General features: G+C 38.3%; 1 protein-coding gene across 2 annotated transcripts; it reads left to right on the top strand.

Moving 5' to 3' along the window:
- Nucleotides 1-62233: 62233 nt before the first annotated feature.
- LOC150082070 (transient-receptor-potential-like protein) lies at nucleotides 62234-143058 on the top strand. 2 transcript variants are annotated; one of them, XM_090379953.1, is made up of 12 exons: nucleotides 62234-62462; nucleotides 120061-120905; nucleotides 121133-121378; nucleotides 135114-135325; nucleotides 135519-135652; nucleotides 135750-136245; nucleotides 137636-137831; nucleotides 138642-138854; nucleotides 139497-139541; nucleotides 140521-140586; nucleotides 140798-140913; nucleotides 142325-143058. In XM_090379953.1, exons 2-12 carry the CDS (start codon nucleotides 120189-120191, stop codon nucleotides 142713-142715), a joined length of 2832 nt encoding a protein of 943 aa, XP_090236079.1. In that variant the 5' UTR covers nucleotides 62234-62462; nucleotides 120061-120188; the 3' UTR covers nucleotides 142716-143058. The 2 variants fall into 2 exon arrangements, with proteins under 2 accessions (XP_090236079.1, XP_090236078.1); XM_090379952.1 differs by having other exon boundaries at nucleotides 140518-140586; nucleotides 142325-143057.
- The last annotated feature ends 1121 nt before the right edge of the window (nucleotides 143059-144179 follow it).

Raw genomic sequence — 144179 nt, 5'->3', positions numbered from 1 at the left:
TGATTCCAGCCACGCAGTATCCGTTAGGGAGACACCATAAATCACCGAGATCCCCAAAAGAGCGCCCCCGCATTCCAGTACCTGAATGACCGATATGAAAGGAAGCCGAGCAGAGAGGAAAGTTCCAGGCCAAACATGTAAGTGCTATAGAGTCTACCGAAATAGGTGTACTTAATTTATTAAGGAGAGGACTTTAGGAGAAATATGTATATATAATTAAAGAGGGGGATTTAAGCAATGAATATATGTATAAAAGTGTAATGTATTTAAGACGGACGTAGCCTATAATTTGAAGTGAAGCTCCTCATAATAATGCTTGATGGAAGGAGAGGGTATAATAGATAACTGAGAATTGTTTAAGGTTGGGAAAGTTTCTTTATATTATATATGAAGTTAAAGGTTGAAATTTTGATTTATAATGAGTTGATTTGTGGAGAGTATTTCTGATTTGAGTAGGGGCTACTTAAAAGTGATATATATAAAGGTATAGAGGATTAACGGTCCTGAAGGGTAATGTTAAATTGAATTGATTAATATTTCCTGTTAACCTGATTGCAGTAAAGGTGTCTAATTGAATAAATGAAATTTTCTTACAAATTGAGACACGAACTCTGAAGGTTTTTGTGAGCCAGTTCATTGGCTGGTAGTTGTTGGTGTATTATATAGACTGTTCAGAAGAAGAGTTGGAAGAATCTATGTAAAGTGTATGCCACGACCTATCGAAGTCCCTGTGAAGAACATGAAGAGACACCATAGCATAATAAATAATAATGTGTATTAGAATAGGATATCTGATGATGAAACATTTGAGTTTGAACAAGATATTTACACATATAAAGGTTAATGAAATAACAAGTCACTATTATTAGTTTCTGTATGATATGTTAATAAACATTGTTTTATTTTACATTCATGTGTTGGAGTCTGTCATTCCGAAACTCAGCCAATCCTGTGGAGAAATACTTAAAATAATTAAGGTCCCCTACGAGTCAGGTAATCTTCTGAGAACAAACAAGTCAGATGCTGAGTGGGAGGATTGGACTACGGGGATATACATTAATACAAAAGGAAAAGATACAAAAAAAAACCCCATAAGTAATAAACGTTACCCCGACCCCCACAATTGGCGAGCCAGCCAGGATAATTCTGCACAATGGAAGGCTGAGTTCAGAACGACAGGAAAATATATATACACGTATATATACATGCAATCCAGTTGCTGAAACTGATAGAAAAAATTTAGCTGGCGAGCCAGAAAGCGTAAGTTAGAATTATATATGTATTACTGAGTTGATTATTGTTGAATGAATTTTAGATGGAACAGGTAAATAACGGTGGATTTTAGAGACAAGTATTGATTTAGCATTGAACGGGAAATTATTATTTATGTACAATTGAATTAATTAGTGAGACCGGACAGGGAAACTTCAAGGATAGATAGGTAAAAAAAACTTAATAAGTTTTATAATTATTGGGTGTTGAAATTTTACTAATTGATTATTGATCAAGCAGGTAAATGTTAATGGTAAATTGAATTGGATTATCTAATATAGTTAAAGAATTGTAGAAAGATTAATCGGCAGACATATTGATTAGTTAAAGTTGATAGCTAGAGATTAATAGATATAAAATAAAAAAATGCCAAGAAAGGGTAGGAAACGCGGCGAGGACTGCGAAAATTTTGGGAGAAGCGAAATCGAAGGGTTAGCTAAACATTTAAATAGCATCCAAAGAAAGATGGAGTGGATGATGGAAAGGCTCTCTTTAAGCAATGATGCTAGAGAAAATCAGCAACAAACGGAAGTGAAACAAAGATTGGGTACAGTTTCACGAACATACGAGGGAGGAGACAAGGACGGTGGTCGTAAATGGTGTTATAAGTGCCAGAACTCAGACCATTGGACCCGCTACTGCAAAGTGAAACAGGGTGCTAAAGAAAGCTGGGAAAGGGAAGAGTATTGGGAACGAGACAGGTACCCACACGTAAAAAACCCCAGAAACATGGACAAGCACAGGGAGGAAAGGCATTGCGCAAAACAAGGGGGGTATCGGAATGAACGAGAGCGCATTAACAATGCCGTAGTCAAGAGACATGGATCTTTTAGACATGCCCGCTGCGGGAGGCCATCATTACACTTAAACACCGCCAAAGGAAAGGCCATATCTTTAGGTGCGGTAAGTGCTAAGGGCAGTAGAAACGACCTGTTATATGTGAGAGGCAGCTTAGGAGGGGTACGAGGTAAGTTTCTGGTGGACACAGGAGCCTCGAGGTCTATTTTAATGTGGGACTACCTCATTAGATACTGCAAAAGGCCGAGTAAGGGAGATATAAGATGTTGCCGCGATTTTCTTGTGGAGGGGGTAGGTGCTGGAGAAATTCACACCGATTACATTGTCAGAGACAAGGTAAGAATACAGGGGTGTGATAACTTGGTGGCCCATTCATATTTTGTGGCAAACAGAATAAACAGTCGTCGACACGACGCAATACTAGGCACGGACCTCCTAAGGAAGTTAAGAGCCAAGATAGATGTGAGAAATGGCCGCATTACCTTCGGCAGTAATACCCAGGCGAGTCCAAAGGTAGACAGGAGGCGAAAGGCAGGCGTCAGAGCCCAGTATGAGCCAGAGAAAGGGGAAACTCCAAAGGAAGCTAGTGGGGAAGAATTAGAAGGGTGTAAGGCAAGCACAGATAATAAAGTTCTGGTTACACAAAACAAATGGGAATTAAATAAGAACACCAAAACAAATAGGAATAATGAGGGAAAGTGCCAAGAGAAGGGGAGGGTGTTACACGTAGGAGTTTTGGAAACGAGAGAAAGGGTCGGTTTACATTCGGGAGAGAAAACACATGAGGGGGGAGAGAATGGCTGTGATGAGAAGGATCGCAAATTAAATGGAGCAACAGAAATTAAAGGAATCGAAGGATTAGGAAATTACAGAACTGAAGCTTCCAGTGAGGAGAAGGCACACAAACTGAAGGAAATAAACAGGATGCAGCAAATGTATCTAGGAGCAGTATTCGACGAAAATATGGGATGGGAGTAGTTAATGAAGCTTAATATAAGTTTAAGTAATGTCTGGTATATAAGTGTAATTAGAAAATATAAAAAGGCAATTAGAGGAGATTGGCTGTCGATTAAGTGGATCTGGGATAAAGGAAAATCCGTCTGAGGACAGAAAGAAAGAAAAAAATTTACATATGGAATATAAATTTTTTTGGGGGAAGAGGAATGCTATGTAAGGACCCGTCCTTACATTAATTAATAAAAATTGTTAAATATTATGAGAATTTAACTGTAATACGAATAGTGGTTTTCTGATAAAAACAACATGGGTTAAGAAGCTCTGGAATTCAAAAATACCTTCCAGTCACTCCCTGTTTAGTTGTAGTTTGTTTGTATGGAAATTCTTTGACGAGTCAGTAAAAGTAAATAACCGTGACAAATCCCCATTAAGACAGAGGCAGATGCACCATAGTAAGGGCCAAGAGCACTTAAGTTGGCTCTCTTAGAAATTTCACGGTGAAACGCCATTAGAGGTGGGCGACGTCACCAGGTGTGCGCGCGTGAGGTCACGGGAAGAGCTGTGACGTTTCTCAGTTAACCTGAACTTCCGCCTCTCGTTCTAGATGGTTCTCGTATATTCTAGGCCACGGAAGTTGGGAAGAAGACCCGCCCACGGAAGATGAGAGAAGACAAATGAGAGCACAGGAAAAGGGATGCGCAGATCTCCTATTGGCCAGGAAGAAAGTGGAGGGAATTTTGAGAGGGAGATTAGGAAGAAGTTTTCGTGGCATTCAGGGAGAAGCTTTCGTGGCATTCGGAAGAAGTTTCGGGGCATTCGGAAGAAGTTTTCGGAGGAGTCGGAAGAAGTTCTCGGAGCGGTCTGGAGAATGATTTGAATGAGTTGGAGAACGATACAAAGCAGAGCAGTAGTCTACTTTGGGTGATAGCTGCAGCCCTGAGGTAGATGGAAGCAACGATAGAAATTCTGCGTATCCCGACAGCCCGTAGGAATGTTCACCTGTAAGCATGGAAGCCGTAGCAAGGAAGAATCACATCCTGAAAATTATATAGGCAAAGCCAGTCTAATGAGTGGTCGAACCATTGACCTACTAGACAACTCTATCCACGGAAGACGAAATGCTGACCGGTAAAGAATATACGACCCTGATTGATTCCAGCCACGCAGTATCCGTTAGGGAGACACCATAAATCACCGAGATCCCCAAAAGAGCGCCCCCGCATTCCAGTACCTGAATGACCGATATGAAAGGAAGCCGAGCAGAGAGGAAAGTTCCAGGCCAAACATGTAAGTGCTATAGAGTCTACCGAAATAGGTGTACTTAATTTATTAAGGAGAGGACTTTAGGAGAAATATGTATATATAATTAAAGAGGGGGATTTAAGCAATGAATATATGTATAAAAGTGTAATGTATTTAAGACGGACGTAGCCTATAATTTGAAGTGAAGCTCCTCATAATAATGCTTGATGGAAGGAGAGGGTATAATAGATAACTGAGAATTGTTTAAGGTTGGGAAAGTTTCTTTATATTATATATGAAGTTAAAGGTTGAAATTTTGATTTATAATGAGTTGATTTGTGGAGAGTATTTCTGATTTGAGTAGGGGCTACTTAAAAGTGATATATATAAAGGTATAGAGGATTAACGGTCCTGAAGGGTAATGTTAAATTGAATTGATTAATATTTCCTGTTAACCTGATTGCAGTAAAGGTGTCTAATTGAATAAATGAAATTTTCTTACAAATTGAGACACGAACTCTGAAGGTTTTTGTGAGCCAGTTCATTGGCTGGTAGTTGTTGGTGTATTATATAGACTGTTCAGAAGAAGAGTTGGAAGAATCTATGTAAAGTGTATGCCACGACCTATCGAAGTCCCTGTGAAGAACATGAAGAGACACCATAGCATAATAAATAATAATGTGTATTAGAATAGGATATCTGATGATGAAACATTTGAGTTTGAACAAGATATTTACACATATAAAGGTTAATGAAATAACAAGTCACTATTATTAGTTTCTGTATGATATGTTAATAAACATTGTTTTATTTTACATTCATGTGTTGGAGTCTGTCATTCCGAAACTCAGCCAATCCTGTGGAGAAATACTTAAAATAATTAAGGTCCCCTACGAGTCAGGTAATCTTCTGAGAACAAACAAGTCAGATGCTGAGTGGGAGGATTGGACTACGGGGATATACATTAATACAAAAGGAAAAGATACAAAAAAAAACCCCATAAGTAATAAACGTTACCCCGACCCCCACAGCTCCTAAAAACCAAATAACTAAATAACCTATAAAAAAAAAAAAATTAACTAATTGATTGCGTGAGGGTGGTGCCGCTTGAATTTGAAAGGCCGAAATATGGGTGAAAGGTGATTTGGACATGTTTAAATTTAGGTGTGTGGGACTTTCGCTAGCGTATAGATGGAGAGGGGAGGGGGACTGAAGACTGGGAGGAGAAAGGCAGAAGTATGGGGCCAATAGAGAAGGCTGCCCCAGGTTTCAGTGGGTCAGGTCCATGCTCCACCAGAGGGGAAAAGTGGGGGTGGGGAGGATACGAGTAAAACCGCTCCCCTAGGGAAATGTAATTCAAAGATGAAGGGGGCAAGGGTGCCCTCTTCAGGTCGCCATATGGCATTTGGCAGCTAAGCTGCACTTTTTCGTCATGTAGCCGATTGGTCGGGTGCTAAGTACACGTGCCTCGAGTGACTGCGGTTGAAGCCCGTGATTGCTAAATACAGTGCTGTTTCTTGTATTCTGTCTATCTTGTGAACTCCTCTGACCATTTGGTCCTCTCGGAGTATAAACAGGAAATTTATTTATTTAATTTATTTATTTCTAGTTGGATCATTTATGGGACTAGCCCTGTCCTTGTATTTTCTTATTCTTGCTTCGGGTGTTTTCTTTGGGGAGATTGGTTCTTTATTTGTCTCAGCTGGTGGCGAATCACTGTCAGCCAGGCACTGCGTCCACCATTGTTGTTTGGCTGGATCAGGTTATCTCAATTTGTCTTCAGTCAGTCAGTTGTCCTATCAGTTGCTTCGCAAGTCGTCACATTAGTTCTCGGTGTTCGGGTCTGCTTAGAGGATGGCGCCTTTTATCAGTTCGGTAATGACCATATCTGGGACAGTGCCCTGGCCGTGATTTCCATGGCTAGAAGTGGGTGTAGTGTGCGTTTTGTGTTTGGGCTCTGTTGTTCTTCTGGCTTTTGGCCACAGAGCCCCTAATGGGTCTCTGTGGCTCGCCACCACTACTTACTAGAAGGTAAGGCAGACAGTCGATAGTTCTCTACCAGGGTAGCCTGAGCTTCCTGACGGAGGCTAAGTTAAAAAAAAAAAAAAAAAAAATTGACTGGAGGAGATAGGAGTAGAGTTGGAGTAACAGTAAGGGAAAGAAGGATTCGCCACCAGAGGGAGATGGGCATGGGGTGAAGTAATTGTGGAACTCATGGGTTGAGAAACCCACCCAACAGGGGAAAGAGAAAGAATGCAGGATAAAGCTTCCAATATTTACTGAGTGTTTCAGGAGAGAAAGAAAGTAAGAGACATCGCAGCTATCGTGGTCGACTAACTCAGCCACATCGTGTGGAAAAAAAAAAAAAAAAAAAAAAAAGTGCCCATGTCACTCGGTTGAGACGGAATTTGAACTCAAGGCCATTTCCCTCACATAGAAAAACAGCAGCTATAATCACTGTTAGTGATGAGGTGGCAAAAATAAATTTCTGGCGTCCTCCCACCTCCCGACATTATCGAGCAGGCCTTTCATGCACTTTGTCTTTCCCTCCCTGCGGTGGCGAACCTAGCAGTATGGTAGTGCAGCGAATATGCAGTATATCACTCTGGTAGCATAAGGTTGGGAACCACGGTGGTAGAGCTTAAACAAATTCCCTCTCTCTGCACCACCTACTAGGAGAAATAATTCTCCTGCTCTTTTGTGGCCTAAACTGCACGTACCTAAAAGGAAATGACGACTGTAAAATTTTGGTATTTCACAACATACAAATATAAAATCGCGTTATCTCAAATTCGCCGTTGAAGACAGATTTATTTATTTTAATGTAAATTTTTAATTTTTCTGTTCCTCCCCCCCCCCCCCCCCCAGCCCTGGTATAGCTGTATCCCTGCGGCCATAGGATACGCTCGTCCTTGTGTATTGTGGAAAAGATTGTACTGTATTGTCGACACATCACTGGTTTTCATTAAAGTGAGTGTACAAAGCTTTTAACTTTTCTCCTTCCAAAATATTATACAACCCCAGGGGCTGACATCTGGTGAGTATGGGATTGGCACACCCAGGGTCCTGAGCTGGATATCATCATTCTTCTCTTCATTGATGATTCCCTTCTACTTGTTTTCTCTCTTTCAGGGTAACTCAGAAATTTTTTTTTGGCTGGTGCAGCAAAAGCCTCAGGCTTCCTTGCACCATGTGGATAATATAATCTCCATCAAGATCACACAGATAAATTGCTTCCAATGCATGGCTCACGAGCGGGGCGCTCTTCCCTGGGACTGAAGGATTTATGCTCGCCATCCAACACAAGAAACTATAGAAAATACATTGCCAAGGAGCCCGGAGTGTTAGATGACACATGTCGACGATGTCACCTGGCCGCAGAAACGATCCAACACATCACTGCTGGATGCTAGGTGATCACCCAGACTGAGTACACTCATAGACACGACCAGGTAGCCAGGATAATAAATCCGAAGCTAGCAAGGAAATACCAGTTGATCGAAGAAAGTGTACCGTACTACAAGTACAAACCCCAGGCAGTACTAAAGACCCGAACCCACAAGCTGTACTGGGACCGCTCCATAATAACAAATAAGACAATCCCGCACAAGACCTTGTGGACAAGAAGGAAAAGGCTAACTATCTGGATTGACAGAGCGGTACCCAACACTGGCAACCTGCAGAAAACCCATGGGGAAAAAATCAGGAAGTACAGTAACCTATGACAGGGGATCAAAGAGATGTGGCATATGCGAAAAGTAACGACCATCCCGATCCCCGTGTCAACCACCTGTATGGTGACAAAGAACCTACATAACAGCCTAGCAACAATAGATCTCCCAGCGAACATCTACAAGGAACTCCAAGTCGAAGTCCTCAACACCTGTAGGGTAGTTAGATAGTTCCTCGACCAACAGTAACACCAGACATAACAAGAACCACCCCGTGCACTTGGTAGCAATACCCGTCACGAGGTGAAACCCCCAATCGGGGGAAAATAATATAAAGAGCAATAACAATAATTGTGAAATAGAAAATAATTTTACGTCACCATTGCTAGTGGATTTTTGTAGTCATGGTATCTGTAAGTGAATACAATAGTATAGTATAGTATAGTATCTTATGTAGGACGGCACCTGAACGAAAGTTCAACTCCGTTAAGTGAATACAAGAAATACAATATTTTTCGTGGCCATTTTTTTTTTAATTTTTTTTTTTTTATAATTATGATATGGCCACCCGAAATCCAGAAAATTATAAGAATTATAAGAAGATCCGGAAGGATTGGGTTTGAATGTTACTGAATTTCGGAGGTTCGTCTTTACAACGTTCTGAGTTTTACATTTCTGCAAACGATAAATATCAGATATCAGAAGATATCGTTGGTATTCAATAAATCATAAATATTTGAAATCAAAAAATCTAAATCAGCATTAGGGAATCACAAGGGAAAGGTCATTTTAAACAAAAAATATATTGTATAAGGAACATGCTGTCATAACTTAACTCTCTAAGGTTGCTTAAACTAAATCAACGAACTGCTGCGGAATTCGCCCTGTTAAAAATAAGCTAATTCATATGTAATATAACAAGATAATTAAATAATTCAGTTATCTTGTTTTTTTTTATTTCATTAAAATATTTTCACAATATCCCTTCTTTAACTATTTGTTTAAAGGAGTACAGCTATACCAGCTATATTAGGCTTAATAAAGTAGCATTACACGAATGAAAGATCCGTGAAGCCCTATTATAATACTTGAAATGCTTAAGCCTAAAAAGGGTTTCAACGACTAACGAGCCGAGATACGTCTAAACAAATACTTAAAATCAATATAGCCAAGTAAGTCAGGTTCGGACATCTCTCTTGTTATTAATTTATTTAAAAAAGTTAAATCAAATAGTTCTCTAAACGGCCTGAAAAAGTAAGAGATGAAAATGACACCATTTCCAATACGGGCCTGAATTATAATTTATTTTTTTCGTAAAGCATAAACTATTTTATAAATTATTTTTGTATTTCAATTTATATTTTTTATAAGACTCTTTCCTGATGGTGACTAAATCCAGAAAGCATATTCCACCACTATCACGGAGTAAACATATCATATTTGAAAAATTACATCGTTTTTAACTCAAGGTTTTGGATGAACGTTTAGTTATTCCAGGAGTAAACTGATTTTTAATTTTCCTGATCAACGAACTTCCCTTAAATAAAGCTGAAAATATTTCGCAACAGTTTCTGACTGACTGAAAAAAAAAAAAAAAAAAATCTATTACATACAAGTTTGGAAAATTATATACAGTATAGAGAGAATGTTTGGAAAATATATTAACATACTGAAATGCATTGTGTGTTGTTGTATATGATATATATAAAGGATTTACATATATTTTAATTAAAAACGTTTATTAACGGATATAACAAATTAAGTAGTATTTATAAGTTTAAAGCGATAATACAGTATTTTCTGACCATATTTCCTCTGAACTTGCCATTTCTTTTTGCCTTTCCTTTATGTCAAATTCTTAAATTATTTGCTGAAATAAATTATCATTTTATGTCAGTTTTTCTTAGTGAATACCAAAACTCATATCGTCACTAAAACAATTTTATTTTACAAGTCTTTATTTAGAATATAAACATGCAACTAGAACTTGAGTTCAGCAACAAACTGTATAAGGATGTTATGACAGTATAATCCCAAATGTAGCTTTTCCAAATAAATTTAAAATGCTACGTGCGTTTACAATATTTAAATAACCTTGCAGTTCATGAAATCTTATTTTTTTTTAAATGCAATCATAAACAAAAAAGTCAATGAAGAACAAATAACTAACCTTATTTTCGATTTTTTTTCTTCCTTGGTTTCTTCGCCACTTTCTTAACACTTTTTTTAGCCTTAACTTTCTTAACCCTTTTTCTCGCTGTCCCCTTCGCTTTCTTAACACTTTTTTTCGCCGCCACCTTAACCATCTTAACATTTTTCTTAGCAACTTTCTTTTTACCCAATTTCTTAACTCTTTTCTTCTTTGGCCTATCTTTTGCTTTTACCACTTTCTTCGCTTTAACCCCCTTCTTCACAACTTTCACATTTTTCTTCTTAGTAATCACTTTTCGAGATTTAGCCTCAACTTTTATAATTTGCTTTTTTGCTTCTTTTGCCTCCAGTGCCTTCTTTGCATCGCCGCTGATCTTGAAGGAACCTGAAGCACCCTTTCCACTCATTTGAATTAATGTGCCTTTCTCGGTTGCACTGACCAGAAATTTCCTGATATATGGTTTTAATCGTTTTACATCCACTTTAAATTTTGAGCTCATGTACTTCTTTATAGCTTGCACCGATGATCCATTTCGTTCACTTAAATCACGAATTGCGACCATAACCATATGTGACACCGGAGTATGAAGTTTTTTATCCAGTCGTTTCTTAGGTTGTTTCTTCTCAACTTCTTCTTCTTCCAGTTCCACTACTTCCTTAGACGTGGAAGGAAACTCCATTATATCATCGCTTTCTATTTTTATTAAAACTATATAAAACACATTACATTCCACTGCATAACAGTAATGACGTGATAATTTAGGAATTTTTTTATTTATATTTCACACGCGGGCGTAAGTGAGAGCTCTTCTCTGAGTGGACGCCATCATGCGAAAAGTAATCGCAAATGTGTTTGTTATTGTTATTTTAAAAATAATTTGTTAAAAGCAATTAATTAATTTGATAAAATTACTATCGAATATAAATTGCACTTGTTTAATTTTATTATATATCATAATCAACATTGATTTCTTTTTAGAAAACAACATTTTCAAAGCTGTGAAAGTTGAGTAGTCGTAACTATGAAAGCAGTTTTAAGACATTTATTAATTTATATTTTATAGTATAATAAATACAAAGAAAATTCTCTATACATTTTAAGTAAGGAGTATTCTATTTAAAGAATTAAAATATAAAAATATCACTTAGTGGAATATTTGCTGGCCGAAGCAGGAAAGAAATCGGCTTTGTAGGTTATTATATAAGTAACGTACTTGTATATGCATTATGACTGCTGTGGAGTAATTTTGAATTACACATAAGTATACATATTTAGCTATTATTATTTTCAAGTAAAGCTCCATTTTTTTTTTTGTTTCTTTCTGAATTTTCAAAAAATTTAAATTGACGGCACTATTTATCACATGAGCTGGATCTTTCTCTTTCTTGGTGATTTCCTTCTACTTCTCTCTCTCAGGGTAACTCAGAAAAATTTGGCTGGTGCAGCATAAGCCTCAAGCTTCCTTGCACAATATGGCTAATAATAATATTATAATATTTTCTCCAGAACTAAGCAAAGCGAAGAGAAGTGCCACTGCCAAACTGACTTCCACTGTTAAGATATAGCAGAGAACCTACTCAAGCGCATAGTAACGCATTGGAATTTTCAATTGGCCTATGGGATGGAATTTTGACAGAAATATTGGCTCCAGTTTCTTGCCCCGCTTGCTTGTGTTAATATTTATTAGGAATGAATAAGAAATTAAACTTATTAAAAAAAAAAAAAAAAAAAACTTTCTTGCTGTCATACGGTGATAAACTCGAAATTAAGCGACTAGGCACACTTAACGTGATTTAAATATTGTGGAAGAGCTGTAGGGGGAAAAAATACCGTATTTTCCGGACGATAAGATGTACCCACCTTTTAGAAGTTGCACACATATGAAACATAAATTCGGAGGTGATTACTAAAGAAAATCTTAATGCAGAAAGGTGCTTATCAATGGCGTAGCTACCATGTAAACAGGCAAGGCAATTGCCTCCGGGACCGGACCCTTTAGGAGTTTGGCGTCTTTGACTGTCTGCTGTAATTTTCATTAATTAAGTAGGAGCCCGAAGATGTTCTTTGTCTCCGGGCCCGAAAAAGGGCAGCTATGCTACTGGTGCTTATATTTAGTATTGGAATTAATAGTGGCAAATGATGCAAGAAAGCAAGTTTATACAGCATCAGCCAAAAAAAAAAAAAAAAAAAAAAAACAACGACAGATGGAAGTTTTTCCAACAACCAACCAACCACTGGCTGAAGAAAAACTTCGGCACATTTTTCTGCAACCATCTCTCCACAATTTGAATTTTTGCACCCTCATTCTTGTATTATTGTAGTAGGTTTTTAGGAGCATCAGCGACTAAGTCCATATTACTCCATATCTGTAAATTACGTGTGTTCTGTGGTCGACTTTCTGTTTGCTGGATGAAAAACCTAAGTTTCCAGGAAGGGAAACTATGCTATCCTCGCTTCAGACAGACTAACTCAGCCGCGTTGTGAAAAAGACCCATAAACATTTCTCACGTCATTAACAGGACTCGAATTCAGGTCTGTTCCACCCGGTGTCGGGAGGAGAGCGAGTCTTCTAATTATGCTACCCTCCTCATGTAGCTTAGCAAGAGGAAGAATCCCATCGGCACTGAGTTTGCTCAAGCCATTCAAAGCGTTAAACACCCAATCAGATTACCTTGCAGGTGTTAAGTCTTCAGACGCTGCAATTTTCAAAACTGAAGCCTTTCTTAGTAAGAACACCCCTTTGTTTCTCTCACCAATCTCGTTGCCCTTCTCCGTACCCGTTCCAGTAGCTTTACATCCTTCCTCAAATGAAGCCTCCAGATCTGTATGCAGTACTCAATATGTGGCGTGACCATTGCCTTATACAACAAGATAATCACTCCTTATCTCTTCCAAAAAATGTTAAAAGCCGGATCTATCCGAATAAAGCTGATCTCACTTGATATGAGAAATCAGCTTTATTCTTTTCGGGAATGTAACTATTCGTTTATTACATGTTTATAATACCAACCCCAGGGACTGATATCTGGTGAGTATAGGCTTGGCACACCCAGGGTCCTGAGCTAGATATCATCATTCTTCTCTTTCTTGGTAATTTACTTTTATCTCTGTCTCTCAGGGTAACTCAGAAAATTTTTGGCTGGTGCAGCAAAAGCCTCAGGCTTCTTTACACCATGCGGCTAATAATAATAATATGTGGAAAATGTGTTTTAAAGTAAATGTGTTGCTCCAGGTTACAAGCAGCGTAGTTGCACAACGCTACCAAGGACATTTCCTAGCAGAACTGAAACCTGAAAAAATTACAGAAAATAAACCATTAAATTTTTCCTCTCTATTTTGGATATAAAACGAGTGACCTGGAAGGAACTCTTGCTAAAAATAGCCCAAACACTGCAGATAAAAGTAGATCCTGAAGTTTAGCATATTTGTGATGGAGCTACATTCTATTTGTGCTTTTCCATAACAGATTTACTTTTGCTCATCTACTGTAGGTTGAGCTGTATTCTTTGTTTTCTTACTATCCAATTGCTTTAACGGTCTTCTAGAATGATTATGGTAAAGTTGCATTACCGTAAGCTTGAAGCAGGCTGTGAGTGTTTGTTGCACTTAAATCCAGCTTGAAACAAAATTTAATGTTTATTCGTTACTGTTCCATTCTCATTTATTAACTGTTTATCATTACTTGACGTTCAGACACAAGATAGCTTTGCCTGTTTTGCGCTCCAGCGACATGAATGAATTGGTAAAAATGTGCAAAGGGGTCAGAAAATAGTCTAGCTCACTTATTTCGTCTTAGTTAAAAAGTTTAACTAAAAATTTAATCTAGTTTTAAGAAAAATTAACTAATTCCAGCCTTAGTTAAATTTCAGTATTGCACTGGATAACGTTTTTTTTTTTTTTTTTTTTTTTTTTTAGTAGTAATAATAATAACCATATAGTGTAAGGAAGTCATTAACTTTTGCTGCACTGGCCGGGGGGGGGGGAAAGAGTAGATAAAAAATGCAAATTATTTGCTTCCCTCCTCACATAGGTTGATCATTGAGTTTATTTTTACTGTCAGCCTCAACTACCTGTTCCAGCAATCAACGACTCGCTGGCTAAAAAAAAACTTCCTGCAATCTAATCTAAACCTGTTCTCCTGTAATTAGAATTTATGCCCCAAGTTCAAGAATTCTCTATAATAACGAGTGAAAATTCCGTCTTCATTCATTTTACTAATCCCTGTCAGAGCCTTATAAACCTCACGATATCACGTCTGAGGTGCCTAGTTGCCAAACTCTGCAGCCCACGAATACGGAGTCTTTCCTCATATGGGCGCCCTTTTGCCGATCTCACCATGCGGGTTTTCCGTCTTTGGACCCTTTCAAGAAGCTCAATATTTTGTTTTTTTTTTTTTTTTTTTTAAATGAGGTCTCTACTTGAATACGGTATTCCAAATGTGGTCTAAAGATTGCCTTATACGGTGGGACTATGATTTCCTTAATCTATACAGGATAATGTTCGGTAAATCATCGATAGGACACCGTGGGTTTTCCTGGTTTTAATTCAACCCGACCAAGTGTATAATTTATTTTGGGATTGCTGTTCCCCAAGTGTAAGCCATTGCTGCATTAAAACAATGCTGCCACTTTTCTGACCATTCTTGTACCCTGTTCAAGTCATCCTGAAGGAGTCATCCTGCTTGGTACTGATCATTGACCACTCTACCAATCTTTGTCGTCTTCAAATTTTGACATCGTCTGCTTTCCCGTCATTTATGAAACAACAGTGGTCCAAGAATCGATCCTTGGGAATCCCACTTCTGACTTTACACTAATCAGACGAATATCCATTAATCACAACCTTCTGCTGTGCAGCCACCTAGCAATCCATCTTAGAATTTTTCCAGTAATCCCATGTTCCAGCTTATAAAATAAGGTCTCATGAGGGACTGAGTTAAATTCCTTACTAAAATCCAAATAAAAATATGTCGAAATTGTAACCTTCATCCGCCTCATGAGTAACTGTATCAAAATTGCTCTAAGTTAGTTAAACATGATTTTTCCTTTAACAAAACCATGCTGTGTATTATTCGGAATGGCATATCTATCTAAATGTCCCTGGATTGCATTCTTAATCATTGCTTCTAAGATTTTCCCTACCGCTGAAGTCAGACTAACTGGTCTGTAGTTACCAACTTCGCTTTTAGACTCGCCTTTATGTATTAGTGATACGCTGCCACTTCTCCAATCCAAAGGATCCTTGGGCTCTCATCCTTGGGCTCTCATCCTTGGGCTCTCTCCAGAGCCCAAGGATGCCCTCATAATTAACTTCTTACGGAGCAATATGGCCTTAGTTGCTAATGCTCCTAAAAACCAAATAACAATAACAACATAATTAACTTCACTGGCTTACTACACTCCTTGGTAGCCTCTCTCAAAATCACTGGATATATGCCAGTGCCATCAACTCCAGGAGCCTTACTTGCCTTTACGCTCAAAAGTTTTTTCTAATAAACAGCCTGTTATAACATTGTTTTAATAGGCTGGGTAGGGATCTATGCGCGCGAATGTACACGAACGTTGAGCCGTGTCTCATCCAAATTTTTTAATATATATTTTAAAATTCTTCTGTTATTGAGTAAATGGTAAATACGAGACCTAGAGGTTGTAGAAATAAATATATTTTCCTGCATAATTAATATTATATTTTTTACCTCGCGTGAGCCTCTAGTTAGTCCTAACATTTGGTAAATACTATTATTGAAAATCAATGAATACAGATTTCATTCCATTTTGGAATTGAAGCACATTTTTTTTCTTTAGTAGATATTTCACTTAACTCGTACACTTTTTTCTCTAAGCATGTTATACATTCGACCAAACTGACTCTAGTTTCGACGTACGAAAGACTGCTATTCTAATTTTACTTCTCCTAGCTCTCACAGAAATCTGGTATTTTATAAAATAATAACACAGCTACTGAAAATCGATACTGTCAAAAATGAAAAATTATGGTCTTGACAGGTTTTTGTTGGACTTTATCCAATTCTTGTAAGCAAAAATATCATGAATGCAAAAACGATATCAAACGTCTACCTTTCAACGATATAATCTATGCTCGCCTTCTACCCGTTTACCTATTGGGCAAAGAAGAAATTTAGCGAAACAACTCTTGAAAGAAAAAAATCGTAATAGAAAAACTGTCATGTAAAAATTGTAAAATGAATATTTTAATGTACTTTTCCATCTTAGCTTTGAAATATGATTTGCGAAATGCAGGAAGCTGTTTTGTCCGCCATTGGCGGACAAAACAGCTTCCTCATTTTAGGAAGGATGTACTAGTGCAAATATTGTAATTAGATCAAAGGAAGTACAAATCATAACATTTACATCCAAAGGCGTTTTGTAAACTTCTAATAAAATAGAGTTGCTTCAACTCTGGATTTAATCATGCCATGTTCGCATTCCGGGTAGTGGAATTGAGAGGAAAAATAAAAAATTTCATCCCTATTATTGTATGCTATATTTAGAATGTTTTTTTTTTTTTTTTTTTCAGACTGTATATATCTTAGGAAACTATTTTATACTTGTATCATGTACATAAAAGTGTTTTAAACCAAGTCATTCGCACTATATATGGGTAGAAGTAACCCCAGAGTAAAGTACCAACTGTTACACTTAGGGTGGTAGAAAATGAAAAGGACCTGGGAGTAATTGTGCATTAGATATGAAGTTTTCTGAGCAGTGCAGACAGGCTACCAGAGCAGGTCATGAGGTATACAGGTCAATGATATACAGGAATTTTGCTAGTAGGGAAAAGGAGGTGATTATCCCTTTGTATAAGGCAATGGTCAGCCACGCCTTGAGTACTGCGTACAGGTCTGGAGGCCTCATTTTAGGAAGGATGTAGAGTTGCTTGAGCGAGTACAGAGCAGGGCAACAAGATTGGTGAGGAGAACGAAGGGGTGGTCTTACCAAGAAGGGCTTAAGTTCTGCAAATTTCAGCGTCTGGAGGGTAGGATCAGCTGCGAGGCGATCTGATTGAGGTGTATAAGGCCTTGAATTGATTTAGCAGGCTCAATTCTGATATGACTCTTCCTCTTGCTCAGATTACGAACCTGAGGGCACATAAATTCAAATTGAGGAAAGACAGTTGTAGAATAGATTGTGCTGAAGTTTGCCTTTAGCCAGTGGGTTGTTGATTGCTGGAACAACCTTCCATCTGTCGTTGTGAAAGTTGATAGTTAAAATAAATTCAAGGAGGAACTGGACAAACGTTAGAGGGAATGGATGTGTGAAATAGTTTTTTTTTTTTTTTTGGCTGATGCTACATAAGCTTGCTTTCTTGCATTATATGCCTCTACTTATGCTAATGCTTTAAAACTAAACATGGTCATGAGATCCATCATAATTTTTTACAAGTATCTGTATTTTAAATAAAATATGCTAGTTGTAGAACGCTTAGATTTTTAATTATAAAAAACAGGGAAATGGTAGTATGCAAAAATTTTAAAATAAACTTAACAACTAAATCAGTTGAGTAATTAAGGAAATTTCTTGCATTGGTGTTCTCCAGAAAATTATATTTTTATTCATGCTCATCGCAATGTTACCGTTTGCCGATATCTGTTTTGAACTATGGTGTTAATCAGGTCTTAAACTAAAAACAAAAATATCTGTGCGAGTAAACAGCTAAAAATTTCTTTAAGCAATTTTTTGTAATACGTAATATTTAATAAATTAATGCTTTAGTTATAAAGTAGTCTGAAAATGAGTATTTTATATAATTTTTTTGTCCATAAACACACGTGTGGACAGATGCGAACAGTTATTTAATTAACGTATAACCATATTTGAAAACTAATGAATGCCATATTTTTAAAAACAAAGATTAAATGCTAAACAATTTGATTTAATTTACATACGCATATAAAGATCATACAATTTAATTTTATGGTCTAAATACGTAATGGAATATTATTAATCACTGTAGATACATTTCACACAGATATAACGTGTCAAATTAATTTTGAAAAAATGACAGGAAATTAGTCGAATTAGTATCTCGTAGAGATGAGGCTAGAATAAATGATTTACTTTTCTTTGTATTTGTTAGGAGAGTTTTATGAGCTTAAAAATTTAATGATGTTAAATCTTAAAGCTGTCATATGCGTACATTAGAAAAGAATCACATTATGAACAGTTGTTGAAATATTTTGAGGAAAGCAGAGAAATCTATCAAAAAGTAGCAAAAACTACAAAAAATAAATAAAAAAAATATATACATTATCTTGATTTCTCCTAGGAGATACCCGGTTACAGCTACTGGCCAGGGGGTGAAGATACATATTCGATTATGCTACTGAATATAAGGCTATATACAATTTTAAAATACACGTGATATTTGTTATCTGATTTATACAATATTTGTGAAACTTGTCTGCATTGTACAATGCTAGAAATACCTGTTATCTGCTAAGGCTTACCACTTAATTTTATACATTTTAAAGCGTGCGATAGGTTAGGGCATACAATATCTTGCAATCTATTTCATAATGAGGTTGGGATTCCTAAAGTTCCCCGGCTCAGGCCAGGAAGACAAGGGCGCTGTATCCGTTTCCTTACATCTGTATCTGCGGGTAGGAGTATTCGAGTACTTCTTTCCTGTATGATTTGCTTGTGTAAAAATTTTCAGGGTTGCTATTTAGGTTGTTAGACAGCTTTAGAGTGTTTACTGGAGAGAATCTTCCTAGACTATCCAACTGTGTAAATGCGGGTCTGAGTTGCGGTTCCTTATCCGAAACTCGTGTTTGATATTTCTTCGGGTGTTATTATCCACTCCCGGGCTTTCAGTTGTTGGGGGGGGGGGATTTTTGTTTTCTTTTTTTTTATCCTTTTATTATTATTATCTCCTTTTGTCTTATTATACATTTAACTCAGGTTTTCTTAGGTGCCCTCACACCTACAAGACCCCACTCTTTGCCACCTGACTGCTATGCTCTGCAAATATCACAGAAGATTCTCAAGCTCTTGAGGGTAATTTCCATTGATTCCCCCTTAATCAGAGACCAGGACTCTCTCGCCTAATTGCGGGAGAGCAAGCTCTTAACTAGGCAAGCAAGGCGTGTGTTGATTAGACTAACAGGACTCAAGTGAAAACAAAACATGAAATTTATTACATGCACATATACAAAATTATATACAATTCAACAAAAGAAAACACATTCCTAATATACAAAATCGACTCAGAGATACCTTGCATAATCATTCTAATTACAGTTTCCATTCACTAGATAATCTGAGTTTACCCTTATATGAAAACACCTGATTCATTCTTCTTGCTCTTATTAAATCCTAACACTTATACATTCACTATACTCATTTCATTACTGCTGGATACAATTTCGTTTCTTATATTAACAATCAAATATACTACTTTCATCATTATGTTCTGTGGTCTCATCACTCTGTTATAATATACTTGTAGACCAGTCTTAACTTTCCTAAAGTCTCTACTTGTCACTAGTCATTCAGATAAACCAACCAGCTTCATCAACAAAACATTACATTCAGAGTTTCTCATACAACTTACTTGTCTATAACTTTAAAACATTTTCAGAATCTTTCTTTGTAAGTTTACTACCCTTCCTGATACATTATATCTATTATATCAATCTCATCTACTATTCATTCCTTAGTTTCCTTTCCATTATACACTAACCCCTTTTAACATAATAAACTCTGTTAGTATTTCTACTTCGGAGATAAATTTTCTTTCTCTTTACTTTCTAATACTACCCCCTTTTCACTAATTATTATACTATTTCACTAACAGTCCTTCTTGCTAACTTAGTGTACTTAATATATTGCTCACCTACTTCTATCTTTTTCTTTCCTTTCCAGGGAGGTTTCAGGCTCCCATCTTAGGCTGTCTTCTATGGCTCTCCTTCATCTGCTTTCTCCTGAATCTGCTTCAGATAAATTTCCAGAACTCTAGGGTGCATGGGTCTGGCGTCCTTTCTCCTGTTTGAATGCGCAATTCCTCCTTTACTAAAGATCATTCTGATGCATCTTGCTCCAAGAGGTCGTTACCTTTCCTGACACACTTAACTGTATTTCATAACCCCGTTTTCTCATCATCCTTGGCCTTCCCGTTATTTCTACTTTTAACTATTTTCCCTATTACTGTCTAGGCCCCTTTTTATCACTCCTTACATTTCTGCACTGCTCGACTTACTTTATTTTTCTGTCTCTTCATCTTCCACCCCCCAAACTCCTTCTTTCTTGTTTTTCCGAGAGAGGACTCTTTTCTTTCCTGCGTTCTCTCTTTTTGTTCCCCTGAACTCCATACCTCCCCTTTTTACTGGCCCGCCTCCGTTCCGGACTTCAACCAATCTTTCCCTTTCTATTAAATTTACGTTCCGTTTCGTTCGCTAATATCATTTTCCCATGCTGTCCCTTTAGCGAGCGATCCAACCTCCTTTTTGAATATCTTTACTTTCTTCCCAGGCCGTATGCCCCTTTGAATTCGACCGGCCACCTCCACAAACACTCATTTCCATCTCACACCTTGCCTTCTAAAGAATAGGAAACTTTCCATCCCAGACAGCCAGACGCCAGCCTTAATTTGAAACCGAACATTTGGAGTGCACCTACTTCCTGTTTAGTCTGACGGTGTAACCGATCAAAGGAACCGCTACGACTAATCCGGTCTCCCGTCCTATTGTTTGCTCCCCAACAACCCTTTTCACGCCTATTCACAAATGACCCCCGCTACCTATTCCTACTGTCCCTGTTTGTTTTCGTGTATATGGAGAGCTGAAGTTTATCCGTCTGCTACTAGTTATTCTCACGTTTATCCCATCCCTTAGTTAAATTTTCTCCTGATTTAATCTCACCTTGCGAAAAACCCACTATCTTTATTTTATTAAATTTGTAACATTTTTCATCTTTCAATATCACTATATCTAACTTTTTTTTTTTCTAATTAATCTCTTAGTTTGCGAAAGACAACCCCGCTATCTTCATTTAAATTAACTTGTAAGATCTTGTATCTTACATAGTGAATCGAGCCGTCTCGTTAAGAGCTGAGCGAGCGTCATTATATTTCTTGTGGTGATTATTTGTCTCCAGGGTGTGACCTCTAGATTGGAGTATAATCCTGTTATAGCTCTTGAGATGGTAAAAGGCTTAGCTGAAATTCTGTTTAGCCACCTAAAGGGCCAGTATTCAAGCCCAAGGAAAGCTTTGATACTACTTTCAGGAGCTGAAGACAAGATTTGTGACGTGTATAGAAGAAATTGGAATAATACATCTGTTGATATATTAGAATAATTCAATCCAAATACTGGAATTTATTTTTTATGGTTACAATTTTTTTAGCTTAAAATAACCAATAATAGAATGTAAATTAAACGGAATTAGTTAATACTAGAATTTAATAAATTAATTACAATACAAATAATAACAAATACGAAAACAACTAATTGAGTTAAATTACGTTTATCGTTATTATTCTTTCATAGATTGCAGAAGGTAATAATATTACTAATTAACAATATACGAGCGTAAAATACGTTCATGCTCATAATATTATCATTACAGCCCATAGTTTTATAAATAATAGTTTCTTCAAATTCACCATCGTCATTATTTAAAAAAGGATTTATAACCCAATCTGGAATTTTCAAATTAAGGAGATCTTCGAACCTTTCCTGCATATCTCTGCGCAACATTTCTAGATGATTACAAAAAGTTAGTAGACTTTCATCAGCTATTTTTTCTTTTTTCTCTATTTCCAACAGATTTGGAAATTGATACAATTCACGAGGTCCTAGGCCTGACGTAGCCCAGTGGTCAGGAGCGACAGTGCATAGCACGCGTTCCTTGAGTGGACCGGGGGTCAAGCCCGTGACTACTAAATACGATAAATATTTGTATTGATGATTTATTGTAAACTCTACTGACTTGGTTGTCGTGTCGGAGTATAAACAGAAAATTTATTTGTTTATTTAAAAAGCTTTAATTTTGAAATAAATGCTGAAATTTGAGTTTTCGCCTTAGTAAGAGTTACATCTTGTCCTTGTAAATGTAAGTTCATTGAGTTGAATCTAGTAAATAAATCTGCAAGATAAGCAATATCAGTTTTTATTTTCTTGAGGTCATTACTAAGGTCGTTGTTCCTATCTTCAAAAAACTCGACAACAGTATCAAAGAGTTCATAAAATCTGTTGAGACAGTTGCCTTTTGACAGCCACCGAACCTCGGAGTGAAGTAGCAATCGTTCAAAATCTTCACTGTTTTGATCACAAAGCTTTCGAAATATAAGATCATTCAAAGAATGTGCTTTAATTTTGTTTATAGCAGTAATAACAGTTTGTAGAGAATTGTGCAGTTGATCACCAAGTTTTTTCGCAACTAAATTCTGACGGTGAATGACACAATGAACAGTAATAATATTTGGCACAGCATTTTTTAAATAAGCCATAAAACCCTTGTAACGGCCAATCATTGATGGTGCTCCATCCGTCCCCTGTTGCCCCCTTTCATGCCTAACGCCCCCATGGATAATTCAAACACCCCCCAGGGGGCGATATCGCCCACTTTGAGAAGCACTGGTCTAAAGCATAGATGTGTTTACTTCAGCGGAAACAGAACACCAAGAAGCTTAATGATTTAAGTTTCTCGATTTCTGGATTGTTAAATAATATCATGCAACAAAAATATTTTTTATATTTGACTGTTTCTTGTGAGTATTTTCTGGATTGAATCCAACGGTTCCATCATTGGTTTATCTGCTTTAGTATCAATAGTTTGACGGAAGTTGGTTTTTATTCTTTTGTGACATTTATATGTATTACTTAAGTGCGTACCAATGTGATATACTGTATGAGACTGTAGTGTTCATGTTAATATTATTATTATAAACATTTTCTCCTTTTTGGTTTCTTTTTCTTCCCCGTGACGGGTACTGGTATTAAGTGCATGGGGTGGTTGTGTCCGGTTACTATTATCGTTATGATTATTACTTTTGGTCCAGGAACTCTTACTGTCCTACAGGTGTTCAAGATCGTGGCTTTCTGGAGTTCCATGTAAGTGTTCTTTGGGAGGCCTATTACTGCTAGGTTCTTATGGAGACTCTTTGGCACCATGCTGGTGGTTGACACCGTGATTGGGATGGTCATTACTTGTTCCATATGCCACATATCTTTGACTTCCTATCTTAGGTCTCAGTACTTCTGATCTTTTCCTAGTATGTTTTCTGGAGGTTGCTGGTGTTGGGCACTGATATGTCGACCAGGTCGGTAGCCCTTTCCATTCTTGTTAATGAGGGTTATGTCTGGTCTGTTGTGCGGAATCATCTTGTCCGCTGTGATGGCACAGCCCCAGTATAGTCTGTGAGGAAAGGTCTCTAACACGGCCTGAGGCTCGTACTTGTAATACAGTAAACTTTCTTTGATCAGCTCGATTTTTGTTCCTAGCTTCTGATGTATTATCTTGGTCACCTCGTCGTGTCTGCGAGTGTATTCCGTCTGGATAATCATCCTGCATTGATGTGCTGGATTGTTTCTGGGACTAAGTAGCATCGATAACATATGTGATTTGCTACTCCAGGGTCCTTGGTGATGTATTTTCTGTAATTCCTCGTGTTGATTACCTGATCTTGAATGGTGAGCATGAATCATTCGGTTTCGGGGAAGCCATCTTTCGTGAGCCAAGATGGTTATCAGACAAGATGGCTTCCTTTTGGAAGCTATCTTATCTATGTGGTCTTGATAGAGGTCATTGTAGCATCTGTCATGGAGTGCCTTCTTTGCCCATCTTTCTCTCTGTTTCTTCTGGTCTCCTTGTTGAGGTTGAGTATTATGTGTTGTTGATAGATTTCTTAATCGCTTTCTTCTGCTCCTTGTTCAACGAGGGCAGTCAGTTCCCTCCCTCCTTCTTTACGGGCTATGGTCAGTCTTTCGATGGCTGACTTCGGTTGGTGTTGGCGGCTCTTGGTCATCATTATCCTTGTCGATCTCATAATCTTCTCCAGCTCAATGTTGGTGCAATCTACGATTTTCAAAGAGTACGTCAGTACTGGGACTGCATAAGAGTTCATGGCTGTAACCATGTTCCCGCCATTCAGCTTTGATTTTAACAGGCTTCTTAGTTTCTTATGGTATTTCTCAGTCAGGTGGGCCTCGATCTCCTTGTGTTCTAAATGGTGGGCCTGCATCGTTCAAGATATTTGTATGTCTCTCCTTCTGTCTTGGCTTTAATCTCTTCACCGGTCTTTCTGCGCGGTTATCACAGTGGTATCGTCACCGTCCTCCCCACATCAGGTGGAAAAGGCCTCTCAAGGATATATCGCATGGTTTTTCCGCCAAAAACTGAGGCTTTTTTTTGTCCAGCAAAACAGGCAAATCGATCAGAAAACACACGCACTTTACAGGCACAATACATATATGGGAGAAATTCTGGGTGACCCTAAAATATAATTTTTTTTTTGTTTTGTTTTTCACCGGTCTTCAACTGGTAGTTAGTGCAACTAAAGGTCCTTTATATAATCAAGAACATTTAGTCGGACTTATTATTATTATTTATTTATTTTTATTATTATTGTTATTAAATTTTGAAGTTACTGTAGCTACCAAACAAGATGTAAGTTATCTCCAGATTCGTTCTGACGTGTTTGTGCATGTTTGACAAATTTTTGTAGTACACGCGATCAAGACAAATTATGACTAGTGTTTTCTGCTCTGGTAGTTGCAGGTCAGTCAGCATTAGTTGGTTGGTTTCGTGGTAATCGTAAGTGTATGATTTTTGTCTCTAATATAGGGAGGGCTAACAAACCATCATGTTGACTGCTCTTTTTGTATGGGAGCTATATCAAAGTTTAAAATGTTCCTAATGCACTTTTCAGAGAAGAGTGTTTAGAATTGGATGATGAATCTGGAGGACAGGATAATTGGAATTACACTTCAAAGCATATTTAAATAAAGAGCCACATTTCCCTAATCAGCAAGAACTGGATGATTTAGTGAGAGACTTGGGTCTAACCAAATCTAAATAGTAGAATCTACTAGATCCCAGCTGCAAGATTTACATACATACAAAAAAAAATCTTACGTTTTCACACTCTTGCAGAATACCTGTGCTATTGTTTGATTTTACTGGTCTTTGAAAAGAAATTTGCCTTATTTAAAATCCAGAAGAGTGTCGTCTTTTCATAGAGGCCAATAAAAGACTGAAAGATGTGTTGCTTCACAATGGGAATAGACATCCATCAGTTCCTGTTGCGCACTCTGTTTATATTAAGCAAAACTGAAAAAATGTGAATCAGGTTAAGATGTCCGTGGGAACCTAATATTAGTATCCGTATTAGTGCTAGTAGTGGAAAATGAACGAAGCAAGCGTCAATCGATAAACAAAAAAGAACTCTTCACATCATCTGTCCGTTCCGTCTAATATTTTATCTAATTTTTCCTGAATTTATCCAAACTAGCCACTTGCAGAACACCAAATGGAAGTTTTCTCCAACAATTAATTACTCTCTGGCTGAAAGCAAATTTTCGCACGTCTATTCTGATCATCCTTTTTCAATTTGCGTCCCGGTTTGTGCATCATCAGAGAAAGAATAATGATGCCATTAGCATTTAGTTAACTCAATCCATTTAAAACATAAAGACTTCAGACTTTGCGCTCCTCGCAGGTGCCTACTTTCCAACGACTGTAATTTTCAGAACTGAAGTCTTTCTTGGTAAGAGTACACCTTTGTGCTCTTGATTAATTTTGTTTCTCTTCTCTGTGCCGTTCTAAGGGATTCATATCCTTCCTAAAATGAAGTTTTCAGATCTGTACGCAGGTTTAGAAACTTCACAAAACTTCACCATAACCATTGCTTATACAAAGAGATAAATACCTCCCAACCCTGGCTTGGAGCTGCACACATGCGCACACAATATAGTGCATAATACATTGCTTTCAAGAAACAGTGTTGCTCCCACCATTCCATATCAAGCTGAGAGTGGTCAAAAACTTTGTAAAAGCTTTGAATACTCAAGGTGACACTTTGAATACTCAAGCCTTCAAGCACATGCAATCTATGTTTCCAAAATTGTCTGATGCAAAAGTGAAAGGTAACGTATTTATTAGTCCACGAATTAAGCAGCGTTGGCTTCAAAAGAAGTGGAAATAAAAATGACTGGCACTGAGGAAAATCCCTGGAAGTCGTTTCACTTTTCAGTGAATAGCTTTCTTGGTAACATTAAGAGTAAAAAATTACAAATAACTAACTGACAAGTTGATTGAAAATTACAAAAAAAGAAAAGAAAAATGAGATGGATGCAGAATTCCTTTTCGAAAATTTGTTAATAAAGCAATGAAGGCAAGTGGTTGGGTTGTGCTGCCATCTATTGAGCATTGTGTTATATATGCGCCAAACAATTTTCGAACTAGAAACTAATCCTATAATATATGTTTTTTTTTTTGTTTTTTTTTAAATTTAATTTCTTATTTTATTTTTCTGAAAATTATAAAAAAAGTTTTTGAAAAAATATTAAAACACCAACTAAAGTGAAATTAATTGTTACTTTATTTAATTAGAAGTATATTTATAATTATTTTTTAATAAAAATGCATTAGAGAATAAATTATTTGTAAACCGCTCTTTTTTTTGTTTTTGTTTCAATTATAGAATCAATATTAGCTCATATTGTTTTTGAACTTTGTAAACTGTGAATAATTAGAAGACTGATAACACGAATTCGCCCACACAAGTGAGGAGACAATTATTAATGCAATCAACCAGTCCCTAATTCTTGGTCGAATAGCTTATAGTTAAGAGGTTAAAAAATTATTGTCTGTGAAGAATAAGATTAAAACATGCTTACTGTTCGAAAATTGTACAAAAAAAAAATCACACCTAAGAGGAGATAACAAGATATGAACTTACGTGTAATTTTAATACATTAGAATTATATACAATTTAATTAATGATAGTACATATAAGTGAAAAATACTAACTGTATCTCATCTAACTGTTGCACCACAACTACGAATAGCCATATTGGATTTAGAATGAAGTCTTCAAAACGTGGTGCAGTACCAAACAGGCGTAAACAAGTCAAGTCTTTAAAAAAATTAAAAGATAAACTGAAAAGCAAATATATATTTATAAAACAAGAGAAAAATTCTCGCTACAAACAAACAAATAATCATATAAAGGCTTCATATTTTTAGCTAATTCATATAATTTTACAAAAATCCCAAAGTTATTAGTTCTCGAAAAAGCCTCGGGAAAAACGTCACTTGGAGGGCTTTTCTTCCATTATTCACAGCCTTAGTGTGCAGCTGGTAGAAAATTCACGTTTCTTCTTCTTATTTTGGTTACTTTGAGAGGTAATAGAAAGTTTCTTAAGATCTTTTTTAAATTAATGTGATGGTTATTATACTCGCGCTACTACTTAGAAAAATAAGAACACGCTTGGTGTCCATAGGACTAAGAAAAGTATGCAGCAGAAACTGAATGTAACAGAGAATGGAATGGTTACGTAATGATAGATCACCGTCTTTTGGAGGATAATCAGAAGTTTAAATAGGATTTGGGAACAATGTTCCATGGTAAGGCGGATTTGTGATTTGTACAGTGACAGGAGCTTTTGAGAAGAAGATTAACGCTAAGAGGAAAAGAGAAAACAAAAACGTTTTCTAGATGCAGAAGCATATCTGTGATACGGCTCATTCCAGGAAAGGTTAGAAGTCAAGGTTATGTCAGCAAAGATATGTGATTTTGTTTAGGAATTTGAGTATTGTTGAAGATGAGTACAGCAGTAGGAGCTTTTATTTTCGGAAATGAGAGAGCAACTGTTTTCTTCTTCCCACTGGAGAATTATTTGGAGACCAGTATTTAAGGTACTGGCAGTGGGTACTCGTGACTTTGGCTGCTTGTCAGAGCAAGGATCTGACAGGTGGAATACAGAATACTGTCATTAACAAAAACTGTAGCTAGGGTTTTCAGTTAATGGAAGAAATCCATTAACATACAGTACGAAAAGAGTGGGTGAGAGAACTGAACCTTGGGAATTCCAGAATTCGTCGAGAATTTAAAAACAGAGCGCATTACACGCAGGAGCGGCCAGAGAGAGAGAGAGAGAATTGGCTATGCAATTTAAAAAAAAAAAATGAAGGCTACTAAGACGGAGTTTGTTTAGAAGACCTTTATGCCAAATATGATCGAAAGCCTTAGAAAGTTTAAGTTTTTCTGTCATTTTCCATGTAATTTGTTCAAAAATGAGTAAACTAATTAAAGATATTACAGGTTGAAATGCCTCAACACCGCCTTATCGCCCCCGATTTCAAAATATTGCTCAGCTATTAAGAATCCATTTTTAAAGCAATTTCATAAATTTGGACCTGAATATTAACATAATTAGCGTAATAAATGTTATAAATTCCGCTTGGCCCAACCCGCACTGCGCCAGAAGTATGCAAAACTACGCGATCTAGGAGAGAACGGGGAGGTCTGCTAATCAGACTGCGAAACGAATACCAACTACCGTACGCTGATCAGTGGTTCCAATTTAAATATGTTAAAACCAAAATTTCAAAGTTTATGACGTGGACACTTATTTTTTAAAATTTATTTTATTTGTTGGGTTAATATGGTTTAACATGCTAATATGGTATCCTATGTAGTTTCCAGTTGGAAGTTGCTGTGCTCAATACCTAAACCCATGTACTATTTATTTCGTTCATTTACTTCTTGTCAATGTGGTAGAATATTGACAAGATCGCTGATGTATCTAAAAAAAAAAAACCTCTATAGCAATACAAGTGTGACCATGGACAAGTGGAGCACAGATAACCCCCCTCCCCCGTGATTAAGGGTTTTCTTACAGTATATGGGATGCTGCAGAATGGTATTGACACTAAAACGAAGTAGAGGTTTCGCCCTTTCTGATTTCTTTCACATTCCATCCCGAGACTGTCATGGTTTCAGTGGCAACTAGAAGTGTTCTACATAAAATCACTTTCGAAGGTTCATTCCACCATTGGCAGAAATGTGTTTATTTGGAAAATTTCTAAACAAATTGTGTACAAAGGACTAATAAATGTCTGATTTCAACTTTTACTTGCCAAGATTCCTAGATAAATCTGGACCTTTACTGAATTATCTTCGTAATTGATCTTAGATAATGACTTGAATGAGTACAATGAACAATTGTACAGAGAAATAGAGTGGGCCAGTAAATCAGAATGTCTTATAATGGGGGATTTTAACTTCCCAGATATTGACTGGAACTTGTGGGTTGGTCACTCACACACTAGTCAGACTTTTGTGGATTTATTGGATGATTGTTTTCTGCAGCAGCATGTTCGAGAGGCAACCAGAGAAAGTAACACTCTTGATCTGGTTATCAGCAGTGATCATTCGTGTATTAAGAATTTGCAGATAAAGGAACCACTAGGTGGCAGTGATCACAGTGTGCTGAAGTGGGATTTACTCAAAGAGGTAACTACCGTCAGGGGTAAAGGAAAGGGTTTTTGCTTCCGTAAAGGGGAGTACAGTGGTCTCAGACAGTTTTTAAGTTCTGTACAGTGGGATCAACTGACGATGTTACAAACAGTAAATTCTAAGTGGGAAGCATTCAAAGAATTAATCGTGGAAGCTACTAGACTTTATATACCGATTAAGAAATATCGTTCAAGGTTTAGCCCTAAATGGTTAGCAAATGAACTAATGAGACTCGTGACAGAGAAGAAAAATGCATGGGATGCATATAAATTATCAGGTGACGCAGAAGCCTGTGGCAGATATAAGCTAGTCTGTAATCAGGTCAGAAAGGAGGTTCGGCAGGCGAAGGCGGATTACGAGAAATCTTTGGCAAAAGATGCTAAGAAAAACAGCAAGGATTTCTTTACTTATATAAACTCTAAAAGGAAGGGGATGAATCTGATTGGTCCACTTGACATCGATGGTTCGACTGTTGATGATCCTGCTCAGATAGCAAACAAACTGAATGAGTATTTTGCATCTACATTCACACGTGAGGAATTATTACAATTTGAAAATGGAAGAAGGTTATCAAATTGTAGCAGTGTGCTTAATGATTTTGTAATAACTGAGAGCAAAGTGGAGGAGAAATTGTTGAAGTTAAACACAAGAAAGGCACCTGGGGTGGATGGGATCTATCCAGTTATTTTAAAGAAGGTGGCAAAGCAACTAAGCAAACCCTTAGCCATAATTATGAGAGCATCCTTGGACTCAGGGGACGTTCCCACGGACTGGAGATGTGCAAATGTGTCCCCAATTCACAAAGGTGGATCGAAGGGTGACACGAGTAATTACAGACCAGTTAGTTTAACTTCTGTTCCGGGTAAAATAATGGAGTCGCTGGTTAAAGATGCATTGCAGGATCATCTAGAGAAGACTGCAGCAATAATTCAAACACAGCATGGGTTTGTTAAGGGAAAGTCTTGTCTGACAAATTTGATTGGTTATTATGATGTGGTCACAAAGGAACTGGATGCAAAAAATAATTTTGATATCATATACTTGGATTTCAGGAAAGCTTTTGACACTGTTGCGCATGAAAGACTACTGTACAAATTGGAGCAGAATGGTATTAAGGGTAAGTTGCTACAATGGATAAAAGGATGGTTAAGTGGGAGAAGACAGAGGGTGGTAATCAATGGGTGCTGCTCTTCGTGGACTAATGTTTATTAGTGGAGTCCCACAGGGTTCGGTGTTGGGTCCACTGTTGTTTTGTGTATTTATCAATGATATTGATGAAGGTATATCAGGCTTAATGTCGAAGTTTGCAGATGACACAAAGGTTGGCAGGGTTGTTAATGACAGTAATGGCAGTGTGCTACTGCAACAGGATCTAGATAATTTGGGCAGATGGGCTAAGAAGTGGCAACTGAAGTTCAACCTTGACAAATGCAAAGTACTGCATATGGGTAGAAGTAACCCCAGAGAAACGTACCAACTGTGTGGTACTACACTTAAGGTGGTAGAAAATGAAAAAGACCTGGGAGTAATTGTGCAGTCAGATATGAAGTTTTCTGAGCAGTGCAGACAGGCTGCTAGGGCGGGTCATGGGGTTTTGTCAATGATATATAGGAATTTTGCTAGCAGGGAAAAGGAGGTGATTGTCCCTCTGTATAAGGCAATGGTCAGGCCACGCCTTGAGTACTGCGTACAGGTCTGGAGGCCTCATTTTAGGAAGGATGTAGATTTGCTTGAGCGTGTACAGAGAAGAGCAACACGATTGGTGAGGGGAATGAAGGGATTCTCTTACCAAGAGAGGCTTAAGTTCTGCAAATTGCAGTGGCTGGAGACTAGGCACCTGCGCGGTGATCTGATTGAGGTCTATAAGGCCTTGAATGGGTTGAGCACGCTGAATTCTGATGGGATCCTTCCACTTGTTCAGATTACGAACCTACGGGGACATAAGTTCAAATTAAGAAAGGACAGATGTAGAATAGATGTGCGGAAATTTGCCTTTAGCCAGCGGGTGGTTAATTGCTGGAACAAACTTCCATCTGTCGTTGTGGAAGTTGATATGTTAAATAAATTTAAGGAGGAACTGGACAGGCATTTGGAGGGAATGGTGTGATTTTTTTTTTTTTTGGCTGATGCTGCATAAGCTCCTACACTTGCTTTCTTGTATCATGTGCCACTACTACTACTACTACTATTACTACTACTACTACTACTAGATAATTTAATTAACTTGAAAAATTCATATAGTTATGTTTTGCCATTTTTTTCAAACACTGATAAGATAATTAAAATGCTGAATGAAAAATGCATGAATTTACTTAAACTTATTTTTAATTATTTGAATAAATATAAGTATTTAAAAGATCTTTAAAATATTTAAGCTCCAAAAGGAAATTGTCGCTAAAAGGCTTTTTGTCAAGAGAATATAAATCAAGAGAGATGACTGACGTACTTACCTTACATCAACTAAACGATTTTCCTAAGTAGTCAGAATAAGTTATCATTGGTGAAGATTATAGAGAAATTCCGCTTAATCTCTGAAATTTCTTACCTGCTGAATATCTTTGTCGAAGAAATTAATGGTAGTGTCCAAACAGATATTCAAAAACTTTATTCTATTGTTTTGTTGGATTCTGTAGAAAATTATCTTTTTTGATTGAATAATCTTTTTGGATTATTCAATTTAGGCTTTAGTTTTAATATTATATTTTAATTTTTCAAAAGTTGCCATCAGTTTATCAAAATCTAATAAAAACAAATATAAAAACTGAAAATCTTTCAATTTTTAAAACAAATTGAGTCCCATGTTTGGCTAAATTGTCTTTTTTGTCCATCTGAGATAATCAATCCCCTTTTTATAATTTTTGACTTTACCTGAAGTTTTATGATTTTGTCAATTTGGATATCCTTCTTTGGAAATCAAACGACTTACAGGTTGTTACAAGTTACAATTGAAGCACAGCTTTGATCTCAAAAGGACCCAGTTGGGTTGTAGTTTAATTTGAAGTGCCTGTTGGGCATAAAAGGACCCTGTTGAGCATTTGGAATTTGAAAGAAAAGAAACACTTATACATGAAGAGGCCCACTGATATTGTTCGTTTACCTCCTCTGAAAGCTGTCACTTTGATGCTGACTTTTCCAAGCTTTCATCATAACATGGTCATCGAGGTTTTAATGACAAAATTAGCAAAATTAACTATAACATTAACTGAAATAGCTAAAGGTGAATTAATATTAGAATGAATATGAATTTTAACGTTGGGACAATTGCGAAGAATTATTTCTTTCTGAGGGGATTCTTGAATCCTCGTGAGTCACTTTTTTATTAAAGTTTGGTGAAGTTTTTTTTTTATTGAAATAGTGCATGAGGTATCATGTAGTTGAGCTCAACTAAAAAAAAAAAATGTTTCTGATATCATACTTTTAAACGACAGTTACCTTTAACAGGTTTCCACAGTGAATGTTTTCAACAGTTATGAAATTTCACGTTTCTAGTAATGGATCCTTAAAAGTGAGACCCAAGAGGACAATGGAGACTCTTCTCCTTTGAATTACTAAGAGGTTGTGGTATGTTCAATATCACCATAAAACCAGTTTCATTCGAAGCGCGTGGATGACGTATGGAAGTCTTTTACGAGTATAGATTTTACTACCTTCTACTTCGCTTGCAATGCTATCGTAGAAAGAAGTACTGCTGATGTGGATTTTCTGAAAAGTCAACTTAACCCGGGAAGAGATTTACAGACTAATAAAGACATTGGACAGTGTTTTTCGTTATAGTACTACTGGGCCGTGAGCAAGCGGTTGATGGAAATCCCTCCATACATCATACGCGAATCTTTGCCACACAAAAAATTGATGGTTTACTTGTATGGTTTTTGCAGTTCTAGTCAAAGAATAAAAAATGTTTAAGTATTGGCTACAGTTCATCTACGAGTTTCCTTTTAACATAATCTAAACCAGTATTAATCAACCTGCTGGCATGCTTCTTAAAACATTTTCGAAGATTATGATCGCTTATTACATTTTAAAATTAAACTAAACGCATTATTTATTTTTGTTTATTATGTGAAACTTTATTATTATATGGAAGATCATTTACATGAAAGTACAAGTGTAAGAAACATATAAATGTAGTGCAAGAAAAAATTTGTTTTAATATTTCTGTTTCCCTTAAAAGGACCTCACATACTTCAAGTTGACTAGTACTCATTTAAAACAACCCGACTCAAAGATGTCGGGAGTTGTTGGAGTAGATTTTTAGGAGCATTAGCGACTAAGGCCATATTGCTCCGTGTATACTGTCTATAAACTGCGTGTGTGTTCTGTGGTCGATTTTCTGTTTGCTGGATGAAAACCCATGCTACCACATTGTGAAAAAGGCCCATAAAACTCAGCCACATTGTGAAAAAGGTCCATAAAAATTCCTCACGTCATCGACGGAATTCGAACCCGGGTCTTTTCCATCCGGCGTGGGGAGGACGGTGATTCTACCAACTGTGTTACCCACGAGGATGTCGGTAGTACAAAAAAAAAAATGGCTAATTTCAGTATTCAAAATTGATATTCATATTAGTAATATTAAAAAAAATTATATTTCCAGTTAAACTTCGATGATCCCTGCACTATAAGATAACATCGTAGTTAAACAAATATATTTACTCCTTCTTGGTCACCAACGAAAACTGTTTTATCTAAATATCCAATTAATGGAGTCGTCATTCCAACTCCGCTCACAGAATATTTGACCATTTATGAAGGATCCTTTACGAAAATGGGATTGTTAGCACGATTCATAAGAAATTGAAACTAAATCCCAGTAAACTATAGCGAATAACAGTAACGGACTTTGACGATAGCAAAATTGGATTGACTAATGTAGATGCTGAAGAGATAGAAAAATCTATAAATTGTGGGTTTTTCTACCTTCCTGTTTCAAAGTCAAGCACTCTTTTTTACTTTAAACAAATTGAATTAAATATAAACAGTGAAAGTCTGTTCCAAATTTTAGGAAGAAGAATTTGTCCTCCTATATATTTTCCCATGGTTAACATACAACAATCTTATTGGGGGTCTGCTCCATTAAGATTGCTGAGATCATTAACGCCCACAGAGGTGGTCCTTCCAGATATTAGAGTTTGTCTTAAATTTAAAAAGGTAAAAACACAAAGACACCAAAATTGCAAACTGTTTACAGCCTGTCTCTGAAGAGCTACTTGTAACTTGTCTGGAGAATGAAATTCCGAATCGGATCCAAAACGTCGATATCAATTGCAATTTTGGTTGGTGAATTCAACGTGCCTTTGTGAGGTAATCCTCTTTTTTACCTGTGGGTAACAATCAAAAAAATCATTTGATTTCGAATAAATGTGGGATCTTCATGTTTTTACCTTTTGAAATTTAATTATTAATTTCCGCCTGATGCCATTCACAGAAGAGACAAAGTTTTTGCTTTTCTAAAATAATAGTTTCGTTTCAGTTAGTGTCCATTATATGTTCTATCACTGCACTTATGTATCTTTAGAGTTGTGGATATTCTGTTCTCAAATCTTTTGCGTACCACTTATCTTCGAAACGAACTTCAAAAATCAAAAACCAACTTTCTTCGAATGTTTCTTTTCAGGTTGCTGAAGTATTTGTGTGTCTGACGGTAGCTGCCAACGCTGTAGTGTCGTTTTATTTAGTCCTGCTTCGATAACATGTGACTGCTAAGAACAGTTAACGATTATATCCTTGTATTCTGGCCTTTATGGTCGCGGATAACTAATGTGGAAAACCTTCACCTGAGACTGGCTAACTTCGAACGAACAAAGCGTTCATAAATTCCTCCAGTCATCGACGAGATTCGAACCCAGATTCCTCCAAACAGGCATACTGATTTTGTACAATCGGCAAGGATGGTTTTGTAGTTTCCTGTTAAAACATGTTTTTAAACTGCCTGACGGAGACGCATTCAAACGAGACCAAAGTACTCCTCCACTTCTGTATGAATTCAAACTATTAAGAGATCAATGATAACTCCTGGGAGACCAAGAAGTCAAACTTTAAGGTTATTGTACTTCTGTGCTTTTCTTTCCAGTCGCTGTTCTTGTTGTCGAAACGTTCAGAGAATAGTGAAGCATGGCCGGTATTCAACAGAAAATATTCTCGACACCATCGGATATCTTTGTAAACAAGTCCCTCCTGCTGACCACATAACACCGGAACTTGCAAACTTGCAATGTTTAAAAGCAGTGTAACCAAGCAGAATACAAATTCTTTGCCATGCCAATGGACCAGAAATGTGATTATCTCTGCAGGTGTTCTAACTTTTCATTTTCTCTTCGCGCGAAGTAGTGGTTTCCATGAAAATTCAAGAGGTTTGATATGAAATACCTTCAAAGGGGGAAAAAAAAGTATATGCACTCGGTCAACAGCCCCAGTCACGTGATCTAAAGTTCCGATCGTGTGCCTTAAATTACAGCAGTTGCCACTTCAATGATATATTTGAATCCGTGCCGTCCGTAAAGGTTACGGAACGCGGAGGGAATCAATACCTCCATATTACAACCCATCGGATTTTCACATCTTCCAACAATGGTTACTATGGCAACGTCCTGGCGTAATATCTTGACCCGTGGAAGCTTGCAACGAGGCGAAACGGAGAAGAGCAAACATAATGGAGGTATGATCAGTACGCTTGTTGTGCGCGTGGTATTTGAATTCGTACAGGAGATAAGGACCACTTAACACTTTCTGCTCCGTTTTCTGTTTGCCAAATGAAACGTTTCACTGAGAAATTCGCTTTGCTGTAGAGAGAAGATGTTTCCTCAGACTGCATTTGTTTGGAGAGACTCCATTATTTCGAGATGCGCGTCACCTACTTTGCAGAAGTTTGCCCGTTGTCAAGATGATATTCTAATATTATTCAGTGACATGCCACGCTGAGAAGGAAAACGTTCAGACTTAGCTTACTGTAGATTTTACAAAATTTGCCAGGTTCGCTACCAATCACTGTCTTCAACTTTGTCAAAAAAAATTCACTTTAACGAGCAACTCTTCTCAAATTTATGGCCAGCCTTACAATACCCTTAGAGTATTCACAGCGTGGGCTGTGAAATTTCCTCAGGCTGCATTTGTTTGGCAAATGTTCACAGCGTGGGCTGTGAACACTCTAACATCTTTTGAGATTAGTCTCATATCAAAGTATCGGACATAACGAGTACCGATCATATTCGGAGTTGTATTTTAATGTATATCAAAAGGATCTCTTCTACCAAAAGGATTAAAATGTGCACGTTTGCAAATATAGAAGCAAAACTATCACGTCCTTGCAAAACCTTTAAAACATCCGGTTTGCAAAAACACATTAATTGAAAACAAAGCTAAATCTATAAAAAAAACGCAAATCCCTGATTGCATCGAACCATAAACTCAATTACGCGTTAAAATTGTTTTTATTTTCATAATACAATTTTCCATAGTTATAAGAAACTGAAAATATGCTACCTGGTTGCCACAAATGGAAACTCTCAGCAGTTTGAATTTGTGGCAACTAGAGCGCATTATCGATCAATCTGATTAATGACCCAACTCTTCAGTTAAGGAATTTGTAAGTTTTTCGCATGCCACTGAAAATATTATCGCAATGTAGGCGCTAACCATTTGAAACAGAACATACCTGGAGATTTGTTTTCGAATTTTATTCAAAATATTTGCTGAAGCCGAAAACAAAATGTTAGACGAAAGTAGCAAAAACTCAATTATGGCTAGGATCAAGCAGCTGACGGAATACCAGAGAATTCAACTCAAAAGGAAAAGAAGTCTTTTTCGCACCACCGTGGTTTAATTTAAAATTCTTACTTTGCTTCTAAAGGCGCCTTCCGACACTTGACAGCCATTGCCATCGACTAAGACAGATTGACAGAAATAGAGTATAAAATCTGCAGACCTGAGCAAATGTCTAGACCGAGGCGCCCGAGCAATCAGAGATTCGCTGGACATTTTTATTATTTCTTTTCTGGTATTGTATCACTTCTGAGAAAGGGAAAGGTGGTGGAGTATGGAAGGATAGATAAAAATATAAAGAAATGGGCGATATTTTCTCATAGATATTATAACTGGAAGTTTTACGAAGGATAGAAGATTATTGTAAAATTTTGACCAAGTTATTTTTCATTTAACATCTACGCTCCGGCCTAAAAGTTTGAAATCACGTTTCATTTTTCTCAAATTTCAAAGTTTTTATTAAAATAAGACCAAGTTGTTTATCAATTTTTATTAAAATATTTTCTATTATGTATAAAGATCAAAAAACAAATAATGTTTAAGAAATATATTACAGAAAGGTGTAGAAGATTCCCGAATGTTATGTAATTGAGGATTAAGAGCTGTAACTTATAAAATCGAATTCCAAATTCAGAAAATTGAACATTAAAAAAAAAAATCATTTAAAGGAGTGCAGACTACCACGAAGATTCAAGGAGAGACTTGTAGTTTAAAGGATAAACCACGATCAGGAGCACCGCGCGTGACAACGGAAGTACAAGATTAAACCATAATAATGATTTATAAACGCAATCGACGACTTATTGCAACTGAAATCCGAGGAGAATTCAATAGGAACAAAGAAACTCCCGTATCTACATCCACCCTAAAACTTCGTCATAAAAAAGTAGGACTTAATGTCCATTTAGAGTCAGAAAACCCTTATTGAAAGTGGAAAATCGAAAAAAAAAAAAAAAAAAAACCCGGTTAGTTTCGGCTAAGAGCCATTAACATTGGACAATCGAAGAATGGAAAACCCATTGCGGATTGATGAATCCAAATTTGAAATTTTTGGAGATGATGAATTGAAGAAAAATCCATATTGTTTAGTGCCTACAGTTAAGCATCGTAGTGGTCCCATCGTTTATGGGACCACTACGGTGTCCCATGTCAGAATTGAAAGAATTTTAAGAAAAGAGGGCTCTAAAAACATTCATGAACAAAATGCAATATCCTCTCGCCTTCGTGGGTAGGATCAAGTTGGTAGAATCTCCATCCTCCCCCACAGAGGGTGGAAAACGACCCGAGTTCGAATTCCGTCGATGATGTGAGCAATTTTTATGTGCCATTTTCACAACGTGGCTGAGTTAGTCGGTCTCAGGCGACGGTAGCATGGTTTTTTCTTCAGGAAACTCGGTTTTTTTGTCCAGCAAACAAAATCGCCCACAAAACATGAAATTTATACAGGGTGTTTCAGTTAAACGTTTCAGAACTTCTAAGAGGGGTAGGGTACATCCTGACAACTCGAAATCATATAGCAATGTGGGGTCGGAAATGCTTTCCTGAAGCGGTATTGTACACAGAAGTCGTCGTGCGACGTCGTGCAGCACAGATTCGATTTTCGGTCAATGTATGGGCCGGTATTATGGGAGATCACCTCATCGGACCTTACCTGTTACCGTGTCGTCTAACCGGACCTATCTACTTGATCTTTCTGCAGCAAGTATTGCCACAACTTTTGAGAGATGAACAGATTTCTGCATCGACGCAACAGACAATGTGGTTCCAACACGATGGAGCCCCTGTCCATTATAGCGGAGATGTTCATAACTACCTGGATGTCACATTTGGTCAACATTGGATCGGACGTGGTGGTCCCGTGCGTTGGCCTGCTCGGTCACCCGACCTATCATGTCTTGATTTTTATTTCTGGGGTCATATGAAATCGCTAGTTTATGACACCCCTGTTGACAATGCTGAGGAGCTGGTTGCAAGAATCGCAGTAGCTGCCGAAGAAATTCGAAATTCGCCTGGAGTATTCCAGAATGTTCGGATGTCCATGCGTCGGAGATGTGAGGCGTGCATTGTAGCCCGTGGAAGAAACTTCGAACACTTACTTTAATCCATGTACCTTTTGCTTCTTTTCATGTATTATTAAAACGATTTCTCACTTACGGTCTCTTTTCTTTTTATGGTGCTTCTGTGTACAACACCGCTTCAGGAAAGCATTTCCGACCCCACATTGCTATATGATTTCGAGTTGTCAGGATGTACCCTACCCCTCTTAGAAGTTCTGAAACGTTTAACTGAAACACCCTGTAGACAGTGTACCCGGAGCAATATGGCTCTAGTTGCTATAATATCCTCTGGACTTCGACTTTGTGGAAGACATTTTATTACAAGACATTGACTCGAAGCACAGCTTTAAGCTGTGCAGGGACTTTCTAGTAATTAAACAACGGGAAGGAGTATCGCAAATTATGGTACAGCCACTTCCAACGCTTGAGTTTCTACGAGATCATCTGGACTGTTAAGTTAGCATTAGTAGAACATTAGTAGAGGCATTTGATGCAAGAAAGCAAGCTTATGCAGCATCAGCGAGTTCATGCAGTCTGTCCATCTGCACAAAATTTATGGAGAACCTTGCAGATTTCTTGGAATAATGAGAGTCAAGACAGTACTGTAAAATTAATCGCGAGAATGCCACGTTTGTCTAAGGCAGTGATAAAATCTCGTGGAGGATAATTTGATGAAAAATTATTATAGTTGTTAATATTAATCATTTCAACATTTTGAAAAATTTTTGATGTTGAAAGAAATGGATTTGGAGGGAAGGTTACGGTACGAGCGAATATAACATTCTCCGTGCGATGTAGACTAGTGGCATTAAGGTGTCCTCTTGATGAGATGTCGAACATTTGCTTGTAGAGGTAGGGTGGTTAAAATTTCGCTGTATAAAGCAATTGTAAGATTGCTCTCAGAATAATGTGTTTAAGTATGAACACCGCACCTAAAAACCACCAAAAATTGAAAGGGATAAAAGGCGTGCAGCCCATTTGTTGAGATTTGCAGAGGGGGAGCCCATATGTGGACTACTGAGCCGTAGACACTTTAGAGAGCGGATCTGATTGAGCCTTGAGCCTAAGAAGGCTCTGATAGGAGATAGCAAAATGGATAAAAATGAAAGCGTGTTATAAATAACTAAATGATCCCTTTTCCCATAAATTCAAATTACGTGAAAGAGGTTTAGACTGGATTGCAGGAAGTTTTCCTTTATCTTGTTAGTTACTGGAATAAGTTACCTCCGTGGGTAATTGAGGTTGACATCTTGGCAAAATTTCAAAGGTTAGCTGGATAGATACCTGCGTGAGGATAGAAACACATAGGTTGTTTATTTTCTTTTTATTTTTATATTTATTTTTCTTTATTTGGAAGCTAGAACTTTTAGAAAAAGTCCTGGCTTCCTGCACCATATGGCTAATACTTTTATTTTTGAATGCGCATGTAATTTTAGTGATGGATTTGGAGCGGACATTCTAACAAATCCCAGAGCAGTTAAAATGTGGTTTGGCTGTGCTATTTGTAATGTTACTTTCATTGAAACAAGTACCAATTGTATCAGAAGTTCGAATCTTTGGCATCAAATGTTCTTTCTTAACAGGGCAATGCACTACCACTTTGGACCGTTTATTTTCTCTGGCTGATTAAATGTATGTTAAGTGTCAAAGCAGCTCTATGAGGATTCAGTATATTGTGTTGTAATAGAGTGTATCTTTAGTTGGTAGGTTTGCCTGGATGAAAAGCCAGAGTTTAAGCGAATAAAAGCATGCAGCCCTCAGCTAAGATCACTCAAATCGGTCGTGTCGTGAAACGAGACGAGATTCAGACCGAAGCCATTTCCCATACGATTGGAAGGACTGTAATCGCAAGCACTGTACTACAGCGAGGGGTTTCTCAGTTATATCGAATATTTCCAGATCGTTGCATTGGTTGCAGCACATTAGATCGGTTCACACGCTGCAGAGATATAACCATATTGAATGTGCTTCTGTAGGTTTAGTAAACGGCACGTCTATTTTATCAGAAACCCATCCTTAACATTGACATTCTCAAAAGCAGAATATACAAGCTATTGCTTCTGATACCTCGTAAATCTTAGCCAATATATAACAAAATATATTGAATTTCGATCATACGTGCAGCGTACCATGAATGGTGGCCACATTACCCTGACGGGCAGCACGGTAGTTATGGTAATGTCACTCCACCGTTTGGAAAAGGCCTTGGTTCGAATTCTGTCAAGAAGGAAGTTTTACGAATTTTTTCGCACCGTGGACTAGTTAGTCAATCTCGGGTAAGGTGTTTCAGGATATTGAGTTCCATTGGAAGCTCCGGTTTTATCTTGCAAAACAGGAAACACACTAACGCGTCATAATCTTTTCTTTGATATAAAAAAAGCAGAATTATAAGATGATCACATTGAGGTACTGTATACAACTAGAAAGCGTTTAATTGCATAAAATAATGCAAAAAGTATGTATTTGAGAAGTTGTAGCTGTTAGTGTACCGCAGGAATTATTGAATCGAAAGGTGGAATGTGGTGTATACTATAATCAGCAAAACCATGGTTTAGCTTTACAGTCAGCAGAAAAAGATGTCATTAATACAGAAGGAAGAAAAGAGATATCGAACCAGAATTTTAGGGAACTCCAGCAATAGTCGAGAAGTTGGAAGATAAAGAGAGAGATCTACTAACTGAGAGCAGCAGCAGCTGCTTCAAATTCTCAACTTTTTCATGGAATTTGTTAAAAAATGTATAACCTACGTCAGAATATCATCAGTCACTTGACACTAAGAGAATCTGCATTGGCGATCGTTAATCATATTGAAAATTTCAAGAGAGTGTTAGAGTTATAAGTTGAGGGATTGTATGATTACCTTGTAAAAAGTAGAGATAAGTCAAATTCGACTTTAATTGGAAGGATGTTATTTTACAACCCCTTTTTAGGAATTTTTTGGATGTGAACAAAATTTCCACGCAGAAGGAAAAACACCAGAGTCGGATAAGATTATAAAAAATTTGACACAACAGAAGTTATTGCTGGAGAATAAGTTTGAAGGACAAGTGTCGAAATGCCACCAGAACTTGGAAAATTCTTGGCATCAAGATTATTCAAGATTCGTCTAGTGTCTTCCTGGAACATCAAGGAGGCATTGAGTGGAATGCGTTTCTTATGGTTGGAAGGACTTTACCTAGATCATCGATGCAAGAGTTAGAGGAAAAGTAAGATACTAATAAGTTAGATTTAACTTTGGAAAGCAACGCAGTAGAGCCATCAAGCTGTAACAGAGATAGATACCGTATATGAAAGAATAGAATTTGCAGCCAATAGCTTTAACCAGAGATCAAAGGCTAGACTACCATTTAGATAAGAAACAAATTTCCTATTTTTAACCTGTGCAAAATCGGGTTTGGATCTATTACTAACTTGTTTACCACTGTTGCGATCCTTTGTATTTGGCGATATGCCATATTGCTGTCCTAAACAGCCTTAGCACATCTTTTGGAAAACTATTGTTGATATAAAGGACGAGAATTTACGGTGGAATGGGGGAATCGAATAATTGATTAGTAGTCATCATTTCCGACTGCTGCTTCTCCTTGTGTAATGACTGCATTGGCTTGTGTATCTCCTTGTGGTGCATCTCCTTGTGATGCAATGACTTCAATGACATGGACATATCCTTCAAATGATGTGATTTTATAGTGAACAAATACCCATATGCATTGTATTATTTTATCTTGTACTATAATATATGTAATAGGCTTCCGTAGTCGAATGGTCATTAGCGGGAGTGCAATAGCACACGCTCCTTGAGTAGACCGGAGTTCAAGCCCCTGACTCAAATACGGTCCATCTATCAATCCACACTGGACCAGTGTGGCAGATTATGGTCCATTCCCTCGACATGATTTGTTGAGGAGGCTTTCATCCTGCAGCGGATTGACAGTGGCTGCAGATTTATATAACGCATTTGTACAGTATTCTATTGTGGCGAGGTTGCCAGAGAAGCTGACTGGGACCACCAAATTTAATACAACAACAACAAAAAAAAAAAAAAAAAAGATTAGTAATATGGAATATAACAATAATTATTATAACGGTTCCCGGGTGTAGCCCATATCCGTTTGCTTGTATTGCATCTGTAGAAGTGTGTTCATAGGTCGATTTGCATGTGGTGCGAGCTGAAAAACCCGACATAACTCAATTGAAAAATCACTACTCCCTCTTCTTGAGATTTGCTAACTACAGCTTCGATTGAAGAGGACTTTAAGTGTTCCTCCAGTTGTCGACGGGTCTCGAAGACAGACCTCTCAAAATAAGTGACAAGTAGTCGAGCCACTATATTGTCACAAGGACAGAATTTCATCTTTCATATTAGAAATAATTTCATCCTTACAAGAATAACTTCAGTGACACGATCTCTGAGAAAACAGGATTAGATGATTTAAAATAATAGTTCCACCAAGAAGGAGGAATAAAAATCACGTAGCTCATTCAATTTTTCATTCTTGTAATGAAAAACGGCACGAGGCTGAGAATGACTGTAGAAGAGAAGTTTAATTGGACAGGAAATCATCTGCAAGTTGTGATCTGAGGTTCCCAGAGGACAAACATTATTAAGGATTTGTAGAATTCAGTAACCCGAGTTCCATCATTTCATGGACACGATATATTATCGCCTCATGGCCTCAGCTAGTCCAGCATAAAGTCCAAACACCCAACGCAACGCAGTAATTTGGTATGTCGCTCTCTTCTGCAGAAACATCTGGAATATCTTTCGTTATATATTTAAGTATTCTCTGCAAAATATTCAGAAGTTAGAGGAGATAAATTAAATTACCACAGAGTAGGAAATACGAGAACTCTCTCGCATTGATCTTAAAATGTACTAGCACGACCAAATCCGGACTTCGGTCGTGAAAGAGAGGAAAGAATTAGAATTTGCCACCAGCTGAAACAATGCGTATCTTGTCTTACCATAGATGACTCATTTTGTGATGGCAACATCATTTGAACTCTGTTACAATCTTTCTAGTTGTACCATTTGTACAGCTAGTCTTTTCAGTAACAACTTTTCTCTGTGTGAGAAAACTAAAATTATAAACGAAATTGGATTTCATTTCTATTTATTATGAAAGTGGTCGTTGAAAGAAAGGAAGTTTGCTCTTAAGTGAAACGTGTTTAATGGTATTTACTGCTGCTTCAATAATCCTTGATATTTTTTGTTCAGGACATTTATGACTCTGTTTCTTGGCCAATCTTTTTGCTTGCTTAGATGGGAACGCCTTATTCATTCTGACAGCGGACTCCTTTTTGCTGATTACCGAACAACTAATAACATTGATGGTCTCAGCTTTCCCAAATGATGACAGTCGATGGGTGTTTTCGTTCTTCCGTGTTCCTTCGTTCATCTCTGAAGCTCATGCGTGTCGCATTCTAATAATAAATACCAGTATGTCAGCAGCCAACATTAGTATCAAGAAAATATAGTAAACAATGGTTTTTGTTACATCTTAATAAACTATCTGAATTGATTGTATAAGGTGTACATGTTTCTTTAAAAATATCGGGAGAAATTATGGCTTTTTTCACAACATGGCCGAGTTAGCCGGTGTCAGGGACAGGACTGGATAATTTTATCTCGGAGAAACTAATTTTTTCGTCAAATAAACAGCAACCTGACCGAAGTACGCAGACACAATATAACAACCCTCGTGGGTGGCCCAGTTGGTAAAATTACCATCATTCCCCACACCGGGTGGAAAAGACCTTAGTTTGAATTCAGTCAATGACCCAAGGAATTTTTAAGGGCCTTTTCACAACGTGGCTGTTAGTCGGTCTCACACGAGGGTAGCATGATTTTCCCTCCCAGAAAGTAGGATTTTTCGTCCAGCAAACCGACTACAGTACACGCACAATTTATAGACACATATAGCGCAATATGGCCTAAGCTGCCGATGCGCCTACAACAACCAACGCAATATACCGACGCCTCCTTACCTCAGTTGCTTTGGTGCTTAACACTCTGGACAGCCACAAGTAAAGCGCTGCCTTTCTCTGGCTTTTTTTTTTAGTTCTGAATACCTTCCGATCTCCATTGTACTGTTTTCTCTCTAGGTTATGGCACTTGTGAAAGATAACAGGACAGAAGCGTTTAATGGTATTAGGATATGTTCTGAGTTGCTAGGCTACCCCATCAGACGTGCCTTTTTCGTTTTTCTCAATGACACGGGGTCACTTACAAGAGCCTTCTGCAGTCAACATCTTGCTATCTTTGAATGGGTGAGCTCCTCGAAGGCCCCGTTTTCACGCGAATAGCTGCAGAACTGCTTGGAATAATAAAAAGGTTAAAGGAGAAGATGCCCATCGCTTACTTGCATGAAGATTTTGCAAATTGTTCTCTGTTCTTATCTAGATAGAAGTTATACGGAAATAGCCCTACTTTACAAGGATCGATTTGTTGTCAAATTTACATCAGCGTAATTGTCGGTTTGTTAAAAATATTCAAATCTAGCGAGAGAAAAGGAGGAAAACTAAACTGATGTGAATTCGAGAGAGGTGTAAAAAAAAGCCAGAGAGATGAAATGAGCGATTAAGACGGATTTAGTGTGATTTAAAAGAGAAAGCAATGACTATGCTCAGAGGAGTTACTAAGCTTTTTTGTTCAGTTATGTAGTTAGAAAAATATTTTCTTTGGGTAGTGATTAGCCTGATCCTTATGAATATACAAATATTTCTTCTCTACGTTTCAATTCTAAAATAATTTCCTTTGCCTACATCGTTTAGATAATTTAAACAATAATTTTTAGATTCGACAAAGTCTATAAGCTGGAACTTCCTTTTGTAAATATCATCAAGCAGTAGTTTCTAAGTTCCACTAAGTGACAGAAAAAACATATTTGTTCGTATTAAAATGTTTCTTACGTACATTTTGTGTGATGAATCCAAAGGTGTCAATATTTTGGAGGCAATTGAAGATTTTATGTATTACAGAAGTGTACATGCCAATACTCTTGTATATAAGAGTCTGTGGTACTCGTAAATAAGTTTCTTTCTTTTTTAGAATTCCTGTAGGTGAGCGAGACAAGCTTTGGCTACCTGCTTTTATTCAATTTCTGCTGGTAGTTGCAAATCAATGTTAGGGAGATGGTTTCATGGTTGTTGTACTGCATGCTCTTTGCTATGGCTTGAATTTGGAGAGAGTCCGCAACCCACCATGACGATTGCTGCTTTTTTATGGTGGATTTATTGAAATTTAAAGTCTGCGGATCGAATAGCTGCAGTGTATCTCAACATACCACCCTCCGTTGCTCCAGTACCACACAGTGCAGACCTGCCAGTTCTCAATTAATCTTCCAGAGAAGAGAAGAGAGTCCGAAATTGGATGATGAATCTGGTGGATAATTGGAATTACACATCAGAAGCCTATTCAAGTAAAGTGCCACATTTCTCTAATCAGCAAGAATTGGATTACTTAGTGAAGGACCTAGTCTAATCAAATCCAATGCAGCGCTCCTGATATCTTGTTTTAAAATATAATCTGTTGTATCCCAGTTGCTACTGCTAGACTTTTTCGCACACAGATAAAGGTATGTTTAATAAGACAGCGTGTTACCATTTTGGTTATGATAAACTTCCTCTTGTCACACTCAGTCTACTCTTCAACACAACATTAGCTTAATACTAGTTGAATTGCAGGTGTTCGTTTGCTAAGAGAGGATGCTGGTACAAGAAGACAGCTGACAACTGGGCTGAAAAAGAAGCCCATTCTCATAGATTCTTTGCCATCATCCTTAGTATCTCTAACGGGCCCTCAAGGTTAATTCCTGTTTACATTAGTGATCGATGCGTCTTGTGGTTGCGTCGCCGTCCTGAGTACTTCAACCTCTTCAGCAACGTCTTCCATTTATGCGCCATCAAAACTCCCATAGCAACGTCTTCCAAAATGTTCTCGAGCATCCAGAACAAGATCTCCACTCTCCGGGATCCAGCTGCTAATGACGATTACAGGTTTATTAGAATCGGCCATATCTGGTCGATTCCAATAAAACTTTAATTATACCTGAAAATAACTTACACCGGAAATTATTTTAGACAGGGTGAGCACAGAATGTGATGTTGAAGGTAACAGTTTCGAATAATGGTTGGCGTTTACCCTGTTGAAACCACAGCGGGTTATTTGTGGGATGAATGACATGCCTTTGTGCGGATATTTGTGGGCTAACCTGACGAAACACCTTGCTCTTTGGAACCGAGCATAGCCGTTTCAATGGTTAGTCTGATGGTGAAAAGTTATGGCTCTGATCCTGCTTTGGTTAGAGTACAACATGAGTAGCACTTCATTCGTACAAGTGAGTGGACGCTGTCTTGTGGCAATTTAGATAGAAGATCTGAAGTTGTCTGTGACTGGGGAACACCTGTTACAGTGGTATGCGACCTCTGTGAACTGATGAGCCAACTATGAAATTGATCTCGATGTTGATGTAGGAGGCAGAACTTAAGGACCAGATTTTAGTTTGAATTTGTGATCTATCACCCTTGAAGCATACCTGTCGTCTCTGGGTGGCTGGGTTCGTGTCAGAGAAATTGTGGATTCCTGTGGATAATTAGACCGCCATGTCGATCATGCCGCTTGTGTTTTGCTTCTTGATGTTGTTGGTCGGACTAGCTGCGTATTCCTTACCAGTTAATGAAAGGATGCTACGTCCTCTATTAATTCCGTTTCTGCATAGACTTGATTATGGATTGGGTTCCATTTTCTGAGCAGTGTTATTCTTGATTACGGCTTAAAAATTGCTGTGATGGGTACGTCAGCTGCATATTGTTATTGTGGTTACACAGTCCTTGCTCATCCTGACTTTCATTTTATGTAGTGAATGCAAAGTCGACTTTCTATGGTGAGTTGAAACAGTTAAATATTGTGAAAGACTTATCCTCTAATCAAGATCATCAGGCTGATAGTGCGAAATAGCTGTTTCATTGACCTATGAACAATAAAATGACATACCCTCCAAATTAGGAGTATTATAGTGATGCTGTGTTTGATGCTATCAAACACAGCAGTGATATCAGTGCGCTGGTAGACGATTAATGCTGTATTTGATATCATCCTGTAATGCAGAATCGACCAGAGATTCTAATAAACCTGTAATTGTCGTTTCATATCAGTAGTAATATATGTTATGCTATAAATTACCTGTACAGTGTTTCAATAGATGGTAGGGCTGCCAGAAAAACTGGTGGGACTGCCTGCTTTAATAAATACAAAAAAATGTACTTACACTGGAGGGTAACTTAGGTACTCTCTCGTTGCATGTTTTGCCTTCTATTTTTATTCTATATTTCGTGGGAAGCGACGGGGTGGAGGCGTTTACCTGTTTTCCTTCAATATCTTTGCAGTGATTTGTAAGGAGGTGATTATATGATTCTATAAGGCAATGATCAGGCAGCAGGTTGAGTACTGCATACAGGTTTGAGGCTTCATTTTGGGAAGGATGTAGAGCTGCTGGAACGAGTACTGAAATGGGCAACGAGATTGGTAAGGGGAATAAAGGGGTGTTCTTACCAAGACTGGCTTCAGTTTTGCAAATTGAAGCGGCTGGAGACTATGCACTTACGAGGTGATCTGATTGAGGTGTTTATTCTTTGAATGTCTTAGGCTGACCATGTCCGCTCAGTGCTGATGGGATTCTTTATCTTGCTCAGGCTGTTTACATGAGAGGGCATCAATTCAAACTGAGGAAAGATGGTTACAGAACAGATATATGGAAGTTTGTCTTCAGCCAGAGGGGCGCCTCCGTAGCCAGGTGGGAAGGAGCAGCAGTGCGTACCACACGCTTCTTGATTAGACCGGGGTTCGAGCCCGTCACCACCAAATACGGAGTATGCGGAAAGGTCAAGGAATGACCACCGCACCGGAGCAATATGGCCTTAGTTGCTAATGTCCTAAAAACCAAATAACAATAACAACAATAACAATTCAGCCAGAGGATGGTTGTTTTACTGGAACAAACTTCCAATCATTGTTATAGAAGTGAATAGTTTGAATAAATTCAAGAAAGAACTAGATAAACTATTGGAGGGGATGGATAAATAAAATGGATTTTTTTTTACCAATGCTGTAGTGTATATATAAGCTTGCTTTCTTGCATCATTTGCCACTACTAATACTAAAAAACCAACCCGAGTTTTCGGAAGTAAAAAAACACTGAGACAGCGTAACTCATCCATGTTGTGAAAAAGCCCATAAAATTCCTTGCAGCATTGATGGGATTCGAACTCGGGTCTTTTCCACCTGGTATGGGGAGGACCGTGATTATACCAACTGTGCTACCCTCAAGGGCTTTCACGTTCGTGGAACGGAACGGCTGTTCTCTTTGTTGTGGTTTTCTGTGTCTCTTGTGTCCAGTGGTCAATATGACGATCTCTCTCATCTAGTAGTAAATCTCCATCGCAAAACTATCTGTCATCCTAATTTGTGTGGTGAATTTAACCTTACTAAGTTACTTCCCACCGACATCGCCACTTTGTTTATCTAGTCAGCTGCTAATTCTCAACTATATGGAAGCCAACTATTCTCCTATTAGAAGGGCTGCTAGGCTTGACAGAATCTTTACTAATGCGTAGGTTGCTGTTTCACTCAAATTGTACCAATTGCTTCGACTCAGACTGTTTGCTCTACAAGCAGTATTCGCAGCATCTTGCCTTCTCACAACCACAAGCCCTTCCCTTAAGTGTCTGGGAAAGACAATTTTTTCACTACTTTTCCTGAAGGCCAAGTTCTTCTTCACTTTTTTCCCCTACTGAATCTGCCTTTAGATTCCTCTCCTACTGTTGTTTTGGCTGGCTCATTGGCTTGCTGTTATTTCACGTGTGACAGTGTGTTTTAGATGGTGATGATCTCCTCGAAAAACAAACCATGATTGACGTCCACTTTTCTGTCATTTTCTGAAATAGGCAGAAAGCGTTTCAGAAATATCAAAGACAGCCCTGTCACCGAACAGATGCTCACTTCTCATCTCACCGGTCCCTATTTAATACCGCTAGGAATGTAAACCTAACTCAGTTTATCAATGCCCGATCTAAAAAAGGAAAGATCTTTTTACAAAAAAACCTCATTTATCCCTCAAAACTTTTAGCTGAAAGCCTAGTATGATCATGTTGCTAGATTTGGTTCCATATTATCCACTGATGCAATGACCATGTCCAAAAACTTTCTCTTTCATTTTCAGATTTAAAGTTGCTAATCATCTTCAATCCAAACTTCTCTGCAATCAGGTGTTTCCCCAACTGCTGCCTAAAATCTTTAGCTTTTCCTTCCTAGGTATTTTGCCAAATCTCTACAACCAAACTCTCACTCAAACTTATGTACCTTCAGACTGGAAATGCTCCAAGATTACTCCTGTCCCCAAATGTACAAAGCCATAATAATCAAAAGGCTTCAGGCCTATTTTCGTTTGTTTATCTTCACTATAGCTTTTTTGAAAAATTCCATTGAAATCACTTTTTAGGCCAAATTTTTCTTCCAGGCCAACATCAACTCGCCATGGCAATTGCTTCAGCTCATTCCACGATTCATACCACATGGCAGAAAAAGAGAATCCTCGCTGCTTTCTACTTTGATATTAATGCTGCCATCTATTTAGTTCGTCTTCTGATATCACTCCTGTAGAACTATTACTGCATCTCATGACTCCTGCTGAAAGTGGTTGAACATTACTTAGGCATGCCCAAGGAGGGGCCCTCAGGGCCTCGTTCCCAGCCACACTCCTTTCTTTTAAGTCATTCCAACTTCGGATTTGCTTTATCTCGAAATGTCCTTTGTCTCGAAATTGGCCCTTCAGCCTACCATGTCAGCAGAATATTTTCTCAACAAGTGGTTAAATTCCAAGCTTCTACTAATTGTGTCATCTCAACGTCAGCTGCACAAACAAACTGAAATCATGCTTGTTACTCTTCGCTGGCAACACAAAACTATTCAGTATTTTGTGTCTCTGATCACTGGTCCTAGTGACTTCCTCATCATGTGGCACCTTCTTCAGTGGCAGATTCCACCCATGATTACCAGAGTCAATCCGTGTTTCCAGTGTAAACCATCCACAATATATCCTGTAATCTCCTCTGATCTGCAGGACAGCTGCAGAAGATAAGAGGAGGTTACAAGATAGAAAATACAAGATTCTCTTAAACAAATATATTCCTGCCTGTATGACGATATCTTGGTTTATTTTATGATTGCCTGAAACAAACACCATTGGACACGTGGAATTACTAGAAATTTGTACCGAAAAAACACTTTTATATATTGTTCCCAATAAGTTGCGACTCTTTCTTTTAAGTCCATGTTATTATGTAGTTTGTTGGACGGTCATTCCAATTTTTGATGTATATTTGCTCTTTCTGAGTTTATCTGACCATTTATCAGTTCTAGTTTTTCTCTGAGGTTATCTGAAAGGTAAATGATTTTGAAAACCCACGCACTAAAAGAATTGTTATTTTACTGCGTGGGACTGAGATTCAGTTAAATTCAAAATGCAAGCACGGTTAATATAAAGTACACACTTTTTTACATCACCCACCAATGGATCGTGATTCTATTGGTGCACAAGACTGCTTACAACTTAAAAAAAAGATTTCTTTCTCCTATTAATCTCTATTCGAATCCCATAGAAAACTGGAATTTCTATTACTTCGAAGAAATAAAAATAGTATATCGAAAATAACATATTCTAGTCTTCTTTGATCAATTGTACAGGGATAATAATGAACTGTCTGCAATCTGTTTTCAGTTCCAAGAAGCATCGCGCACTTCAAGATCACATTCTTCATTCTACTGACGTAATTCATCACTTTTCTTTGAGCGATTATTCCCTCTTTAGCTAGTTGATAACTGCTGTTGTTTATTTGCTGTTTTTACATTTGCGATGCGAAGAAAAATATTTGTTACTCATATTTCAGCTGATACCGTTCATTAACGTTTCAGAGATAAAGAAAAGCACGAGGGATTCGTATATTGTGTTTGTAAAGCGTATAACTAACTTGGTACCGTTGCAAAAAAACTTTGTTAATGTTGCTTCCATTGGGCTGGAATTCGAACCCTGGATGTAAGGGTAATGGTCGTAACCAATGTGCTGCCGCAAAGGCACATGGGCGTCACTGTATAAAATAAATACTTGTTGGTTTAGAATTCTGTCAGGCGGCTTGGCGATAGATCAATTTTTTTTTTTTGCAGGCTCCAGTGGGGCAAAAAAAAAGTCTGATTGCACGAGTATTGTGTCTGTAGAAGAGTATGTCAGGAATTTGATTGCATTCAAAGCACACTATCAAGAATAAAACCATTGCCAAATAAAGATATCTTAATATTTTTATGGGCTAGTATATATTGATGCATTAATACGTGATTATCAATTCTTTAATGTTTTCCTCGGGCATTATTTTTGGTGTTTAACAGACGTTGTATATTTACAATGGTTTTGAAGGGATTCTGTTATTGCAAAGAGGCAAGGAAATGATTGCGTCACATCAGAATACGAATGAACGAGAGTTTCATATTTTCAATATAAGCCAGGGATTAATAATAGCGTTATAAATGACAGAACAATATGAAAAGACGGCTTTCTCGTGCAGTGACTTATTAATCTTTATTTCGCTTCCAAGTTGGTTCTTTATGGACCGATTACAAATGCTGATATAAAACAATCCGATGGAAAGCAAAGGGATTTTGACGCTTTTGATGTTTAAAAACCTGTTCGATTGTTTGAAGAGGCTTTTAGAAATACAGTTATTTATTGGGAAGATAAAAATCATGCCAAATGGAATTCTAAACTTTAATGGCTGTTTTGGATCTTTGCAATCATTTGATTAATCTTTAAGGCAGCATCTGGAAAACTTTCTCCTGACAATGAACAATATACGAAGCATTTATATACAGTAGCGGTCACATAAATTTCATCACTATAGATTTTTCTCAAAACAACCATTGGAACTAGAGTAATCGCTCCAGTTTTCGAAATATATCGACTCAAAAGCAATCTCTATTAATAGCAACCACACTTTTCCTCCTCGGAGTTAATCGCTGCTGCTGAAGAGAAACTGACTCTACGTGCTAACAGTTGGGTACAGTTTTTGCACAAGATGATGCAAGAATATACATCGATTACGCAGTCTGTAAATGACAATTCACCATGATGCAATAGCATTACGAAATGATGAAATTATGCCATCAGGTGATATATTTTCAGGTTTAGCAAGACATTAATGAAATAATACACTTTAAGAGAAAGGCACAGCTCTCTAGCCCTTATTGTAGTTTCATTTGAGGCCATCATGAGCCACGATACTTCAATCAGACGTTGGACACTACTAGGGACCAATATAAAATGGAGACCCACCTACACCGCACATTAGGTTGAAAAGATCCGATTTGAGTTGACTAGAGACCAATCTACAATCGACACCCCCACATGGGGTGGAAAAGACTCGAGTTCGAGTCCCATCAATGACGGGAGGAATTTTTATTGGCCTTTTTCACAACGTGGCCTAGTTAGTCAGTCTCAGGCGAGGGCAGCTTGGTTTTTTTCACATGGAAAATCGGGTTTTTTGTCCAGCAGACAGTAAATCGAACACATGCAATATACAGACAGTATATACGGAGCAATATGGCCTTAGTCGCTAATGCTCCTAAAAACTTACAACAACAACTGGCTTATAATTGTATGTCCCAGTAAAAGATACACCTTTCTTATTGAATATATTTAGTCCCTGGCTTTTTGCAAACAACAATAATAAAAGCTTTTCTCCTGTTTCAAATTTAAGTAATTAATCAGTATAAGAGTCTATTGGAATGAGAAATGGCTACCATTTCTCAGTTGGGAAAACTTGGGATATTTTTATGTCCCATCACACGCTTATGTAACCAGACTATAAAACTAAAATACTTCAAGAGAACCCCATCGTAAAATCTTCCTTAGAAAGCCCTTAATAATATGTGTCCCTTTTTTTTCACCATAAAACCAGAGTAGCTTCTCTGCCGAGTTCATTTTACAGAGTTGTGTGTGTGTAAAGAAAGCGAGAGACACTACAAATTACTTTTACGAGAGGTGGCGAATTGAAAATGTGACATAGGCTTTTCAAGATTGCTATTTTTATAACGATGTTCTAACCGAAAAACTAAAGCGAATAACACCCTTGCAGTGGATTTAATTCGCAACAACAGAAAGTTATTAGACCTAGGGTTTGCGTGCCTTCGTGCAACTTTAGAACCTGAAAATATAAACGAAAATTTTTCAACTTAAATACAATGGTTAAATTGGTTTCCTTCTTTACTTTGCACTATTTGAGTTGGAGAGGAGGGTTCGCTCATTAAAGATAATTACGCTACTACTAATTAAACTCCGAGTGTAAAAGATAACAGCTTTAAATTTATCCGACATCCATTCATTTACTTGATTTGATTAAGAGCCAACACATCTTTTCTTATCCACCTTTTCCACCATATAAATTTTGCTCTTTTATCATGTTTCTGTCTTCATTCAGGTGCTGTGGATGTTATCGCTAAAGATTGTTATAAATGCAGAACGCACGCTTCACCAACTCTCGGCAGCAGCAAAAGGAGGATGTGGTGACGTCATTCTTTCCCCGTGGTATTTCCAGAATGCACGAGTTTGGATTGTACTCGCAGGCCGAAGCTTATGATATTTTGTTAGTCATTACTGAAACGGGACAGCTAAAGAGATATGAAATAAAAACAAGAAAAAGTAGATTTGGTAATTTCCAACCAGATAATTTTTTTTCCCTCCCAACTCCAAGTTTCTATGGTTACAGCAATTTTTGATGCTATTTTTCCATCGTTTTTATCACCCTAGGTCAAATAAATGAAGATTTCTGCATCGTTAGGCGAGCTGTGGTAAATGTAAGAGGTTTTTGAGAGACACACGATGCAAGGTGAGTGTTTTCCCTAATGGATTTGCTTCTACTAGGATTTTATTTCATTAGCGCATTCAATTTACTGGCTAATTGCAGAGTAAGAATGTTGAGAATAATGGAGAGATGATAAAATGGGTTTATTTATGCGTGTTGTACTATTTCATCCTGTTTAAAAATAAGAATATTTTAATTGCAAAGCAAAGATATTGTTTGAAATGGATCCTTCCTACCCGTTGGAATATCATTCGCAGTTGGCTGGTGTATTGTTGTGGGCAAATTGAGTAAGTTGGTAGCCGTTTTTCTATGCCTGGACCTGATTGACTTTTAGAACCCGAGTTAGGCATCAGTTACGCATGGTTTACGCGTTAGAGCTCAAAATATGTGTCCAACTTTTCCGGAATGTATCCTCCAGTATGTATCTTGAAAAATTATATATCACGAATTTTTATGTTTTATTTTCATCTTTGATTTGACCACGATCTTAAAGTAAGCAAGCTGGTGAGCACCGGCGTGGTGTGAAGGAGAAATTTTTCTGCTGCTGTTTACCTCCAGTAATTCCACACGTGGGCTTTTAGAGGATTCCAGTAGGTTGATCTTGGACGATCATCGAGATCAGCTCACATGCTGATTTCAATTTCTGCTAGTCTCTTGTAGAATCCGACATATCAGAAACTGTAGAAAAAGAAGGAAGACCGGATTTGTCAGAGCTGTTATGGTAACGAAATTAAAATTATTAAAGAGTTTTATAATTACAATATCAAGTTTTAATAAAGTCTGCAGATGCGAAGATTGGTAAGGCAGTTAATGACAGCAATTGGAGCATGCTACTGCAACAAGACCTGAATAAAATAGGAAGATAGGATGAAAAGTAGAATAACATGCCAACTATGTGGTACCATACTCAAGGTGGTGGGAACGAAAAAGACCTAGGAACAATTGCACAGTCAGACATGAACTTCTCTGAGCAGAGTGCAATGCAAAGAGGCTGTCAAGATGGTGCATGGGGATTCTGTCAATGATATAAATTTTTCCAGCAGGGACAAGGAGGTATCTCACTATGATTGCTCTATCGGAAGAGTTGCAGAGAAAAGAAACATAGTCAGGGACACAAAAGGATACTCTCACCAAAAAAATACTTGGTAAGTTCTGTAAATTGCAACTTCTGAAGACTAGGCATCAGCGAGAAGTTATAATTGAAATGTTTGTCTTTAAACGGATTGAGTAAAATTCGGATGGTATCTTAAACAAAAATTCGTTCGGTGTCTGGGATTTCAACTGGATCCTTTTCCACATGATGTAGAAGGACAGAGAAAGAAACCACTGCTTTGGCCGTAAGGGCTTGCAATATCTGACTTATAATGATTAGCCTATAACCCTATATCTTGATAGGAGAGGTACGAAATACGAGAGTAACTCCTTAATATAAATCCCTGGACAAGAAGAAGATTTATTGCTCCCACACATATATACTGTTCACGTTGTTCACTCAGGATCTTGTACTGCTTGTTCGAATCCTTCAGAAATGCTGCAGTGTTTTTTAAACTTATAATTGACGCCAACGACATCTTTTGTTTCTGAACAAATTTAATTCGCATTTCCTCTTCAATTTCGAAACCCTATTACAGGATATAAGCATGTTTTTCCAATGCCACTGTTCTCCAGTGGCACTCTGACTTCTCAAGCAATATATGCCTCGGAACGCTGTCAGCTGCTGATCTTCGTGGTTAAGTAGCTCTCGATACTCTTTGCGCTTCTACTGACATTTTCTCAGCTTCCAGTTTGAATTTTACTTTAGAAAATTTATAGAGATAGCTATTGGTAATGCATGTAATTTTACTTGAGTGTGCAGCATTGGAAAGAGTGTAAACAAGGCAAGTTTGCTTTTATGGCAATGGAAACTATTCGTTTACGATAGTATTGTACATCAATGACACAATCCATGTACGATTTCTCTCTCTCCAAACTTTAATATTTTTAAGCAGTTATTCATTTTTATTTGGGATTCTTTCGAAACCGCAGTTTCTAATATTTTTAAATAGTCGAATAACAAGCATAATCTTGATTTAAATATTTCACAGAATACTGACCAGTACTGCATGTCTCAAAACAATGTTGACTATCAAAGAAGCATATTTAAAATGGACACCTTTCCTTTCGTAGCCTTGAAATTCAGTAAAATAGCTCTAATATCAATTTATTTCATTCATTTTTAATAAAGCAATGGTGTCTCATTATCAGTTGAAACTGTAATTGTTTGGCATCGAAAAGGTGTTGAACTTCTTGGAGCCCGCTTAAAAGGAGAAGTTAAAAGCCATTTGAAAGATTGAAGTATGCTGTACTTGGGCTACACTGTCCAAAACACAGACAATAATGAATATTTGACTATACTATAATGATTTACGTAGTATAAACAACTCAATTATTTACTAGTTTATTCTTAGATAATGATAGTTGCTATGAAGAGCTGTATACATCTGAGAGTTGCTCAACATTGGTATGCAAACTGCACAAATGGATTAAAGCAGCTTTGGTACTCTTGGAAATGTCCATAATAATTGATCGTTCAACTAAATTACTTTATTTATACGATAATGTACAGGAAGATTTCAACACAAAGTAATAATTCTGTTCCACTTTTAGAACAGTTTCAGATTTGGAGTCTGTGAGAGTGGCAATTTAAAGTCGTTGATCGAAGGCGTAATGGCCGAATCTTCAGTTAATTGTAGAAAGATATTTGTTAGCAGTCGAAGGTGTAGAAGGTTACGTTTATATATGCAGTTTCTCTGCGAATTTCAACATCTGGTTTGACTATAGAGAAGCGAAATCTTGACAGGGAGTTCAAATTATGTGCTTTGCTGAAACATCTGATAGATGCAAGGCATAGTGTTCCCTTTCGTTATGTGAGATCCACTGGGAAATTTCCTCCTAGCCACCGCGTAATTGGTTTTGGGATTAAATTGTTCACGGTCAGGGTCTTCTGAACTGTATTAGTGGACTCACTACCTAGACAAATCGAAAATAGATGGTCAACAACATTATTGGTGTTCATCACGCGGTAGGAATATGCCGAATGGGAATACTATTACCAGATTTGAGTAAATATACTACTAGTATTGTGAGTAGGTTTCTTGCGTCTTTATCTGTGATCTTGTCAAGCGAATGATGTGGAACAGAAATGAGGAGCGAGTCAAACGTTTTTCTAGGCTCTTATTCGGATCTGTGATACTTCAAGAAAGTTTCTGTTTATTATCCAGAATAGGGTAAGAGAATTATTAACAACTTCACTGGTACAGTACCCACATCGGCATTCACAACCAGTTATAAAATGGGCCGAGTACTTTATGAATATTACCAAAGCGATGCACCAACGAACCCCACTACCCTACTCAATCAATTAATAAAAAGGTTAAGGTATTACGGATTATGGCAAAAAATGTCTTTAAAAAGTGTGATAAAACACTTTCCCCGAAGCGTGAGAGCTAGAACTAGTCAGTTATGTTCAGTGACGTAGTATCATTAAATTATTGGAAAAAGTAGGAGGAGCATAGAGTCCCTGATACTACGATTTTATCAAATTCGGAGCATAATCTGCATTTCATAAAATCTTCAGATTTGTTTAGGCAGAAATTACCGGCGGTTTGTGCCAGAATAACTGAAGAAACAGTTTAAAAACCTCATTTGTACAACATTATCTAAGTTTGGATTAATTCAGAGAAATAAACATCACATTGGTTAACGCACCTTAAGGAAAACTTAATGCACTCTGTGAAGAATGAAGTTTGTATGATTGCAGATTCTCTCGCAAAAATTATGAAGTAGGTTAAAAGTTCAAACGTATTATGTCCCATTTATTTGATCGCCGTATCAACTTGAACTATTATTTCTTGATAAGTATTTTCAGAGGAACCAGAAAACTTTTCATCCAAATATTTGTTATTGTTATTCTGGAAATTCTGGATTTGGAGGTAGTCCTCTGGACGAATTTGTATCATTAAATTCATTAAATCAAGAAGTTCGTTTCAATTTTAATTATTTTGTATTTAACTGATAAATAATTTGACATTCGTTCCGACATTTTATCTCTTTTTAATGGTGGCATTCGGGATGAAAAAGTTTCCTATTGCTACTCTAAGAAGACTTGAATGTTCGTGGACAGTCCATCACCACGAGGTGATGTTAGAGAACGTGTTAGTTATTTTCACACCTCAACCATATAGTGGCAGGCAATTTATTCAATTGATCTACAAATGTAAGTCTCCTACAAGTAAGGGACTGTAAGTTTTCTACTTGTAGAATCTAAAATGTTATAGCTTTACTCGCACTTTTCCAAAGACTGAGTCGTGTAAAACGCAGTGACAAATAAATTGCTGATATAGAAATTTCTCATTGCGTGCGGGCGGCAAATCACATGTTTGAACTTAGCAAAGCCAACCTTAGCTAATGTAGTGGAAAGAAAGAACAACGAGCGCAAAGCGCATGTGCGCACAAACAGTTTATGTAGGCCATAAAAATTGATGGAAACGATCTCTGAAGGAAAGCGGTGAAAGTGAATCAAGCGAAGTCCTAGGAAAAGGTTATGGGAGCTTCACACGCCCAGGGGACGAACTGCGCATCCATTCCTTTGGAAGCTAAACGGCATGGGCTTCCCTGACAGACCTGCTGCTCACAAGTTCTACATTACACCAACAAACGCCATGCGTAGTTCGAGCCAATCGTCCTTGGATCAGTTGCTGTTTGAGCGTCTTAAGCGCTGAAGCAATTAAGATGCGATATTAGTATACTGTCTGTACCTGGGGTGTATTCTTTGGTTAGTTGGCCACTTTGCTGAATGTTTTGGAAGATAAAATCATGTAATCCTCGTCTGGTCACCAAGTAAAATTTCCAATAAAAGTTCCTCTCGTCGAAACGGGATTCGAACACAAAGCATTTTCTACACGATGTGAAAGGATGTTGATCGCGCCCACAGTGTGTTACCCGCGAGAGCCATTCTTGGATCTCTTAATGCTGTTGTATACTGACATCCTGGACAAATCTGTGCACCATAGATTTGTCCAGGAATTGAATATGGGTCTTTCCGTGTTGCAGCACGATAATGCTTCATATAAACATGTGTCCAATTCTCAATGGATACGGAGATACAGCTGTTTGACACTGGCGGGCACAAGGCCATTATGAGAGGTATTAAAGAACGATACATGACTTATTGTTTGTATTTATTGACTTTTTGAATGATACAAAACACAAATAATTGACAAATTTTTACAGTTCACAATAAATGTTCGAAAATCCCACCGCCAACCTCAATGCACTTTGCAATTCTTGTAGCAATATGACGCGTTGTTCTTCTGAGGTCATTTTGGCGTTCCTTTATGAGGGCGGCAGTATCCAAAATGCGAGTGAGCAATTCGTCTCATGTCTTTTCTTTGTATATGGCGCTTTTCACCCACCCCCACAAACAAAAATCTAATGTAGTGAAGTCTGGAGACCTTGAATGGGACCACCGTGGCCGATCCATCGTTCAGGGAAAGTTCGATTTAGATACTGTATCACCAGATGGTATAATGTGCAGGAGCTCCGTCATGCTGAAAGTACCAATTCTTGTAGCCAAGGGAACATCCTCCTATAGTAGTGGAAGTTCGTTTTGCAGAAATTCTAGGTAAATGGACCCTGTAAGACGATTTTGTAACACCACAGGCCCAATCAACTGATTGTCGATGATACCGCACTATACGTTATGTTTGGGAAACTATGATAGTGGCCAAATACTTTTCGTGGAAAGTGTAGGAGTCGAAGACAAATAGTAGTCATTTACATTGTCATTTGGCTCATGCAATGCCATCAAAATTTTTTGAAAAGAAACGGCGTTTTTTTTCAAAAGAACTCATAAATGTACTTTTCACACGCAAAAAAAAAACCAAAACAAAACACAAAAAGTTGGCTAATAAGATATTTTCGGTAATTTTTTCATAATCATACATAAATGCTCGTATACCCTAAAATCGTTTAACTAAGGTGAAAATCAGTGCTGTACCAACTGAGGTTAGTTGGACATCAATGAAATATTAGCATATTGCACGCAGCAGTGCCGTATAATTCGCAGAGAAAGCTTCCCTAAAGTGCACATCCTCTAGAAGCACTTCCACCCTTAATCGATACAAAGTTAGGAAGTTCCATCAACATTGCCGAGTGGATTTTTCAACGGTTCTCTTCGAGACTTCGTTGTTGTCGAAAACCATCTGTTGATCCTAATAATTTGTTACTCACTGTATTTAAATCGAAGCGCCACAAGTCCCTACACATGAGCAGGAGATGCAATCGATTTTTTCTGGTTTCCTCCGACAACTTTGTCTAGGTGATGTTTGGGAGGCGAAACATGCAATTGACATCTGTTAAGACATTGCGAAAAGTGACCTTTATCTCTAACGACAGCGTTAACTATAAATTTGGCTGTCCCCGAACAACACCGCGTTAGTATGAAGTGTGGAATAAGCCATCTCACGCTGAAGCATGCGTTCCATTACTCCCAACAACCACGAACACTACTTTACTTGGCAGGGCCAGCGCCAGTAGCCTCTGTGCGCCTGCATCGGTGAAAGCAGTTGCTCTCCGGGTGGATACCACAGAGGTGGTAGGTGGCGGTGTGCGGTCGTATCGCGCGCTGGTAAGATGAACGAAATGTTTTCTTTCGAAGGAGGAGAATCGGACTGCGTAACAGACAACCTCGCGGATGTGCGGGAATTCGAAAAAAATTTTTCCTCCTCCACCGACGTAGTGAACCCTGTCTAGGAGACGGGCGTATTCACGGAAAGGATATCAACCTTGCGGAGGAGTCGATTTTGGGGCGTCAGGTTGCGAGTTCAGCTCCATCAATCGCTGGCAACCTTACATGCCAACAACAGACTGCTTCTAAGAAAGAGGGGGGGGGGGGGCGAAAATAAAGAAATTAAAGGAAGTCTTCAGAATCCTTCGAAGCATCGTGAATATGTTGGTAGTCTCTGAGTGGCGGTTGTAAGAGAAGTACAGCGATGGGGGTGGCCGTGTTGCAGGTGGCACAAAGGGACGCTGGAACGGCTGAGTTTATAGAGTGTGCATGGTGTTTGTCAGCTGTAGCGTGTCTACATTTCCATAGGATATACGGACGTGTGGTTTGTTAATCAGGTAAGTGTCTTTGGTCATTGTAAGCCACTCGAGTTTTAAAGATTGTTCTTTTGCAAATGAATTCCTACCGAAAATGTCGTAAGCTATAGGAAATCGTCCAGTGCGGTGGCTATGGGCAATGGTATTAAAATCATGGCCATTGGCTTAGCGTACATTTGATTACTTTACATAATATCGTGTAAGGGTTGACTGCTCACAGCATTTTGTGGATTATGGAACTCTTTGGGTTGATGATGCTTTGCGTATTTTCGTGTATTACGAAATAAAATTTAATTATTAGGAATTATCGTTGATCAGGCCAAGTAATTTATTAAAATGCTGTTTTATTGTAAAGCAAATAATATCGATAAAAATTTGAGTCACGAAATAATTAATTCTGTTTTAAATATACTCGAGCCAGAGTACCTATTCGAAAGTTGGCGCCCAGTTGTACGCAAGCGCATGTCGTTAAATAGGGGTTGGAGATTGTATGAAGTATGATTGGAAGTATTCATTGCATACTTCTGAAGCAATTAGTAACACACGATATGCTTGTTGACCAACCTGGAGGGGGGGAAGGTTCTATCGGAACTTTGAACCTTCACGGATGGGATTAGTCTCGTATTCGTCTAGCAACCAAGTCTTGTTTAGCTTTACAAAAATATCTATTTAAGTAATCTGGAATGGTCTACAAATACGAGACAATTTGTTTTAGGTAATACGTTAACTCCAAGAGATCAAATTTTGGTAATCTTTTACTAAATTCCTCCTTGATATGAAAGCGCTGAGAAAATCCAAGGTAAGATAGAAAGGGCCCTTTAAAAATAGGAGAAAAGGGAAACTTTGATACTTTTAGCTTTAATATTCAGACAATTGACAAACATTAATTTTGAATGTCTTTAATAACCAATGTAGCTGTGTATAAAGCAACTGTGTCCTAAAATAAGGTGGCTAAAAAGCTTCAGGAATCGTATGAATTCATTAATAATGTGCTAACCAATCTAACTTTAAATGACAATATTTTTTTTGTACATAATATAGCCAAAGGTTTGTATACTGCTATTATTCTTTCACTTCGAATCCAGTCCAATAAGTTGCTAAGGTCCAGTTTATTGAAGAAAGTGTCTAAGCCCTTGTGCGTTTTGTAAATATTTGTATTTCCCCCTCCCCCCTCATTTTCGGTTAGAGTTAGCTGTGAATCGTTCTGGGTTTTCTTGGTCGAAACAACATACTGTAGTAATTCGTCTACGAACACTTGTTCTGTGCACGCAATGCAATAAAAAACTTACTGTTATTAAACTCATCAGGAATATTGAGTACATTGGAAAGTCGCACAGCCGGTTAGGTTTCAACATTTACCTCTTTTATGATGCGATTTTTAATCTGACGTTTCCAACTATTTGAAATATTCTCTATTGGTGGATGGGGGGAATCTAAAACTATATACCCTTATTTTAGCCAGTGAGGGTGGTTTCTACAAGCAAACTGTACTTTGTACATAGCTACGCAAAAGTACAATTGGGGATAGGTTCGTGTGAGCAAGGCTGAAAAGCAATTGAACTACCTCTACTATTGCCATTGAACTACTTGTCTGGAAACAGATTAATTGTTGTACATCTGAAGCGTTATTGGTATTAGAAAGATTTTAATCTCCATGGATGAGGAACGCAGAGATTCTGAAAGGTAGCCCTCATTTTTGTTCAAAAAGAGGGGACCAATTATGCCATTTCCAGAAAAGAAAAGAAACATCGACTATTGGGATTCCGTTGTTCGTTGACACACTCCCAATGCTGTCTTCTTCCACCCTAGAAATGTGTGCAGGATTTCATGCAAATTTTAATTTCCCAAGCTATATAAAAAGAAATCTGATACTCTGATTTAAGACATTAAAAATAAGTTACGAATTAAAACTAGTAGTAACAAAATCAGTACGAAGCTTCCTTTTATAAATAAGAACAGTACATTAGAAAGAAAGCCAATGTCCTGCCACACCCGCTCCAAAATGTCAGGTGTAACATGATCGGGTTAATTAGCGCCTCGGATTCTTCTTTCAAGTTTTGTGCAAGTGATGAAACACCTTGTGCGTACTGTATGTAATTTTATCAGCATCCATTGGGATTATATTTATGAATTTGCAGTCCTTGTACATAGACTTTGTTTGCGATTTATCTTTTAATACTTGGTTGTTTTTAAGCAACTCAGAATGAGACAAACGTTGGGTTAAATTCTAGCGAGTGGGCTGTTTCACTCTGTTACACAACGAACTCAAAGTCAAAATCACTCATTCACGATGGTCTCTTTAAGATGGCTGGAAAGATCAAATCTTTATGCATGGAGCTCAGAAGCTTATCAAACTCTAACAGGGAGCTAAATGCATTTTTAATAACTGAGAGCAAAGTGAAGGAGAAATGTTGAAGTTAAATATAAAGGCACCTGGGGTGGATGGGATCTATCCAGTTATATTAAAGGTGGCGGCAAAGAAAGTAAGCAAACCTTTAGCCATAATTATGAGAGCATCCTTGGACTCAGGGAATACATTTTCACATCTCCAGTCCGTGGGGACTGCTGGTCCCCACGGACTGGGGGAATGTATCCCCAATTCACAAAGGTAGATCAAAGGGGGAGGACATGAATAATTGACCTGTTTTAGGGAAAATATTGGGATCAGGGTTAAAGAAGCATTGCAGGATCATCTAGACAAGACCAGTTATAGTTCATACACAGCATGGGTTTGTCAAAGGAAAGTCTTCTTTGATACTATGATGTGATCACAAAGGAAATTATGCAAAAAATAATTTTGATGTCATATACTGTACTTGGATTTCAGGAAAGCTTTCGATACTGTTGCACATGGAAGACTGCTTTACAATTGGAGCAGTATGGCATTAAGGGCAAGTTGCTGCAATGGATAAAGGGATGGTTGAGTGGGAGACGGCAGAGAGTGGTAATCAATGTACACTGCTTTTCATGGACTAATGTTAGTGGAGTTCCCCAGGGTTCGGTGTCGGGCCCATTGTTTTGTTTATTTATCAGTGATATTGATGAAGGTATATCAGGGTTGATGTCAAAGTTTGCAGATGATACAAAGGTTAGCGGGGTTAGTAATGGCAGTGTGCTACTGCAACAGGATCTAGAAATGTTGGTCTTATAGGTGGCAACTGAAGGTTTACATTGACAAATGCAAAGTACTGCATATGGGTAGCAGTAACCCCAGAGTGATGTACCAACTGTGCGGTACAACATTCAGGGTAGTGGAGAAAGAAAAAGACCTGGAGATAACTGTACAGTTAGATATGAAGTTTTTTGAGCAGTGCAGACAGGTTGCCAGAGTAGGTCATGAGGTCTTGTCAATGATATATAGGAATTTTGCTAGTAGGGATAAGGAGGTGATTATTCCTTTGTATAAGGTAATGGGCAGGCCACACCTTGAATACTACATACCGGTTTGGAGGGCTCATTTTCGGAAGGATGTAGAGCTTCTGAACGCGTACAGAGAAGGGCAACGAGATTGGTGAGAAGAAAAAAAGGGTTGCTCTTACCAAGAAAGGCTTAAGTTCTGTAAATTGCAGCGTCTGCAGATTAGGCACCCCCGAGGTGATCTAATTGAGACGTATAAGGCCTTGAATGGTTTGAACAGGCTCAATGCTGATGGGATTCTTCCTCTTGCTCAGATTACAAACCCGAGGGAGCATAAACAAATTGAGAAAACAGTTGTCGAATAGATGTGCGGAAACTTTGCCTTTAGCTAGCGGGTGGCTGATTGCTGGAACAAACTTCCATTTGTCGTTGTGGAAGTTGATTGCTTAAATAGATTGAAGGAAGCACTGGACAAACTTTGTACTTAAGCGTGCGATGAAATGCAAACTTGGAAAAAGGAGATATCTTTGTCTGGAGTTGTTTCTCGTGGTATGTAATTCTGCTGATGGTAGTGCATCGAACTGTGAATTCTGTGTCTTACGTTGTTGTCTTGGACAAAATTTTGTGTCTTATATTGTGACAATTTTAGGGAGCAACTCGTACATCTAACACGATAGTGCTCCATGTCAAAAAGCCAAGATTGAATTTTGCAGTGGAGCAACGATCTCAACCCAATTGAATATCGTTGGGAACTGGAGCACAAAATTAGGGCAAGGCCAAGATGGCCTTGTTCGTTAGTAGAACTCGTACCTACATAAAAACACATTTTGAAATATTAAACTTGCTGGAAGGACCACTGCCAGGAATCTCCAGTTTCTTACCTGATTTTAATTTTACTTAACAAGTTTTTGTATTTGCCTAACGTGTTTCTTATAATAAGATTATAATAATTCTACAACTAGCGTACAATTGTTTTAAAATTGTAAAAATAAAGTTTTCAATAAGTCGACTTAGACTTTTATTATTCATGCAGCGCCTTTGTTTCTAATGGCTATCGGCCCTTGCCAGTGCGGAACCTGCCATATGTAACTTCTGAATTCATCGTATTTTAACCTGGATATTCCTACTGTAAATAAAATTATTCATTGCTATTTCAAGGAACGACTCACTTGAAGGGAAAAAAACTGGTCCTTATTCAAAGGGCGATGCCACCCCAACCCAAAACTCGTAGAAATTTTTAGATGGGTTGGTGTCGCCCTTTGAATATCTGAATAAACTCTAAAATATGTGACCCATAGTTATTACAGATTCAAAAGTTGTCTGGTCTATGCATGCATCAAAAGACTAATTTTTCATTCCGAAAATTGATCCTAGAATATACGCGACTCGTAGATATAAATCACATTTATGAGAAGAGTATAATATGCTCATTTATGCAGTAGTCTAGTTAAAGGTGCTTTTTTTCCCCAAGTTCCTCTTTTAAGGATGAGCATTTGTAGTATATTTATATGAAAATTCAAGAGTTGTAGTCTAACCTATTACCACAAATAAATTTTGTTCTGGTTTCTTTCGTGCTGGCGAGTTTGTCAGTAGATGGTGCCAAGATAGTCAAAATTTTAACTCTGTAACATGTGTATTTAAAATAAATGAATTTCTTGTAATATTTAATAAGTAATAATAACCTTACTGAATACTTTATAATTTCATTTGGCCAGTCTGAATGGAATTTAACTTACTGAAAAAAAGTTCCAGAAAAATGTGGAGGAAGCCTTCTACCTCCACAATTCGAGTTAATTCTAGAAAACATAAAAAAAATATTGGATTATCTCCTAAACTCAAATGCAAAGTAATTTTAAGAATCAGTGATGTTTAATCTAATCTGATACTACGGTTCAGTAAATTCAGTAAAAATCGTATTCATCCAGAATCCATGGTAAGAGGGTTGAAACCTAAAGTATATTTCATCCATTGGTCCTTCTTCAGTCTACCAGGTATACGTTTATAGTTACCTCTTGGGGGAAACAGAAAACAGATGAGAGCTCTATGCTGCACTTTGTCTATGGTCACCCATCTCTCTAATAAAGCTAGAAACAATTGTAGGAGTGTCCCTTATGCTGTCTTACATTTTTTTCTCAAGCAGTTTGATTATTTCCCTTTTAGTGTGCCATCTCTTCTTGCGATTAATTACAGAACTTCCAGTCTTCTCTTTATGATTCTGGAAAATGCAATTTAAAGTCCAGCATTACCACTGTTATTTATTGGAAAATCTTTAAGTTTGCATACTGTAATCTGTAAAGTCAGGAGACAATATCTGGCGAATGACTTTCGTATGTCGCCCACCTAATGGTCCCCTACACCATTACGAACGAAATATATTCGTTACTGCCGCAATTTAAGTTGTTTGGAATTTAAGGATAAAAAAATTGCATTGAAAAGGAAAATTAATATCATTAATTTCTTATTGGATGCATCTTATTCGCAATCTTAGACAAAATTATCCGGCGCCATATTTAAGAGACTAAACTAGTCCATTTTACAGATTCTGGAAGATGGAAGGAATCTTCATTATGGAAGGAAGAAAATGTCTAATACTCAGATGGAAGTTATAAATTATTTGGTGTTTGCAGCGTCGACAAATGCCAGAGAGTGGGAGGTCTCTGCTTGTATCTCTGAACGTGGCCGATTCCAACAAGATCGCTGTGGGAATTTTACTTCGCACCAAGAAGGTTATTAATGCTTCCACTAAACAAAGAAAATCCCACAAAGGTTTCCCGTTCGACAATAAACCGGGATCGCTTGCATAAGCCTACACGATCACCATCATTACAACTGACTGCCAGTGTTCATTAGTCATCTGTTTTAGCGAGAAAAGGAAAAATGTTCTCAAAAATGGAGGCGTGAAATTCAACCATAAATCACTTGGGTTTAGGGTGTAGCAGTGGTACGCTTTCCCGGTCGATAATAATAGTGAGGATGGAGGTGATTTATATGTTTACGTCAGATGTATTCAGATTTCTCCATCGGCAGAAATGTTTGCAATCAGCTGAGATTAAAAATGATCGGCACAAGCAGACAGGAAGCCTAACTGATAATCTCGTACGATTAAATTGCTCTTAGCTGTTTTAATCCCTAAGTGGTTAAAGAAAAAATCCCAAAGGGATATAAAGATCGAAATTAATGCGGACCGATACTCCAAGATGAATTCTAATGCGAAATTATGATTAAGGAGAACAGGTAAAAATCTCAAATTCCGTTAATGTCTCAAAAACATCCTCTCTAGATCCAGGAAGAGGATCTAGGATAATACTCGAGTTATAAACCCCAAGATAATGGTATGTTTTGTTATTCTCCTCCATAGACTGTCTACACGGATTTGGAGAGTCCTGTTTTAAACCGTATTGAAGATTGCTGGAGTCTAATGAGTTTTCACATATTCAGAGATATTCTTCGTTAGATATGTCAGCTTTTACAAGTGTTTTGAAAGACTTCTCATTTAGGTAAAATTTAAATTAAGGAACTCTAAATTTTTTACTTAAGTACACTTGTTGAGATTCATTCTAGATCCATTACTAGACTTTTTCAGAGTTAGATTTGTCCTTATAAGAAAGTTATTTCCAATAATTGCGATACCCATCTGCTGTCTTGTATCTGTCGAAAAAACCTGCTTCTTTATCAGTGTTTTTCATCAAAAGCAGGAGATGTTTCCAACCACCAATTGCAAATCTGAATTTTCTCCAGCTGTCAAACTTTCAATTCATTTTCATATTTATCATCCATCCAACTAACAATATCAGTCAGAAGAAAGTGGAAAATTTCCAACTAGTATCCAAGTCCCGGACGTAATAATAATAATCTGACACGGATTATTTTTCTTTTTTGTCTGGGGATAATGATGTTACCTGTCCCCGCATGCGCTAAGCATTAACAAATTCTTTTGATAGTTATTTTCAGCTGAACGATTCGTACTTCTGTCTTAAAAGAGAAATTCTCCTTACCATGCTGTAATAAAGATTTCACCCTCTCTCATCCCGTGCCCAATTCAGTCTATTCTTTTTTTATTTTTCTATAAATGAAATGGCTTGTGTTAGTGGATTTATTTTCTTTCAAAAAATACGCTTAAAGTTGTTTTCTTAACTAGGTTTACACAAACTTCGCTAGAAAAATCCAAAAGTTTGACGTCATTCGTCTTTATTAAAATATTTTTATAGATCGCAAGTGTCTCCATTATTGACCTTCAAGGGCAAGCTATATTAACGGGGAACGTCTCTGCTGGACTGGGAAAAATTTAATTCCCTCAATCATGTGATCGCTGACGTAACAGGCTTAGCTGTTGGAGCGTGCTGTTCCCAGCGTCAAAAGTCGCACTGCTTTGTTGTGTTACCAAAGAATTTCATTAAGGGAATCACGTAGCGCTTATAGATTGGAAGAGATGGTCAGGAATAGACCAGTCAAAGTAACCTACGTTTAATGAAACAGCACATTACGACGCAGACACCACTTTGATATAACTAAGCCAAATTATAATTCAAGGACACATGCGGAGAGCAGACATGTCCATTGTTCAATCTCTATTGGGCGGATTCTTCATTATCTTTCTTACTTTTCCCCTGCAGTTCATTCCCGGTCTAACTAGATAAGAGAATGATCAGCTACTAAAAACATCTTTCATCCTCGCTTCTCGAGTTTTCGCTCTTTCCTTCGCTTTCCTCTTTTTCAGGGAAAAGGACAGATAGCTATCGATTTCGTCCAAAATGCTCCATGCCAATGTAAACCGCTTTCAGCACCAAAAACTTGTATGTAGAATATTTCTAACTGGCCATAAGTATTCTTCACAGACCACATTGCCATTTTATTCGTAAAATTTTACCAATTTTAGTAAAAGAGCGACTTCATTCTCTTACAAATCTTAGCTTTTCCCCTTCTGTATTGTACATCTCATCTTGATACTTCTTTTGCATGAATCCAAACGAAACCTTGTCAATGTCTGTTCTTCTATTCAATCGGCAACTTCACATTCTATCTATTTCACTTTTTATTTCTTATTGATTGTATTTGGTACTCGTACAGCAAATATATCGGAGAGAATTCGGTCGATATTGCCATGGTCAGATGGATAGCATACCAGATAAAGCAGTTGGATACAGTCCCTGAAGGCTAAGAAAAGCAGCCATTTCAAAAACACCTGTGCACGCAGCCATTGGCTACTCTTACATACGTTTCAGATACATCAGGTGGGGTGCCTTCGATTTATGATGGAAGAGAACTTGCGAGATTCTTGGATGAGTAATAAAACTCCTATAAATGGTACACGAACGAAAATTTAAAAATCGATATTTATTGCCTCTTCTTTTGAAGCATAATTAATATACAATAAATATTCATGTTCATTTTCCCATTTTAGTGAAATCTTAAGATTACTTTGGAAGGGAAGACAAAGATTATTTTTCAAAGATAAAATTCAGCGCATGCTCATAATGGAGCTGATTATATTATTCATTTTGGACTGTTTTTTTGAGAAATAGCAGGAGATCGTAAAGATAAATAAACAACCAGAAAAAAATAGATAAAAAGGGGTAAGAATGCGAGCTCGAGGTTAATAAAAAAAAGGAAATAAAAATAAAGACAATATGGAAAAGCATCTAAAAACATTCAGTGATTTTGATGCCCGATGTTTTTGCTCTTTAGCTAATCTTAAACAGTGACAACGAACCTTGCAAATTACAGCCATTAGTCCGAATTCTTTTGTAGACTTTTCCAATAAAGAAGGGTTTATTACACCCTATTTTCCCTCGTGTTAGAATGAGCGGTGGTAAATATTTCATGGCTTTCGCGAAGAGGATTTTTATGTTTCAGCTTTACAGCTCCAATGAGAATATGCTGGTCACGATCCGAACAAATTCTTTCGGTCCCAATGTTCAAGGATTTTTGGTGAAGATACTTTAGAAAGATTTCATGTGCTGGATGCTTTGGTTAATCACTCGAGTTAACTTCTTTCAGAGCATATTGCATAGAAAACTCTACAATACTGTCCAATATTGACACTGCGTTGAAATTCCTAGACTGCTAGATAATTACCACAACGGAAATATAAATTATACACTTATTTCATATTAATTGCTGTATATTGCTATGAATATATTAATTAGGCATAAATTATTGTTATAAAGCAATTAAGAAAACAATTTGTGTTTAAATATTAATTGCTTTTGAATTACTCAATTAAATATCAGCTAATATTAAATCTTAATTGAAATTCATGTATAATTAATTAAAACAGTAGAAAATCGTGTGATTAAAATAAGTATAATTCTGTCAAGTACGCAAGATCTGTTCACTTCCTGTCCAATTTTATTAACAGAAAAACTGATGTCGTCACACGTGACGTCATCACTCAGACTACACGCGCGCCCTCAAAATGAATAATTCATTTTTATGTTTGCACGCATTTCTCTCTGGCTGATGATTACTGAGACTAGCATTTTCTGTGTTCATCTTGCTGTCTGAACGAGAAAGAAATGGCGATACTATTTGAGATGTCAGATATCGATATTTTGTCTGTTTAAATAGTACAAATTTAAACCGCAATTTCAGTACGCCATAATCAAGTTGTTTTGAATAAGAAAAATCAAACAAAACGTGTCAAATTATTTTGAAATTTGTATATATTCCAGAATTATTAATTTTTATATATGTTCTCAATGATTGCCACGCAGTCTTCTTTCTAGTGGGACCTCATAAAAACCATTGTGGTTTATTACTTTTTCACAATTATTATTTCCTTTCTTTTCAAAATAATTGGTACAGACCATATTTACTTCTTTCAGGAAGGCTGTTATTATATGAATGCTAGTATTATCACTAAGGAAGGATTTTATAAGCTGTTCATTTTTTACTTCTGTATAACAAAGTTTTTTTTCATCCCCCCCCCCCCAAACTGAGCCTGCCAAGTAATTTTTCAGTTTCCTACAAACCAAATAGACTGCAAATGGTATAGACAATGCCGGACATAAAGACTCAATACTGCACACAGAGTGCCCACTTTATTTGTTACTCTGCCTACAGTGGCGGACAAAAAAATTGCATCACCTTAAAAAAAAAAAAAACATTTGTAGCGAAACGTGATAGGATTTGCAGTCAATGGAAGAAGGTCATTAATATAGAAGAGGAAAAGAGTGGGAGAAGAACTGAACCTTGGGGGACACCGGCATTAGTGGAGAAGTTAGAAGACAGAGAGCCATCTACCATCACCCTCAGTGAGCGATCAGAGAGAAACCAAACTGGATAACCAATTACTAAAAACAGTTGGCACACCATAAGATGGAAGCTTGTTTAGAAGACCTTTATGGCAAACACGATCGAAAGCCTTTGAGAAGTGAAGAGCAACTGCTTGTGTTCCACCGAACTTATCCGTTAAATTTGTCCATAAATGGGTAACGTAAGCCAGTGGATCGACACTGACGGAATCCATAGGTAGTTTAAGATTTCTAGGTAGTTTAAGAGTTGGCGGTCAATTGATTTCTCCATTACTTTAGAAAGAGTAGAAGTAATTGCAATGGGACGATAATTGGACGGGAGTTATTTGTCACCCTTTTTAGGAACTTGCTGGATATGAGCAAATTTCCAAGCAGAAGGAAAAACACCTTTTGAAATAAGAAAGTGAAAAAAGGCGTCAAAGAACAGGAGTAAGTTCAGGAGCGCAGGTTTTGAGAACAAGTGGAGAAATACTATCAAGATCTGGAGATATCTTAGCGTCAAAATCCTTCTGACATCCTTTTGACGGAAGACCACATGTTGGGAATGGTAGGAGGTGTTTTACTAAGATTATTAATACATGAGTTGGAAGAAAAATGGGATGCTAGGAGGTCAGCTTTATCCTTGGCTGAAGTGACAACAGAACCACCTGGTTTGGACAGAGGTGGGAACAGAGATGGGTAAAAAAAGTTGCGGCCAATAGACCAGAATGCTCGACTGACCAAAATGTGGCCAATAGACCAATAGACGGCAAGAGACCAGAATGCTCGGCTATCATTAGAGCAAGAAGCGAGTTTTCTACTCTTAGCCAGTTTAAAATCTATTTGGACTGATTAATAACTGCTTTACGATTGTTGTGAGCTTTGGTGTAGGCAGAAAATGAAAATGAAGAAGTGGAAACAAGCCAATTACGATATGCAACATTCTTCTCTTAGACAGCCTTAGCGCAATTAATGGAAAACCAAGGTTTAGATAAAGGACGAGATTTTAAGGTGGAATAAAGGATTCTATTCCTACAAGAAGACATGTGTTTATGTAAGGGGCGGCCCTAGAACGTCTGTTCAACTCCGCCTGTATCTCTGTAAAGCACAGTATCACTACAAATGGGCCAGATATGTGAATGACGTAGGTTTGTGTGTGTTCTGTTCTGGCCGCTTGGCTATTTAGAAGCATCAGACACCTGGACAGATAATTCTGGGTACTCGTCCACACCACGGGAAGGTGGGTCAGTTCCAGTAGATGAGACACCTATGGTCTCTCAGTATGAGACAAAAAAAAAAAAAAAAAAAAACAATTCCTTCTATGGGGCCCACTCCAGAGGAGAGAAAAAAAAAACCGAAAGATACCTGGAACATCTGAACCTTACTACGGTCTCTTAAAAATATAGCTTCTTCTCCTGGAGCTATACTCCCAAGAATTTCAGGTATCGCTGTCCTGGAATTGTCATATATTCGACAATCAATGTAGTATGTTTTGCCAGCCTTCCATGGTTGGCGCACTATGGCCATAGTTGCCTATGCGCCTAATAAATCCCTAAACCAAAAACAACCTTCCCTGGCCCCGCAAAAACAAAGGTCCGTGTTGCTTAGTCCTAATGCATATAATTTCTCATTCATTGACCAGTGCCCTGTTAACAAAAATGACTACTGTAAACTAGGTGTAAACCAATTGCGAACTTTTTTTATCATTGAAAAAAGTCACGTTCGGGATAGACAGGTTGGTCACTCTTCCAGTAGGTATGGTATTCCATCTTGTCTGCCGTAAATTGATTACTTCATTCATACATCTTTTCTTTTTGCCTCTACAGTCAGAGCGAATATTGATCTCTATACCAAAAAGTTCTGTAGGAATTTCCCTCTTAATACGGTAGCAAAAACCACGATACAACAAATGTGGATTCAAGGGTAGCACTCGGGTCAACACCTGCAGCGCGCCAGTGGACACCGTTCTGCACACTTAGAATACCAAGATGCCCTGTATGGAATTTAGTTTAGTCCAAAACGTAGCTATTTTAATTGTTTGGAACCAGGCTCCTGCAGCGTACGTAGTTCTAGGAAGGAATGCTGCCTTGTAATACAGAAACAGTGTTTTATGTGATAGGCCCAAGTCAGACTTTGAAATTCTAATGATAACACCAGAAAATTTCCTGATTTTATTGCTTAAATATAATAAGTGCTGGTGAAATAATTTACTGTCCACAATAATTCCCAGGTATTTGATATCAAGGACCACAGGTAACTGTACACCATTCAACTTGAACTGAGGAGGTCGATTTATATCCAAAGTTGTTTTAAATAACATCATTTTAGTTTTGTAAGGACTAATAGCAAGCTTATAGCTTTGAGCCCAAGACTTAAGTCTGTCAGCACACTATTAGCTCTCTGTTCTAAGAGTGAGCGAGATCATCCTTCAATTATAATTGTCAGATCATTTGAAAATGCCAGCATCTTACAATTAGGGAATGTGCGAACCAACCAATTCTGTAAGACTAGGTTCCAAATAAGGGGTCCCAAGACGAAGCCTTGAGGACACCCCTCTCACAACCTGTTTTCGTAGCTCAAAGTGCTTGGACTTCACTAGCACATATCTATTTGAAAAGTAACTGTTGAAAAGCATATATAATTCCTTGGAACAATCGGCGTTTCTTAACTGAGCCATTGCTGCCTCCCACCGAACTGTATCAAATGCCCCTTCGAAATCAACGTAGATTGCTAATTCGTATTTAGATGTAGAATTCTCAATATGCGTTCGAAACGCCGCTAGACAATCTTCACAGGAGGGTGAACCCAATATTGCTGAGGCGATATCATATCCTGCGGCACTAGCAGGTCGGTTACCCGTAATGCCTACTAATTCCTACAAGCATAATTTCACTGACACGATCTGAGCAAACGTTGACACCAGAAGTTTTGAAACAGTAGTCTGACCAAGGAAAAGAAATCTCGCAGGTCATCCCATTTTGAATTCTTGTAATGCCAAACAACACTAGGTTGGGAACAGCCATGAGATAAAGGCTCCATTGGAGAAGAGACAATCACCAAGTTGTGATCTGTGGTGCCTAAAGGCCCTCTCACTTCGACCGTGTACTTAGAAGGGTTGTTTGTGAGAAAAAGATCAAGCGTGTTGGCTGTATGATTAGGATTGTCCGCTATTCTGGTAGGTAAATGAACAGTCTGTGCAAGATCATTAGTAATTGCAAAAGCCTGAGCATCTCGACCAGCTGGGTCGGTGTGACTAGAAAATGGAAGCCAGCTGGAGTTGTGAACATTAAAATCCCAAGAAAAAATTACTTTACTGTTAGGAAAGTTGGACAGATAACGTTTCTATTGCATTAGACAATAATTGCAAGGTATTGCATCAGTCGTTTCTATAAATACGGCGTTGGAAAGGTATATACACTCATTAGTATCCTGTTTTGCGGATGTAGAAGCATGGTTCCATACGTTCAGTTGACGCCAAGAAAAAAAATGTAGCTGTTGCTCTGTCCCAGGAAGAGGTTTCTACACGTGCTATCGCTGATAAAATAGGCTGCCACCAGTCAAAGTATCCCGGGTGCTGAAATTAAAGCGTGAAACCGATGACGTGAAGAGAAGACCTGCATCAGGCCGTGAGAGAGTGACTACGCCTTCCTAAGGTTGATATTTGAAACGGCTATGCTTTCATAATCGCCATGCTCTTTTTAACTTAACTGTTTTCTTGTTGAAACAAGTGCACGAACTATCCAAAGACGGCTTTCGGAATGTGGTCTGCATGCCTATCGACCCAAAAAGAAGCCTTCGTTGACCCAACAAATGAGGAAGAAGCGACTTGCTTGGGCTAAAACGCATGGACAAAAGAGCAATGGGACACCGTCATCTTTTCTGACGAATCGAAATTCAACCTGCATGGACATGTGCATATGATAAAAGGGCGGCAGCTGGAACATGTGTTCAGCTCCGCCTTGTGTCTCTGTGAAGAACAGAATCAACTGTAAAGGGCCAGAATGTGTCGGTATAGGTTTGTATGTTCTGTTCTGGCCTCTTGGCTATCCAGAAGCATTAGTCCCCCAGACAGATGATTCTGGGTACTCGTCCACACCACGGGAAGGTGGGCCAGTCCCAGTGTAGCACGTACCTTCTCGAAAGAGACTCTGACCCATATGGTGTTTCTAGCAGGTGGGACAGGATCCTCTGGGGGCCAATTACAGAGGGACAACAGCAGCAACAACAACAACAAAAAAAAAACATTCACCCGTGGTACAGGTTTTTGAGAGAAAAAGATGAGAAAAAACAGAGAAAGAAAAAAAAATGAGACGAGGAAAGAGGAAAAAATAATAATATACCTGAAAAGTTCAATAGGTTGATCTTTGAATGGTGCTTGAGGTTATGGGGCTACCGCATTAGTTGTAAGCCTATCTTTCCTTCTGGCAAAGACAGCAGCTGCCAAAACCTGGAGTGATGTGGGGTCAGAACAAGCTGGTCAACTTGATTTATGCTGAAGGATGAGACTTCATTTCGTAGCTCATTCCTACTGTCTTAATAGCAGGCACATTCGTGGAGAAGATGTTGCCAGTTTTCGTTTGCTCTACAGAAACAAGTCAGTATTTAACTGGCCTAGCTGGTGAAGTTTTTCGTTAAGGGACCTATGCCCAGTAATAAGATACGATGTTTCAAGACTAATTGTAAACCATGAGCTAACCTTCTTCGACATCACAAGGGAGACATCCAGTAGGAAATTTCTGGTTACAGTGCCAACAGTTGAATTGTCCCACCTTGTTTTCCAGACATTTATTAGCTCTTTAAAGCATCGAGCTGTTTCCCTTTTTATTATCATCAATCAGCGATAGGTCTATATCCATGATGGAGGTAGGTATTCCTTTTTTGAGCCTGAAGCATAATCCTCTAAATATTAAATATAGGTCTACCGGGAGAATCCCCGCAATAACCTGGATTGCCGCAGTGGACACCGTTCGGCAGATGCGATGTGTTGATAGTAGCATTGCCCTCTGCATCAAGTTGAGTTTTTTCTTCATTTTGACGGTTTGTGGAACCAAGCTCCGGCCGCGAATGAGACTATGGGAAGGAATACCGCTTTATAGTAGAGGAGCAAGGTCCGCCTGGACAAGCCTCACTCATTTCTTGAAATTCTAATAATGGAGGCTGTAAACTTCTCGGTTTTTTCACGAAGGTGTTGTAGGAATGATAGCTTCTGGTTTATGATCACTCCCAAAGCCCTGGCCTGCACGACCAGTGGGAACTGGATACCATTAATTTTGAATTGGGGGGGGGGGCATTCGTATGTCAACTTTGGTTTTAAAAATCATCATCTTTGTTTTGGTGGGATTAATCTGAAGTTTGGGGTTGCCACCCACGGATGGGAAGCGATATATGTCAGAAGACGAAAATCGGAAGCATACCATCCTGACTGCATAACACACTGTAAAGTTCCTCGCTGGTCAGATGGTCTGGGGATGCATAACAAGCAAAAGGGTGGGCCAATTAAGTTTATTAACGGAACGGTGGATGCAGAAACCTACACTGCTATCTTAGAGGAGTGCCTCTCAGATAGCAGTGCAAAAAACCCCATAAAAATTCCTCACGATGACGTGAGGAATTTTTATGGTTTTTTTTTCACAACATGGCTGAGTTGGTCTCAGGCAAGGGTAGCATGGTTTTATCTCCCGGAAACTCGAGTTTTTCGTCCAGCAAACAGAAAATTGACCTCAGAACAAACTCAATTTACAGACGATATATACTGAGCAATTTGGCCTTAGTTGCCGATGCTCCTAAAATCTTACAACAACCACCATTCTTGATACACCCGAGATAAAGTTGTCTAAACTCTAGAAAGGTTGCCGTTTTCTTGCTACTCATACAGGCACGTTCTGGCGCCGACCACGAAGCCAATTCGAAGTCCCTTATAAAAAATTTTGCCTTGACTATTCTCCCACTGAATTTCACACATACAGCATCCGTACGTATCTGTCAACCGTGCTTGATGTTATATAGGACGAACACGCGATGCTGTTACTGAACAAGCGCTCCATTAAAAGGATGGGTGCACCTATTAATGTGGACACTCAGCGTACATCGTTCCAAAACAAAGTGGCATAATCAAAAGCAGATACTTGACGCGCCACAATATATTGCTGTGATATACGGATAATTTACTGCCGGCAGATGGCTGGAGAGTGCATGTCTAAAATTACGCTGACGCAGTTGGAAGTTCTGACACGTCTAGTAATTACAAAGTGTTATTAAATTACGCGCTTTTAGTGTGAACCATTTTGTGAGCTGCATAATGGAAGATATGAAGATAGCAACGTTTTTGTCATTCTCTATGGTGTTCGACTTGATATGAGACTACACACCTGCACGCGGTTTTGTTTCTATTCAAGTGTCAAATGGCGTGGGATTCAGCGAGCACAGATTCAAGACATTTTAATATGCTTTGTAACAATCTCGTGTGCACCGTTGTATGAGTGACATTATTTAGCGGATGGACTGTGATTTTATTCGGTCCTCATCCAGAATCTCTTATGTTTTTCCAGTTTTCTCTGGAGCGATGAAAGATCTTGGCTATCGCTGTCCAGGTAAGTCCACGCTGTCCAGTCGTCAACCACAGATTCTCGACATTGAATGTGTTGCGTCACTTAAATTGCAGTCTTCTTCAAACATTTGTTTCCTTAACAATCTGACATTCCTCTCACAGTCAGATGGTTATGTAGCACTCAGTCATACAGAATATTGAGTAATAAAACGTTGCTCGCTCTTCAAATCTTTTATTATGCAGCTCGCAGAATGGTTCGCACTAACAGCGTGTAACTTAAGGCTACTTTGCAAATACCAGACCAACATGTTAGAACTTGAAACTGTCAGGGTATTTGAAATCTTTATTGTAATAATACTAACGGATGCAAAACATTGCAATATTATCCTTCACGACCACTAGGCCAAGGGTTAACAGTAATAATACAGTATGCAAAAGAAAAGTTAAAATGAATCAAGGTAGCAAGGTTTTTCGTCCAGTAAACAACAAATAGGCCATAGAATACACGCAGTTTATAGACATACAGCGTAAGTTGCTGATGGGCCTACAACTCAGCTGAGGAATTTCCGAGCCGAATGGTTTTACCTTCTGCTGGTCCTGGCTGTTAACAAGTTGGTTGATGATTGAACCTACAACATGAACGATGGCCAATAACGATAGCGTTGCTCAGTTCGGCTTGCAAGGTCCATCGACCGTCTCGTATGAGTTCCTCTGTGCGCTGACTTAAGCAATCGGTGACCGCCTCTACTGGTTGTTCACTACATGGATTGTCTTCGGGACACTCCTTTTGAATCTGTTAATCTGCCTTTTCACCGTACGTTAATAGCGCCTTCTTTGTGCGCATTCGTGAATCCGTTGTAGATTGCTATTTCCTGTCGTAGTCAGGAATCGACCCCATTCGATCATTACCTGCAAGACTACCTGGTGGCAGAGACGAAAAACTACTCCATCATTGGCAGAATATGTATTTTTTTTTTATTTGCTGAAGATTACAACAGCACGCTCGCAGAAGTGATTCTCCAATGCATGTCATCTTAGTTAAGATGCGTATTTAGAGTGGATTCAATTATGAATTCAAAAGCAGGTGACCATTTTTAATACGAAATGATTAATGAAACCGAGCGGAGGGGCAGCCTTTGATATTAACTGTGAGCAGGCCAAGAACCGAAATATAAAACACTCGTATATTTTAAACAAGAACGATTTCAAAGAAGTTCAGTAATGCTCTAAGCAATAACACTTCGGGTGTGCTCATCTGGACTTCGAAAGCTTTCTCTGACAATTTTACTGTGTAACTCCGTTCCTGGGATTTGTCTTCCTCTCATAGAAACAGTGGATATTGAGCATCTTTCAGCTTTACGCTCTGTGAAACGCCCCGACAAATCTCCTTTTACAGCTACACTTAGTCGACCGACTAGACGTCGATAGTTCAGTCAATCTGAACACCAGGGAACACATCTCACATTGTTTACAAGAGTTCTGTTCCCAACTTTCGAACTTGATTCAGTTTGTTTTCTTTCCTCCATCACAAGAAGAATCACGTGAAGCCGTCTAGAAACTTTCGAAGTTAAGATATCGGTGTCTATTGGGAAATGAATGCTACATCACCAATGCAAGAACTGTTTAGAAATTCTGACTTTGGTAAGGTGTTCTTCGAAATATAATATAAATACCCAGCGCTTTTCCTGTTAGACATGAGTCCAGATTCTAATTGTCTTTTTAGAATGCAAATTATAATGGTGGCTATAAAAAAAAAATAGATTTCTGATTTCAAAATAATTGCCTTACCTTCTTTCTGCGTGTGCAGAAATTGATTCGTTGGATGGGGGAATAAAAGTTTAAAAAATAATATTTTTTTTTTTTACAAATTTCAACGAATTTTTAAATCAAAAATTTTATCCCAGAGAAAAGCATAAATAGATTTTATACTTGCAATACTTCGAAGATCTATTGAGATATGAAGTAATTTGAAAAGTATCAGGGAAGTAAGGCTTGCTGGGGATATTTATAACGCTATGAATCTTACAGCTGAAGCCTGCTGTAAGATTATAGGGCCATGTGAAATTAAGAGTACTGAACAGTTACACAGAGGACTAACTAGAGAAATATCCAATTGAAAACTTTTTGTGGGAGTCGCTGCCATAAGCAACTAGATTAGATTGGACGGATTATGGTTACAAAGAACATGAATAGACAGATTGTTTGTAATCTGGTTATCAACAGTGGGCAACATAAAAGCTGCTGTACAAATTGGAGCAGTGTGGCATTAAGGGGAAAGTTACTGTTATGGAGATAAAGGGATGGTTTAGTGGGAGAATATAGTGGTTTTCAGTGGATATTGCTCTTCATGGACTAACATTATTAGTGAAGTTCCCCAGGGCTTGGTGCTGGGCCCGTTGTTGTTTTCTTTCTTTATTAATGATACTGAAGAAGGTAAATCAGTCTTAATGTTTACGTTTTCAGATGATACGAAGATTGGCAGAGTTAATGACAGTGTGCTGCTGCAAGAAGATGGAAGTAAAATTAGGCAGATGGGCTGAGAAATGGAAATTGAAGTTTAACAGTGAGAAATGTTAATTCATAAGCCAAGGTACTGCATGTGGGTAGCAGTAATTCTAGAGTAACTTATTAACTGTGTGGTACTACACTTGGATTAATGGAAAATGAAAAGGAACTGGAGGTAATTGTGTAGCCAGATATGAAGTTCTCTGAGAAATGCATACAGGCTGCCAGGTTAGCTCATGTGGGGGTATTGTCAATGGAATACAGGAATTTGCTAGCATTGATAAGGAGATGAATTATCCAATTGTACAAGGTACTGATCAGGCTACATCTTGAGTACTGCATACAGGTCTGCAGGCTTCATTTTAGGAACGAGATTGGTGAATGGGGAAAACTGGTTGCTTTTACCAAGAAAGGTTTCAGTTCTGCAGATTGAAGCTTCCGGAGATTAGGCACCTGCGATGTGATCTGAGTGAGGTGTTTGTTTTTAATGGTTTGAGCAAACTCAATGCTGATGAGATTCTTCCTCTTGCTCAGACTATGCACATGAGGGATCATATATTCAAATTGAGGAATGACGGTTGCAGAATAAACGTGCGGAGGTTTGACTTTAGCCAACGGGTAGTTGATTGCTGGAACAAGCTTCATCTTTCGTTGTGGAAGTGGATAATAAATTCAAGGAAGAACTAGACAAACTATTAGAGGAGGTGGATAGGTAAAATGGAATTTTTTGGCTGAATCTGTATATGCTTGCTTTCTTGCATCACTTGCCACTACTAATTCGAATTACTGGCTTCGACTAATACCAATATAATAGGAATATCTAAACGTTTTGACTATTTAGATGCATGATATGAATATAGGAAGTGAAATGTGTGCAGGATGTGACAGAAGAGGAGAAGCTATTATGCATTTGCAGTTTAATTTTCCAGAGCTAGAACAGGACTTGTGCGTGGGTCGTTTTCGCAGACGGAGTGTATTTTTTAATCGATTAGATGACTGCTTCTTATATACAGATGTTAAAAACGCCACACGGGAGAAAAATATTGATGTTGTTATTTCTGAGTATTCAAGTGTTATTGAGGGTTTTTACATTAAGAGCGAATAGTAGGTAGTAACCATACTGTATTAATGTGAGACATTTGTATAAAGAACTTTTATCAAGTGATGGGAATGGTTTTAATTTTCTCAAGGGAAATTATGATGGCTTTAGGCATTATTTGAATTCTACCTAATGGATACAGTTGAACTTTTACAAATATATAAATGGGAAAACGTTGAAAGAAATAGTCCAATAAAGTATTCTTTTTTTATACTTTTTTTTTTTTTTTTTTTTTTTTTTTTTTTAAAGCGTTATTGTTCTAGCCTCAGACCAAACTGGATAATCGCTGAACCTGGCACTAGAAAAAAAGTTTCCTAGAATGAATGTAAATTATTGAGAGCCATTAGCCATTAAGACAAATATAAACTAATAGTTCAAAACATAGAAAATAAGAAACACGAACTCGCACTGAAAAGAATGTCAAAGAGAGCAAACAACGATCAGCTTATATGAACATTAAAAAGAATGGACTGAACTATTTAGGATAACTTTGGCAATATGAGCGATGAGCTAAATAAGTGTTTGCATCAGTTTTTACGTGTGAGTGCCTTTTAGGCTTTGCAGAACTATTGGCCCAGATAACAAGTATTGGAAACTAGACGATTGTATGATCACTGGAAATGGACCAGTTGTGAAAATTTAGCATTTGTAAATGAAAAAAGGAACACAGAAGCAAGTTAAAGCAAGTGTTAGAACAGATTGCCAAACCATTGTCCATCGTCATGCATGAATTTCAATATTCCACTGAAATCTCAGTAGATTGGAGATAAAATTTCTCCATTTGACAAAGGTGTGTGATAAATGTTAAGTGCCAAAGCAACCACGGTTTATTAGGTGTTAGTATATTTGCCTGTAAATCGCGCGTATTCTGTGGTCGATTTGTCTGTTTTCTTGGTAAGGGGGGTGCTTGAGGGTTGAGCTAATGTGACACTGGCCCTGGGGGGCACAAAAATTCGAAAGAACAACAGAAAAGAATCTCTTAAACAAGCGAACAGTTTAAAAGAGGAATTTTTTATATATAGGAAATTGGAGTCCTAATTTTTTGACCGTTGAAATAAAAAAAGAAACTATTAAAGAAAATTTATGTAGTGTAATTATTTGTTACGACCTTTTGAGCCAAATAATCATTACAAACCGTCTCCTGCTTTAGGAATCAATCAAATACCAAAAAAAATTGCAGAACAGATGATAAATTTAAATGTCTTCTAGACCAATGTTACTCAATCTGTGGTTTGTGGATCATTTGCGCTCAACAAAACTTATAAAAGTAGTCCGTGGGACGTCTTTTTCGTGGTCCATGGCTTCTGTCTAAAATATAAGTGTTCTCTATCTGAATCTCCAAGACGAAGTTGAAATGAAAGAGAGAATTTTAGGATCCACTTCAGTGTTTTTAGACAGTGCAATTCAGTCACGTAAAAACTGGTTGGAGTTGATCGTAAAGCATGATGATCAATTTCATTGGGGATTTAGAAATTCTACGTATGGATGGTGATGAGAAAATCATCTCGTCATGGATTTATACGAAGAATTAAAATATTTGCGAAACCCTTTCGAAGGCATTACGTCAATTTGATGACATCATTAGCAAATATTTTCGTCGTGCTGAGAATTCTTGTAACGTTGCCAGTATCGAAGGAAGGTTTCTCAGAGATGATGTTAATTAGAACCTACCTGCATTCCACGAGACAAGATCTGTTGATTGGGTTGGCATCTTGTCAATTGAACATGTTGGCAAGGATTTTCACCTGGATGAAATGCCTTTTAAGACCAGTAAAACTTAATATTTAAAGCAGAAAATTGAATGAATATGTAATAATTAATGCTGATTATTTATTAAATTTAAATTTATGAACTACGTTTGAATTTTAAGATCTTTATTAAACTGAATCGAATGAAATAAACAAAATTATCAAATTACGATAAAAAAATTAATTTGGAACTGAAAAACGTTTTTCGGCATATGACTGGGATAGGTGTGCGGACGCAAAACCGAAGATGACTCAGGTACTGTAGGCCCTTTGAGATGGTTCTGTGATTTCTGGAAATAAAACCCGAGCTTTCGGCAAATAAAACAAAGCGACTCTCGTCTGAAACCGATTGATTCAGCCACGTTGTGAAAAAGCCCATAAAAATTCCTCGCATAAAGTTTAAAACACACGTGTCTTTTAGGAAGAGATGCTCTAGTATCGTTTACCATAGTACTAAACATCTCTTATATTAATAAACAGTGAGTGTAGATATGGATTGTAGATCCGCACGATGCTGTAAGTGTAGGTTGATTGCATTTCAAAATGTCCTTTGGTGTTTGGAAAGAAACATTTTCCCTTTTAAAAACGACATTAGTATTGACAAATGATGAATGAAAGCAAGCTTATACAGCATAAGCCAAAACAAAAAGTACTATCCAATCATCGTCCATCTCCTCTAATGATTTGTTCTTCCGTACTTATATCCTGCAACTATCCTTTTCCAATTTGAATTTATGTCCCGTCCTGTATGTACTCCGAGGAAGAATGCCATCAGCACTGAGTTGCTCAATCCACTCAAAGCCTTTAACAATCAGATTCCAACCCCGGTCCCTAGTCTGAAATTTGTAGGACAAACATTTGTTGAAAGACCACCATTTGGTCTCCTCTCACCAATCTCGTTGCCTTTCTGTGTACTCGTTCTAGCACATCCTCATCCTTCTTAAAATGAGGTCTCCAGACCTGTATGCAGTACTTCAGATACGGGCTAAACATCACCTTGTCCATGTTAGCAAAGTTCCTGTACGTCATTAACAAAATCCCATGAGTTGTCCTAGCAGCCTGTTTGCTATATCTGACTGCACAATTACTCCATACCTTTTTCATTTTCCTCTGACTTTAGTGTAGCACCACACAGTCTACTGCTACCATATTCAGTACGTTGCATTTGTCAAACTTCAATTGCCATTTCTCAACCCATCTGCCTTATTTTCTTAAATCTTATTGCAACAAGAATTTAGCTCATCGGCATTAGCCACCCTGCTAACCTTGGTACCATCTTTAAATTTACTCATTAAGCCTGATATGCTTTCATCGATATCATTAATAAATACTGAAATCAACAACAGTTGGCCCAGCACTAAACCCTGGAGGATTCTACTAATAACTTAGTCTAAGAAGTGACTGCCCCATTGATAACCACTATCTACCTTCTCCCACTCAACCATCCCTGTGTTAATTTTGTCGAGCAGTGTAGCTTGTCAGATCAACGAGGTATGATTTTACTTTAACAAACTGATGCTGTAATTATAATACCGTTCCTGTAGATGCTTCTGCAGTAAATCTTTAACCATTAATACTTGTGTAATATTTTTATAGGCAACCGCTATTTTCCATAAAACATTTCAGGAAAGTAACGGTTGGAAGGCAACCTGTTTATACGACTCCGCAGTTAAATTAAATTTTTAAAAACCCCGAAAATAACCATTTTACACATTTGAAAATGAAATTTTGTAAATTCGTGTCCTTAAAATCGAATGCTTTCAAGTTACAATAGAACGAATTGCAAAGGTATTTTCTAAGCATTAATTATGAGAAACTGTCTAACTTTGTTATTTATGTTTTATTGCATTTATTTGTTATTAATATCGAGGAGAATGTGGCAGTTCCCGTTATTTACTTAGCATCGGGGGACGAGTGAATAATGCGAACTAGTACACTGAATTGTGTATTAATATTTGTATAGTAACTAATCATCTTAATCTCTTCCTCGGCAGTTACGTAGACATTGATAAGAAGGTCGATATTGCTTTAAGACTGTAGTGGTGCGAGGCAGCGCTGTGCAACATCCTCGTCGTGATAATGAATGCTTCTTAAGAACGTTTCTCATTTATTTGACTAATATTGAGTGGTATTTTAATGGATTCTCAAAGGCATTGCACATGCCTATTAGCTCGAGTATTAGTATTTCGAGAATATTCTTGATAGTGACCTTTCCATCTTCGAAACTGTGTACATACGAGCAAACGTTGCATTACGAGTATTAATTCACGTTTGTAGCCATCTTTAACAATCCCAAGAGATTGGTCGTATTGTAAACGAAAAAGGAAATGAATAAATCCTATCTAGGGTGAACATTAAATTCATCATGGAAAGTTATTTTAATTTTATAAATTAATGTTTGATTACCTCAAGAGAGGTAATCAAAATTCTTTAATGTCTACAAAATTATTTAAACATCAGTGGAAATATTCTAATTTTAGCAGCCATCCTTGAGAAGTCCCTTCAGTCATCCACCAGAAGTTTCTGAATACACCGTTTCGAGAGGAATCCCATCCTACAAGGAAGGGCTTCTCTCCACGCTGTTGTATGCTGTCAGACTTGAACCGATCATTCCGATATGCTCATATGTCCACGACCTCAATCTCTTTAGCAATCTTCATAAACCAAAGCAATTACCCACAAAAACTCGAGAGGTTAATCAGCTGTTCGTTGAACTTCAAGACTGCTTAAATTCAGTTGGACTGAAAATCAACCACAGCAAATCAGTCTAAATAACATTTGCTAAGAAAAAACAGAAGGATGGCATAACGATACAAATTAACAACGATCAAATTCGAAATCCCATAAAGACCTGGAGTTGATATGGAATGAGGAGCTTACATTTCTCCAGCACTTCAAAGAAAAAAATTTAAAATATAAGTAGAACTATGGAACATAAAAATAAACTTACCGGCATGATCATCATACAGTGTACTCAACTGTGTAGTACACTAGTATTCATGTACGCATCGGTAATTAGTCATCTATCAAAATTCCCCATCATTGAACACCAGATCCTGCTAAATCAACTTACTCGAAACCCATCAACCATTGCATTGCATCCTCTGAGGCAATCAATCAACCTTGAATACCTCAGACTCTTCTTCCTAGCTTATATACGATTGAGGTTGACAAGGTGTTCAACAGTAGAGAAACCAAATCAATTGTAGAATTAAATATAATACACAATTCTAGCCGTGAACTGAAGCATGAATCATCGTATTTGATTCTATAAATATTTGTTTTATAGTCAATTCAGATAAATTTAAGTTGTATTTAACAAAAATTGGGAGATATCCAGTTTGAAGATACCCCTCCAGGGTAACTTCAAATCTGATGGGGAATATGAAATTCAGATGGAATAAGGAGGTGCAAAAAGGTAGTCCTAAGGTTGAACTATGTATTCTGAAGGGTGAGAGGTAACAATAACATTTTGTCATGCTAAAAAAGGGCAAAACTATTAGGTTTACAGTTAGAAGAGAGAAGAAACCGTGTTGTTTAAGCTGATTTCCTCATTCTACATATCATCATAATCGCTCAACCAGTTTTCATCAAAGATAAAGACATAAAACTTGTCATTTTTAATAACTTTAATCTGAAATAGTATACGACGTCTCTAATTCTGATTTCTCAACTTCCCTTCACCCGTGAAACTCCAATATTGAATTTTATTCCTTTTGATACGTTCTCTTCAGTTACGTATCGAATAAAGTCTCCCAATTTTTCTTTCTCCAAATGGTTTTAAAGCGATACTTTATCTGTCCCGATGCCTTCATAAAGACTTTAAGACGTTTTTCGATTTACTAAGCTGCACGTCAGTCTTTATATAAGTATTGACGATCCTCGAAGACATGTGATGTGTGGGGTCGAGGTTTCCTCCTGAATGCCTCTCTATCTGCCTTCCTATTAATACGCTGCTACACGCGCTCTACAGTAAAATTCTAAAGATTAAATGTAAGAAAAGATCTTTCCTCAAAGAGAATATGTTTTAAAGGTTAAAATTCAATACAAAAGCCATTATTCAATTAATTAAATAATAGATTTAATTCATTGAAAAGAATGAAATCGGTTAGATTGATTACTCATTTTTACTATCATCCCAAATAACAAAGATTGTCAAGCCCTATGTTACTCTGGGATCGTGGATCTTTGAGGATTGGGAAGTCTGAAGTTAGCAACACTGGTCGTCAATGTCAGGAGATGTATATGTTGATTAACCTTGGAGAGCAGAAGAGAGTTTTAGAGCACACTTCCTCAGATGCAGGAGCAGTATTCCATGGTAGTAGGGATTTAAATCTCTACAGAGATAGCAGCTCTTTAGAAGAAAATTAGCTTTGAGGGAGAAAGAGGAAGCAAGTTTTGCAATATGCTTTATCAATAACTGCTATACGTCACGATTATTACCATGATAGAATGGTTCAATAACTTTGGCAATGTTTCTTTATCAGAAAACATTTTTGCAATTACAGCAGGATCCTTGTAGCCCGGGACACAGATAATTTCAATAACTACTTGCAATGATTCCACCAACGTCTCATTGCTTTTCTTAAGTGGTGTGATGGCATATAGGAAGTTTGAAAAGTCAGCGTAAATGAATGAGGGATCGTTGTGGATTTGCTTCTTCAGCAGTTGTTAAAGTTCTTAAAGAATTTTAAGACCTCTTGCAGCTTTTAAGGAGTTACACCTATCAGGATGTTATGTTTAATTCTAATCGGCCAAAGGCACAAAAACAGTTTCGAAATACCCGATCTTTTAAGGACCAAAAAAAGGCCTTCGAAAATAGGCATTCATAGAACTTTTGCCTGAAAAACTTTGGGCTTTGTGATAATAAGAACATATGAAAAGTTAATTATCAATACGATTCGTGTTCAAATTGCACCATCACTCAATCGAAACTTATAAAATGTTTGGCCCTGACAGATATATTGACTTTCAGTTCTTACGAATCCTACTTGTGAGGAAAGGACTTTGGTCTGAATTTTATTGGTATGAAACAGGTCGATGCAGCCTTTTGTTGGATATTTTTATGAAAAATTTTCAATAAAATGTGACAGCGCTGTTCGTGTCATCTCTTTGACCTTCATCGTATGTTTATCTTGTTAAAGTCTTCCCTTTTTCTGCTGTGCAATATTTGTGTGTACCATGCTAAAATCATACTGTGGGTCTCTCGGAAGTTTACAAAGAAAAGCACCAGCTATATACAAGTATATATGTGTGTGCCCAATAACTCTAAGTATGGGGGTTTGTTGGACACAATTACTTTCGTTTAAAATGGTGTGCCACCCCATATTGGGTGTTCAGTGACACAAATGTTTCCCAACATACTTTCCAGGATTGCAAAATTTTCCGTCTATTTCATAATTGTTTCACCAATTGCTCGCCCAAGCCCTCGGGTTAATGAGATTTGTAGTTCTGTGGTTATCTTAAGCGCAAAGGTTATCAGGTAAACATTCAAACTCGAAGGTTGCGAATGACATTTGAAAATGCAGTTACGAACTTCCGCTAAATTTATTCGTCCATCTATCTTTTAAGAATAACCCACGATTTTATCTCAGTGTAGCATATTTGCTAGGTTTTATCAGTTTCACGAGTTAGAAAATGCGGATAAGACTTTGAAGATATAAACTGTTATTTAAAAATTGATGGTCATCACGTTAAACAGTTTGATAAAAAAATACCACGCGACGTACGCATTGTACCATATTATGGCTTGAATATACACTATATCTATCGAGTTGCTCATGGCCCAGTGTGGTTAAGGTGTTCAAAGAAGGGTGCCGAACTGGTCAAAGCACTTCCTGCTGACAGAAGTGTAAAGGATTACTCAAGGTGGAAGTTCGTAGTGAGCGAAAGGATCGAGGTCACTGTGCGACAGTTGCCATCCCAATACAATATGGGAAATGCAAGAACGATATCCCAAATGACGATGCGCCGCCCACTCAGACGTATGGGGTTACACAGCAGGCATCCCAAGAGACGCCCTCTCCTCAACGCTGATCATCATCAACGGGAATGCTGTGGTCTCAACATGCCGGTTGGACACTGATGGACTGGAAACGAATCTGCTGTTCGGATTGATCCAAATACCTGGTGCAACACACCGACAGACTCCTCTCCTTTGTGTGTGACTCAAGCAACACGAGACCATGTACCCATCCGGCATGATGTCCTGTATCTAGGCAGGTGGCAGTGGTTGCTTAATATAGAACACGTTTTGCTGGCAAGAACAAGGACCCCTGGTGCGTGTAGACCAATGTTTCACTGGTGAGGTCTCTCGGCAGCTCTTAGGAGACTCTGTGCACTGTCATGTTGCATTTTTTCCAGGACGGAAGCGGGATCTTCCAAGATGATAATGCGCCGTGTCATCGGACTCGCATTATGCACGAGTGGTTCGAAGAACACAGTGAAGATATTACTCATCTTGATTGTCTTCGAAATTCGCCTGACCTGAATCCAATTGAACACGTGTGAGATGTTTTGGAACAGGAAGTGAGACATATGGACACGAAACTGTGAAAAGCCTCGCAGGCAGCGTGGTTGTAGATTCCTACGGACGTCTTTAGACATCTGCTGGAGTCGATGCCTAGGCGAATAGCGGTTGTTATTCTTGCGAACGGTGGCCTAAAATGGTATTAAGTAGGTAGTCATAATTCAGTGATCACTCAGTGTGTGTGTGTGTGTGTGTAGGAAAAAAAAATTAGTGTACCCTGTACGCACGAAAGATGTTTTATGTGAAAATATCATCCTTGGCTTGGAAGAGGTTAACGAAATCCATTTTTGTAGAATAGTATGATTGCAACAATACAAATATTGTATTGACCGAAATCAGTATTCAGTATATGGATACTGAAATACTGGATATTACGTGCCTGAAATGCTTCGCGCGCATACTTAACTACCTTTTTTTTTTGGATTGAACTTATATTTTGCAGCAGGTGCAAACCCCAATTGATTTTTGTTGAATAGCATAATTATCCGCATTTTAATCGATGGATTTTAGCCGCAGCTGATAAAAAGATGACAATATCTTGTCTCAATCGGATTACGCATTAATCAAGCAAAGACAGCTCAAAGGTATTTCACTTGAAAGAAGTCACGCAATGAAATCAATGTTACCATCAGTGGATCACCTCTTCAAAATGTTAAAGCACACAAAAAGACCTTGAGGTTCGTATGCGATAAGGAGCTGACATTCCGGGTTCACCGCCTGAACACGAAAACAAAAATGTATTCTGCTATGTGGGCGATCCACAAGGAACTAAAGGGGATTCATGTCGCTGAATTGATAAAGAAACAAGTTCTTCGATGTCTCTACCCCATGCCTCTTTATGCAGCAACCATTTGGTCCTCTGCCCCTACAACAGACTTCAAGTTCCTCAGCCTGGAATACTGGCTCCTGAAATGGCTCAACTAGCGGACTGGCAACCAGTACACTATTTCTACGGTCCAACTCTATATTAATCTCGAAGTAACCCCATGGTAACAACAGATTGTGGAAGCTAACCTTCTTGCACTGGCCAGAATAATCACAGGACGACTTTGAAGCCCTTGATATCCTGACCTGATATAAAAAAAAAAAAATTCCCCGAGTTTCCGGAAGAAATCAAGTGGGCCCAAGGGGCCCGTTCAGAATCAATTAAAACAACCTCAAAGGCTTGAGATACATGTTCCCAGGAAACACAGTAGATTTAATCAACAACCCCAGCAGCCCAGGGGGTGGCTCTTGAGCAGAGCAATAAACAGCGCACGTTCCTCCTTAAAGGAATGCATTGCGTGCGCACAACATGTGTGTTAAATAGACTGCCCGCACGCAACCCACCTTAGGAAGGTGGCGCGGCCGCCCCACTAACCCCCTTCCCTCAAGAGTAAAGTCCGCAGCGAAAACGCTGCGGAGTTTAGTCTACTCGCGTCCCTATAGCCCTATCAAATTTTCAGTGTACCCCTCGTCGCGAAAGGCGGTTTGTCTGTTGTGAGGGGAAAACCGGAGTCAATCCCGGTGAAAAACCTCACAACCACGGTTTGAGACCGCCAAACTCAATGCTGAATTGCCCCTGAGAAAATTCTCATAAGGGTAGCGCCTGGAATCGAACCTCGATCAGCTATTCAGCAAGCCGGCAACGCTGCCACAAGCCTACCGTGGCCCCGTACGCTATCGCTTTAATTTCAGTATTTCACAATACATTTCCTAACAGTCGCGTGACGTCATTGCTAAACTTCCGTTACATACATAGTTAGGTGTCGCTGTAGAAGTTTTCAAATCAAAAAATTAGTTTTTTATTGACACTTACATTAGGTATATGGCCAATATCTACACTAACTTGTTAGCCGGCGACGTGTCAGGATTCTTTTCGAATCCTATCATGACATCAAAGAAGGCTGTGGGTTACAAACGAAAACAAATTGAGGATAATTATATTGTCTTTTGTTAATATCACGATAAAAACTCCCCCTCCCCCCGCCTCCACTTTGGTTTGATGACAGGAATTGGAAAGAATCCTGAAACGTCATCGGCTAACAACTATGGACATTGTGCTTGTACCTAATAATAAGTATCAATAAAAACCTAATTTGTCTTCCTATTCCACGTGGTAGAAAGTGGCTTTTATTTTATTTATAACGTTTGCTACTTCTATCAGTGGATAGAAACCACGTATCGTCATTCCACCATATTAGGATTATCGGTTCCAATATTACTTTGTCTCGAAAACGTGCAGTGATCAGCATGATTTTTATGAGCATGGGAACTTTAGTACGTTAAAAATTAAATCCACTTTAGCTAATGAAGCACCCTTCTACTATAAGTACTCTACTCTTTTTGCTTTTATGCACTTAGAATGGTGGTAGATCTAATTTACAGTTATTCTGTCTTAAGACTCCAAGTATTTTCTTACCACTTGTGGATGTTTACTTAGTTATCCATATGCTATAAAGTTGAAAATTAGGTTTTAAGTAATGCGCCTTTTTTTTACATTGATTAAAATGTCGGTTGTTAAAGAAGCAAGAAAATTTCCCGATACTTAAACTCTTGCTGATGTGCCGTTTTGGATAAGAGAACATTAATCTTCATTTATTTCGAGTCTTCTAAAGACCTTGCAGTTTAATAAAAGTAGGGTTATGTTGGCTGGGGATTTGAAGTTCTTAAGTGAAATTCGTTCTCCTATAAAATATTATACTAAGTGACGCGCTGATAATTTAGGCTTTGAACATTTCAATACATCTTTCTTTTTTTTTGGCTAAGTATTAAACTACAAAAAAAACCTGTAGGGTTAGTTTAAATCTTGTAACTCATGGTATTCATGTTTTGAATTGAACGTGTTGTGGGAGAATGAATAATTTTTAAATGAAATTCAAAGTTATTTTTAGTGGTATTTTAAAATATGAAAAAAAAATAATTCATAAAATACTGGCATCTTCAATTTATTATATAAAAGGAATAATAAATATTCCCCAAATTTTTATTCTCTTCTTAAATTGTTTAAAAAAGGAAAGAAACCATGAATTTTGTTGTAGATGGTACACCGGCAACTCCTAACAATGATTGCTGTATATTTGAAGATTGAAGTTGTGGTGTCTGAGCTATAAAATATCCTCAATGTCTTACAGAAGCTCCACGAATTCTCGTGAGAGGTTATACGTGCGCTGCATGCATCAGCAGTTTAAAGAACGGCCAATTAGAACATGATCTGACAGCATGAAGAATAATGAGACCGTTTTTTCGCTACTTTTGCACAGGTGGGAGGTTGTCTTGACTTTAGAGTTGAAATGATGACAGAGATTTAGTAGGTTGAACAGACAGAACGAAGAAGGATCTGTTATCTTTAGCAAGAACCACACAATAGAGTTGCCTAGTAAAACATTTCTTCTTTTCTACGTGTTTAGATTTTTGTTTTTACCAACAGCAAAAAGGAAAAACGAAGATTGGTAAAAGAAACATTGAGTGGCGTAATGACGTATACGCCATTCTAAACCAATGGGGACTATATCAACGTCCTTTTCATGCAGATAAAAAAAGAAAATCCCATTGGTGCTGAAGCGTGGACATTATCTTTTACCGCACAATCTGGTAGCAATTTGACACTGATGAATCGACTTGCTGCAACATATGGCTTAATACCGGGGAAATCTAAAATTGTCATGTTAAGACGTGCCCATTAACGGCTTTCCACAGTGACAATCATTAGTGATCGGACGTGGCGTTCTTGGATTAAGGATGAAAATGACAGCTTCTTTCTTTCTTTCTTTTTTCCTTTTCGTTTATCATTCTTTATTTTAAAATGTGGCCATTGTTTTTCAACGTTCTTTTCATGGCACTTTGAGGAATAATCAATATGTCAGGGTATCCGACATTTTTTTTTTTTATCATTATTATTATTCGGGGACTGAAAAACTCCATCAGCCTTTTTTTTCTTCTGCGCCCATTTTCTGAAAGAATTTCCCTGACTACCAGCCTTTGTATTATGTTAGAATACTTCCCTTTTTCCACTGTACTTCCCAGCGACTCCTTGTAGAGAACACTCGGTGCATGCGGCTATATCAAAAGAAAATATTCTTTGAATGTCAACTCAAAATACTCCCTCTGCAGTTTTAAAGTTTCTCACAGCTCCATTCCTCAAATAGCATAAGTATTCATGTGGATGGCTTCTTGTATTCTTCTGACTTAAAAGTAATTTGGATGAGCCGATTCTCGATCTTGGATGATTCTTATTACGACTCTCGTCTATATTGCCAAATATGAAAGAGAAATATCGAACAAAATGTTTATGATATAGAGCAAAGAGTTATTTGATCTTGGATTTCTAAGAGTCAAAATTTATATAAATTTTGACTTTCTGTTTTGTTTAACTTTAGCTCTTTGCGTACTGCACTACCTCATTAATATGGAGTGTGCTAGTTATTATAATTAACAACGATAATATTAATAATTCTTTGTGCATTTTGTTCATATAATTATTTCCACAGTCAATTAAAATTTCTTCAAATAGACATATCGAATTCATTAAAGGGGAAATAACTCTTGTAAACTTCTTTACTAAAATAAATTAAAGGATAATAATTACAGAGATGGATTATGCAGCTTTTTCCATCCATTAAAGCATCGAAGAATTGATTGGTAAAATACTAATGTGAGCACATCATGTAGTGCTTTTAAACTCCTCTTTCCCAAATGAAAGCGAAATAAAGTTGGGCCATAATCTTAAAATTCCTTCGTTATTTATGATGGTGTACGCTTGGATGGGGTTAAATGGAGCTATTTTTGGTAGCACTTAGTCTTCGAAACAAGAAAGTGGTTTTCTTGAAGAAATAAATGACTCTCTGTCAGTGCAGGATTAATATTTGTCATTAATTTCAATTCTCAATAATGATAAAGTGAATCCCCATGTCTTTTGTAAGAAGGAAAATTAATATAAAAAATGTAATTTTTTCTTCTAAATTTAACGCACACATTCGTATAAAAATTACAACAATATTCAAAAAATAGAATTAGTGAATATAAATATCCAGTGTAAATTTTGATAATGAGTATTTATTTGAAATATTTAATTAATTAATTAAATGGCCTTTGTATAAATGAATAATAATTCTCACTGTTTCAAAACACGCAGCAAATATTTTACCAACTATCGAAGACATAATATCGATTTTAATTAGCTCAAGAGAATTGCTTTTATAGTATTTCTTTAGCTGTTTTTTTTTTTTCCCCAAAAATACTGCGAATAATTTAAATAGAATGAGAGTTCAATAATGAAACATTTACTGCACATGCGCTAATAAGATTGGTTTAAATTAGGTGAATAATAAACAAATGGAATTGCCCTCTAGATTCGAATTCTGAATTTAAAAATAATTAGTAAGCTAATTTTTTTTTTAAATTCAGAATTTGAATATTAATATTCAAAACTTTAAATAATATATTTTTACAGTCTTCTTTTTATTTGAATGTTAGAATTGTTTGAAGAATTCTACTAACGCCCTCTAACTTTGCAAATCTCTTAAGAAGCAAATTATAATTGCCTATAAAAATAAATAATTATTTTGTTATCGGAAAGTTTCTCTTTTGAACACAAAGCTTAAGCAATTTATGCGTTACTGACAAACTCAACTGGCATTTCTCAGAAAGTCTGCAACTACATAAATTGACTTAAGTGGGATGCATTTAAAAAGAAAAGGTGAAACAGCAAAAGGCATGCGTAATCTTCGTTGAAGTTTTGATGACATGCTTCTTTTAAAGGTCTGTTTAAGAAAGTTAGTGTAACATTACAACAAAAATGACGTAATATTTTCTACCACCATTTCATACAAATACCTTGGTACGCATACTATCGAGTGGCTGGCTATTTTGTGGGAAAGAGGAGGTAAGAATCACTGCCTATTAGATAGAATTCTTTTTTTTTATTACCATTTGGTAATATTTAATCTTTTAAGTTTCGATAAAATTTAAAAGAAATTAATTTTTTTCGTGTTTTTTGTAGCAATTTCTGTAAAATGAAATAAAAGATTCTTCTAAAAGTTATTCGGCAGTTTTATATAATTGGAAAGCATACTTTTGTTGTACCAAAGGTGTCTGCGAGACAGCCATAGCCATATGAATAAAATTTGAATAGCTGTTGATCTGGATTTTTGGTGCGAGGAAATTAATCCGTAAAGGGTATTCACATCTTAGTTGGAGAAGAGTTTCTCGTGGTATGGAGGGGGTTTCCCCGCTAGTAGATGGTGATTTTTAACTTCCAATAAACGAAACTTCGCCGATTCATAATCAAGACAAAGGAAGAAAGGACAATTATAAATTAATTATTTATGTTTCTTCAGGACATCATTATCGGACATGATTATCCAATGCACCTTCACCAGGAAACAAAGCAGAACCGTTATTTCCCAGCTTATTCAACTACGAGCTCTTCCCCCCCCCCTAACCAGCAGGTGGCTTACTCTTTGTTTGGGATTAATAGAAGCACAATGAATCATTTCGAGCAGATAAACTCATTAAAAGGGAGCATTGAACACGGTGCCATCTAAAATATAAATTAATCACATGACGCATGTTACATTGCAAAATATATCCTTTAAGGTGGCCCCTTTTTGTGAGTTCTAAAAGTAGAAGTTGTGCCTTTTGCTGGTGAATAGTTTCAAATATTTCCGCTTGCAAACTGGGTAGCTATGAATGTTTGACATGGTATTATTATATAAATTAATTACATGGACAAGTTCTGTGTTAGGCTTAGTCACCTTCAAATTAGTACGTTGAAATTTGAATTTTTTTTGTATCAGTACTACTGGAAATGTTATACCAAACTCGATTGCTCTTAGATGATTCCCCTCGAAGCCAAACTTCGCGATTCTATCTGTTTCTGGCGCATTCTTCAGTGTGCATTGTAGATGTTTACACTGACTGTTATTTCTTTACTGACATCTAGTTATCTTGTGAAAACTACTCTCACACATAATCAATATCTTTCAATCTTCTTCTGTGCTTTCCGCCCTCGAGTCACTTGGGTAACTGAAGTTCTGCCTTGCTAGAAGAGGTTCAAAAAAAAAAAATCTCACGCAATTTGCGAGCAAAACTTCTTACATGATGATAAAACTTAGAAAAAGAAAATAACGTATGACGAGAATGAGATTTCTTGTGATCGTATTACTACTTTTCAAGGGAACTGCAAGAGCCTTAGCAGCTGAGATATAAAGGGGGGGGGGGAAAGAGGAAGAAACGGCGCAGTCTTGGATATGAAATTATTTAAGAAAATGGTGTAGTTGAAGTCTGACACACAGTATGGAAGATCATCTGCGGTGATGAGAGGATGCATACAGGAGAAAAGGTAGAAAAAGAGAAATTGGAAGAGATTTCTTTAAACTGAATATGACCAACACGTAGAACTTCGTTCAAAAGTCAGAAGAAAAATAATTTTAAAACCCTTTTTTTGTATCAGAATTTCACAACAAATTTGAAATTCGAGATTAATTTTCGTCAACTTGAAAGATTAGAATATAAGTTTTTGGAAACTTAAACTACACCATAATCTTAAGTCTAATGACCTGAATTAATATTTTCAACCCCCAATTTGAAAATACATCGAAGCATATCTGTGAAGTCCCAGTTAAAATTTATGACATTACGAAGGAATATTAATCGCCTACTTTGTATGACTGAATTCTTTAGAAGTCTCCAGTGAATCACCTTGACTTTAGTCGCACTGTATAATGCCATAATATTGACTGAGATCTGGAAACCAGCCTGTTCTAATTACATTAATTATTGCTGATTGCATAACGGAGCTCAACTTCTACAGGATAGCTTACGTTATGTGGAGGAGAAACGTATATGTGGTGACACTATCCGATATTTCCTTAAGGTCGTAATTAATTGGAACGAGTGGTGGTTAAGATAACGCTAAGATTGTCTAGCCAATTTCGGAGTTCTGATGTATGTAATTAAAAGTTGATAAATAGTGGTTTAAATCAGCGACGGCCATTAAAATTACCGCTATACTTTCTATGCATATTAATTATATGATACAAAGTATATATAACAAGTTTTTCTTAATTTATTGTACCATGCAGTCCCAGCCAGCTTTCCCGGCAACCTCACAACCAATTTACAATGCTGTACCATTAGTTGGTGGTCCAAATTAAAGTCTTTTTGAAACCGTGACTCGCAAGTGGGCAGATTTAAACTATCTAGAAAAGCATTACTGGACCCATCGCTAGTTCTTAATTTCCACCAGGTGGCGTTAAAGGCGATGGAATTTTCGTATCGCTTTGAGGTATTAGGAACAACGCCATCTTTACTTCGCCATGTATTTGCCGATTTATTAATAAATGAAACTTTTGAACTTGGACACTCCAGCTGTTTGAGAAATTGTGTTGGATTGTTGGAAATGGTGGGTCACTCGTTTAAAAGTCACAATTGCTTGCAGCTGTCTCAAAGAGAATAGAAATGGCTTAGCTTAACGAATATATTAAAGTAAATCACATGCAGATTTGTTAGCGGGGGGATTCGAGAAATCCAGACGGAGAACAGACAAATGTCAACGATTGTCGTCAACAGAGAGTTAATGCTAATTCCTGGCCGATTAATTGTATAAAGTTTCAATGGAGGAATTGCAGGAGGTGCGAAAGACGAGGGAAAAAAAGCGCAAATTGAAAAGCAGCTATAGAAGGTCATCTGTTAACAGAAGCAGCTCGGTATCCGCCCATTTAATTACTAACAACGGAACTCTGTTTCGACCCATCGCTTAAATTACAATCAAGCGTTCATGGCGGCCGTTAAAGTTATTTCCGTAAAGTTTAAATGTGTACGCTCAATAACAGCGAGTTCCCACATTATTAGGGCACCTCTGAGCTGTGACAACTGGGAGAGTTATTTTCAGAGACGAAATCGCACGAGAATAGCAGAGCGAGAAATCCCTTTTTTATGCCTATGATTTGCTTATTCTATAATGGATTGGTTTCGCTCTTCTGATCCCCAGAGACAAACAAATCGGTATATGTATATATCGATTTGTTTCAAACGATCAGCTTGACATGCATAATCCTTTACATCCATATATGTCACAGTTACAGAAGCAAATTTTTAAGAAAATCCGTCCATTCTTTCTAGGTGGGGCAAGCTTAAACAAAACCACGTCTGATCATCAGAATGTTTAGTAGTCAATCCAGCATCCGTCCTTATGGAGGATCGAATAAAAATACACATCATAAAGAGAAAAAATTCATTTCATTTCATTTGGAGAAAAAAGAAAATTCGACGCATGGAACTCCACATAACAATAATCATTGAATATTTGGGCTTTTTTCACCCCAAACATCCAATGATTATTGTTACTTGGGGTTCCATTATTGTTGTATGCTCTATCTCAAAATAGCATCGCGACAAAGATAGTGATTTGATACTGAAAGTTTTTAAATCTATTACAGCAAAAACGTTTCCAGTTTAAATATAAAGAGAAAGCACTCGGAAAACAAGCCTATCCAGCGGTGGTTGAAACAGGTCCAATCCAAACTCGATGGTTTTCTGTTGAGTATTGGATTAGACGAGGACTTCTTCGTCCTCTCACTCTCCAGGTGATGCGTGGATGTCATCTGGGATTATGTTAAATAACAAGGGTAGCGCACTAAAATTCAAGGTGTGAATGAACCCCCCTCATGTATTAACCAGTTGCTTTTGTGATACCACAGATGCTGGTCAATAGTTGGTATGAAATTGAATAATGTCTCGACATCCTTCGGGTCACAAATGCAACTCAAGTAGAAACCTGTTAATGTCCGAATTAAAGTTTCTTGAGCCATTCATTTAAATAAAATAAATCTGCTCTCTCTCTATCTGCTGTATTCTTCTTTGGAATGTGTTGAATTGTTTACGAGTCGATGAGAATAGCTGAACTGACGATTAGTAGGTATCTGCGTATTCCAATTTTTTGAGGCAAGACTTTAAGGAAACTACTGCGAACCGTTCAGAACGAGAACCTGATTTAATATCCGAGAACCTTTGTTAATTGTATAATAATGCAATGCCTCTTCACCCTTCCGAAGAATTGTTGATGCAATTTCGCTGAAAAATCTTTCGAACATCTGCTATATAATCCAGATTTGGCACCCAGTTATTGCCCTCTCTTTTTTGCAGTGATAGAAGCACATTGCGCAGAAAAATGTTTGTTGATGATGATGGAGCGAAAACTGGTCACAAATTGATTAAAAGATAAGGCGGTAGAGTTACTACCAGGGGACATAAAAATTATTCCCAACGTACAAGTGCTTTTCGATTATGAAGAAACAGTAAAATAAAAAGGTTATTATAAACATTTGTATATGAGCGTACCCTAGCTTTCAGCGATGCTCTACAGATGCAGATCCTTGAGCATAATTCATGCGCAGTTGAAGTACACTATTTGTGCCCAGATGGGCGTGCGAGTTCACATTATGCTGCTTGGCCGTGAGGAGATGGACTTGATGGAGGATTGTGGTCTGGTAGGCTTTGTCTACGTATCCGTTTGCAGTTATTTAAGGTGGATAGGATGGCCCGGGGCTGACTGAAAGAGTAGAGTGTGTTATGGGAACAGTTTCTCGAGGGACTTTAGGCGAATTACAATTAGGAAGAACGGTGGGACGTTGCTTAGTAGGGATCATCTCTGAGGTAGATGGCTGAGTGAGGTTTGCATAATAATATCTCTATTCTATGAGTGACGAACTTCGCTAGAATGAGGATGATAGTCTTTCAGTAGAATCTCCCAAGGAATCCATCCTGTGAATGTCTTTTGAAATGGTGAACGGTCTTCCTATAGAGCTGTTTAGCAAACAGCGCTATAGGAAGCTGGAGGAGGATCCAATATTCTGCCTGCAGGAGGCATTTAAGATGGATTGTGAGGGCAGAAGCCAATATCTGTGAAATGTTTTCCTGTGTGTAGTGGAAAGGGGCAATCCAAAGGTCAACTGGTCATTCAAAAGTAAACTATCCTAAGTCGAGATTCTGCTGGAGTTTTCTGATGTTGTGTCCCTCTAGGAAGTCTGTGATAACGTTCTTTAATATTTTCTTTGTGAATCTGATCTGTGTTATGCTGGGTTTAGGACCAGTCCGGTCGTTTTCAGGAATTTTACAACAGGATAGATCGGCAATCGGCAAGGTAGCGCCCCTAGACATGAAGAAATCGCAGTGAAGAGAAAGGAAAACAGCACCTCACCGTGAATATCCCCATATTTATGGTATTGCTGTAGGAGGTATCGCCCTAAACCTGATCTGCCTGTTGGTTAGTAATGCCCCGAGGATGTTGAAGTTAGGTATAAATTATTCTGGACAATCTAAGGAAAGCTATTGACTAAGAGTCTGTTATATGCAGTTTGGAAGTCAAGGAAGACTATGTCCATCCTATTCCCATTAATCACCAACTTGCTCAAAGTCTTGAGCAAGTTGGTGATTAAATATAGCTTTCTCGAAGAGTTTTCCGTACCATGTCCACTGTAAACAGTGGACATGGTACGGCAAGGCAAAAAGACTAGCACCTAAGCCCAATGGGAGCCCATTGGGCTTAGGTGCTAGTCTTGTGATGTTGTGTTTTCATATCTGAGGAACACTAGCTGACTGTACAATTTTATTGAAGTGCTTCATTGACATACTCCTACCTTTTTTAAAGTGGTTATGTCAATGAAGTAGGGACTGATTTTTAAGATGAACAAGCGGAATCTTTCTGAACTCTTCGCCTTATTTGGGAAGTAGTTTATTGCTATGACTGGCTCCTGTTTGTTTGAAGGTAGGATGTGGAAGGTGGTTATGATTGGTAGGGAAGGAGAGTCATGGAAATTAAGACTCAGTGAGCTGAGATGCTGACATGTAATCGGGTACTGCATTGTAGAACTTAGTGTTAAGCGATTTAAGAGTCTCTGAAAGCGCTACGACCACTTACGAAATGGCATTTAGAAGTTGACAGACAAAAAGAGATACGAAAATTTAATTGCTAGCAGTCGGCCACCTACTTTGACAGAAAGGAGACCCAGAATGGATCAATGTGTTGCCACTAGAATTGGTAATATCGTCAACACAGTCGCAGCAAAATCATTCAGGAAGCCCAGGCGTGAACAATCAGTGTTATAATCTGATAACATAATGCCTTAGATATAGTAATCTTGGGTTCCATAAATTCAGGAATCTTAAGCTGTTAATAATGATTAAATCTACCATTTCTGGTGTTCTGTCGATTCTCCGCCCTCTACAAACAGTGGTAAATTAAAAAACCAGTGCGATTTCGTTCGAGATTTGTGCCTGTAATTTTTTAGGTGTATTTACAAATGCTTAGCCTCCCCTTGCTGGTATGTCCGTCCACAAGCACTAACTGGACTTCCAGTAAACAGATTTTTGTTAAAATTTATATTTGGCACTTTTAGAAAAAAAATTGTCGATAGTTCCAAAATTTTTGTTAAAATTTTCCAGACAGACATGCAATACATCTTTTATGAAATAAATCATTTTAAGAAATGTCTCGGGTCAACAGATTTTCATCGAATTTCCCTTCGAAACATGAAAAATAAATAAAAATAACCATTAAAATGAGAAATTCCTAAATTGTAAAAAAAAAAATGTAAAAAAAAATAGCGTTTTAGAGCTTAAGCAGATTCCTTAATGTTATTAAATTTAATTAATTATTCAAATAATTCTATAAATTTAATGATTTTTATAAAGATCAGAAATCGGTCACTTAAAATTTACTTCATGAGCTGTTTTGTAGCTCAATATTATTCTGGTTTGAGACCATAGAATTAAAATGATGATAATAATAATTAAGTATTGGAATATTCCTAAATATTTGCCCCATGATCTTTTAGGAGGTCTTAACGCTCCACAAAAACAGAGTTAATTTATCCAACGTGCTCAGTCTATTTTTACAACGAATCTGTAAGTTGATATCCGAAATTAATTTACTTAATGATTCAGCTAATTAGTTGCGTTTACACCAGAAATCCAAAACCGCATAAGAGGAAATGGTGTCTGTGGTTTTTTAATTTCTTTTATCCATTAAGCTTCTGTTCTCTTTTGTACAAAGTAGAGGATGCTAAAACTCGCTTGAGACAATAATCTTCTCTTTGTCTGTGCACAAAACGTGTTAATAAAATTCGACTGAAAGAATTGATTCTCAGAGGACATACTGGTTGGGGATATTTTCAACTGCATATGAAGAAAATTTAATTTGTTTGTAAGACCCCGGGGGAAATTATTAAAATAAGTCAAGCCTGGAAAATAAAAGGATTCAGTGGTTCTGAAGAATTCTAGAATTATCTTAAGGTAAAAAAGAAAACCTGTTCTTGCAAAAAATAAGTTTATTCCAGTGGAACGTTTCTGCTACCATGACAGTCTCAACAAAATAGTTCATCTGTTTTTCCAATGAGATATGCTGGTATTGTTAAGCGGGAAAATCTTTGACGTGCGAATATTTATCCACCATCTATATAATTTGAGAGAAGTAACAAATAGAGAATCAAGGAGTTGAATAATTGGTCAGTCTTTGCAATCCTCTCCAGATTTAAACCAAGATGTCTGCCCCTCTCTCTCTCCCGACCACATTCAATGTTTGGATTTCATTCTTTTCATTCTCTCCAGCAAACTTTCATGGATTAGATGAGCTGCATGATTAAAGTTACACTCCGGAGAAGATTTTACAGTCTCATTGGAATTTTCGTGTGCTTAGACAAGTGAAGTGCGTGCTTTTAACGATTTTATTCCACTTGAGTGTCTCTAAATCTCTGGAGAAATTGCGAAAAGAGAGTCATTTAGAACCTTCGCAACTTTCCCAGATATTTCATGCCATTGTGTTATATTTTGTGCAGTTATAAAAATACATCTTAGAACAGGATGCACACCTCACCACGATAGTTACATTTTAATAGTGCTTTTATATTATCTCAGACGAATGATGGATGTGGTTGGTTCCTTCTGGTTTCGCTGATAAATAAAGAATGTACATTTGTACCGGATGCCGTAGAATGTTGATGTATGTCATTTAATTCTAAGGAAGCTGCATTTTTGAAATAGAATTTTGGTTTATATATATATATCTTTAGTCGAATAACCTTAATCTAAATAGTTGGACATTTACGTCAGAGAACATGGAAGTGAGGAGGATATTGTGAACAGATGGCGGTTGCCACGACAACCGCATTCTGACTGATGTGAATTGGCAGAAAGTAATTTCTGCTTAGATAAATTCTTTATAATATGTATACATTTTTTCCTCTCTCTCTCTCGAAATCTTCTTCTCTTCTCTCTCTAGCGAATCACGCGCTGTCCTGACTAAGTAAAGGTGTAATACAAACTTCCATCTGAGAGTGGTGTTTCTACGGATAGCTGTTACTTCAAATCAAAATTCACTTCAGAGGTTTAGCATCACTCCACATACCCCTTTTAATGAGAGGAAGTGGCTCATTGTGTCAATATCCTAGGAGACGATGGCATTCTTGTAACACGGGGTATCGATCGGAAGTTGGTTTATTCAACCAGCTTTAGTTTTGTAGTGAGTTGTTGAACTTACGTGGAATGGAGGAGACGAGACGCGTTCGAAGGGTGAGAGTAGAAACGGCAAGAAGTGGAACGTAAGAATAGTGGGATGAAATGCAATTAGAATTTCCTTTATCGCATCATTCTGTTGTTTCTAGCAGCATCCTTTGTGGAATTGGACTTGCGGCACCGAATAATTGATGGTGCATTTATTTTTGGTACAAAGAAGACTCCGAGACAAAAAGGAGGAAAGAAAGTAATTAGAGCAGAAAATGTAAAACAAAGATGGAGCAGAGGAGTCAAAGAAAAAAAGGGAAATAAGGTGAGAAGTATAAACAGCGAAAAACCTTGTGATCCAGTGACAGATAAGGGAGGTGTGAAGATAAAAGAATATCGAATTGAGAAACTTCCATACTAATTCATACACACTCCAGTGATACAGTTATTTGCATAATTACATTTAGGGAAAAAAGCTTGCTTTCGTTTAATCTACTTGTAAATTGTTTTTGCTTGTACTAATGACAAAAGCTGGTTGAGTTCCCGTTATTTTGGAGGTTTGTTAACGCTTTGCTTGCATATAAGTGGTTCTCTTTGTTATTAAGGCGTACAAGAGCGTTTTTAAAGAATATAACCCGTCGTGGAATAATTAATGTGGAAATGAAGTCCCATTTTGGAAACAAATTAAAATATTGTGGGTTGAAGTGAAATTATTTTAAACGAAAAAGAGTATTGGAAAATGAAGCGATGATTTACACGGGAACATTAAGGGTAATTATGAAATCGATAAATCTAAGTGTTGAACGGAAACAAACACTTGAGTAAAAGGGGGGAAAATGTTTAAAATAAACTAACCCGATAAGCAAATGCTGCTTTTTAAAACTATTAATTGCTCAATGGTTTTAAAACCATTATTGGAACCATCGTATCCAACAGATACTGGTTAATCATTACAAAACGCACTACTTTCTAATTTTTTTTGTGTTCAATTATTCCATAACCAATATGGGGGAATGTGTGAATTCAACAGCACACACGAGGACATTTTGTGTGTACAATCTTCATACGGAATTCCAGTGATCTTAAGGTAGATTCTTTCAGTTATTTTCTTATAAGCGACATTTTATTTACTGTCATAAATATCCGGAGCTGTTTGCTCACGATTTTCTTAAACGCGGTTTCGAAGTTTCCTTAAAAATATTGCCCGGCTCGTGAAATTTCATGCTCCCACAGGATTCTAATTTACAGCGATGCTTAAAGCTTCCGAAATGACACGCACGAATTGAGAGTTTCCTACGACACTTCCAAAAATGAGCCAGACGTTTTATGAAGTAGCAGTGTCATCAATTTTGAACATTACTTCTCTAAATTTTTCTTTCTGGAGGTGACAGTTTATTCTTTGAACACTCAAGTCTACGATATTTCAAACGTAATTTAAATATTTACTAGACAAAGTTCTTTGGGCGTTAAATTTCGCGTAGAAATCTCGCATATTTGCAATATCTATAATCTTCAAAGGGCTCGATTGAACCCTCTTTTTCTTTTGTGCCTAAAGAAATACAATTCTATGAACTTCTCTGTATCGATCACAATTTCTATTGCATTCCTAGTTGCCAAGAATGGAGAAGATAGAACTTTCAGAATTATTTTTAGTGAATTATTCTTGAGGTCCGTTACAAATTGCACCATTCTGATTCTAATTTGAAGCCATTTAAATGCTCATGAGCTGTAGAAAGAATACCACTTCATCTCTCCATCCTGGAAAATCCGTCTAGAAGAGTGGAAGTATTACAATTTCTTTAAAACTTTTGCCTGCGTTTTATCACTAGAGACCACTTGTCTAATAAAGGATCAGTTAGTCCTGGAACAGGCTATCATCGACCTACTGTTTTAAATGATTGGATGATTAATCTTGTGAAGAGGCCGTCCGTTTGAAAGCAGTGCAGTATCGAGGAAACTCGTTGCAAAGACAGTTTTCTGGTGTGAGAATTATTAACATTTATTTTTCTTTAGTTCAAATTCTTCTGGCCACAAATACACAACATAAGTTGTCAAAAGTGGGGCTAAATTAAATGCTTTGAACACCATATCGTGGTTAACATCGTATAGCCTCAACTCGAAATGGAACTTCTAGAGACAGTCAGAAAATTGGTATCTAGGTTGGTTAGGACTGCTTCTGGAGGTCTCTAAGGCCTTTATGCGAATATACAGAATGAATTGTGAAGGTTCGCGTTGGCAATTCTAACAAGAAAAAGTGTCTGATCATTCTATAAGGCAATTGTAAGATCACATTTGTAATGTTGTGTTCAGTTATGGAAACCTCATCTGAAAAAAACACATCGAGCTTCTTGAGAGGGTCCAAAGACTGGCAACTCGAATGGTGAGATCGGCAGAAGGACGACCGTATTGAGGAAAGACTGATTATGTGGGCTGCAGAGCTTAGCAACTAGGCACCTCAGAGGTGACCTAATTGAGGTTTATAAGCCTCTGAGAGGTATTAGTAAAATGAATGCAGGTGGAATTCCCACTGTCCTAAAGAATTTCAGAACTAGCGGCCATAAATTCAAATTACAGGGCTTGAGGTTTAGGTTAGATTGTTGGAATTTTCTTTTAGCCAGAGAATCGTTGATTACTGGAACTAGTTGCCCTAGCAGGTAGTTCAGGCTAACAGTTTGAATAAATTCAAAGGTCAACTGGGCTGTGTGAGGAGGGAAGCATATAATTTGTTTTTTGTTATCTGCTCGTGTTTTTTTTTTTTCAGTGGCTTTCTTTCATTATGGCGAATACTATTACTATCATTGAAACAAATCGTCTCCCAAAGTATTTGATGCACTCTGACAGCGCTCAAGGCAGAAATAGAATTATGAGAACTGTCAACATTGTTTTCATTTTCGGCAAGATTCTGTGGCGTGTTATTACTGTCCTGGTATGGTTCACAGGGATAACTTACTTCTCGGATTGGCTACATATGGCCCCAGATGAATATGCCATTAAGAATCCCTCCAGTCTCTGAAGAGATTCGAACCAACATTTCTCCAATCGAGTGACAAGTAGCAAAATCACCATACTGGTAACTACGATTCTTGTGGGCTGCTCGCAGAGCGCCGATTAAGTTGCATCAAGAGTGGACGGCTAGTAGACAGAGCAGCAGTCGACAGGACAATGGTGGGCTCTCAAGCCTCATGGATGGTCATGGTGATCGGATCGTAGGCTGTGCGAGCCGATAGACGGAAAACGGTGGAACGGTTCATCATGTATGTTGTTGGAGCATCAGCGACTAAGGCCATGTTACTCCGCGTATACTGTCTGTAAATTGTGCGTGTGTTCTGAAGTCTATTTTCTGTTTGCTGGACGATAAACCCAATTTTCCGGGAGAAAAACCATGCTTCCCTCGCCTGAGACAAGACTAACTCAGCCACATTGTGAAAAGGCCCATAAAATTCCTCACGTCGGGACTTGAACTCCGGTCTTGTCCACTCGGTGTTGGGAGGACGGCGATCCTTCCAACTGTACTACCCACGAGGGCTATGTATGTTGTGGTCTGCGTGGGTAGCATGGTGGTTATAATCACTGTCCTCTCCACATCGGTCGGAAAAGGCCCGGTTCCAGTTCCATCAATGACGCCAGGAACTGTTATGGGCTTTGTTTATTCCGTAGCTGAGTTAGTCGGTCTCAGGCGTAGACAATAGTTCACCCCGAAAACTCGAATTTTTCGTCTAGCAAATCGAGGAATGTACACACGCAATTTATGGACTATATACATATGGGCGGATGAATTTATTCTCCAGTGGCCTTAATGAGTTTTTGACCATGGATTTTGATCATGTGTTTCCAAGACCACGATCCAACTTGCTTTCCTCTGTATGGTCCCTCGGAGTAGACGCCCAGTCAAGGTACCCGAATAACGACGCCTGAAGTTTGCATTTGAGCGGCGTTATCGGACAATTGACGAATGGAAAGTCTTGTTATTGTCTCAGAACCCAACTCGCAAGGTCCAATCAATATCTGGAAATTTCAAGTCCCCTGTTATAAGACATTTTGATTTAGTGGTCCACTCTAATTTAGAATCATCGTTTGCATTACTTAGGTTGCAGTTTATAGTAGAGCTTTCTTAAACTAGTGAAATGGGCCTTATAAGGAGCACAGGGGTGTAAAATAAGGCCATTTATTTCCACCATAGCGTTCTTGACTCTCGCTGCGGGAGACTACTGATCTAGGCAGATAAAACAAAACGTGGTTTTGTTTATAGTCTATGCCCTACATAATAGGTTAATCATTTAGATTGTTTATCTCTTAATATAAATAAAAATATGCAGTCTCTGGATGCGAATCCCATGCAGAATCTGTGGGATCAAGCATCCCAGATAACACGCTCTAATATTTTGGAAAAGTACTGCAATTTGGCATTGGAGTTTAAAAGAATCGCGAGTAAATATACGAAAAACTGCAACAGATTTGTTTATAATTAACCTGACGATCATTAAAAAATAAATTGCAAAATAAAAATGTTAATTTGAGACAGCTTTTATGTTGAAAATGTTTATTTTTTAAAACATTCTTCGATTTTTTGCGGTATAATACTTCTTTAGTCTACCAAATATTTTTCGTCGACCTTTAGTTACCAGCGCTTTTTTCTTTTTCTTTCACCTTGTCGTCCACATTCTTCTTCGATGTTGCCTAAATTGCACGGAGTCAGCTACGTGTAATAATTAGGGACGTCTATCGACTGAGGTAATTTTTCACCCTTCCACATGATATCGATAAAAACTTTTGGAAATTATTTTAAAAACAATTACATCGATGTATTGCCTCCTTCTTCTTTTTGGTCTCATGGTTTTAGAAGAAACACCAATATGTCGATGTCGTGTGCAGAACTTGGCTCAAAATTACGAAACAAAAGGTAGAATTGGAAATAGTCATCTTGTAGGAAAGCTCTTGAGACCATAATGAGGTAGCAAAAATACAGGAGAAGATTTTGGTTTTCTTCTTTTGTTTGCAGTACCAGATATAATTCGGATTTAGCGATGGAAAAATGACAGTCCAGATGACATAAGTCTCTGTACTGTGGACTTCTAACAACCCTGTTAGAAGGCCCAATGTCAAGTTTGTAGCAGTCAAGTTTTCTTTCGACATGGAACAGCACACTTGCGTTGGGTCCTGTCAAAAGATTCATCTCAGAAGATCGATAAAGATTACAGGAAGAAATGCCACCATAATTTCAGTTAGTTTTTTTTATCCCTACTAACACAATATTCCGAAAAAATTAAATATTTGTCACCTAGCTAGCGCGAACAGCCAATAACAGTAAACTCCACGTATGTCAGGCTTAGAGACTTAAACATGAAAATTTGTTTCCATTTTCAGCATATTAGTCTGTGGCGAATCAGAAGAATAAGTAGTATTACTTGGACTTTAAAAATAACTTGTTTTAACCACTGATGAAGAAAAACTAGTGTTCTTTTTGAAACGTTCAGAGATTTAAATAAATACTGTATCTTTTTATAAACTAAGGTGTGTAGAAAGGAAGTACTTTGTCTCATTTGACAGTGGCCATACTTTTTTATGTCAAATGAGAATGTCTTTATCTCTCTTGCTGTATTATATAACACTTATCTTCTGTTCGCTTTGAGTTTGCTCTACAGTTATTAGTTATTAAAGTGTGCAGCTATTAACGTTGCTCTTTCAATACTAGCCTTGGGCTTCTGTATTTAGGGAGCGTATTTATATCCCAGTGATAATATTTGCACACTTTTTTTTTTTTCTCTTGTCCATACACTACGATGAAGGAAGGGAAATAAATTGCTTTTTGCAAAGGTACATTTTTCTTCTTTCTCCTTAAACTACCATCACAACGATCATCATTAAGTAACGCCACTTTTAAGTGGGTGGCTCTTTTTGGTTTCTCGTGTTTGATGTGCTCATGAAGGGTAATTAACCTGCGCAATGTTTTCATTAAGTGGGTGGTGACAGCAAGAAAGATTTCCTTCTTAGGATCTTATCACCTTATGAAATAATGTTTTATTGCTGGTTAAGAAGTTCAATTAATTGACTGGTAGAGAGATAATTTCCTGGGAGAATCTCTGATGATTAGTAGTGTAGTTCAGGTACTTTGTTATAGTGAATGGAAAAAGGATTTTCCAAATAATTTATAACGTTTCGTGGTCCAGCCAATAAAAAGAAGTGTGAACTTTGATCTTTATGAATGTCAAAGTTTAAACTTTAGTTTTATTATCAAGGCAATTATCTATAAGATGCCTTATATTTTATAGTATTAAGCTGTAAAATATGAATTTAAAATTTGCAATAAACGATGTAAAATATATTAATCGTTTAAAAATAATTTTTATTATATTAAAGGAAAAAATAAAATATGAACAGAGAAGAAACTGTAAAAAATGTATAATATTATCACAGTAAATTAATGGAAGTTCGTGTAGTTTTCGAATATACAATGAATTGAATAAAATACGAATCTCCAAGTGTGTCAGTATGTTAGGCAAGCCAATCTTACTGCTAGAACCGCCCTCGTGGGTAGCACAGTTGGCAGGAACGTCGTCCTCCCCACACCGGGTGAAGATGACCTGAATTTGAGTCTTGTCGATGATGTGAGAAATTTTTATGGGTCTTTTTAAAAACGTGGCCGAGTTAGTCGGTCTCAGGTGAGGGTAGTATGGTTTTCATCCAATAAACAAAAAATCGACCACAGAACACGCAACTTACATACACCATACACGGAACAATGTGGCCTTAGTTGCTGATGCTCCTTAAAGAAAAAAAAACCTGACAGAACCTTGGATATCTATCTCTCTATATGAGGTAGTGTTTACAAATGCCATGGAGACCCACTTTCGGATCTTTCCATTGCCGCGTTTAGCCAGCCCTGTTTTACATCTTCTGTCTAATATTTCACAGGTGAAATTTAAAACAGAATGAAAGCATTCTTGGCAGGTATTTGACAGATTAATGATTCTTGAGGCGGATCAATCTCGAAATAGCTTCTTCTCTAAGTATGTTTACGTGTCTTTATAGCTGAAGTGTGAGAAACAGAAGAGCTGCTTTATTCCTTGGGTGCATTTCGCACTATCGGTTATGTAATGAATCACTGTCTCAATACATCACGGTCATCCTGCCAAATATCAACGTAAAATGGTTGCGCAGTATTGGTAAATACTGTGCATACAACGCGAATCAATTTTAAAATATTTCTTGGACTGAAATTGAACGCTGAAAAATAACCTTTTTTTTTTTGTAATTAATATAAAACATCTCGTAGTCTTTTGTGGATGACGTTCACTTGCCCGTTTTAATTGTTTTCACCTGAGGATAGAGGAATATACGAGTAAATCTTCAACCCTAAAACAGCTCAGAATCAAATTCCAAGTAGCCCTTATTTTCTCTGGATATAAATCCACTAGAATTGTTTAACAAGCTGCATACAGCTTTTACAACCTTCGCCGTTCCTGATTTTCAGGTAGCGCTGACGTTTCCATATCCAGGTCGTTGACCCTCCCAATACTCCGAGAAATGCTACAAAATGTTGTCTCAACATCAGCGTCTAAAATCAATGGGAAACTGAGCTACCAGTACACAAAAAAATGGATAGAGATGGTCTTGTTAACAAACGACCGCCCCAGGGATTTTCTTTCTTCACGTGACTGGATCGCTAGAAACATGTATCATGGGTTTACAGGATTAGGGAGTTATTTAGAGGAAGAAGAGGAGAAATATGATAGGAAGAGGAGGTAATAGAGATGCAGAGAAGAAGAAAGCTGACGAAAAGATAGAATGGGAAGGAGAATAAGGATAACAGAGATGGAATAAAGATGTGGAATAGAAAGTTCAGGAAAGAGTGAGTTAATAAAGTCCTGGAGAAGAAAGATGGTAGAAAGAGGGGGGGAACAAGAAAGATGGTGGAGAAAAAGATGATAGAGAAATGTAATAAAGATGGGAAAGAGAGACCTGGAGGCGAAATATGATAGGAGGAGGAGGCAATAAAGATGCGGAGAAGAAGAAAGCTAATGGAAAGATGGGGAGAATAATAGAGAGATGGAATAAAGATCTGGAATAGGAAGTTGAGGAAATAGCGAGTTAATAAAGACCTGAAGAAGAGAGAAAGAGGGAGAAAAAGAAAGATGATAGTAAAGAGGGTGGATGTGGAAAAAAAAGGTGATAGAGAAATGTAATAAAGATATGAGATAGAGATGATAGGAAGAGGGATATAAAGACCTGTAGGAGAAATATCATAGGAAGAGGAGGTAATAACGTTGCGGAGAAGAAGAAGAAAGCTACTGGAAAGAGGGAATAAAGATGTGGAGGAGAATAAAAGAGATGGAATAAAATAAAGATGAGGAAAGAGGGAGTTAGAGATGTGGAGAAAAAAGATGATAGAGAGATGAAATAAAGATAGAGAGCGCGCAATACATACATATGTTCGCGCATGCGTCAACCCTGTGTTATAAGCGACACCGTGTCCTGCCCACCCGGTAATGACCAACGTTTATAAAAACGAGTCTCTTCTTCACGAGAGTTTCCTTTAGTGTAGTTGGATGGCTACCATTTTAACCACCGCTAATCGATTCGCTTCCTGCTCGCCCGTTATTCGACCGGCGAGGGCTTAACTGAACTGTTGCAATCAGCGCAGATCGTATCTGGTGCTTCTCAAGTTCAGTTCTCGAATGTAATAAATAGGAAATTATGTCGAAGCTCTGCGTAAAAGAGGACAGAGGTAACCTAAGAAGGCAGATGTTGAGTTGGTTGTAAAACCCTTTTTATGCTTCATTAAAAGATAATGAAGTTGTCTTGTATTCTTAACACGTTATGCTTTAAGAAGTTGGAGAGATCATCTTGCAGAATGAAATAATCATCCCCGGATTGACTCTTGGGAGCTGGACACGATGAGTATAATTAGGGTTGTAGAAAATGCTGGTTGGTGTCAAAGCTGGAGCAAGTATTGCTTCCATTAAGGAAAAATATCATCCGGAGGTGACTTTTATGTCATTGTCATCCACCACCGTCATATTTTCACCACCAACTTAATGTTCGACTTTTATGGAGACAATGAAATAACGCGACAGGCAGTCGCAGCTGACATTTCGCTATGAGAACGCTAAATTCTAAGCGAAAACCTTGTTTTATAAAGTGATAAAGAAAGAGTGGCTTATTTATGGCAACTGAGGTAGGCAAAACAAACTTGGAGAGTATTTCATCAGCGACAGGTCTACACAAATAGAAAGCAAGAGGGAGTTTCTTTCAACAACCGGCGTTTTATTCTTCTTTAGAATCAATAAGTCTGCCGGAGAGAAGAATCATTAAGTGTAAAGGAAAATTTTTACGATATTTCGTCGGATTAACAACTAATCTGCAATGATTTTTAAACTGTTTAAAAGGATTTGGAAATTACAGATTGGTACGCGAGGTTAAAAAATAAATGTGTATTTCATACGCAGAAGTATGTACATGAAAATAATGCGTAAAATAACAAAATCGCTAAAATAATATACAGTAAAATGCTTAGAACTTCTGTGATGACAAGAAGGTACACCACAATGAGGGAGTGTACATGGGGAAGATTTATTGAGAGCTGTGGCAGATGCAGGTAGTCCAGCTCGAGATTCTGGCGGGTTGTCCATCCACAGATGGAGGGGGCGACCGGTGTTGAATGGCATCTGTTCACTCGGTGATGAATCAGCATTGGCCAGCCTCTTGATTGGTCTGCAAAATAAGTTTTAGGGTCGATCTAGTGGGGAGGATGTGCTATGAACTTGTCCCATGTATGGCTGTAATATTCTTGCTGCCGTATACAATGATGGTGGTGGACGGATTCTTGAATCACCCTGGACGGTTCTTCTGCAGGATGTGACAAGTACGGGTATCTTTTGATGATGGCTACATTCGTAGTAGGTATGCCTTGGATCGTAGTGCTGGGGGCTCTTGTGTGTGTAATTGAGGGCAAATCAATCTAAGTACATGACAATATAATTGCCAATCTTTATTGCGAGGATTCAAAGGAAAAAGAAAATATGCAAGTAAGGAATACGTCTATCAGTTATGTAAACAAAATAAGTGAAGGGCAAACATCGTATGCTATGATTGCCATATAAGAAACAAGAGAAAAAGCAAAGCCTTGTAGAAGAGAATGAAGAAAAAATAAAGGTCCTTGAAGGCGCTTATATCGAAGCGGGAACAGAATGGATGGGTTTATGATAATAAAACGAAAAGACTGTCCCATAATACAGGTGAAAGTGTTGCTGAGGTTATTTTGAATTTCATGCGAATGCGGTGCAAGAGGGGTATCCAGACGCTGAGAAATACCTAAGACGTTTATATTAAAAACAATGATCAAGGTCCTGAATGTGCACCATAAGTTCAAAACAGCTCAGGATTTGTTCACCAACCTAGAAGTCCATCTCGATTTAGCATATCTGTATATCTTCCAACTGGAATGTGACCAACATAAGCTAGATACCATTTTATGGTCCGACGAAGCCCAATTTTTTCTTCATGGTGCTTTTTACAACAGTTAAATGTTTTGTGTAGGCTGAAGAATCCCGCGCGCAGCAACTAACAAACTAAAGTGGCTATCGCTTCGTGTTCCAAGGTGTGTTGCAAAATATTAGCATTCCACCAGCGTTGTTTTCACTCTGATTTCCTTTTGCTGCATACATTGATGTAATTGATTAATACTTGATTGAGCAAACTTCGTTAGTATGCTCTTGAATGGATAGAGATATGCGGGTATGTTGGAAAATGTTGTCATTCTGGACATCGGACAAAAAGGGACGTTAAAAAAAAAGGTGATATTTCAACAGGATGGCGTTTTCCCCCTCATTTCTTTTCCAAGGAGTTACTGCATTATTACAGTACTCAGTGAGCAAAAGCCTTCGGTACAAAACTCACCAGATAAAAGAAAAAAAAATTGAAATAATTCCTCAATTTAGAAATGTAAATAACACGTGCACAATATTGTCTCAAATTTGTGCAGTGACAGTTCTTATCCAGATAAATAAATGGTTTTCTATTGATCGAGTGTGATGGATTTCTTGGGTAGAAAGAGTTAACCTTGTGCACAAGCAAGCAAGCAAATGAAAACGGATGACAACAGTATCGGGAGATGTTATTTATTGGTCTCCATCCTTTCGAGGAATGAAAGACATTTCTTCGTCCGTGTGCTGGAAGGGAAAAATCTATCTGTAACCAAGTCAAACCAAAATGCGCTTATGACGTCTATGTGGGAAAAGGAATGACCTACTTTGTCTTGACAAAGACGTCTCTCTCTTTATCCGCTGTGATGACTCGTTTGTTGCTACGTTAGTCTCCAGAGGGAAGCCCACCTTGGTTGCTGTCTCTTTGGATTGGTTTGAATGTTAATCGCTGGTTAAATCCAATGCGCAGAACTCTGTGCGTGGATAATTGGAAAACAAAGGTATTTTAGAGTGTTGCGTACTAACATGATGCTGTTGCACAAACTTGTACGACTGTAGAATTGTTAAATTAGGCAACAGAAAATACAAGATGGTGGCCCTTCCCTCCCTCTCCAAAGAATTGTCCGAATACTTTTGGCATTCTTGTTCTTCAGTTTTACGCACATTTGGTCCGACACATTAGAAAACAAATGTGTCCTTAACTTTTGCATGTGAGTATAGGGAACAAGTGCAGAGATATTTCATTAAATAGTGCTCATTAAACAATTTTCAAAGTGCAGCAAACATTTTTTGAAATCATCCACTTGCTCATACTTTAATGCGAAATACAAGCTTAGCAAAATCCTGTAATTTAAAGAAAGAAAACAGGAGTAGTAGTTAATGATTGGTTTGTGTCTCAAGAGAATTATTATTATTAGAGTTAAATGAGGTTCTCTCTGAGTACAAACCTGGGAGCTTCGCTTGATACTAAAATACATGACCTTTATTTGTTTTCCCGGTGACTTTGCATGTTTGGATATTAGTGCCTAATGGAATGTCTGCTCACTGTTAAGAGGGTTGTCAGAGGTACTCTGTTAAGATGCGTACAAGTCCAGGAAAAGGACTGTTGTTACAACAAATCGATAATCCTCAAGAATCGATGTTCATTCTTTAAACATAATATGATAAACTATCTTGAGGTCCAGAAGAAACAACCCCAATCCAATTTTATTCTCGTTGTTACCACACATCTGTGCAATATCTTCAAACTTATCGATTTCTGTTGTCTGCTGTTCAAGACAAGTTTTGCGACAATGGTAGAAAACGTTAAAATTATTTCATTTTCTATTTATTTGAAATCAATACCGAATTCTTAAAGTTTTTTTTTTTTTCTAACGTTAATTTTTAGAAACCAACGCATTCCCTATTCTAGTGTTATAGATAACCTGTAGGATCGATACGAATTAAATTAATATTTTTACTGGAAGATGGCGCCAGCTGTACAACAAACAAATAGTTGAACAAACCTTACATACAACGTACATACATATCCACATACACTTGGGATTGATAGAGGTGAAAAGAACCAGGGAAGTAGAAACCACTAGCAATGTTTCTTTTCAAATAAACACGATTTATTTTTCTTCGTTACAATTTTACTGCTCACGATTCCCTTCTGCCCAGAAGTAAAAAAACAAGATAACTTTGGCGTATCAAATCAATGCCTTGCCCATAGAGGAAAAAACTCAGTGAAGAGTCAACACTTAGCAGCAGCAACCTGAAGGTCAAAAGATAAGAAAAACGTGTGTGGCGAACAAGTGGAGATCATGACAGGAAGTCACCGAATCAGATGCCAAGAAGAACGCTTAAAGTGGCAGAAAAGGGAAAAGAAGAAAGTAAAAAAAAGAAATCCAAACAGGATTTATCTTCTGTTGTTGTTCTGTCTCGTGCAGGGACATCTTTCGGATGAGACGTGAAAAACCAGTAATTAAAAAAACTTGCGTGTACAAAGTTGTTACTCGTGCGATTGTCTCTCTCTTTTGTGCTAGCACGTGCGCTCTGGTCTTCTCCCCCCTTTCAGAAAAAGGAGAGGAATAATTACTCTCTTGGGAACTAAGTTTCTACGCAGAGAAAATGGAAACTGTCTGGTACAGACCAACGGGGAGTAAAAGAAGCGCATGCGCGCACAGAAAGAAAAAGAAAAGGGTAGCGATAATGGATAAACAAGAGGGAGACCCGTACAAATAGAAATAAGCCCGAGGATGCAGTGGAACAGATAATCAAATGGACAACACAAAGGACAGGAAAGACAAACAGCAAATATTAGTCGTTTAGAAAAAAAAAAGACGAGAGATTTACCAGAATGAAACGAAATAGAAAGATCGTTAAAATAAACGATTGGAAATAAATGAACTGAATCCTTTTAACCTTCACAATAATACGACTACTCCAACTTCCAATTGTCCCTCTTCTCGCAATTACCTGTTCAAATTCGTGTCTTTTTATTATCGATGGATAAAGTGACAAAGAAAGAATTTACTGTGGAAACGTGTTGACTGAATAGTTTTTTTAATGGATGAGTTTTCCATATTATTTAAAATTAATTTAACTATATTTGAGGGACTGCTTCTCCTATATTTTACCAACATACTCGCTCTCATCTCTCTATTTAATGAATGAATTCTGCTTGCAGCCGAGTGATAGTTAACGGTTTATAATTTAGTAGTGGATGACTTGCTGTACACAATGACGAACATTGTGCCGAGAAACAGCCACCAAGTGGAGAGCACCCCCTTTATTATTTCGTTATGAAACATGCCGCCACTTGCGAATCATTGTGATTATCAGACGCAGAGGTGCTCCTAGACCTCTTGTCGTTACCTTAGCAACGGACAAATGAAACAGCGGGTCAGACCTTTCGTGGTGGTGAGGTAATGGGAATATGATGTTCATTAATCACTGTCACTTTAAGGGTGGTCAAGTTATCGCTTTTAAAAGCGAGGGAGGGATTGGTTCTTTTAGCTAAGTGGCTGGAAGAATTAGATCTTAGTCTTAAAGAAAAGTTTACAAGTTTCTTCGCACCTCCGAATAAATTCCATTGAAGATGCGAAAGGTCACGGCATCTTATCTGTCTCTATTGATCTATCTCTTCTACTGAATTTATTCTTTTTCTGTGCATGAATGTTCCAGATGCGGTCAGTGATCACAGATTTCTTTTTTTCAGGTTTGGCATCCCCAATGGGCCTCTCTCCCTCGAGGTTCCATGAGAGATGTGAGGTGTAAAGAAGTCTAGACACTCCGAAAAAAAAAACTTCTTCAGATTCTCAGAACTTGTGCGACTTTAACTGGCCCATGCGTCCTATGGCTCCTGGCAGTGAAACCATTTCCATGAAAATGGGCAAGCAGAGCACCCGCGCGTTTAAAGGGACCCATCGTAATCGTATTCCCATCCCCCTGGAGCCATTGAAGGATGGTCCCTCCATGGATCCCAAAGAGAGGGTGTTTCTGGAGGCAGCGGAGAAAGGCGACAAGCCGACCATGGTACGATGTCTCCAGCCTCCAAATCCGGTCAACGTCAACTGCACCAACATCCTCGGACGTAGTGCAATCCAAATCGCCGTCGATAATGAAAACGTGGAGATCGTGGAACTTCTGTTGCTGCAGGAGAATGTGATGATCGGTGATGCTCTTCTTTATGCCATCCGCGAGGGGGTCTACAAAATCGTGGAGATGCTAATAAACCATCCCAGTATTACCGCTGAAATGCTGGCCAACGATTGGTCCAAAACAAGGATGCCCGGAGAGGAGAGCTCCGACTACTCCCCGGACATTTCCCCCGTGATCCTGGCTGCCCACTGCAACCAGTTCGAGATCCTCCAACTGCTCCTCTCTCGCGGTGCCTTCATCGAAAAACCCCACCCCTTATCGTGCGCCTGTCAGAAATGCCAGGAAGGTATAAACGCGGACAGTCTTCGCTACTCCCTCCGAAGGATTCACACATACAGAGCTCTCACCAGTCCTGCCTGGATGTCGCTGACGAGCGAAGATCCGATTTTTACCGCGTTCAAGGTGAGTATCACCAGGTATAGTTCCCCTCTTAATTTCTGCTAATTATAATGTGCTGCTCTCTTATTAATTGATCACGTGACAATTTGAACGCGCAACAAGATTACTGTAATGGTCTCCTGTTAAAATTAATGCTTTTAAGGAGATTATCTTTTCCCGACTACTTCAAAACCCTCCTCCCCACCACCTCCGAAAATGCTTTTATCTAATTGTCCGTCATCTTTCGCTAGCTGTCGTGGGAACTGGAGCATCTTGCCCATCGAGAAAATGAGTTCAAGGAGATCTATCTGGAGCTAAGTAACCAATGTAAGAAGTACTCCTGTGACCTTTTGGACTTGTGTCGTAGCACGGAGGAGGTTATAGCTGTTTTAAATCGATCGTCCGATTCGGACTCCGAGATGGAAGACGAAAGCGAGGAATCCGACAAGCTTACTCTGTCTCGACTGAAGCTGGCGTTGAAATATGAACAGAAACAGGTAAGATTGTTAATGCTTTATTGAAAATTAGTAATTTTCATCCTGGTAGGAGCGAGGAGGCTTCCTTATGGAGACTAATGGTATGAACATTAGCTGAAAAATTAAAGCGTATGTACCTTGTACGCTCGAAATGTGTTTTATGTTCCAACATCCTTGCCTTCGAAGAGGTTGGCGAAATCCTTTTGTAGAATAGTATAACGTCACGACTATACTTCCAGATGCGCTGATTCCGAAAATCACCATAAAGTCTCCATCACATCTACATCAAAAAATAGATCAATGTTTAATGTTAAAATAAAGGGATATATACGTATAATTCAAGTTTTGTAATACAAATGTAAAAAAAATATTATGCGTTCTCTAGAAGTTATTTAACTTCGGAAAAAATATCATAAATCATAGCGAAATAGTTATATTTCAATAATATATAATCAGCATACCACCTGTAATTGTCCTTAAATGTTTGCTACTAAGGGATTTTGTCTTGTATTCCTGCTTAATCTCCTCCCACAAGGAACCAACAGTGATCCTCATCATTACAGGATCCCAGCGACATTGTACCACTTTTCCATCGTTGAAATATCTTGATGAAACCGCTACCCTTGTTTATCATTCACATCTCCCAGATTTCCGGGAAAAAATTCGAGATGGGAATGGAGAAAATGAATTTTCAATAGCCCATGTTTTTATAACACTCGGGTAAATTAGACACCAACAGTGTGTCTAATTTACCCTTCGGTCCTTGACATTCTCTCAGATATGCCAGACAAGCTGTACTTGCTACCTGGGAGTCTAAAACGCTGATGGAACTGATATTCGGGTGACACTCAAGTCAAGTGGACCCGATTTCAGCGAAGTCCGGACGATCTGTGACAGCCAAATCCTCTGCTTGCACCTTCACGATGGTGGGACTTATTTTTTATTTATTTATTTATTAACACACAACTGTATATACATTCTCAAGTTATCTTAATCAATTTACATACAATATTAATCAATTTATATACAATATTTATATACAGATTTATATACATGCTCTTATATATACTGTAGTCTTTCTGTACATTGATTGTGTGTGTCCTGATATGAAGGGTGGCTCCTAGACACAAGCCCATCTCCACCTTTTACTCCTGAGAAAGCTCAGAACGTCTGCAAGACAGGCCTGAAAAAAAGAGCATTATGTCAGGCCATTTCGCCACCAGGGATTAACTAACACCTGGATCCACCATTCTCTGTGTGCTGTAATGCACAAATCCTGCACCTACCGGAAGTAGTGCTATACTGGTAGGTGCCACGATGGTGGGACTGTTACTTATCCTGGGTATAACCCCCATGCACAATGTGGGTGACCACCCAGGTGTGAACCAACGTAAGCAGGGGTCGAGGTGTGGCGCCCACACCACATGGAGGAACGCCACCCCTCTATGTTACCAGGCAGTACTAGGTGGTAGATGACTCTCATCAACCGGTGAAATACCACCACTTTGCTTATTGGAGGCTTGAAGTGGTGGAACCCATGTTTAGTCTCCAAAGCTAAGTTCCGGTCAACCCTTCCCTATCTCTTTCATCATGCAGTATGATCGATGACTTTTGAGGTTATGATGAACACCATGGCGAGATCTAATATTCCTTACATTTCGAGGGTACAGCTCTAAAACGGTGTTCGCAGGCCGGCCGCTAGTTAGTACACCGGACCGAACCTATTGGTAACTCTCTAGGAGGTTTCCGGATCAGCTAGTTTATAATCTTGCTACCTCTACTCTGCCAGATAGTGACTGGAGGGAGCCCGAGTAGTGTGTATGCGGGGAGCATTGTCGAGGCCACGGTATGTCAAGGATCTGGGTATATTCTTACCATGTGTACGGCATATCCAAAAATTTCATTACTTTATACAGCATGTCCCACCCACTTTTTCTTACTATTGAATACACCATGAATTGTCAAAATAATAGAGCAAGCTTATCTGCGAAAAGATCTAAACCTCCCAAGCACTTCCTAATTCATTTCACAAATATACGTGGTCTCAATTCTAATCTCAACGACGTCCATTTCCACTTGCAGTCTGCCAAACCCCATGTACCTTTTCTGACAGAATCTCAGTTATCGGTTGATTCAACTACTGCTCATCTCAGATGCCCAAATTATTCGCTGTATGATTCCTTTCGCCTCAAAGGTGATACTTGTGCATATGTCCGTTCTGATATTCCCTGTCAGAGACTTGTCAATTTGGAATCTCCTCTCTTTGATCTTCTCTGGCTTAAAATCTCTCTACCTCATTGTGTCAAATTCATCTGTTGTCTCTACCGTTCTCCCAACTCCACTAATCACTTGGAACTCTTTGACTTCCTCTCTTTGCAACTTGACTTTCTCCAGTCCAACTTTCCTAACGGAGATGTAATTTTCCTTGGTGATTTTAATGTTCACAATTCCCGCTGGCTTCCATTTTCTAGTCACACCGACCCAGCTAATCGAGATGCTGAGGCTTTAGCAATTACTAATGACCTTGAACAGATTGTTCATTTACCTACAAGAATACCGGACAATCCTAATCATACAGCCAACACGCTTGATCTTTTTTCTCACAAACAACCCTTCTAAGTACACGGTCGAAGTGAAGAGGTCCTTTAGGCACTTCAGATCCCAACTTGGTGATTGTCTCTTCTCCAATGGAACCTTTATCTCATGGCTATTCCCAACCTCGTATTGTTTGGCATTACAAGAATGCAAAATGGGATGACCTGCGAGACTTCTTTTCTTCTTTCGCTCGGTCGGATTAATGTTTCAAAACTTCTGATGTCAACGTTTGCTCAGATCGTGTCAGTGAAATTATTCTTGCAGGAGATGGATGTCGCTAGTGTCGTTGTTAGTACGGTTGACGTTTTAGTATGCTGCATTTCATTTAATATCCTAATGTATTCATTGTGTTTTATTTAATTCAGTTGTTGTGCAGAAATTGTCAGTAAGTTTTTCCCTAACTGGATATAAATTTTAATAGATTTTGTAAACTGTTAATATTAGTTTATTACCTTTGTAATATTGTTAGGCCTAACTCAGGAATCGCTGACTGCCTCGTTTAACCCTAGTTAGTTGTTGGCGCATCGGCTTCTGTGGCTATAATACACCTCCCAAGGTTTTTGCAGTACTCTGATCCAAGCCCGAGGAGGGATTTGAGCCGCGACCTTTGGGTTGCCAGGCAGGCACTTTACTCACCTAGCCCAGTCGGCTATTTAAATTAGGGCGCTGATACTGGATGTGAACGGCTGATTTTGGCAATTTCGGCAGAAATTATAATTGTTACACTTGATATAAATAATGTTGCAAGCACTGGTGTAACTTAATACCATTATAATGACCATATGGATGTCATCCCAGGGCAAATAGCACGTGACTTAACAGCACGTAAATCCTATTGGTGGTAACTGTTCTTGTGTAGCACTTCTTAAGTTGATTCACCTACTAACTTGCAGTGGGTATCATCTGCACTCATTTTCTGAGCTCCTTCTGTGAGACTGTCTCACCACTCGCTCATCCGCAGTGAACTCGCCAATTCGTATCTGCTCAAAATGGAGGGTAAATCGAGGAAATCGGCTGTAAACACAACCCTGCCAGTGACCGACAACCCTAAAATAGCAGAGCAACACGAAGAACATGAGGGATCTTAAACTGAACCCCCCATTAAGAACAAAAAATCAATCGGTACCAAATTTGATCGAAAAACCAGGTCAAAATCTCAAAACAGAGGGACCATGGAACCCCCCCTCTCCCAAACCGAGTACACAGATATGAGACAACCTGACCTCCCCCTTGACCCCAGCATGCCTGAGGGGACAGTTATCCAACAATCGCTACAACTCAAAGTAGCACTGGAGAACGTGCTCAAAGAGCCAACTAACAGAATTACAACACTTCTTAGGGCAGAAATCGTCACCCTATGGAATAAGCTAGAATCGCTGCTTATCCAGACTCACCTGGAAAGCGAAAAGGCAACTGCAAAATTGGAAGCCTACACTGACTGTGGAGTAAAACAAATGCGACAGCGCGACTCCACATATGCCCAGACGCTGAGGAAGTCACCACCGAATCTCAGGAACTGAGCTACGAGACAAACAATTCAGGTACCAACCTACGGACTACACTGAAGAAAACGCTATCACCCAGACCTAACTTTGTGGTACTTAAACCCCTTACCAATGAAGGTCGTATGTCCAGTGAGGAGGTCAAGAAGACCATCATGGATTCCTTGACAGATGACTTAAAGAACACTAAAATCAAGTCAATTCGCAAAACGCGAAATACAGGAGTAATTATAGAAACAGCCACAAAAGAGGATGCTGAACTGATTGTTAAGAATCCTAAATTACCATCTCTGGGACTCCTGGCCGAGCCCCCTAGACAAAAGGGCCCTTGCATACTGGTACTAGATGTGGACAAGGATCTCCTTCCAGAGGAATTGCAAAGCGAAATTTTCCACAGAAACTTGAAACAGGAACTCCCAGATGAAGAACCAACTTCTCACATAATCCCTAAATTCCAAACAAAACCCAGAGCTGGGCACACCATTAACTGGGTCTTTGAGCTATCACCCAAGGCCTGGAAGATCTCTCCCAACAAACAAGAATTTACATCAACTGGGGCAGCCACCGCTTTAGGGAGCATGTAGCCGTCCCCAAATGTTTCAGGTGCTGCCGTTTCGGCCACACCACGCACACGTGCAGGCAAAATCTTCCCACCTGTGGCCACTGTGCCGAAATGGGGCATGAATACGCTACATGTCCCAAAAAGTCTCAACCTCCCACGTGTGCCAATTGCAAGGCCCTAAAAGTGCCAGCCAACCATTCGCTCCGTGACAGCAGTTGCCCAGTTTATCTCAAAGCCAGAAGTGCTCAACAATCAAGAATAGAATATGGGGAGTAACAGACCAAACCTAAATACCCACACTGTGAAAATAGCACAACATAACGCTCAGAGGGCCAAGGCTGTTGCTGCACAACTGGTCAAAAAGGCAGATGAAGAGAACTTAGATGTGCTGCTGCTTCAGGAGCCATACACTCATAACAAGGAGGTAAAAGGCTACCCCTTAAGATTTAAAGTGGTCCAGGTTGATGGTGACACACCCTGGGCCGCGATCGTCGTTCGCAATCCCGAACTGACTGTCACCAAAATCACTGATCTGTGTACTAGCTGGGCTGTGTGCGCCCATGTAATTTCACCACTGGGGCAATTCTACTTAGTTTCGATATACTGTCGACCGGGGGAAGATATTCTTCCTGCCACCCGATATCTACAGACCATCCAGCTACAAATGCCAAATGCTAAACTCATTATAGGGGCTGATGTTAACTGCAGGTCCCCAGCCTGGCACAGCCGAACTCAAAATCACAGAGGAAATAGAAATGGCCAACGTCTTGAGGACTACTTGTCTAACAGCAACCTGGTCATTCTAAACAAACCTAATTGCCTGCCAACTTTCTCTAGTACCCTGTGGGAAGCTACAATAGATATCACCTTAGCCTCAAGCTCCATTGCTCAGCACCTTGCTTCCTGGACAGTCCGTGAGGACTGGACCACCTCTGACCACAGGGTACTAACCTTCCAACTACACCGTTCACTAGTCACACAACCAACCAACCGAACTCAACAAAGAAGATATGCCCTGAATAAGGCTGACTGGAACCTTTTTAAGGAGGAATTGACCAGTGCAGCCAGCCGCTTCAATCCTAGCGGCCTCAGCCCAGACCAGCATCAATGTGCAATTACACAGCTCGTCAGTAATGCTGCAAACAAGGCTATCAAAAAGAAGAGATTCACACCTGGTGCTGTCCCCTGGTGGTCACCTGAACTCCAGGCTCTTAGACGCGAAGTCATTTACCGACGAAAACGCTATCAACGTGCAAGAAGAACATGGCCTCCAGAAGAAACAGAGGCTTTACTGCAGCAATATCGAGTGACCAGGAACCAGTATACCACAACAATAAAACAGCGCAAAAGGCGCCCATGGGAAGCCCTGGTAAGCACTGAAGGGAACGCCGATCCCTGGGGGATTGTGTACAAAGTGACCACTAACAAGCTTCCCAGAGGCGAGGTCGTATCAACCACAAAATTACCGAACGGACTGTATACCAGATCGTGGCAAGATACTATCAATAATATTTTAGACGCTACATTTCAGCAGCCTGCTGACCCACACACACCGGAACAGCTACAGCTCTGCATGGAAAATGAAACATATCACACAACTGCAATTGAAGAACCCTTCACCACAACCGAGCTCAACTTAGCTGCATCTAGAATCAGAAACAAGAAGGCTCCGGGCAGAGACATGCTCGATCCAGAAATCGTCCAGAAGGCCATTGAACTTATTCCCACTACAATACTCAATCTGTTAAACCACTGTCTCCACCAAGGATTCTTCCCCACACAATGGAGGACTGCAATCCTTAGACTTATATTGAAGAATGCAACCAAACCACATGATCTGCCACAATCTTACCGGCCCATTGCACTGCTGCCAGTCTTCAGCAAACTTCTCGAAAGGATGATCTCCCATAGAATAGAAGCCCACTACAATGACGCTGGTCTCTCCTCACCTAAGCAGTACGGTTTCCGGAAAGGACGCTCCACGATTGATGCACTGGAAACAATCATTGAAGCTGCTACCAACTGCAACTCCAAATACTTTCTACTAATCTCCTTTGACTTTGCTGGTGCCTTCGATTCCCTCTGGTGGCCCAGCGTCCTGGGCAGACTCCGAAGAGCGCATGTCCCAGGAAACTTATATAGATGCATCAAGACCTATCTCCAGGACCGGCGAGTTGTCGTGTCTGCTCCCCACTGCAGTGTCTCCAGACCAGTCTTCAGGGGATGCCCTCAGGGATCTGTCCTGGGGCCTCTCCTCTGGAATCTGGTGCTGGATGATTTCCTGAACACCAAACTCAACAATGTACAAACCCAGGCCTATGCAGATGACCTGGTCATGCTCTTTTCTGCCAATAACAGAACCCAACTAGAAGCAACTGCCAACCAGGCCATCTCCACCCTTCAAGCTTGGGCAGAGCATAACAACCTAAAGATCTCCCCAGAGAAAACCAATTCGATCCTACTAAAAGGCACCCTTGATTTGAGAAGACCACCCCAAATCAAGGTCAATGGTGTTACAGTAAAACTAAAAACAGAGCTTAAATATCTAGGTTTGATCTTAGACAAAAACCTTTCCTTCACTCCTCATCTAGACCAACTCAGGATTAAGATCAGGAAGTATGCTGCCCAAGTCTCAAGAGTTGCCCGGAAGGACTGGGGCTTAAAGAAGAGAACGCTGTCACTCTTCTATAAGGCAGTTTTCATCCCGGTTATCACCTATGCTTCTGGAGTCTGGTACAAGAAGGCCAATACCGTAGTAAACAGATCGCGCCTAGGAACTATCCAGCGCTCTCTTCTCCTTCTGTCCTCGCGTGCTTGTCGCACTGTCAGCACCCATGCGCTACAGGTCCTCACTGGATCTCTTCCACTGGACCTGGAGATTGTTCGTCATGGGTTGCTCTACCAAATAGCCAAAGGAAGAGCAGTTACTTGTGCAGGTTTCACCACTGACCCAGCAAATAATAGAAACGCTGAAAAGATGAGACTTAATGAACATCTAACAGACACCTGGCAAGAAAGATGGCAGACATCAACTAAAGGCGCTGTCACCAAAAGATTCCTCCCTGATGTCAGGGCCTTCTACCCCCTCACACCTGTCTGGTTTTCACCAGGACTCTATGCTACCTACCTCCTCACTGGACATGGCTCCTTCCAGAAAAAACTACATGACTTCAGAATTTCAGACTCACCCCGCTGCCACTGTGGAGAGGATCAGACGTGGGAGCACCTTGCCCACAGCTGTGAAATCTACGAGGACTTCAGGAGGATCCTAATAACAAAACTACGCTTCAACTACCAAAATCAAGAACACCTCACCCTACAGAATGAAGAAACTTACCGAGCTCTGACTCAATTTGCAATGGACTTATTTACCAGGCAGAAAGCACTACCACCACCTTAGTATCCGAATCAATAGGTCATAACAACCATGACTGCCAATTGTTGCTATTCATCATTGAGCCATGAATGCTAATGCCTTGGACCAACTTGCACAAGACTTGACCAGCAGTGCAATCAAAGACAGGGTCCACACATACTTTGACAAATTCCTCATCATTGATTCCTGGACAAACATTTCTCGACCAGACGTGACACATCTCATCAAGAAGAGGCCTAGCATCGATCCCTGGACTTGACCATTAATCTTGGACTCCCGGTTTTGACCACCCCCACTGTTCGTTCTGATGGACTACTGGACCAGCCTTCAGTCTGGATGCGACAAAGACTCACCAAATGGAGTCCCAATGACGGCACCTGAACTAGACCTTACGGAACATGACCTATCCACCATAGCAGCACTCACACTGCTGGATTTCCAGCAAGTTGTCGGCTGCAACTGACTGGCCGTGCTAGCTGTACCTACCCTGAACTTGCGGGGTATATCTCTCTCTCATTTTTTTTTTTTTTTTTTCCCGGCTTTCTTCTGTTTCCTGCCATCCGTTCTTTACTCCCCCCCTATTTTTCTCTTACAGAATGATTTTTTTTTTTTTTTTTTTATTTATTATTATTATTTTTTATTTTTATTTATTATTTTTTTTTTTTGTGGGGAGGTGGTTTTCGTCCACCCGCCACCCCACTCTTCTCTCTGGTGAGGCGTTGGGCATGCCACACTGTCATCAGGGGCCATCTTCTCTATTGGCCCCTTTCTTCTGTTTCCTACCCTCCAGTCTTTTTGCCTTCCTCCCTTACTTTTCTCTTGCACAACGTTTTTTTTTTTTTTTTAGTTTATATATATATTTGTGTGTGGGTGTGTGTGTATATATATTTTTATATACACACACACTCATGCCCCCACAGGTCTAAATCTAAAAACATCAAAATTACTGCCCGACCTATTTGGCCCTAGAACAAGTTATCAGCGAACAACCCTACGCTCTGTTAAAATTACAACCGTTGCTCAAGAAACAGCGATCATCTCATTCTTAAATCTGGTCCTAGCCACTGAAATCCCAGGAAAGTAGGTGGCAGGACCCGCCAGAGTACTCTAGCTACAGTGGTACACCCGGTCAGCCTCCCCGTGGCATGGTGTGGTAAGGTCGGGTCCCACTAGGGGCTCGGCGGCTAATAGACCGGAGGAACAAAGGGCACAACGCAATATACAGCACATGACCCCCACACACTTCAAATCTCTGGCCCCGATACAATGTACACCCGCGGAGATGGGAGAAATCCCAGGAGCCGTTAGACACTAACATACCTTATACCTTATATTCTTGCAGGAATGGAATCGTTTATCCCACACTCCACTTTAAAATCTCGTCCTTTATCTAAACCTTGGTTTTGTAATAAACGTACTAAGGCTGTTCAAGAGAAGAATGTTGCATATCGTAATTGGCTTGTTTCCAATTCTTCAGTTTTATTTTCTGCCTACACCAAAGCTCGCAACAATTGCAAAGCAATTATTAATCAGTCCAAACTACATTTTGAACAGGCTAAGAGTAGAAAACTTGCTTCTTGCCCTAATCGTAGCCGAGCATTCTGGTCTCTTGCGAAAGCTATTGGCCGCAACTTTTGCCCATCTCTGCTCCCACCTCTGTCCAAACCAGATGGTTCTGTTGTCACTTCAGCCAAGGATAAAGCTGACCTGTTAGCATTCCATTTTTCTTCCAACTCATATATTAATGATCTTGGTAAAACACCTCCCACCATTCCCAACATGCTCCATTCAATGCCTCCTGTGGTCTTCCGTCAAAAGGATGTCGACGAATCTTGATGCTAAGAAAGCTCCAGGTCCCGATGGTATTTCTCCACTTGTTCTCAAAACCAGTGCTTCTGAACTTACTCCTATTGTTTGCCGCCTTTTTTCACTTTCTTATTCCAAAGGTGTTTTTCCTTCTGTTTGGAAATTTGCTCATATCGAGCCAGTTCCTAAAAAAGGTGACAAATCCCTCCCATCCAATTATCGTCCCATTGCAATTACTTCTACTCTTTCTAAAGTAATGGAGAAATCAATTAACTGCCAACTCTTAAACTATCTAGAAACCTTCCGTCTGATCAACGATCGTCAGTGTCGATCCACTTGTGATATTCTGGCTTATGTTACCCATTTATGGTCAAATTCAATAGAAAAGTTCGGTGACACACAAGCAGTTGCTCTTCACTTCTCAAAGGCTTTCGATCGTGTTTGGCCTAAAGGTCTTCTAAACAAGCTTTCATCTTATGCCTATTGGCTGGTTTTTCCAACTGTTTTTAGTAATTGGTTATCCAGTTTTCTCTCTGATCACTCACCGAGGGTGATGGTAGATGGCCCTCTGTCTTCTAACTTCTCCACTAATGCCGGTGTCCCCCAAGGTTCAGTTCTTTTCCACACCCTTTTCCTCTTGTATATTAATGACCTTCTTCCATTGACTGGAAATCCTATCCATAGTTTTGCCAATGATAGCACATTGCATTCAACTTTCCATTTTGAGAAACCTTGTCCAGCTCAAGCAGCTTCAAGTTCTCGAAACTCTGCTGCCAATTCCTTAAATGCCGATCTCCAGGTAATTCTCCAGTGGGGCAAAGACAACTTAGTTTATTTCAACCCTTCTAAAACTCAGTCTTGTCTTATATCTCGCAAAAAGGATTCTTCTGCTCCTATGCTTATCTTTGCCGACACTCCGATTTCTAGGCAAGTTGATTTATCTCTTTTGGGGATTACCCTGACTTCTGATCTCTCTTGGCACAAGCACATTACAAATATTGCTTCCTCTGCATCTAAAAAACTTGGTTTTCTCTTTAGCCCTCGGCGTTACTTTTCTTCCAAACAGCTGCTCACTCTGTATAAATCGCAAATCCACCCTGCCATGGAATATTGTTCCCACATCTGGGGTGGTGCCCCCAAAACCTCTCTCAGGCTTTTTGATTCCATTCAGAAGAGGGCAGTTTGGTTAATTAATGATTCATCTCTAACAGTCTCTCCACTTGCTTTCTCATAGACGCACTGTTTCTGCTGCATGCCTCTTCTACAGATACTTCCATGGGCACTGTTCTTCTGAATTGGCTTCTATAATTCCCGCTCTCTCTTTCAAAACAGTCCGAACACGTGCCGCCACCAGCCAACATCCATTTACTGTCCAACTTCAAACCCACAGAACCAACTTTTCATCTTCCTCATTTACTCATTCAACTGCCGTTTTCTGGAACAACCTTCCTTCATACGTATTTCCTGAAAATTACAATCTGCTGAAGTTCAAGTCCAATATCAACAAATATCTTCTTTCGTCTTCTCAACCTCCAAACCGAGCACGGTACCAAGTACTAGAGGTTCTAATACCTCTCGTGTTTGGGGTTTTCATAAAAAAAAAAAAAAAAAAAAAAAAAAAAAAACATTTCATAGTTTTCTTCTTTCCTATTACCCAAAAAAAACCATGTACTACCTCCTTAAATGATCGCCATTCAACCTCCTTTAACTGGGTTTCAAACACATCGTTTTTCAGGAGTTTTCTAATTTGGGGTCCTACGAAAATTCCTTCCATAAGTTTGGGGTATGTTAAATTAGGAAACACACTTGTCAGGTATGCAAATCCGTTACCTTCTTTATCTAGTCCGTTCACGAAATTTTTCATCAATTCAAGTTTGATGTGTAGGGGTGGAAGAAGAACTTTGTTTGATTGCACTAAAGGAATGTCTTTTACGTTACATTGACCTGGTATGAACGTGTCCCAATGTTGCACAACATAATATTCTTCTTCTGTCTTACGGCTGTCTCACAAACACAAAAAACAAAACTATTTCGTGAACCCCCCTGCAAACCAATAATCTTAAGATCACTTTATATGTTTCAAAAATAATCCTGGTATTTTATAGCATGTAGAACCTTAGAAATGCTTTCATGACTTTAAGTAAAAGTGAATGAAACCTAGGAACTGGTGGAAATTAGTTGCCATTATAAAGCAAAACTGCTTTTAAACTTAATTCTGAGGCATCTGTGAATAAAAGCCATTCAATGGATTTATGCACGACCCCTAGTTCTTTCAGAAGTCCGATGATATCTTTGCAAAAACACAAACTGTCCTCCATAGCAAAATATTTCGAAAACTTGTCTTTTTTTGAAACACTGGAATGTTTGTTCCTGCTGCGAGTATATTCCACTACTGTAACCTAATCATTCAACTCATCTTGTTTGATTAAATGTACCTCACAACCTAAACGTACTGGCTGATAGTCAACATCTTGTGAAGTGGCAGGAGGGCCCTCGAGAGTAGGAAGATGCGGCCCTCCTACTTTTGAGGGGATTTACGTTTGGAGGATAGACTTACATCCCTAAGGACATGTCACGATCAGTTAATACTTGAAAAACCTTGGCACAGCCTACAAAATGTAATTATTTGCTAACTCCCTCTATATTTAATAACTGTGACGTGATGTGACACTACCATGGTGACTTTCGAAATCCACGCATAAAAATTGGTTAAAAACAGCATTTAAGTTCTTGCAGGTAAAAATCGTGTTGGCTAACATTATTTCTTTGTTTGTCCGTCTGCATGTAATAAACTGTTCCCAGTGGAAGGATTTTAAGGAAATTTTATATTTCGCTCTAGAAGAAAGATTTGTCCACCCTTCCTTATATTTCTTTTGGAATAAAAATCCATATATATTTTTTGTAATGAACTTTCGCGTACCCCTCCTCGCGAATGGCGGTTTGTCTGTTGTGAGGGGGGGGGGGGGCGACGTCACGACTACGGTTTGAGGCCGCCAAACTCAATGCTGAATTCCCATGAGGATAGCAGCTAGAATTCAACCTCGATCAGCTATTCAGCAAGCCGGCAACGCTGCCACAAGCTACCATGGCCCCGGCCCCGGAATACTATCGCTTTAATTTCACAACACATTTCCCAGCAGTCGCGTGGGTAAACAAGATTAAAATTGGCTCGCTATAGTTGATGTGGAGGTACTGCTTTATTTTTGGCCTTGGTTCCTCAGATTTGAAGAGTATGCATCATTCTCGATTATGCGTGTTGTTTTTTTTTTTTTTTTTTTTTTTTGCTCGAAAACACCTGAAATTTTAGGAGGGGGGGATGGGGGAGAGAGAGAGAGAGAGAGAGAGATTCGAAAGCGAGTAGAAAAATGGAACGCGCGCGCGGTGTTCGAGCAGGCTTTTATCCGAGAGCCCCCATCACACGCTACAGCTGTCTTAAATGAAAGCTTTTCAACCCACATTTTGCGCTCTGCTTGACAATTTACTTCCACTGCACGAGTCCCTTTGCCCGTGTTTCGATACGAAAATTCTTATATTTAATTTAAGGAAGGTAAATTGTCAACGTTGTTCGATCTGTTGCAGAGTTAATCGGAATTTATTACTAAATTTCTGCTCGCTGATGTCGTGTTGCAGTTAGTGAGTTGTTGAAGTCAATGTCAGGCATTTTGGCTACATGGAATCATCGTGCATGACTCGCAGTGATGAACACTGTGTGTGGGTCGATTGTTCAGTTATTCGCTCGCGCATTCCAATGACGTTCAGTTTATTAGGCCTAATGAAAATGAACGCCACTCAACTGATGATATATTACGTCACAAATCTCAGTTGCCGAGTTTATGCAACAAATGTAGGAGTTTCTGCTGTAGCGATACGAAGAGAATGGTGATAATATGGCGTGCTCCTTTTGTGTATTTTCAGTTTGTTGCTCACCCTAACTGCCAGCAGCTCTTAACCTCAATTTGGTACGAAGGTCTACCGGTATGGAGGAGAAGAAACAGTCTTGTCAAGATTCTACTCTGCGCGGGCCTGATCTCCTGCATCCCTCTGATATCGATGTTTTACTTGTTCTTCCCCCGTTCCAAGGTGGGCAGGTTGGTCCGATCTCCGTTTATGAAGTTCATATATCACAGGTAAGTGCTCCTGTCTATCATTATATGAAATTCACTGGAAGCAGAACGTTCTGGTAGTGTCTAAATCTTTCTTCAGGTACATTAGAAACAATAACAAATTCTAAAGTTTTCTATTAGAAAGCCATGCCTTATTTTGTTATGAAATAGCATAATGTACTGGACCTGCATATTGGTGCGTTTTTTTCTCTTTCAGTGCCTCATTTGGATTCTTCCTTCTACTTTTGGTGCTCGCATCTACACGGACGGAGGGTAGCGAAAGGTCACGACAAAATATTCGAGGCCCTCAACCATCGTTTGTTGAGTGGCTCATTTTTTTCTGGGTCTCAGGTACGTACGTGTATTTAAAGATTTGACGCATTGAAGTCTCTTTGAATTGAGATTAAGGCGTGGCTAATTCGGGTTATTTATACCCCCCCCTCTCTAGGGATGGTATGGGCCGAATGCAAGCAGTTATGGGAAGAGGGCTTGAAAGCGTACGTCCGTCAATGGTGGAACTGGCTAGATTTCATCATGTTGTCCCTTTATCTGGCCACCTTTTCCTTAAAGGCTGTAGCATTTTTCCAGATCCTAAGTGACCGTTATGGACCACCAGTTCTTGAACGTGCACGCTGGCCCAACAACGATCCTACACTTATAGCCGAGGGAGTGTTTGCCGTGGCCAATGTATTCAGTTTTGCGAGGATCATCTACTTATTCCAGACCAATCCACATCTGGGACCTTTACAGATATCGCTCGGGTGTATGATAATCGATATTGCCAAGTTCCTCTTCATCTTCTTTCTCATCCTAACTTCGTTTGCTTGTGGGCTTAACCAACTCTACTGGTACTATGATGCCGGCAATGACGTGTGTGAGACCAAAGTCATTCGGGAAGAAAATGTCACCTATAACTGTCAGCATAACAATGACCCGTTCATGACGTAAGTATGTGATTTAAAAATAATTTTCAATAACAAATAAAAATTATTGTGTGGGAAGGCTGGACTAGTGTAGGATAACTACTTTTAACAGATGTATGATCATACGAATAATCAGGATTAACAGATTATCACATGTTTAATCGTCCTCGTGGGTAGCACGGTTGATAGAATCGCCATCTTCCCCACACCTGAGTTGGACTCCTCAATGACGTGAGGAATTTTTATGGGCCTTTTTCACAACTTGAGTTAGTTGGTCTCAGGCGATGGTAGCATGGATTTTTCCAACTGGAAACTTGGTTTTTCATCCATCAATCAAATTCCTTACAAAATGGAGCAATATGGCCTTAGTCGCTGATGCTCCTAAAACCCTACTACAACTTCACATGCATAATTAGATGGTTTAATTAACCGTGGGAATTCTGATCATTAATGTGGATAATCAGGATTTATCAGTGGATTATCGGATGAAACAGAATTAACAAAATGATCCTGATAAAAATGATAATCAGGATCAACACATGGATAATTGTGATTAATCTTGGTACATCCTGATTAACCATATATATCAATCACGAGGAGAGGCCATTAATTGACCAATAATAACAATTTCTGTTTTTTTTGAACAATCCTTCTGTCTATCAACAACGCTGCTTCACAATGCATCAGAGATTTTTAAATGGCTATGAAAGTTTATTCTATTTTTATAATGAAATCTAAATTTTCTGTTTACAATAATGCAAATGATGAATCTTTGATTATTTGGGAAAAAATTCAATACGTCCTTGAATTATAACTGACTATCGAGAGTTTCGAGTGGTAGGTACTTTGAAGATAAATAATGAGGATAATCCGGTGAGATAATTGCGTAAACTTTGCAGTTTTTATTACAAAAAATCGAGTTTGTTATGAGCCATTTTCTTTCACATGGAAACCCCTCTTTACCAACCGAGATTCGATAATTAATGAAATAAAAAGGAAGAAATGAGCTCTTTATGTTTTTTCTTTCCATAAGCACTCATTTCCAGCTTCCTCTCATAGGAAGCTATCCAACAACGACGTTCAACTTTCTTTGCTAATTAGGACTTCCTTAAGTACCGTGTGTAATCTACAGAGATGACATTAATGAGAGCAGCGACCCAATCTCGGCATAATCACCCACTCGTGTCTTATTGGCCAGTCACGTTTTTGGTGTGTTAAATGGAAAAATCTTTAAATGGAAGTGTAGAGAGGGCGTTTTAGAATTTCGGCAAGCAACATTTTATTCAATTTTACGTAGTTAATTTCTCGAATTTGTTTTTTCCTTTTACGATTCATCAAATGTGAATATTTTCTTGACACCCTGTATATATTTGTTACATATTTATATACGAAATACAAATTTTCGTTGCAGTATCGATGCCAGCTACACAACCCTCTTGTGGTCTCTGTTCGGTGTGATCCCCATAAAGGAGCTTAGTGCTCGGAGAGACCAGGCCTTCACTAAGTGGGTAGGCCACGCCTTACTTGGAGCTTACATGATCATGGCCATGACCGTTATGATCAACATGCTGATCGCAATGATGAGCAGGTCGTTTCAAGACATCGAGGTCAGTTCTTGGACTAAATGACTTTATTTTTATTAAACGAATGTGCCGATTTAAAATTAACAGTTAATTTAATAATCATATTGAAATATTATTAACGGTGAGTTCATCACCATTGCACTTCATTGAAAACTGTTAACGTTAAATCTCAGGAGGATGCCATTTTGGTGCAAACTTGCCCGGACTCACCAAAATGGCGTCTCCACATATATCGCATGTGTGTTGTACCTCCATTTTATCTGTTATGTGTGACTTTACCCATTAAGTGTCTTCCGTTTGTGTTGTTCGTGCCCGTTATGTATTCTTCGCACGCAACGAGCACAAATGCCAGAGAAGGACGAATTTCTCTTTCACGCGACAACGTAAAAAGCAAATTTCCATATATTATTTTCCTCGCAACGCATTCAGTGTAGCGCGTAAGTGAGTTCCTTTAAGAAGACTCAAATCAGCAAACTTCAAATCAACGCAGTGGTATCGATTTTGGATTCGCGAGCTTACAAATTTAGCCACGAGGGTTATGACGTGGATGAAGGTTGTTTGGCGAAGAACTAGAGCGACCTCCTGTGTTGATGACGGTAAAGGAACGCAATCGACACAGGAATGACGATCAGGTATTCGCACTCTTGCCTTGTATCGGTGTTAGCAGAACCCGCCTTGGTCAGCTGACTTAAATCTGATAGGAGATTTGGCCCTTTGGAGAGTAACAAGTGCGTACTGCTGTCCCATTAAGCTCAATGTTTCTCCCCTTTCCCTAAATGTGTGTACACGTAAAGGTATCCTTGTTATAAATTTCTTTTTTTGTCTTTCTTCCAGGACCACGCTGACCGGGAATGGAAGTTTGCCAGATCGAAGCTATGGATGGGTTATTTTGACGAGGGATCCACTTTACCTCCTCCTTTCAACCTAATCATCAGTCCCAAATCAGTGTTCTACTTTCTCAGAGGGGGAAGAGATATAATATTTCGCGTTTGTGCACGTGGTATGGCGTTGTGTACCGGCCCGACGTTTGACGTAGCTACAGTAAAGGTGAGAGGTCACTTTCTTTGTCTTTTTAAACGATGTGGCGAAGAAATTTATTTTTCATGGCAGTCTACACTGCTGGAGGTTAGTTGCGCAACACTAATCGCTGCTCAGATTCCAGCTAATGAGCTCTTTAGTCCCTAGAGAAAAAGACAGAATGATTACCGGAAAACGTAGATGAATCTTTCGCTACAGCCGTAATTAGGAAGCTGCGAGAAGACTATAGTTACATGGATTGGGTAACTAACTACCGATTAACAACGTCCCTGAATGGCCCAACTACTGAGGGTTACATTTCTTGCATCATACCAGTTTATGTAATATTTTTTACCATTTAAGTAAACTTGAATGTTATTTTAAATGTCTTTTATGGATTCAACAATCTTTTTATTGGTTAAAAGTTACTATAGCGAGAAAGAGTCTTTCTAAATCGTATTTTAAGTTTATTTTAAATTGCAATCCATTTAAGAACGACTTGTGGCAAATTACCATTTGAATAAATAAAACGAATCTTTCGGGCAGTCACCAAACCCATAATGACAACTTGTTGAATTGTTTATCTATAATTATTATAAATGCTATTAATTCATTTTAAATCGGGATTATTAAAAATAAAGGATTCTAAATATTTATTATTTCAAATTTTAGCCCGAAACTCTTCCTGCCAACTGTTTAACATCTCCAGACAACAAGGTAAGTGGATTTGAAAAATACGTGCTGTTATTTTATAATGTATTATGGGTAATTTTTCATGCAGGCCCTCTACTTGATTCTCTGGACGATAAAACGATCACGTGTTCCTGCTTACTTATGAGCAAACGAGGAACAGTTTTAAAAATGGAACCATTCACAAACTGACTAGTAAAATTAATTTTATTTTGGATTAAAAATACTTTTATTCACTTCTTTATTTTTGAAGAGGAAGAGTAACATCAAAAAGCTACATTGAACTTCTGCAAAATAGTACGAGATGTTGCCAGTAGGTGGCACATTTGAAGTGAGCTGTTAGTGGTGTTACTGCGCGTGCTGCGCCATTCTAAAGTAGCTCCAGAAAAATGCTTGGTATTCACGCAGGGAGTTGTAGCTGATGTCCTGAATCACGTTCTGCATTCCAAGCAAGTGGAAAAGTGCGCTGGAGACAAATGGCATTCCTCACAAGCAGCTGCTAAAGGAACACTATTGATGATGCACTCATTGGCCACGCGAGCTACTCGAAGACATTAATTGTAACTAATTAAATGATCCCAGGTGTACTATTGCATTCCTATCAAAACCTGTATATAACCAAGGTATGCAATTAAACATTCCTTTAGCCATCACCCAAATGAATGTTTTCCGAAGAAAGAATCCTCATCTCAACTCGGAGAATCTGAAGCTACACAATGTTGCACGCGCTTCCTAGATATTGTTCGAGTGAAGTGTTTAAAATTGTAACGCGTATTTTCGTATGAATAACGAAATATGATGTTAATAAAAAAAAAAAAAAAAACGCATTAAAATCTCTGTAGTCAGTGATTTTTAAATGACCTTCAAACCTTTAAAATGACCTTCAAAATCGGTCAATCAATTTGAAGGTCATTTTAAGGTCTTGTGAAGGTCATTTTGAAGGTCATAAGAGTATCCATAACGGGTATGGGCTATTTAAATTTAGAATTTCTCTCTTTTCTAGCAGCCGCCACAGAATGGGATTAACCCACAGGTTTCCGTCAATTCTGGAAGAAGCAAAGTAAACTATCAGGTGTGTACCTTTTAGTTGGATCCTATTCTGATTACCTTTTGGATAAAACGAGTCCATTTTAAAACGGAGTTGGAGCAGTACGTCAGAATTTGTGTTGCTTTGCAGTATCGCTGCGTAATATTGCAAATATCCATCGCTATTTGCAATTATTTTGTTTTATTTTTTTCCCCTCTCTCCAAGTGACCTTTACCCTAACGCTGTTTATTTTTAGGAAGTAATGAAAAGACTGGTCAGTCGATACATCCATCAAACAAAGAAACAGCTTCGCCAGGATGGTGTAAATGAAGATGACTTGCTGGAGATTAAACAGGATATATCCAGTCTCCGGTAAGTAGAAGTTGAGATGTGAATTTAGACTGATTCAGATCCTACCAATTATAAATTCTTCACGAACTAATAATTATTAGGCTCTTTCATAGCAGTGTGCTGGAAATCGATCATATGCTCATGATGGGTCAAATATGACTTTTCGTGTGATGGGAATTTGAAAAAAATTTATAAAATCTTACATAGAAGTTTCGAGTTTGTTCTAGATTTTGCAGAAAGGATTTAAGGACATGAGGGAGGCACCAGTTATTTGTTAAAATTTGTTTATTCTACTTTGGCTTTGTCCCATTTTCGGAAGTTGAAGAACCACGGAACATTCCCCAACCCTGGTGTCAAAAAGTTCGTAAGTTCTATACCTATGGAGTGGAATGAAGCTAATTCTTTTTCTTCGATTAAGGTTAGCGCTCTTAACCACAGAACTCAGAACAGTTTCTCGTTCTTCGATTGCTCAAAGGCGTGTAGCTAATAATTGCAAAGATTGAGCTAAAGAAAACATTGCCGTCACAAGTTGGAGATATTTTAGTTTAACGAAATCAATGGAAAGGATATTACATACCTAACAGGTATTAAGAGGGCTAATGGAGAGGAAAGCCCTCTTCAGTCCCTAGAATAGTATGGGGTCAATGAGGTGTTAAAAGCGTACGTGTCATGCTTTCGACACAGGGACGTTGGTCCATATTCGCTCAATTGCTACTAACAGTTGTTAAAAATTAGATGATTCTGGATGTGGACTGCGAAGAGCTCGTCCCACTTCTCCTCACAAGATTGAAATATTGAAGAGGAACGAGCCACTTCATCTCTCAATATTGTTCCGTTGATATTAAGGGATCTCAATGTACACTCTCCACATGTTGGGGTCACAGGCCTACATTGTTGACAGCTAGCAGGGGGTATCCAGGGCTTCGTGCTATTCTCGCCATATTCTAGTCCTCCATCAACGTTTATCGGTCTTGGACAAACAATTTTGAATTTGTTATTAAGATTTTGAACTCTAAACGAGAATAAATTCGCAACTTTTTTTTTCCCCTGAAATATGAGACCTCTGTTGGTGAAAACAATAGAAGCACAAAAAAAGACCAAATGATTTTTAGAACAATCACTTAATTATATTAATAACTCTGCTGAGAGGGAATACAACATTATTCACAACCATTAAAAAACTTTCCTTATCCGATACTTTCAGTGTGTCTCTGATAAAGTGGACAGAGTGAAAGGAATCGCACTGGTTAGAAAGATAAATTACTTTTCTAGTCGATAAATGCGACAAGTTGCCCATTAAAGTAGAGACATCAGTCAAGTGCACTCGGCACCATTTCTGATCGAGAGAAAGATTGTGTGTGTAGCGTATTAGCAGACTATTTGCGGAAATCGAGTTTACATCTGATAAGTTCCTTTTTCTGTTTTCTTTCAGGTTTGAACTTCGGGAAGACAGAAGGCGAGAGACGATACGAAATTCGGGTCACATAGAGAGCATAAAGAAAGACATCATTCGCTCCTTGAGAGGCAGTCAGACGTTGGTCACCAATTCTGGCTCCCCGGTCCGAAGCGTGCAACAGCAAAGTCGGGAGAATTATCCCACTTACGAACCTCCAGTGAGAGACATTCCTAGTCCACCAATGGCCGGACTGTTAACCCCACAGGACCTTGACCTGCTGAAGAGGGAGATAATGGTAGGAGTGAGAGAAGAACTGAGAGAAATCGTACGTGAAGTGAGACAACATGGACGACCTTACCCACCTGCTCCAATAGTGCCCACAGTAACCCCTGACCTTTATCAGACTCACTTATATACGCAGCTATGAAGGTCAGCCGGGTTTTAGTGTGGTTCACTTTTTTTTTTTTTTTTTTTAATTGGGATATTGGCCACGAGGCAGAAGAGACTGCTATGCATCAGGTCCATCAACTTAACGTCTTTACTAAAAAAAAAGACTGCCAACTGGCCCCTGCTGTTCTGTGGGTATCTAACTGTTAGTTTTGTCACAACAAGGTCATAAGGAATCTGTTGTATACAATAGTTTAGCTCGTATTTCTTTGCGATTTTTATATGTTCGTTTAGAGAGGAAGATGATTGGAAAATTAATTGACGATCCTAGTTTTGTGACCCTTCGAAGGGGTTTAGAGATTCGATTTGGTTTCTTGCTATTAATAACTGAAAAATGTTACCAGGTTGTAAATAATTTATTCTACTTTTAGCGCTTTAAATAAAAGTATAAAACGTTAAAATATTTTCAAAATTATACTTAATTTATAATTGTTGTATATATAACTTGTAATTATTAAGTGAATTGAAATTAATTGTTTAATTTAAAATCATACTTTATTTTAGTAAAATAGCAGAAGTTATAAAAGTTCCAATTAAAAATTTTTTTAAAGTTAAATTCTCAAACCAAAACACATTTGTCTTTTGGTATCGAATTTTCAAAACCAAACGACCAGTTTCATTATCTTTTGGTTTTGAAAATTTGGAATGCGATCCCCAAAATTTAATTTTAAAAATTAGAAAAATGAGATCTGATGTTTTCAACTACAATTGTACATACGGAACGTTTACTAAAGTGGAAATTAGTGGCACTGGCTGAGATCAATTCAATGTCTTTGACTGTTAGGTCTGTTCAAGGTTTCTGATGCCACTTTTGAAAAAATGTCCTTTTACAATGTTTTAGAAAGTTTAAAATTTCGTCCATATTCATTGAACCCTGTGTACATCTCACTTGAGTCGAGTGGCAGTAGCTGCCCATAAACAGTTCACAGATGGATTGTCAAACAACTAATTGAATCTCGATGCACAAAGAAGGTCTTGCAATCATAAATTTCATAAGTTTTTACTTATAAAATCAACTAAAGGGTGTATTAAGTATCTTCCAACCCTCGTTGGTTAAGCTGAATGAAAATAAAAAAATTAACATAATTTATTAATTATAAACAACTTATTTGAATTTCCTAATCAACTGTCGATTTATAGATAATTTAAAATACTGTAGTTAACATCCTGAACACCTATTTTACAAATAAAATTTAAAACTGTTTCCACATTCTTTAATAAAGAAGATAAAATGCTGTATTTTGAAAATACAGAAAGTTGTTTAAATGCTTTATGGCCGAGATGAAAAGACACGCGCGCTGTAGTAGTTCCAGCTATTGCCGATAGATGGCAGCACGAGATGCGATACAATTGGACCTTTCTTAGCTTGTATTATAGCTTTATACAGTGCTGATTTTACAAAGTGGCGTAGTAGATTTGTACGTCTGTTGCAATAAACGTTATT

Source organism: Mastigoproctus giganteus, chromosome 8 (assembly GCF_048544385.1).
Source record: "Mastigoproctus giganteus isolate SK-2022 chromosome 8, ASM4854438v1, whole genome shotgun sequence".
NCBI classification, from domain to species: domain Eukaryota; kingdom Metazoa; phylum Arthropoda; class Arachnida; order Uropygi; family Thelyphonidae; genus Mastigoproctus; species Mastigoproctus giganteus.
This window is presented reverse-complemented; position numbering and strand designations above follow the sequence as displayed.

Coding starts and splice junctions, on each gene's coding strand:
- LOC150082070 (XM_090379952.1), top strand. CDS start 120,189: ATGCGTCCTATGGCTCCTGGCAGTGAAACCATTTCCATGAAAATGGGC. Junction 135,653..135,749: donor CATTTTTTTCTGGGTCTCAG/GTACGTACGTGT, acceptor CCCCCTCTCTAG/GGATGGTATGGGCCGAATGC. Junction 140,587..140,797: donor GAAGCAAAGTAAACTATCAG/GTGTGTACCTTT, acceptor GTTTATTTTTAG/GAAGTAATGAAAAGACTGGT.